At 64.3% G+C, this 135844-nt stretch overlaps 5 protein-coding genes across 18 annotated transcripts; 2 read left to right on the top strand and 3 right to left on the bottom strand.

Moving 5' to 3' along the window:
* Positions 1 to 20963: 20963 nt before the first annotated feature.
* Positions 20964 to 27143, top strand: TBX1 (T-box transcription factor 1). 2 transcript variants are annotated; one of them, XM_061140797.1, is made up of 8 exons: positions 20964 to 20997; positions 22098 to 22455; positions 24117 to 24218; positions 24850 to 25021; positions 25424 to 25579; positions 26156 to 26223; positions 26303 to 26403; positions 26680 to 27143. In XM_061140797.1, the coding sequence occupies exons 1-8, from the start codon at positions 20964 to 20966 to the stop codon at positions 27141 to 27143; spliced, it is 1455 nt and encodes a 484-aa protein (XP_060996780.1). The 2 variants fall into 2 exon arrangements, with proteins under 2 accessions (XP_060996780.1, XP_060996778.1); XM_061140795.1 differs by lacking the exon at positions 20964 to 20997 and having other exon boundaries at positions 22037 to 22455.
* An 8807-nt stretch (positions 27144 to 35950) lies between these two features.
* GNB1L (G protein subunit beta 1 like) lies at positions 35951 to 66353 on the bottom strand. Of its 9 annotated transcripts, none has more exons than XM_061141313.1 (8): positions 66098 to 66353; positions 47676 to 47802; positions 47186 to 47311; positions 43935 to 44097; positions 41825 to 41923; positions 39268 to 39483; positions 37715 to 37976; positions 35951 to 36411 (listed from the first exon to the last, which is right to left on the bottom strand). In XM_061141313.1, the coding sequence occupies exons 2-8, from the start codon at positions 47792 to 47794 to the stop codon at positions 35972 to 35974; spliced, it is 1425 nt and encodes a 474-aa protein (XP_060997296.1). In that variant the 5' UTR covers positions 47795 to 47802; positions 66098 to 66353; the 3' UTR covers positions 35951 to 35971. The 9 variants fall into 9 exon arrangements, with proteins under 9 accessions (XP_060997296.1, XP_060997293.1, XP_060997294.1 ...); XM_061141310.1 differs by lacking the exons at positions 43935 to 44097; positions 66098 to 66353 and adding exons at positions 62622 to 63797; positions 65171 to 65366; XM_061141311.1 differs by lacking the exon at positions 66098 to 66353 and adding an exon at positions 65171 to 65366.
* A 5560-nt stretch (positions 66354 to 71913) lies between these two features.
* TXNRD2 (thioredoxin reductase 2) lies at positions 71914 to 104048 on the bottom strand. Its single transcript, XM_061141307.1, has 18 exons — positions 103979 to 104048; positions 102165 to 102230; positions 98951 to 99007; positions 98671 to 98812; positions 98226 to 98300; positions 97426 to 97504; positions 96981 to 97043; positions 96010 to 96080; positions 84876 to 84895; positions 84186 to 84277; positions 82836 to 83010; positions 76646 to 76782; positions 75469 to 75564; positions 75181 to 75273; positions 73876 to 73947; positions 73712 to 73809; positions 72847 to 73025; positions 71914 to 72076 (listed from the first exon to the last, which is right to left on the bottom strand). The coding sequence occupies exons 1-17, from the start codon at positions 104046 to 104048 to the stop codon at positions 72902 to 72904; spliced, it is 1530 nt and encodes a 509-aa protein (XP_060997290.1). The 3' UTR covers positions 71914 to 72076; positions 72847 to 72901.
* Positions 104049 to 104071: 23 nt separating this feature from the next.
* On the top strand, positions 104072 to 118984 carry COMT (catechol-O-methyltransferase). 2 transcript variants are annotated; one of them, XM_061141309.1, is made up of 5 exons: positions 104072 to 104115; positions 113907 to 114198; positions 114867 to 115060; positions 115245 to 115376; positions 117330 to 118984. In XM_061141309.1, the coding sequence occupies exons 2-5, from the start codon at positions 113907 to 113909 to the stop codon at positions 117573 to 117575; spliced, it is 864 nt and encodes a 287-aa protein (XP_060997292.1). In that variant the 5' UTR covers positions 104072 to 104115; the 3' UTR covers positions 117576 to 118984. The 2 variants fall into 2 exon arrangements, with proteins under 2 accessions (XP_060997292.1, XP_060997291.1); XM_061141308.1 differs by lacking the exon at positions 104072 to 104115 and adding an exon at positions 106789 to 107012.
* Position 118985: 1 nt separating this feature from the next.
* Positions 118986 to 135473, bottom strand: ARVCF (ARVCF delta catenin family member). Of its 4 annotated transcripts, XM_061141303.1 has the most exons (18): positions 135278 to 135473; positions 128008 to 128166; positions 127384 to 127904; positions 126186 to 126685; positions 125631 to 125814; positions 124969 to 125086; positions 124556 to 124727; positions 124072 to 124089; positions 123146 to 123217; positions 122129 to 122256; positions 121825 to 121975; positions 121535 to 121733; positions 121239 to 121350; positions 121051 to 121141; positions 120735 to 120788; positions 120307 to 120392; positions 119838 to 119957; positions 118986 to 119547 (listed from the first exon to the last, which is right to left on the bottom strand). In XM_061141303.1, exons 1-17 carry the CDS (start codon positions 135470 to 135472, stop codon positions 119850 to 119852), a joined length of 2868 nt encoding a protein of 955 aa, XP_060997286.1. In that variant the 5' UTR covers position 135473; the 3' UTR covers positions 118986 to 119547; positions 119838 to 119849. The 4 variants fall into 4 exon arrangements, with proteins under 4 accessions (XP_060997286.1, XP_060997287.1, XP_060997289.1 ...); XM_061141304.1 differs by lacking the exon at positions 124072 to 124089; XM_061141306.1 differs by lacking the exons at positions 124072 to 124089; positions 135278 to 135473 and adding an exon at positions 132519 to 132630.
* Positions 135474 to 135844: the final 371 nt, after the last annotated feature.

The following is a 135844-nucleotide window of genomic DNA, read 5'->3' as shown; positions in this document are numbered from 1 at the left end:
CTGGGCCTGTGTGTATCCAGTGCTGTCTACACCCGGGCTGTCTGCACTGGGCCTGTGTGTATCCAGTGCTGTCTATACCTGGGATGTCTACACTGGGCCTGTGTGTATCCAGTGCTGTCTACACCCGGACTGTCTGCACTGGGCCTGTGTGTATCCAGTGCTGTCTGCACCCGGGATGTCTACACTGGGCCTGTGTGTATCCAGTGCTGTCTGCACCCGGGCTGTCTACACTGGGCCTGTGTGTATCCAGTGCTGTCTGCACCCGGGCTGTCTGCACTGGGCCTGTGTGTATCCAGTGCTGTCTACACCCGGGATGTCTACACTGGGCCTGTGTGTATCCAGTGCTGTCTGCACCCGGGCTGTCTACACCTGGGATGTGTACACTGGGCCTGTGTGTATCCAGTGCTGTCTACACCTGGGATGTGTACACTGGGCCTGTGTGTATCCAGTGCTGTCTACACCTGGGATGTGTACACTCGGCCTGTGTGTATCCAGTGCTGTCTACACCCGGAATGTCTGCACCCGGGCTGTGTACACTCGGCGTCCTCACCTGGTGCTGTGTGCACCCGGGCTGTCTCCGCTGGATGCACACCCTCACTGCCCTCATCGTCTCTGTCTGCAGACAGGAAATGTCTGCAGGGAGACATCCTGTCGCACCAGGAGCCCCCAGGCTGGCCCACAGGAACTGGGGGTCAGCGGCCTCCCCAGCACAGCCTCCAGGGGTCCCCTCTGCCCCAGGGGAAATGCTGTCTGTCCCTCCCTCCATCTGGGTTTCCTGTCCCCGCCGCGCCAGCTGCTGAGGGCCAGCGAGACAAAGAGTGCTGAGAGACGGGCCAGGTGTCCCTGCCACAGGTGCAAGCACCCTCTGGGGTCACGATGCTCCCGGGACCTGCAGGGGGGCCCACAGCCTGATCTTGGCAGTGCCCGCCCTGGGCGTCTGTCCTTCAGACGCCCCACCGGGCGCAGGCGGCAGAGATAAGGCCACCTGTACACAGGTAAGCCCGCAGACATTCACCATGACATCTTTCCTGGCTTGTTTCAAAGGGGTGGGTGTGGGGATGGGGGCTTCCTTGTCTCATAAGACCTTTGGTGCTCTGGGAATTCTGTGCCCGAGAGAGGCCCCGAGTGTCCCGGGGGCTGGCCTGGGCCTTGTCACGCGGACAGTCCCCTGGACGCTCAGAACCGCCGCCCCTGAGCCCCAAGCCAGCGTGTGGAGGTGGGGGCAGAGAGGGTCTCAGTCTGGAGGAGAGTGTGGGAGCGCAGGCGCCCTGGGAGCGCCTCCCTCCTCATTCATTCCTGCTCACGTTCCCACTCGTGGGCACCCTTGCCCAGAGGCCACTGGCGGGGCAGGCTGGGGTGCCACGCCTTGGTCCTCAGACCTCTGCCCAGCGGAGAGCATCCCCTGCCCAGGCACTGCTGTCTGTGCCCCGTGCCACTGTGCCAGGCCCACGGGGACCCTCACAGGTGGGGGCTGGAGGGGTTCCCCGAGCTTTGCCTGCTGGCCTCCCCGGGGAGCGGGGGTGCAGACCCCAGGGGAGGTAGAGGGTTCCCATGGCGCCCCTTCTCCCGCCCAGCACACCCACCCTGAGAGGGGGTTACAGCCTGTGGCTGGGGGTCCCGGCAGCGTGCCTGTCACCTGGGCAGTCCGCCCCCTTGGCCTCTGCCGGCCCCCATGGGCGACGGTGCGTCTATGCAGAGTCTATTTTGATGTGGTTTGTGTTGGGGCGTTTGCTTTTCTCTGGGCTTTGTTTGTTTAAAGATGCTCTTGAAGAATTCCAGCAGGTCCTCAGGACGGGCTTCTGTCTGGGCAGGGCTGGCGGGCAGGGCCCTGAGAGCCGCCTGTCCCAGCACGCCCGCCCGTGCCCCGTGCCCACCAGAGGGGCGCCCGCAACAGACCTGGAGCAGGTGGGGCCCGCGACGCCACCATGTAGGGCCGTTGCACCGGGGAGCAGTGTGCCTCTGTGTGAGGAAAGCGGGGCCATCTGTGCGTCGGGGCTCTGGGTCTGCTGGTGCTAAATGCCTCCCTGAGGCCTGCCCCGCGTTGTGCATCTCTACTGTGCGTGGTCCTACTGTGCGTATCCCTACCGTGTGTGGTCCTACTGTGTGGGGTCCTGTGTGTGGTCCTACTGTGTGTGGTCCTACTGTGTGGGGTCCTGTGTGTGGTCCTACCGTGTGTGGTCCTACTGTGTGTGGTCCTGTGTGTGGTCCTACTGTGTGTGGTCCTACCGTGTGTGGTCCTACTGTGTGGGGTCCTGTGTGTGGTCCTACTGTGTGTGGTCCTACTGTGTGGGGTCCTGTGTGTGGTCCTACTGTGTGGGGTCCTGTGTGTGGTCCTACTGTGTGTGGTCCTACTGTGTGGGGTCCTGTGTGTGGTCCTACTGTGTGTGGTCCTACTGTGTGGGGTCCTGTGTGTGGTCCTACTGTGTGTGGTCCTACCGTGTGTGGTCCTACTGTGTGGGGTCCTGTGTGTGGTCCTACTGTGTGGGGTCCCTAGTGTGTCAGGTTCCACTGTGCAGGGTTTCTACCTGCTCAGCAGGTCTCTTCTCTGTGGGTCTCTGGTGTGGGAACTTCTTTCGGGGCTCAGTGCTGCCTCTCTTTATTTGGGGTGAGATGGCTCAGCCACCGTGACGTCTGGGTCATCCGTCAGCCCCTCTCCCTGGGCCGAGGGTCTACTGGTACAGATTCTCCCGGGCCGCACTCCCGAGCCTCTGTGGTGAGGCTGTCAGGAGGAGCGACGTTGTCTATGGACAGTGGGGGGTGTGGACACCGCAGGTAGCCTTGCTCCGCGACGTGCCTGAGGCCTGGTCAGTCTGCAGTGATGCCGTTGGGAGCCCACGGAGTCCTCCCAACCTGCCCCAGGCCCCCCAGCTCCCCTCCGAGTGCCCCCAGGCCTCCCTGGGCCCGCCTGTGTCTCAGGCTGCGGCGGCTGAACCTGCACTGGTCCCAGCAGGTAACTGAGGTTGGTGCTGGTGGGCCTGGAGCCCGGCCTGCCACCCTGGGTCCTGTGGACGAGGGTGGCAGGCACGGCCGTCTCCAGCGTGGCGGCAGGACCGTGAAGGGTCTGCCTGCGTTGTTTCTCGTAACGCTCTCAGCATCGTGTCTGGGGTGTGTTCAGAGGTGGGAGGCGTGGTGCCCCCAGGCAGGATGGAGGCGACTGGCCCAGCCCCGTTCCCAGCTCCTGGGCGCCCTGCCTCTGTCTCCCCATGCAGCCCCCCGGGGCCCTCAGCCAAGATGTGCCTCGAGGGCACGGAGCCCGCCAGCCACCTCCCCATGAGGGAGTGCGCGTGGGGGGCAGGACGGTCCTCGCGCCTCCTGTGGGTGCACGTCCCGCCACCAGCCGTGCCCCCGCGTGCCCTCTGCCGCCGGCCCTCCCCGCGCGCTGTCTGTGTGTACACAGGCTTGTTTTCCCTGCCTTGTGGGCCAGGGCTGTGCTCATAAATCGTGCGGCCGATGACACATTTATCCCGCGGGCGGCCGGCGGTGTGAATTTATGGCTGCCCGTCCCTCCTGGCCGAGGCGGGACAGGGGCCCGGACACCGCGCGGGCGGCCACCTCCGGGAGCTGTGGGGTTCAGGAGCACCCCCAGGCCCGGCCACTCAGGAGCCCTGCAGTGCCCGGGCCGGACGGGCTCTGCTGGGTGCGGGCTGGGTCAGGGGGCTGCTAACGTGCCCACCTCAGTCTCCCACTGGTGACCCGGGCAGGACGGAGGGGCCGCTCCCCTTCGCCGTGGACTCGGCCCGCTGCTGCCAGGCTGATGGGAGGCGTGGCAGGCGGGGAGGGCAGGAACCCCACGGGACCCCCCCTCCTCCTGCTCCCTGTAAAGATGGGGAAACTGAGGCCCGGGGAGGCGCGGGTCCTCAGGACCCAGATCCCGCAGCACGGCGGTCCCAGCACAGGCCCATCTCGCCCCGGACAGTCCCTCTTGTCCTCCCCAGTCTGCAAGCTGGCGGAGATCATGGGAGCTGGGCCCCCTCGGGCCACCATGGGGGAGGGGCCGGGGGCTGTCCGTCTGTCCGTCCGTCGTCTGCGTGCAGGCCGGGACTCCAGGGGATCCTCTGTGGGCTCTCGCCTTGGTCCCCGGCCCCCCCGCCCGCCCGCCTGTCAGGATGAGCGATGGTGGTGGGCCCCCACGGGCCCTCAGCCCCAGGCCGGTTCCCGCTCATTAGCTGCTGACACTGTTTGCTTTCCCGCCTGGGACGCCCACCCCGTCACAGGCCATTTCTCCTGGCGCCCCCCCCCCAACCCTGTGGGCCGGCCCGGGGGTCCAGGGTGCTGGGCAGGACCTGCCTTCAGCTCCCAGGGACGGACAGACGCGGCACAATCCCGCCCCTGCCCCTCACCCCCACCCCCTCACCTGCAGGCCAAGAGGACCGCCCCGCCAAGCACACAGTCAGGCTGCAGCGAGTGAGGCTAGCCTCGCGGGAACACTTGGGGGACACTCGGGGGGGCTCGTGACGGTGCCAGTTCACACTCCCGCCTCCGCCCCTCTTGGCCACTGGCCCTTGCTTCTGTCTCAGCTCTGGTCTTGCCCACTGCCCCCCTGGAGTGGCCCCGGAGCCCCCAGCCCCACAGAGAAGGTGCCGCTCCAGCCCATGTCCCTCTGTCTCCCAGGCAGCCCTGGCCCATGGCGTGTGGACCAGATGCTGAGTCTCTGATGCCAAGGCTCTGGGGAGAAGGCAGGCGGAGGGGTGCCCTGGACCCTGCGCCCCAGCTCTGAGCAGGGGAGGCCTCACATGGACATGGGGGCTTGGCGCGGGCTCAGCCTGCAGGCAGGGCAGTGCGCGGGCATGGTGGGGGTGCCCGTCTCTCCTGCCACAGGCCACCCTCTGCCCCCGCACCCCCCTCCCCCACCCCCACCCCCACGCAGTGTGGCCACAGCTGGGCGGCATCAAGGCCCGCAGGCCGGTGGCAGCCAGTCCTTCACTTAAAAATGTGTTTGTGATTTGGCGGCAGGGCAGATAACGGTGACGAATGGCCCGCCTGCCCCTTGGGGCCCCCAGCCCATCTGGTTTGACTTTGGCCCATCCCTGCCCTCGGGCACTGCCCTCCAGGGGAAGCCGGGCCCACGTGGGCAGCCTCTGCAGACCGCGCCCCTCTGGCGCAGGGCCCCACGGGGCGGCCTTGCTGCCCACCGGGCACCGGCCAGGGCCGTGGGGAAGCTGCACCCCGAGCGGGCTGTCCCCTCTGCTGATGCAGAGCCGTGGGCACCTGGTGGAGGGCAGCAGAGGGGCCAGTGGAGCGGCAGGGCCCACAGGCAGCGCATGTGGCCCTCGTCAGGAGGGGTTTCTGACAGGCTTGCCAAGCCTCCCAAGCCCCCAGACCATCGATTATCCCTGCACGGCCGCTTCCGGGTCCAGCCCGGGGCTCGGCCGGGGCAGCGAGGTCGGCGAGTCCCTCCACCCCTGCCCCTCCCTTCCGCTTCTCTCTGGGCGTCTGGAGGTGGGCAGAGACGGGGTGGGGGGCCTGCTCGCCCTCTGGGAGCACCCTGTCCCAGCCCAGGCCCTCGTAAGCAGCCGCCCGCGTGGTCACGGTCCGCTCGGTGGTGCCGCCCAGGGACCCGGGCTGCTGGGTCGCCCAGGTCACAGACAGGGTGGGGCCATGTCCTCAGTGGGACCAGGGCGGGCTTGGGGGTCCCCCCACCGGCTCAGGGGCCGGGGGTGGGGTGTGGGGAGGGCACTCCAGGCCCAGGAGCAGAGTTGGGGGTCCACCACCACCCTGGAGGTGCAGCCTGGACCCCTCTGTCCCCAGGAGCTGCGTCCTCAGGGCGGCCGAGCCTGTACTGGGGGAGGGGGCGGGGGGGGGGGGAGGGGATGGCTGGGGGAGGGGGCAGCTGGGGGAGGGGAGCGGTGCTGCACCAGGATTCCAGTCCCCTCCCCCAGGCAGCGAAACCCCGCTCCCTCAGTATCACATTGTTGAGAATTAACTTTGTTGAAATAAAAATTGGTCTTGGTATTAACTCGGCCTCGAGGATTTTCTCCGGGGCCCTGGGGGCCGTAGAGGGGTCAGACGACCATTCCCAGCGCTGGTGCCGGCTTGGGTTTCAGGGGCGCCAACGACCTCCTCATCCTCTCCAAGCGGTAACTACCCGCCCCCACTTGGTTCCCGGGGTTGTGGGGGTAGCCGCTGGGGCCCCGCCTCCTCTGGCCCTGCCCTGAGGCAGGACCACGCGGGCAGCGAGGATCTGGGGGTTGAGCCCTGGTCCCCCACATCCCTCCTCCTCCCCCACCTCTCCGCCTCCCTTGGCAGCCCTGCCTGACTTCCACAGGACTCCTGCAGCCCACTGTTCTGCACGGCCTCAGTTTCTCCATCTGTAAAATGGGCGGCTTGGTCCAGCCCAGGTACAGGAGGCCCCACTAACAGATGGGCAGCCAGGCGGCCAGAGCACAGAGCCGGCCCTTCTGGGAGGCGCCCATCCCCCTGAGTGGCCATGGCCAGTCCACTGGGGTATGCGGTGGGGCCTTCACAGCCTCAGATGGTAGCGGGCGCCCAGACTGTGCGTGGTGGTGGGGGTGAGGACAGAGACGTGGGGTCCCTGAGACCCGCTCCCGGGGAAGCAGGCAGAGGCAGGCGCCCCCCTGCAGCCACCAAAACGGCGTCTGTCTGCACCTGCACAGGCCTGCCCGAGAGGCGCCTGGGGACTGCCGCTGGTCCCAACGGGCTGTGTGCCCGCAGCAGGGACAGGGCAGGTCGGGAGGGCGGGGGGCAGTCCGTCCCCGGCCACCCCAGGAGCACCCTCTGGCCCAAGGGCGGGTCTGTGCCCGAGTCACCAGGGGGTAGGCAAGAGGTCCCAGCTGGTGGTCCGCCCAGGTCCCGAGCAGGGTTCTGGGGGTGGGGGTGCAGCCTGGGAACAGGCTGGGATGGGGGCCTGGGAATGGAGGCGGGGCCCTGGGGGACGCTCGAGTGGGCCCAGCTGTTGCTGCCTGGCTCCAATTCCCACTCTGTGCCGAGGCGGGTCCCCGGGGCCGAGGCTGGTGGTCTGCCGGGGGCGGGGTGGGTGGGCGGGCGGCCTGAGCCTTCCGCAGGCGGTGGTCCCTGGGGCCGCAGCAGGAGAGGCAGCCACCTTCACGCTGCTGCGGTCACCCAGGACTCCCCTGTCCCCTGCTCCTGGCAGGGCTCCTGTCCTGCAGGTCCCGGAGCCTGGCTCACCTGAGCGCCCGAGTCACCCGCTGCCTGCGTCCAGCTCCACCAGCCCGGCCCCAGCCCAGGCCCTCCAGTCTGGTCCTTCTGTGCGGGGAGCCCGACCACCGGAACCAGGCCCAGCCTAGAACTCCTACTCATCCTTCAGGACCCCACGCAAGCACCCCTGTCCCTGGGAGCCAGCCGGATGTGGGCCCAGCACCCACCTGGCGCCAGTCTCTGTCCAAGGCCCCTCCCGCCTGGCCCTGGGGCGGGTCAGGCTCCATAGCCAAGAGGACAAGTCTGGTTCTCGCGCCCCCTCCCCATCCGGCCCGTCCTTGGCTGCACCCTTCCTGCTGAGGGGTGGGCCCTGCTGCAGGGAGTCTGTTCCCAGGGGGACTGTGTGGCTGCTGGGACCTGCGCCTCCCCCAGCGAAGGGTTCTGAGGTGCAGAGGGCCCCCAGAGAGGCGGGGTTTGCTGTGGGCACCCTGGAGGCTTCCCCCCGGTGAGCCCTCCCCCAACAGGCCAACCCTCGTTGCTTGGCTGGCCTCGGCCGAGGGCCTGGCAGAGAGGCTGCTGGGGTGGGGCCTAGGGGGGTGCGGGGGGATCCTCTCACTCCTCAGTCCCTCCTGCCTGCCCGGCGGCCCCCAGGGAAGCCCGTGATGCAGGAACCTGATATTTTAAGACTTAAAGCAAATGTTTCTGGAACCCAAGCTGAGCTGAGGCGCCCGCCCGGGCCTCGTGGACGGGGAGCGGCCGCAGAGGAGGGGACCCCCACCCACAAGCCAACCCTAGCCCCCTGGGCTACAATTTCCCCGTGACAGGGGGTCACTGAGCCTGGAGCCCCCTTGAGGGGCCAGAGTCGGGGCAGCTTTAGGACGTGGGGGGCTGGTGTGGGCCCCCAGCCTGCTGGCCCCTCTCGCTGGCTTCTGGTGCCTCGTGAGGCCCGCTAGGAGCCCCGGGTCCTCAAGGGCTGGCCTCTCCTAACCTGGGAGTGCGGGGTGCCCAAGATCTGCCCTGCCTGCTTGCCATCAGGGTGGTGGGTCTGTGGCCTGCTCTGACCCCTGGATGGAGCCCAGGGCTGAGGAACCCCAGGCTTCACGGCCTGCGGGGCGGCAGATCTGGGACGCATGGCGGTGCCGGCCTGGGTTGCGGGTGTGAGAACGGGGCATCCGGGGAGTGGGCAGCAGCCTGGGGGCTTCCCTGGGGGTCCACTGGTTAAAGAACCTGCCTTGCAATGCGAGGGGTGTGGGTGATTCAATCCTCGTCTTCTTAACCTCAGCACAAGAAGGTGCCCCAGGGCCTGGATGCTGAGGGGCCCAGGCCCCAGCCCGCTGGGCTCAGAGGGGCGTCTTCCTCCCGAGCCCCCAGTGCCTGGAGCGCCCGGGGCGGGGTGGGGGTGGGACACCGCAGGGTGGACAGGCTCTAAGATGTGCTCGGGGTGCTGGTGTAGCCGGGCCCTCAGTCCCCCAGGCACCTGTGCTGAGTCCCTGGTCTGGTCCCAGCGGGTGGGGCTCGGCCACGCCCCGAACTCCACGCCAGGGGACCCATCAGGCACAGCAACGCCCCCAGGCCTGGCCCTGCTCCCCCCCTGCTCCCAGGCCGCCCTCACTGCCAGGCCCGGACTCCCGCTGTGTGGACAGACACACGGCCGCCCTGCCTCGGTTTCCCTGGCTCCGAGATGGAGAGTCCGTGGCGATGAGCCCTGGGGATCCTGAGTGGTCGGGGGGAGATCCAGGTGGGCTGCCTGGAGGAAGGGCCACCAGCTGTTTGGGGCTCCCACCTCGTACCAGGCCCTGCGGCCAGCGGGCAGACCCTGCCTGATGGCCCCGCCAGGCTGTGGCTGGGGGTCTGTGCCCACCGCCACCCCCAGGAGCGCTCCGACGCCGCGTGGTTGGGAGGCCCCCAGCGTGAGCTCCACACTCTAGGGCCCCGAGCCACTGCCCCCTGCCTGCCATCCCCTAGGGGCCAAGCACGAAACGCCTGCTTTCTGGCACTTGCCGGCTCTCCTGACCCCGTGACACGGAAGACCCCGGAGACGGGGCCCCAAGGCCTCTGAGCGGTGTGCACTCAGGCCAGCGGGTGGACGCGGAAACGGGCGGCCTTGGGGATGCCCACACGGTGGCCGCGGGGCTCAGTGTGGGTCTGCAGGTGATGTGGGCGCGGACGGGGCTGGGGGCTGGCCTTCACCCGGGCCCACCCCCTTCCCTTGCCGCACCCCTGCCGGGGGCCCCCTCCTTTCCCACCCCCCTCCCCAGGCCCCCGACCCCGCCTGGGCTCCCAGGCTCCAAACCAGAAAAACGAGATGCAGAACAAACACGCAGGGTGGGCGCAGCCTCGCCTCCAGCGCGTCCAGCCACCAGCTCCAGTCCGGCCGCGGGGCTGGGTCCCGCCCTCCGGGGGCCCCGAGGGTCAGGGTGGATGGGTGGCCCCTCGGGGGTACAGAATGCTGAGCCCCTGATCAGCCCCCCGCCAGTGCCAGGGGGTCCAGGGCTCACCCGGCGTGGGGACGTGGTGCTGGGCTCGGGACCTGGGTTTGGCCTGGGGCCCAGGACGTCGTGAGGTGCTGGGGAAGGCAGCAGAGAGGTGGGGGCAGCATCGTGGGCTCTGGGGTTGGGCTCCAGCCGTGGACCAGGCCCCTGCCTCCCCGGGAGCCCTGACCCTTGGGCGTGGGGCTAGGACCCTCCCTGTCCATCTGGAGCAGCTTGAGGCTGTGGCAGGGGGTGAGGTCTGGAGAAGTTCAGCTCAGAAGAGCCTGGAGGAGTTGGGGGGTTGGGCAGACACACCGGTGGGCCCGGGGTGGAGGGCACGGGAGCCCTGCAGGGCAAGGGACCCTGGGTGCTGGGCAGGCTCCGAGCGACCATGCGCGGCCGGGCGGGCGGTCTGTCGCCACGTGGGGCCAGAAGGTGCCTAGGCCCCAGGGGCAGAGCCCCACATGCTGGGCTGTCATCCACGCGCCAGGGCAGGGTGCCCCAGCCTTCCTGGGGCCTGCCGTCCCTCGGCCGTAGGGGGCGAGAGGGCAGCGGCTGGCCAGCCCTGGGCAGCACAGGCCGGGAACCCAGCTGTCCCAGGAGGACACACCGCCCCCACTGCAGCTTCACCACCGGACACTCACATGACCCGCGTCTGGCGGCCCGCCCAACGGGCACCCCGCCTGTCACGCTGACCTTCTCCCCACCAGCACCTGCTGGGGGCTGACGGAGGTCTCTATTCCCGGGCAGGCGGCTGCCCAGGTTATATTTAGGCTGTGGATGGGGGGCAGTGGACAGCGGGCTGCCGACCCCCTCCTGGGGCCTGGAGCGGGGCAGCGGGCTGGGCTGCCTGCCCAGGCTCCACCGGTGGCTCTGCTGCTGCTCCAAGTGGTGAGCGGCCGGCCGCTGCCCGCGGGCGCTCTGGCTGGGGGAGGCCCGGCCCGCCTCCCAGCTCCAGGGCTCGGCTGTCCACAAGGCCGTTCCCTCCCGGGGTCCCCTAGGACCCTGTCCGAGGGGATGCCCAGCCCTGGGCCCTTCCTGCCGCCCGGACTGAGCCGTTTTCCCTCCTGCCGCCTGCCCGGCAGGATGTTCCCGGGGAGGAAACGGCCCTGCAGAGCCACACTGGAGCCCAGGGCCCCATTTCCTGCCCCGGGCCCAGCAGGGTCGGGCCAGACTCCCCGGCCCACAGGCCTGAGCGCCCCAGCCCTGCTGCCACACAGCCTGCCTCCCGGGGTGGCTCTGACCTCAGCAGTCCCTGGCCCTTCCCCGGAGGCTGCCTGCTGCTTCAGACCATCTCCCTGGACACAGCAGAGGTTGGCCCACCTGGCACACACAGGGCTGGCCCTGAGCCAGTGGGCCTGCCTGGGTCCAAGGGTATGAAGGAAAAGGTCACGACCCTGCCCCGTCGGCGGCCTCACCTCTGGGGGGAGGGCAGGCCCCCCACCTTGGCCCAGCCCTTTCTCTCTCTTTGCCTGGGACCCCCCACGCCCCGTCCGAAGGGGTTTCCTGCCCCTGCTGACCCCAGATCAGGGCAAGTCGCCAGGCCACCCCGCCCCCCTCCCCCCCAGGAAGCAATGCAGCTAGAGGTGCAGGGGCTTCAGGCCGGCTTGGAGGCATCGAGGGCAGGGCTGGGGGCTCTGGAGGGAAGTGGGCGGCCTCAGCCTGGCCCACCCTGAGGTTCAGGAAACAGGGGGTCTCAGAAACTTCCTCTCAGCCAGACGAGCTCCCAGGGGTCAGAGGCCCGGCCCCAGCTGCCCCTTCCTCTCTGGCTGGTCATCAGCTGGGTGGCCTGGGCTGAGGCAGGCTTCAGGGCGGGTGTCTGGGCATCCCTCGGGCCCTGCAGGTGGTCGGCGGTCAGTGCCGGAAGGGCCCTGGGCCGCCCAGGAGGTGTGTCCACCACGGTCTCTGCGAGGCCCTGCCTGTGGGGTCGCCATCAGAGAGAATGGTCAGCATCAGCTGTGCCCAGGGGGACCTGCCCCGGCCCGCCCTGGCCTGTGGTCCCTCCTGCTGGAACCCCCGAGCCTTGGTTCCCCCGTCTGTAAGATGAGGTGACCTTCCCGCCCAGACACAGACACAGGGGCTGCCAGGGAGGCTGGAGCTGGACCGATGCGGGCAGATGCCCCGGGGCCTTGCAGGCAGCACCTGGACCCGGCCCGGTCTCACCCTGAGACCAGGGCCCCCGCCGGCCCCCCGTCAGCGTGCACACTGCACCCGCCCTGAGCGGGCTCTCCGAGCGGGCGCTGGGACCCGTGGCTGCCCTCCGGCACACACAGGGGCTGACCACGGCCTCGGGAGGCCTGGCCCGGCCCGGCCTTAGTGCAGAAGGCTGGGAGGGGGCCCTGGCGCTTCCAGAGATAGCTGGGCACCCCGGAGCTGCAGTGAGGACCTGCGAGAGGACACCTTGCCTCGTGCCAGGCGCACGTTGGGGGACTGTGGCTGGGCGCTGACCAGCCTGGGGCTCGGTTGTCAGGTCGGCCGGCCCTGGAGGGTCTCAGGGTGGGGTGAGGCCAGACCCCAGTTTGCAAGGGTGCGTCTGTGTCCGCGGCCTCGCGGGCCCCCGCCCCGGGCCACACATGATGGGCGGCCGTCCGTCAGCACGGCCAGCCCCTCCGGCCATCCGTCAGCGGCCGCGGCGGCGGGAGCAGCGGCCTGTTTGTTTTGCAGCTCCGTGTTGCTCCCTGGGGCGTGAGCCGGAGGAAATGGCCGTTCTGCCTGGGCGGGCGGTGGGCAGCGGGGGCCGTCGCGGGCGGGGCCTCGCCCACTCTGAGCCTCAGTCTCCCCCCGGCACTGGACAAGGGGTGCTGCGCTTCTCTGCTGTCCCCACGGCGGCCGCGTCCACTCGGGTCGCTCACCCCTGCCCTCGCCACTGGGCGGAGGCTCAGGTGTCAGCTGCCCCCAGGAGGGGGGTCCCCTGCTTAGAAATCCAAGAGGCCTGACGCTGGACGTCTATACTGGCTACCGCAGCCGCTCTGGGCCTGGGTTCAGGCCGTAGGCCGACCTGCAGGGAGTGGGCAGGTGGGACGGGCTGGTCTGCAAGGGCCTAGGCACCTCTCTGGAGACGTCCAGCAGGATCAGAGCCAGGGACACCGGGGCCACTTGAGAAGAGACCGCACATGTGGACAGGAGGAGGTGACACGCTGTACCAAGACGGCAGGGTCCAGACCCCGGCGGCCCCCTCGGGGTGACCGCCGCGGCCCCGTGCCCCACAGTCACCCGTCACTTCTCACAACGACCCCGAGGGCCCTGCAGGCCAAGCTGGGACAGTCTGTCCCCACTGCAGCCTGGGGCTGCCCTCACCCGCCGTCTACACCGTGGTCACTCCCCTCCGCCCGGGCCTGGGCCTGCAGACGAGGGAGGCAGGTTGAGGAGGCCACAGTGTTAGGGCCACACATCGCGGGGCAGGCCTCTCGCAGAGAACAGGCTGAGTCCGCGAAGCCAGAGGCCAAAAGCTGGAGTCGGGAGAGAACCCCCCACACCCCGTCCCCTCCCCGGCCAACGAGACGTGTCTCTACCGGGAGCAGCCTCTCCACCTCCCTCTGCTGTGCTAGGGTGCCCACCCACCCAGGGCAGCCTCTGCAGGACACCCCCTCCTTCCGTTGCCGGCGGCAAAGGTTGGGAAAGAATCTGCAAGATGCCCTCCACGGTGAGGTGAGCGTGACTAATAGCGTCTTGTCCCGTGTGCGCAGGGAGGGCGAGGCGCTCGGGGCAGCCACGTCCGCGGCCATGTGAGGGGACGGCCCCGAGCCCGGGGTTCCGGGAGAGCAGGGCCCGCGGTCACAGAGCCGGGCACGGGGGATGTAGGGTAGGGACCCTGCCGGCAGGCGCTCCGGAGACAGGCAGGCCAGGGCCGCGGATGCCCGCACGCCACGCGGGCTCGGCCGGGGCTGCCTCGGTCTCCCCAGGCAGCACCTCGGAGGCTCCCGCTGGCCCCGGGGCCCGGCTGATCCCAGCCGGGCCTGAGACAGCCCGGCGCCCGCTGACACCCCACCCAGCGCGGGCGGCCAGTGCACTGGGTTCTGGCAGGCACCTCGGCGGGAGGGGCTGGTGGAAGCTCCCTCCGTCTGTGTGTCTTGCACAGCTGGTGCCAAGCGCCCGCTTCGCTGGAGGGGGCGTCCACCGGCCCTGCCTGGGCCCTCGGCTTCAGTGTGCCCATCTGGCAGGCCTGGCCAGCGCCCTGCACCGACGAGGACCCCCCTTGGGGCCCTGCGGCCATGGTGAGGCCGGGCGGCCCGAGTAGGGGGCTTCGGGGGTGACCGCAGGAAGGGCTGGCCCTGGGGGCAGCCCAGAGCCTCTCAGCCCCGTGGGCTGAGGGGGGAGCGGCCGCCCGCGGCTGTGGGAGTGGGCCCGTGTGCAGGGCCCCAGGCCGCCCCCTCCCCGCAGCTGTCTCCTGCCCCTCAGGCGCCCGCCGCCCCCGCCCACCCCGACTCCTATTTCACTGAGGAGATTAAGACCACCTGGCGAGAGCCCCCTCCCCCCTCGCCCAGCCCGTGGGCCCCTCGAGGTGCTCTCCGGGGGCCCCCACCCCCACGTTCCCACGCATCCCTGCCTGCGGACGCCGCGAGCCCCACCCCCCGTGCTCACCCGCGGTGGGCTGCGTCCACATCCGGGGTCCTCTCTGCCCCCGTGCGGCCTGCAGCCTCGGGCCATCCTCGCGGGGTCCCAGGGGCTCGGCCATGGGCCCCGTCCAGCCTGCCCGATGCCGCCTCAGACAAGACAGGAGGAATCTCTGCTCCTAAAACCGCAGCTCTGAGCTGTTTGCTTTTGAGAAATTCCAAGCTGATTTTGCAGAGCCGTGGAGGAGGAAAAGGATTTGTCTGGGGGCGACGGGGTAGGGCGGGGCCCTCAGACGCGGGAGACCAGAGCTGGTGTGGACGCCTGGGTCGGGCGTGGAAGCCGGGTGGAGGAGACTTGAGTGGGCCTTGGGGGTAGAGCCAGGCGGCCCCTCCCCAAACCCCTGCGTGGTCCCCAGGCCCACAGACACAGTGGCCGCCCTCCCCACGGTCCCGGGGGGCTGGCTGGGCAGTGGCCGGGCCCTGGGCAGAGCAGCACCTCTTGGGAGCCGGGGGAGCTTGCTCAGCCCGCATGTGGGCGTGAAGCTCTGCTCGCCTGTCGGGCAGAGACCTGGAGGCTTGGGGAGGGCAGCGGCTGCAGGGTGGGGCTCGTGCCTATCCCCGCATGGCGCTGGGGCCACACCGTCCACCCCAGCTCAGCCAGCTCAAGAGGCCCGTCCCCTTCAAAACACTGTCCCCGCTGCCTCCCCAGGCGCGGCTACCCATGGGTCCAGGCCCTGGAGCCTTGCCCGCCAGGCCCCTCTCCCTTCACACGACTCTGCCGGGACAGCAGCGTCCCCGCCACCCGCACGGTGTCCCCGGGCGGCCCAGCTGCCCTGCCTGCCGCCATTGGCTCCCACGCACCGGGCAGTGGGCACAGCGATTGGACACCAGGCCTCCAGGCCCAGGCGAGCTTCTGGGCGAAATGTCGCCAGGAGCGGACAGGACACAGGGGCGTTCGAGCTTGGAGCCCACCCTTCACCAACTCAGGCCAGACTCCTGCCCAGGGCTGTCGCAGTGAGAACAGCTTGAATTTAAATTAATAACTGGATCAAGTATCTCATGAAAATTCCCAGTCTGATATATTTAGTCAGTCTAACTGCTCTAAGTTTCAGAGGTGCTGGGCCCAGCCCGGCGGTCACTGTCCATCACCTCCGGCCCTGCCCCCAAGCCTTGCTTCCCGAGCCCACCTGCCCACCGAGCCCCACTCAGGGCTGCGGCTTGAGCCGGGAGGCTGGCCTCCTGCGGCCTGCCTGGGAAGGCCCCCGCAGAGTGACCGCCCCTGTCCGTGTCCGGGGTATCGTACCGGCCATCGGACCTGCCCTCAAGAAGGGCATGGTCTGAGGGCGTCACCTTCAGGAAATCATCCCGCATGAGCAGGCTGAAACATTCGGACCTTCCTTCCCCGTGGGGTGCCCACGGCTCCACACGGACCTCATCCGAGCCGGCCGAGGCTGAGGCCCCCGACTCACTGAGCTGAGCGCCCCAGACGGTGATGATTTCCCACGGGAGCCCGTGGGGGACGCACCTGCACACATGTGCTCCTGCGTGTGCACCCTGGCCCGTGTTGGTCTGTGTGTGTGTAGTGGTGTATGATGTGCACGCGCACCTGTGGGTGTGTTACGTGTGTGGCGGCCGTGCACTCACCGGTGTGTGCACGCAGTCAGGGTCCCCTGCCCACCAGAGGGGCCTGAGGAGACGGTCTCAGGCGTCCAGCTCCCCGCCGTTGCCCTCAGCCGAGACCCCAGCGGGGCCTGTCCCTCCCCGCCCTGACCACGGAGGCGGAAGCCTTGGGGCCTCAATCTAGGTCCCCGGGGCCTCTGAGTTCCGTCTCTGCCTGACGGCGCCTGCGGTGGAGGGGCCGGTGTGGCAGTAGATGGACAGACAGATGGACAGCCGGCTCTCCAGGCGGCTGGGTCCTCCCACCAAGTGGGCAGCTAAGTCAACAGGCCCAGAAACCGGAGAGGCCCGGCTGTGGTCCTCTGTTTGCTTGTTCTCGGGGGTGGACTTCCAGCCTGCGGGGGGGCGGGGCCACTGTCACCCAGGTCTGGCCGCAGCCCCCTCTGTCTGGTCCAGCCTCTGCTCACTGTCTCCCGGGTTCTGTCCTCCTGGGCCTGGAAGGAGCAGCCTCAGGGAGGGGGCGGGGGTGCGCCCAGCTGCGCCGACCCAGGGACCCTCCCGGCTCCGAGGGGCTGGGGTCACAGCGCTGTGAGGCTCTCCCGGCTGCCTTGTCCGTCCCCCAGCCCCCGTCTGCGTCCCCCACTCACTGCCCTGTGTTCACGCTGCAGTCACCTGCCCCCCAGAGGCCAAGAAGAGCTCCAGGGGATGCCGCAGAAGGGGTGGGGGCAGCCCCCGAGATGTGGCTCAGCTCACCCTACCCAGACACCTGCAAGCCAGCGAGGAGCACACACCAGGCCGCTGCGGCGCCAGCCTTCGCCAGCGCCTCCTCGGATGCTCGGGCCCTGCGCGGGAACCCCAGTGTGCACCTGGGGCACCAGCCTGGCCTCAGGCCTAGAGCTCCCCGCCCAGGGGGGCTGGCAGGGACATGTGCTTCAGCTGGTGGCACCCTGCGGGAAAGGCCTGGGGGCAGTCAGGGGCAACAGAGCCACCCCTGGTCCCAGTGCAAGGGGCCTCCAGGCTGGCGGGGGAGCGCGCTTCCTCCAAACGCAGGTGGTGTCACAAGAGCCCAGGTCAGTGGGGGCTGGGGCGGGGGGAGGGGACAGGTGTGTGGGGAGGGGATGGAGTGGGGGAGCGGTAGGGTGGGGGAGGGGACTGGTGTGGGGGAGGGGACGGGTGTGGGGGGAGGGTGGGTGCGGGGGAGGGAAGCCGACCTCACCTGGGGTGAATGGTGTAGCTTGGCCGACAGCCTCTCCTCCCAGCCCCAGCCCCGCCCTGGGGCCTGAAGGTCTGCACCCCGCTCCCCATTGGGCCGACTGCCCGAGGCTGGGTACGTGGAAGCCCGGCTCAGACTGCACCCGCTTCTCTACAGAGCCCAGAGTCCTCTCCCGCTCCTCCAGCGTCGGCCACGCCAGGGGAAGAGGGGGCCTCCTGCCTGCCCCCCGGGCTCTGGCTTACTGCCCGTTCGTGCCCACGAGGGCCACCCAGAGAGCCTCCTTTATTGGCATCGCAGCCCCAGCACCTTGGCTGGAGGAATGCAGGTGGGACGTGCCCAGGGGCCAAGGTCCTGAGCAGGCACCCGCGGGAGAGCGAGACGGAGGAGGAGGGAGCCACCCCGGCTCCAGCGAAGGTCAGTCCCCCTCCGGCCTCCCCTGAAACCCCGCACTGCCCCCTGCGGGGGGAGTGACTGCAGGCCTTCCTTCGGGGCCAGGGGAACTGCGGGCACGGAGAACGTTCCTGGCAAACCAGTCCTGAAACGAACGAGCCGGGTGGAAGAAAGCCTGCCGCGCTCCTCCGGAATGCTGTGGCAGCCGCTGCCCCGCTCTGCGCTCCGGCCCCCTGCGGCGGCCGAGACCCCGGCGGGGAGTACAGGTGGAGCCCACCGTGTCTCCAGGAGGACAGTGACGCCCAAGGGCCCGCCGATCCTTCCAGGGCTGGGAGCGCAGAGCGCCGGGCAGACGCCACGGCTGTGCCTGCACGGTGGCGGGAGTGACGCGTGGACGGGAGTGAGCTGGTGTTGCCGGCTCCCCGGGGGACCGAAGTGCGCTCTGGGGAGGAGCTGGGTGCCGCCCAGCCACCCAGGCTGCCCCTTGAGAGCTGGGAAGTGAACCTCTGAAACAGGGCTAGGGATGCTGGGGGCAAGGGTGAGTGCAGCTGGGGCTCACCCCAAAGCAGCCCCGAGAAGCAGGGGGTGGCTGCCCGCTCCCTCCCACCGGCCACCTTCTGCCCTCGGCTGCCCTCTGGCCCCCACCTCAGGCGGAAGGTCCACGCGAGCCTCGTTTCTAGGGCCTGTAACGTAGTTTCATCCTGGTTCCATCCTGCCGACCGGCGCAGGGAATGCGGGTCCTGTCTTCAGCCCGCGTCCCGGGTGGAGGGGGCGTCATGCCCTAATTGGGCAGAACCTGATCAGCCCTCGCCCCGGTGGGGCCCACCCGACTCCCACCTGCGGCCGGCAGGGGGAGTGAGGCGGAAAGGAACCACGCAGGTCGAGGTGAGGGAGAGTGGATGCGGTGTGGCAGGGCACGTGCTCCCGCTGGGCAGTGAGGGCACTGGGGTGCGCGAAGAGTGGCGTGGGGGGGGGGGCGGGAGGGACGGGCGAGCGCACCCTCAGGGGCACAGGAGGCGGCAATGCCGAGGGGTCCGGTCCCCTTTGTTCTTCAGCCACTCAGTCACGTCCGACTCCTTGAGACCCCATGGACTGCTGCACGCCAGGCCTCCCTGTCCATCACCAACTCCCGGAGTTTACCCAAACTCACGTCCATTGAGTCAGTGATGCCATCCAACCATCTCATTCTCTGTCGCCCCTTTCTTCTCCTGCCTTCAGTCTTTCCCAACATCAGGGTCTTTTCTGATGAGCCGGCCTTTCCCATCAGGTGACCAGAGTGTTGCACTATCTTTAGCATCTCTGGCCCCTGCAGCTGGGTTCCAGCTGGGGCCTGGCGTTGCCGTTGCATTCGGGGCCTGCGGTGGCTGGAGTGGGCAGCGGCAGCAGGGGAAGCAGAGCTGTGAGTTGCAGGAGGAGCGCCCTGACCTCATCCGTCCTGCTCTCAACCAGAACTGGCCCACTCCCTTCTGCGCTTTCCCCATCCGGCCTGGCCGCCCATGTCCCGGCTCAGGCACCAAGGGGTTAAGAAGGGCCGAGAAGACCCCTCTCCTGTCCCCCACCTCGAACTCCTTGGAGGGACAGGGCCCTCAGGACAGAGCCCGGGAGGCTGACCCCGCAACTCCAGAGGCCCCGGGGTTTTCACTTTCACTTCTGCTCCTTTCCCAAGACCAGTGTCTCCCTCGGACTCAGCACCTGCCCAAGGCCTTCGGGTGTTCGCCCAAGTATACGGGAAGGCTCCTCGGGTGCACGGGATACAACCACGGGCACCCGCACACACCAGGACCGCCGCACAGCCCACCCACCCACCTGCTACAGTGCCCCTGGGGACGCCCTGTGCGCCCCTCTGGGTGCTGACATGCTCGCCTCCAGCAGCAGCTCCCCCTGCCCGCGGGTCCTTCGACCTGGGCTCCTGGCAGCCCCGGGCTGGCCCTGCTGCGGGGGTGGCTGGCGGGGGTGGGGTGGGCGGGAAGCTCAAACCTAGCTGCTCCCGCATCATAGGACTCCCTGGACCTGCTTCCAGGCCGCACAGATCATGGCCACGGCCACCCCTTGGGGAGGGCAACCCCTGGCAACCACGCGCCTTCCCAGCTTGGTGCACGGGGGCCGCAGAGCCAGTCTAGGGGAGGGGCGGGGCTCAGCACTCACGAGGTCACGGTCGCCCACCCCATCACACAGCAGGGCCCACGTGCTCACCGCCTCCGCTCCAGGCTGGGCCAGTCCTGGACCTCAGGCCCGGGAGCCTCATGCTTCCTGCCGGAGCGGCTCCAGGCCCCCCGGGTTCTCGGCCAGCACACTCTCCAGCTTGGGGGTCCAACAACCCCCAGAGAGGCTGCTGCCTCTCGCTCCAGCCAGGCGAAGCAGCACAGGCCTTGGAGACAGGCCTGAGGGCCAGAGCCCAGGGCCCAAGCAAGTCCTGGGTCGTGGAGGCCTGGCGCCCTGCAAGGGGGGCGTCTGCGCTGGGCGGCCATGGATGCCCCCAACTGGGCAGAGGCGGCCCCAGAGGCAGGAGGTGCGGGGAAGGGCCGGCCGCTTCAGGCTTAGCATCCGGGAAGCCTCGGCCTGCAGGCCCAAGTGGGCAGCTGGGCCTTCCAGGAGGGCAGGCCGGCCGTGGGGCGGGCGAGGGGCAGCGAGCAACCGGACCCGGCCGCGGCCTGAATTCCTCCGACGTGTCCTCGGCTCCCTTGGCCAGTCCAGGCTCCGCCCCCGGCCCTCCCTGCGCCCGGCCGGTGCTCGGGGAGGTCGGAGGAGCGGGCACTGCCCACCCTCCGGATGTATAAGCGTCCCGGCCAGGGGCGGGCGGCGCGCGGGTGCGCGTGACGCTTGGGTTCCCGGGCTGGGCGGCCTGGGCGGTGTCCCTCTGCTCAGGGTCCCCGGGCGCGACCGTGAGCCGCCCACAGGGGCCCAGGAGCCGCTCGCGGGGCCGGGTCCCGTCCCTGGGCGCCGAGGAAAGGACGACCCTGCGGCCCTGGGGCCGTCCGCCCGTGGCCGCTGCCGGAGCCTGGACGGCCCTCTCCGCACCCAGGTGCAGGGGCAGCTGGGGAGGCGGGAGGAGCCCAGGGCAGGGCCCGGCTGGAGCCCCGCGGCCGGGGTCTGGGGCTGGGGGCGCCTGCTCTCGCTTCCCCCTGGGGCGGTGGAAGCCGGTGGCTTCACTGTACAGAGGGAGGTCAGGCCTCGGGGAGCTGCGGAAGGTTCGGGGGTGCTGGCCACGGAGGCTCCTGGGAGCTGAGGCGAAGGGCTGGGGAGCTTGAAACACAGGAGGGCCCGCACCACCCCCCGGGGCGCTCCACCCGCCAGGGCCCCCTCAGCCCAGGGTGGGGGGCCGTGACGCCATGTCCCCTGGGCATGGGGCTGCGGCGGTGAGTGGCATTGCAGGCTCCCGCCCCCGGGCCGTGGGCTGGGCTGGCCTCCGTGGGGCCGGGTGCACGCAGTCGGAGGCGGCGCCGGCCAGGCCGCCGGGCGCCTATGGACGCGCGGGGCCCGCTGTCTCCCCGGGCCAGCGCGTTCAGCATCGCCTCTCTGGTTGCAGCAGAGGCCGCAGAGCGCACCGCACGTCCGGCCCTCGGGTCCTCCGAGCCTGCGAAGCCGCTGGGATCCCCGGCCGGCATGCACTTCAGCACCGTCACCAGGGACATGGAAGGTAAGTCTCCCCGCTGTGTCTGGGCAGACGCCTGCCAGATCCCGGCCCCTGGGGCCCAAGCAAAGAGGGCTGGCAGGATTGGGGGACGACGGGAAAGGCAGCACTGGCGGGGTGAGTGCCCAGCTTCCAGCCTGGACTCTGGGGCGCAGAGGAAGGGCGGCATCCTGCCCGAATCCTGTGCCCCCTCCGCCTGGGGATCCCGCTGCAGAGACCCGTGCAGCTGAGCCCAGAGCAGAAGAGGGCGTGGGAGGTCGGAGGGGGACAGGAGAGAGAGACCAGAGGGAGTCAGAGAGCTTGGAGAGGTGGGGGGACAGCAGGAGAGCCCCAGAGAGCCGGGGGACTCGGAGGAGAGAGAGAGCAGGAGGGGACAGCGGGAGGAAAAGAGCTGGAGAAAAAGAAGAGGAAAACAGAACACCCGAAAGGGGAAAGACGGAAAGGAGACGAAGAGGGCCAGAACCAAAGAGGAGTGCGCAAAGAAGTTAAGAAAGTTGAGTCTTAAGAAAAGAAGAAAGTCAAAGGCAACAGTTCGGTCTTAAAAAAAAAAAAAGTTAAAAGCCACGAATAATAGAGAGACGCACAGAGAGGAGGGGTACAGGCAGACTGAAAGGAAAGACAGCGCAGAGGGAGCAGCAGGAAAGAGAGGAAGAGGCGGAAAGTAAAATAGAGATAGAGACGCGAGAGAGACAGTGCAGGGAGGCCGGAGGATGCGGAGGGGAGACGAAAGCGACGGGAACAAAGGTAAGGGAATAACAAATTGCAGGAGCCCGGGCGGGCAGCGCCGCGCGGGAGGGCAGCCGGCGGGCGCTCCGGCGCTCGCGCGCTCGCCCGCCGCCCGGGGAGCCGGTCCGGGCGGTCGGGGGCCGGGAGGGGCGGGGGGCGGGGAGGGGGCCGGGAGGCCATTGTCTCGGCGGGGGCGGGGGCGCGGGGCGGGGCGGGGCGGGGCGGCTCCGCGGGCGGCGGCGCTGGGCGGCGCGCGCCCGCCACTCGGCCCGGGGCGCGGGGCAGCGCTCACCTCGGCGGGGCGCGCGGCCCGCGGGCCATGATCTCCGCCGTGTCCAGCCCGTGGCTCACGCAGCTCTCGCACTTCTGCGACGTTGCAGCCTTCACGGCCAGCAGCCTGAGCGGCCTGGGAGCGGCGGGGGGCTTCCCGGGCGCCGCGTCGCCCGGCGCCGACCCTTACGGCGCGCGCGAGCCCCCGCCGCCGCGCTACGAGCCGTGCTCCGCCGCCGCGCCGGGCGCCCCGGGCCCGCCGCACGCCTACCCGTTCGCGCCGGCCGCCGGGGCCGCCAGCAGCGCCGCCGAGCCCGAGGGCCCCGGGGTCAGCTGCGTGGCCGCCGCCAAGGCGCCGGTGAAGAAGAATGCGAAGGTGGCCAGCGTGAGCGTGCAGCTGGAGATGAAGGCGCTGTGGGACGAGTTCAACCAGCTGGGCACCGAGATGATCGTCACCAAGGCCGGCAGGTCAGGGCGCCCCCTCCTCGGCCGCGGGCCGCCCCAGCCCGGAGGGGCCGGCGAGCGGGGCGGGGGTACGGCCGGCTTCTCTGCTACCGGGTCCCGGCTCCGGCGACAGCTGCCTGGGGAGCCGGCAGAGGGGCCGGGGAGGAGCAGGCCGCTGGGGGTCCACCCGCCACCCCGGGACACCCGCGGCCTGAGGCAGGGGCCGGCTCACTTCCTCGGGGCCTCGCCAGCCAGCGGATCCCAGTGGATCCCATCTTTTCAGAGGAAACTCCCGTCTCTGGTTCCTCAATTCAGTCCATCCGGGCTAGATGGAGGCGCTGCCCGGCAACGGGGCAGTGGGTCAGAACCGCTCTGGGACAGTGAAGACCCTCCTGGGCGGGCTGTGTTGTGGGGAGGCTGCCACCCCATTTTCTCAGGCCTACGTCTCTGCCGACCGCGGGGCCTGGCTCTGCCGCTGGGGCCGCCGCCTTCTGTTGGGTTGTGTTTGAAGGGCCCGGAGAGAAGGGGAACAAGTTTTGCGATGCAGCCGATGTGACCGGCAGACAAAGGCGGGTGCCCGTCTGTGTCTAATGTACACAGGAGACACCGGCTCTGCATCTGCACGGCCCGGGAGGGCTCAGGGCCTGTTTGCAGAGCCCGCGCCGGGCTCCTCCTGCCCTGTCGCGGCGTCTTCCCCAGGGAGCCCGGGGCCTTCTCCAGCTCTCCAGCCGGCCCTGGGCGCTCAGCCTTCTGCCTGGCCCAGCCAGCATTCTGCAGCCCCCTCTGGCCTGCAGGGGCAGGGGGTAGGGGTGGCTTGTCCAGGAGGGCTGGCGTCAGCCCACCACTCGAGAGGAGGTGCCTGTAAAAGGCAGCGGCGGGACAGGCGGGCCGGGGCCCGGCGGCACGCTGTCCCAGCCGGCAGCCGGCAGCCGGCACCCGGGACTAGACCAGCCTGCGGCCATCGCCCTGAGCTGGGATTGCGTGCAGGACGAGTTGGAGCTCAGGGGAGGGGACGGTCAGGGGACCCCAAGGACACAGGCCAAGCCGGCCTGGAGTAGCTGTGCCTGGGGAACTTGCGTGTGTCCTCAAGGAAGGTGGGGAGAACCCCAGGACCTGGCGAGAAGCCTTAGGGCCAGGGCTGTGGACTCCCCAGTTTGGCCTCTCGGGGGGGAACTGGGGAAGCAGCCGTAGACTCAGCTGCAAGGCCGCCCGGGACTCCTGGAATCCCTCGGTCGGTCTGCCTCGCTTTCACTTTGTTCGAGCCGGGAACTTAAAGCGATGGCTTAGATCAGGCGGTCGGGGGCGGTCCTGCTGAGGGCCCAGGACCCGGGACTGCGTTGCTGCGGCCCACTGGGCTGACCCGGGATCCGCAGTCAGTGAGGCTGGGTCTACGTGGGTAGAGGTGCAGTAAGAAACCAGAGGCCGAGGTCAGGGCCTGCAGGCCCGCCTGACACGCTGAGTTAGCCGTTTCTGGGTTTCTAACCGGGGTGGGGGGGCAAGGGGCTGTCCTGCCGTCCACTCGCCCTTGGCGGGGCAGGGGCCTAGTGAGGTTGGTCAGGCAGCCGGGTGAGAGGAGATACGACAAGGGCCCGGGCTTGCCGGCGGAGAGGAGGCCGCATCCTGGGCCGCTGGAAGCGGGCGGCCTGCCTTCCCCTCCCGAGCTGACGGGATCTTGCCGCCCCCAGGCGCATGTTCCCCACCTTCCAAGTGAAGCTGTTCGGCATGGACCCCATGGCTGACTACATGCTCCTCATGGACTTTGTGCCCGTGGACGACAAGCGCTACCGGTGAGAGCCCGGCCCGGCCCGGCGGGCGGAGGCGGGCGGCCCAGAAAGGTCGGTCGCAACCGGTGGCCAACTCTCCAGTCCCGCCAGACCCCAGCCCCACAGGCCCCGTCCACCCCCAGCAGTTCTGGGGACTGGCTCTGGGGGGGCTCACAGGTGCTGGGGCCCCCCACCAGCCTTGTCTGCGTTCCCCTCCCCTGCAAGGTGAGCCCGTCCCTTCCCCCTCCCCCGGGACGCTGGCCCCGGAGCCAGCAGGAAAGGTGGGGTGGCCGGGAGAGATTACGCTGGGCGGGCCTGGCCGCCTGGACAATTAACAGCAATTAATAAAGAGAGCCCGGTCCGCCCTGCGCCCTAGGCCCTGGCGGGCCGGATCCGGGCGCCCCCCCCCCCCCCCACCGCGCTGGCCGGTGACTCGGGAGGCTGCAGGCTGGCGGGACCCGCGTGCCGCGAATTGTGGCGCCAGGGCCGGCTGCCTCCCTGCTGGCGCTTCCTGCTGCCTGTGTCAGAACGGGGTTCCGTTTCCTCGCGGCTCCCTGGGCAACCCCCCGTCTGCCCGTGGGAGCCTCGGGCACCTCAGGCTCCCCGGGCAAGGCCCTCACCCGCTGTGTCGTGGCCCCGTCCCCCTGCGGCCCAGGTATGCCTTCCACAGCTCATCCTGGCTGGTGGCTGGGAAGGCAGACCCCGCCACGCCGGGCCGCGTCCACTACCACCCCGACTCGCCGGCCAAGGGGGCCCAGTGGATGAAGCAGATTGTCTCCTTCGACAAGCTCAAGCTGACCAACAACCTGCTGGACGACAACGGCCATGTGAGCGGCCCCCCAGGCTACCACCCCGTCCCCCGGCAGGCCGAGGGGGTCCCTGCTGACCGCCGGCAGGCCGAGGGAGTCCCGGAGACCTGCGCCATGGCAGTGTGGATGACCGACGGGCCAGGGAGAGCCAGCCCTCGGGTCAGGGGCCTGGGCCTGGGAGAGAGGGCCTTGCTGGTCCCTTCACCCCGCTGCTGGGCTTTTGCTGGAGGCGATTTCCCTGGGAAGGATGGGGGGCCGTGGGGTAGGGTGGGGGCAGCAGCCTTTGGAGTCTGGCGGCTCCGGAGAGGCCGGCCGCCTGGGTGAGCGCAGGGTTGTGCCGGGTTGTCAGCGGGAAGTGCACGCCTGTCTGGGCCCTGCTGGTCTCCGAGCTGAGCTCGGACCTCATCACCTCTCTTCCAGATCATCCTCAACTCCATGCACAGATACCAGCCACGCTTCCACGTGGTGTACGTGGACCCGCGCAAAGACAGCGAGAAGTACGCCGAGGAGAACTTCAAAACCTTCGTGTTTGAGGAGACTCGCTTCACCGCGGTCACTGCCTACCAGAACCACCGGGTGAGGCCCCGGGGCAGCCTGCTCAGCACCCCTGGGAAGGGGTGGCTGCCTGGGGAAACCCAACCAGTATGGAGCACCGCCCCCCCGCCCCCCCTTCCCCGCGGCCTCAGGCCCCCCAGGGCCTCAGACCATCCCCCTCCCCTCAGTGTCCCTGGCCGGACCAGCCTCCTATCAGGTTGACCCCTCAAGCAGCAACTGTCACTGTGGCCTGAAAGTTTGTTTTCCAAACCATTCCGGAAGCTCCCACCGGGGGCCTGATGCGGGTCTACCCAGATTCCTGGGGTGCCCTCCACTCCAGACCTCAGCGGGTGGGGGGTGGATATAATTGCATTCCTAGCCCAGCCTGAGGGGCACTTGCGGGTGCAAAAGAGGAGGAGGTCCTCAGCCAGAAGGAGGGCTCCCCAGCCCTGAGGGGTGCAGCCCCTGCGCGGGAGGGAGCGGGTGTGTTCCAGCCGTTTCTAGTGGAGAACGGGAGTGGGGGAGGAGCAGAGGGGAGAGTGGCGGGCTCCTACGGCTCCCTCCCCTATGGGTAAGTCCCGCGGCCCCCAGGGCGAGCCCAGTGCCCGCTTCCCCCAGATCACGCAGCTCAAGATCGCCAGTAACCCCTTCGCCAAAGGCTTCCGAGACTGCGACCCCGAGGACTGGTGAGTGTCCCCCAGGAGAGCGCGAGCACGCGGGCGCCCCGCTGGCATCCCCTGACCCCCGCCCGTTTCCTTTCCGCAGGCCCCGGAACCACCGGCCCGGCGCGCTGCCGCTCATGAGCGCGTTCGCCCGCTCGCGCAACCCCGTGGCCTCCCCCACGCAGCCCAACGGCGCAGAGAAAGGTAGGCCGGGGTCGTGGGATCCGGGCGGGCGGCCGCGCCCGGCCTCGCCCACGCCGCAGGGGCGCTCGCGGCCTTCGTGGCGGTTGCACAACGACCGCGGCGGCCGGGCAAGCGCGCACTCGCCCGCCGGCCCGACGGCTGCGCCCGCCCGCCCCACCCCGCCCGCTGGCGGGCGCGGGCCTCTGGGGAGGGCCCGGAGCTGGGCAGGGGCGCCGGGCGGGGGCCGGCGCGCTCTCGCCGGCTTCTCCGCGGCTCAGCCGTCGGCCCTCCCCGCAGACACGGCCGAGGCCCGGCGAGAATTCGAGCGCGAAGTGAGCGGCCCGGCGGGGCTTGGGGACCCGGCGCACCCGCCGCAGCTGCTGGCGCGGGTGCTCAGCCCCGCGCTGCCCGGGCCCGGGGTCCCGCTGCCCGGTGCGCCCGGAGGCCGGCCCAGCCCCCCGCACCCCGAGCTGCGCCTGGAGGCGCCCGGCTCGTCGGAGCCGCTGCACCACCACCCCTACAAGTACCCGGCCGCTGCCTACGACCACTACCTCGGGGCCAAGAGCCGGCCGGCGCCCTACCCGCTGCCCGGCCTGCGCGGCCACGGCTTCCACGCGCACCCGCACGCGCACCCGCACCACCACCCGGCCGTGAGCCCCGCCGCGGCCGCCGCCGCCGCCGCCGCCGCGGCCGCCGCCGCCAGCATGTACTCGTCGGCCGGGGCTGCGCCGCCGGGCTCCTACGACTACTGCCCCAGATAGTGCGCGCGCCCGCCCGGGGCCCAGGCCACGCGGCCGCCGGGCCGCCCCCCGCCAGCCCCAGGGCGGCCCGAGGACCCCGCTCCCTGGCCCCGGGACCCCCGGGGCGCGCTGCCAGCGCCGAAGTGCGCGGTGCGCGCGGGAAGCAAGTGGTATTTATTGTTCCCGGCGAGGCCGCGACGGCCCCGGCCCGGCTGGCCGCTGCAGCGTGGACGACCCGAGAACCCCCGTCTGCAGGCGGTGTGGTGTAGATACTTGTAGATATTTGTAGATAAAAGTGTAGATACCGCGCCGGCGCCGCCTTGATAAACGGTTTCGCCATTTTTGGAAGCTGCCTGAGTGTCCCTTTCTTTGCGTCGGGTTACATCGCTAAGGGTGTCTGGGGAGAGCCGGACTCGGGGGCTCGCGGGCTCCCTGGCCAGGCGGGCCGCAGGGCCGGGGTCCCTGCCTCGCGCTGCCAGCCCCGCCTCCCGGAGCCCGCCCGCGGCCCCGCCCCCGGCCCTCCCGCCCGCGCGCCCCGCCCCCCGCTTCCACCTCGCGGTCCCCCGCGGCCTGAGCTCCTGGTCCCAGGTGTTCATCCGGCCTCGCCGCTGACATTCCTGCCTTGGCAGCTGCCCCTCTGCCTAGAACCCGGGCCCCGCCCCTGGCCCGTTTTCAGGACCGGTGCCTGTCCTGTTTTTCCATGGAAGCTGGGATAACAGTCCTGGTGGAGCAGGACTCTGTCCGCTGGGGGCTGGGAAGGGAAGAAACCCTGACTCTGCTCTCAGAGCGCTTCCCCGCTGGCCCCCGCCCAGGCCTGTGCTTTCCCCTGTTTATTGACTCTCTTTGCTGCCAGGGTCCCCATGGGGTGGCCTGAGCGAGGCCACAATGACAGTGGTCATGAGTCATCCTGAAACCTGCCTGGGAAGCGTTTTTCCCAGGCCAGGTGGCGTGGGACCTCTCCCCATCAGCGCCACACCGGACCTTTGATGCGGTCCCTTCCTGAGTCCAGGCAGGAAGAACCGTCAGCGTCAAGGCTGCCGGCCTGGATGCGAGAGGGACGGGAAGTGCGAGTGGCCGAGGCCCCGTCCCCCTTCCGGGCCTGACCCGCTGCGTCTGTGGGCCTGGAGGCCACCTGGCAGCGGCGGCCTGGGCCACCAGTCCCAGGGCACGGCCGGGCGTTCCTGATGTCTGCCCTGGGCCGGCCCTTTCTTTCCGGAGGTGTCTGCCCTGGAGGCGGTAAGTGGAGCTCAGCGATCAGATGGCAGGAGCCATTCTCGTGAGTCCGGTCTAGGACGGGACGTGGTGACCACGGCTGCTGAGGAGCGAGCAGGGGAACCAGGGCCCCCAGATCCTCGTGGGGTACCTGGTGCCGGGCGTGAAGACCCCTGCAGCATCTGCCTGAGTGGCCAGCAGGCTCAGTGGACAGAGCTTCAGGAATGCAGCCCTGGATGCCGCTCCAGCGGCTCCGCCCTAGTGGGCAGTCTGCCCCCAACCCCAGGTCTGCCTCTGAGTGAGCCGGTTGTGGCCCTGGCTTCCTCGCTTGGGGCCGCAAATGCAGCCAGCCCTCCTCATCCTGGGCGGAGAGACACGCCGTGGTTTGCTCTGCCCAGTCGATCTCCACGTGGCACTCCAGCCTCCCACGCTCCGTCCAGACCAGGGAGAACCACGGGTGCAGAAATCTCCATTTTGGGTTTGTTCAGCGCTGAAGTGAGGGCACGTGTTCCCTGGTGACCGGCGTTGGCAGTTGAGCGGCGCCTCCCAAGACCGCCCCCTCCCCAGACTAGAGCGAGGGTTGCTGTGCCCACTGCGGGGCGGGCCAGTGCCAACGAGAAGGATGGAATAAAGGTGGACGCCGAGCTCCCGCCAGCTGCATTCAAGAGCCAGGCACCTGTGGCTGGGCTCTGCAGATGCTTGCCTGACCTGGGGCACAGCTCCCCCTCCCCCAGAGATGTGTTTTCTCCCGCTGCCTCCACGGCTGAGTTGACCTGGCTGAGACCTTGTCACAGGCCGGCTGCGAACTGGGGCTCCCGCCGGCCACTGCAGACCCATGTCCAGAGTCATGTGAGGGGCCCTCGCTTGTTCTTGGGTGGGTGCTGGGCTGTGCTGTGCCCCCCACGCCACAGTCACCCTGCCTCTCATCCTGGGGTCGGGGGGAGGCCTGGCTCAGGTCACTGGGCCTCTGAAGGGCACTTGGGCCTCTCGGTCACTTGTCCCCAGGTGCAGGCACCTCCCTGGGACAGGCCGTTCCCCGCCCCTCCCCCCCCACCGGCCCCTGCTTCCCACTCCGACCCTTCTCTGGGGGGGGTTGGGATCCTCCTCGGGGGCTCCCTCCCAGCTGTTGAACACCCTGAGCATCCTCCCTGTATCCCCGCTGGCCCAGAGACCCCGTTCCGGCCCCATGTCTGTCTCCAGGGCCAGGAGAGACCTCAGAGACCTGGTCCAGGGGCTCCAGACCCTTCGGTCCTGAAGCTCTTCGAAGAACCTTGACACCCACCGCGTGAAGGAGGTAAAGGCAGGAGTTGAGGGAGGAGCCCCTGGAGCCCAAGCAGCCCGGGGTGTGGGGGACCATGTGCCACGTCCTGGGGTGGAGGGCTCCCTGGTCCTGCCGCCTCCTGGGGCGTTCAGGAGCCGCCTGCCCCGACCCAGCGGTTGCGGTTCTGGTGACTCGCCCGGTGCCTGTTCAGCCGGGTCCCCAGAGGCCCACTGTAGGAGCCTCGAGACCCCACAGACCTGACCCCGCCACGTGAGGACGCGAGGTGGACCCCCTCCGTAGTGAGGTCCTGGCTGTAGTGAGGGCCCTCAGGGGACATCCCTCTGGCAGCCGTGGTCTGGGTCGGGGGATGGTCACGCAGCCTCCCAGGGAGGCCTCGGTGGTGTAGCCTCTGGACGATGGGAATCTGTTGGGGTCCGCAGGCCTATCCCTGGGGCCGAGGAGGCCCCCAGAGTGCGTGGGCCACGTTGTGGGGGAGTGTGAGGCAGGTCTGCTGCAGATGAAAACCGCATGCAGGCCGCCAGGGGAGTGGGCCCAGAGCTGCTTCGCGGACCAAAGTGGTGATCCCAGGGAGGCAGGAGCGTGGCCCAGCTGGGCTGGGTGCGGGGGCACCTGGGCCTGCAGCTGGGGCCTCGGTTTCCCTGATGTATGACTGGGGTGGGGCTCCACCTCAACCTCCCGTGAGGTTCTGCGAGTCCCGGTTCAGAACCTCCGACCAAACCTGGCCCCAAAAGCGACCTCCCAGCTGGGAGCAGGCCGGGCGTGGGGGTGTGGGGGTGTGACGTGGCCCCGCTTTTGGAGGGCAGATGCGGTGTGTGCTGGTCTACCTCACACACGCTCTGTATTGAGAAAAACACCGATTGTGCCTTTGATGCAATTCCCTTTCCTGCTTGTTGTCGTTCTTAAACCAGATGGGGACTCTCGGAGCCTCCACTCAACTGCTGCCAGGTCTGCGTGTGGGAATCGGCAGAACCAAAGGGGTTCTGATGAAAGCAGCCCACTTTGGGGGAGCTTAGGTCTTAATAGCAGCGATTAAACGATCTTCTTAATTATAAAGGGTAATGTTGACATCCCTTTTCCATCAGCTCTTGATCGCGGGGAGCACACGCCCAACCCCTCCTCCCAGCCCCACCACCGCGCCCCCTGCCCCACCAGCTGGGCCCGTGGACAGACCGGCGCTCCTGTGGCGTGGCCCTGGGCACCAGCAGTCCTGAGGCACCATCGCCGATGTCCAGGGCCTCAGCCCACCTCAGCAGCGACACCTGGAGCCTCGTTTTCTCAGTCACGTGCTTGTGTGTGGTGGGCCGGGCCCCTGCAGCTCTGGGGGTGCCCTCTCTCCTGGAAGACACGCCCCCAGCACTGGCCCCTCCAGGACGCTAACCCTCCCAGTTCCTCCTTGTCATCCTGGCCTCAGCCCCTCTCCCTTTCCTCCCGCCTCTGAATGCAGGCTTTATCCCGGATGCATTTCTGAGGTTCTTCCCCAGTATGTCCATGAGCTCATCACCCAGTAAGGGTGGTGGTGGCGGCCAGGCCGATGGGGGCCTTGTGCAGGGCAGGGCCAGCGGTTTGTCTCCCCGTGGTCCGGGGATGCACACGGGCCTTCCCCGAGCAGGCTGTGTACCGCAGGCAGGCAGGCGGTCCACAGTGGGGATGTCTGGTCCACTGGGCCCTCCCATGTGCCTCGACGCCCTGGGACGCCCTGTGCCCACGGGCCGCCTGGCCGCCGGCTCCTGACTGCAGGAGCCCTGCAGGCCGTGTGCCCTTGACCGGCCTGGGTGAGGTTCCCCAGGCGCCTGGAGGCCACCTCCCGGCTCTGAAGCGGCGCTGGGGGCTCGGGGTCCAGCCGTGAGGCTGCAGCACAAATGGGAGCTGCTGCGTGTGTGCAAGCGGCCTCCCTCCTGATAACAGCAAGTGGATCTTCTTAACACGAGAAGGAAATCAGGCAGCTTCCTTGAGAGGCAGCTGGCCGGATCTGGGGGCTCTCAGGCGGCCGTTCCTCCGGAGAGCCTGCGGGGCCCTGGGCTGCCAGCTGCACTCCTGCTCGAGGGCCTCTCAGCAAGCGGGGGACATGGCCGCAGGGGCCACAGGCCTCCAGGCTGCCTGCTGAGCGGGCCCCACCATCCACCTCGGGGCCCCGCCCACCCCCACGCACCTCCCATGCACCCCTATGGTACCCACCTACCCACCATCCACCACCCACCCCCCGTAGCCCCCCACCCCCACCCACTGTGGTCCCCAGCTCCCCACCACCCCATGGCCCCCTGTGCCAGCGAGAAGCCTCCGGCCATTCAGGATGAAGCCCCGTCTCTGTGGGGTGGCTGAGGGGAGGCCATGGGCCCCACATGGGCTGCTGCCCCCTGGGCTGTGTGACCAGAGGCGCTCCTGGAGAGCTGCCCCCTCCCCGAGCAGCACCTGGGGGCTGGCGGTCCCGGCACGTTTCCCCTCTGTGGCCCGGATGAGCAGGCCCTCTGTGTCTTCGGGGGGCCGGCTGGGGGGTGCTGTTAGTGAGGGGGCCCAGGACGCCATCAGCACCCACTTGGGGAGAGCTGGGAGCCGTGCCCACGACGCGGCAGGGCGGGGTGCTCTCCCGGATCCAAGGCCTCGGTGGCTGGTCCTCTGCTCTGCAGGTGGGCTGCTGGCGGGGGCCCTGGCGTCCCGGCCGCCCAGTACTGTGGATGCTGGTAAGGGCCCCGGTCCGGGGTGGGCTGGACACCCGACCCCGTGCCCACGGGGCGGACTCGCCCCGGGAAGCTGGCCCGGGCTTGCTCTCTGCTCCTGGGTCCCTCCAGTGGTCAGCGGCTGCCATGCAAGTATGCCCCCCAGGGAGCGAGTTCCCAGAAGACAGAGATCCTCTCATGTGCACCCCTGGAAGATAACTGAGGGTGAACGTAGACCCCGGATTAGACCACGGCAAGGAGCAGCTCGCACCCACGAGGGCGGCTGTCAACGGCAGAAAGCCCTGGAAGACAGCCAGTGCTGGCGGGCGCAGAGCCGGGCAGCAGGCACAGCCAGCGGACGGAATCCCATGCCCGGTGTGGACCCAGGAGAGCTGGGAGCGGGCCCTGAGCCCACGCGCATCCACCCAGGCTCAGGGTGGTCCAGCCCTCGAGTGGCGGGAGCCTCACCGCCCCCACAGACAGCTCATCAGTGGACGGACAGAGGCCCGGTCTGTCCACACGGGGGATGGAAAGGAAGGACGTGCTGGCGCACGACACAGAGGAGCCCCGAGGACCGGATGCCTGGTGAAGCGCCAGATGCAGGACAGACCCTGCGTGGCTCCACCTGCACGAGGCCCCAGGGTCGTCAGAGTCACAGACAGGAAGTAGATGGTGGGGACTGGGGCGGCGGACGGGGACGGGGCAGAGCGTCAGTTTGGGAAGACGGAAAGCTCTGGAGATGTGTGTGCTGACCACTGCAGGACCCCGTGTGGGTCCCTGATGCTGCCGAGCCGTGCACCAAAAAACAGCCAAGATGCCAGAAACTTTTAAGTGTATTTATGTATGTTTAACAATTTATAACCCCTGGGTTATTCACAGTCTATTAAAACCATGCTATTCATCTCGATCAAGTAAGTCCTCATACATGTGTGCACACTCAGTCGTGTCTGATTCTTCTGCGACCCCGTGGACGGCAGCCCGCCAGGCTCCTCTGTCCATGGGACTCTCCAGGCAAGAATACAGCCGTGGGTTGCCATGCCCTCCTCCAGGGGATCTTCCCGACCCAGCGATCAAACCTGAGTCTCCTGCCTCGGCCGGCAGGTTCTTTACCACCGCGCCCCCTGGGAAGCCCAGGTCAGTCCTCACGAGTCTGTAAACTGACAGTTTTTCCCACGGTGGTTTCGTGTCTGGAGACGCCTGCCGGTTGTCACCCTAGGCAGGTGGAGGCCAGCCCCCTGCAGGCACAGGAATCTTGGGGGCACAGGGTCGGGGTCAGCTCACAGCGCGGCCCGGCGTTCTGAGCCCTGTGGCCTGCCTGGTACGCAGCTGGACGGACCCGTGTCCCTCCCACGGGAGCCCCTCTCTTGGCTGTGTGCCCACCAGGCTGGGTCCACCCAGCCCCCGCCAGCCCCCTGTGCCCAGGGGCCCAGACTTGCCATGAGGCAGGCCGTCCAGCTGCGGGCTCCAGCGGGATGTGGGCTCAGGACCCCCAGGAGAGGGCCCCTCTGAAAGCAGAGCCTGGCCTGTCCCGGTGGCTCTGGAGCAGAAGGGGCCTGTGGGGCAGGCCCGGGGGGGACCCTGAGAAAGGTCCCCGAAACCACCAGGAAGGTTGCTGAAGTGCCACAGTCAGAGCCTGTGCCGACCCCTGACCCCTGACCCTGACCCTGGGAGCGGGGGGTCCTGCTGACTCCGCACCCTCCTGGCCCACCCAGCGTCTTCCCCTCTGTGTGTGGGGCTCCCACCCTCGACCCTAGGGGCCAGGCCCAGGGAGGGGGCCGGGCAGAGCGACACCTCCAGGCACATCCAGCGTCACGGCGTCCTCAGAGAGCTTCTGTGCTCGAGTACCGCGTGCGCCGGGGAAGACAGCGACGTCCACCAGGACGGGGTCAGCCATGCTGTGGGGAAAGCAGGCCCAGGACGGGCTCGGGGGGCCCAGGCCCAGTGCTCAGGGCTGCACACAGCCAGCTGGGTGGGAGGGGGCCTCAGGGGGCACGTCCACCACGAGGGCCAGACGGATGGGCAGGGATGCGCCCCACGCGGTCCCTCTGTCCACGGGGCCCGGCCCAAACGAGGGGGGACGGTGGCGTGGACGGCTGGGCACCATGTCCACACCCAAGCTGGAAGGGGCAGTGCTGGATGCCGGGAGGAACGGGGCAGCGGGGCTGGGGGATGGCGCATGGAGCCCCGTGGCGTCCCCCAGCCCCGCCCTGGGCCGGGCCCCTCGCCCCCCGCCCCATGTTCCCCCAGCCCCCCTCCCATCCCTGAGCCCGGCCGTGCAGCTCGGGGGCTCAGTCACTCCCAGAACCATCTCCTGCCATCCTTCCCCAAGGAGCTGAGCTGAGAGGCACATCGAGGCCCAGGGTCGTGGCCCAGGGAAGGCCCTTGGCCTCGGCTCGCCCAGGCCCCCCGGATGAACTCCAGAGCTGGCCTGACAACTGGAGGCCAAGGCCTCACGCTGAAGCCGGGTACTGGCTCTGTGCTTTTCCCCTTCACTTTGATCTATGCTTGAAATTTCCAAATAAAAACAATGTCAGTTGTTCACTCTCCAGACTGATCAGCTAGATGTTGTGCAGTGATAACTCCCCATGCCGTCACACCCCACCTCCGCTCATAAATCAGCTTATGCCTGTGATAGAGCAGAATTCCCCAATGTGTCAACGCTGGCTGCAAGTTCAGTGACTACGCTCGTCAGTATCTAATCACAGAGCTCTCCAAGGACGCAGGTGCCCCTCAGGGCTGCAAGGAGCTGCCTCCTCTGGGGCGGGGGACCGGTCTCACATGAAGCCCCCCAACCTCCTCGGGCCCTCCTGCTGCTGCCCCACGCGGTGCTGGCATGTCAACCACACCTGTGTCCCTGCCTCACCCCACCAGCCGAAGCTCGCCATCCCCTGGCCCCACGTGGGACCTGGAGGCCAGACCCTCCGGCAGGCCCCTGCCCTCGTAGCACGGCGTCCTGCCACCTGGATGCACACGTGGGCCCCAGATGCTGGTGAGGGCCAGGCAGCCCTGGAGCGCAGCCCTCACAGGCCCACCAGCCGGGTGAAGCACAGCGAGGGCCAGGCAGCCCTGGAGCGCAGCCCTCACAGGCCCACCGCCCTGACCCACCGGGTGAAGCGCAGTGCAGTGCGGGGGTCCCAGGCGCCCCTCAGGGAGGCCTCCGAGGCCACAGACAAAGCGGGCACTCCTCCCCGACCAGGCGCCCGGGGGCTCCTTCACAAAGAAGCCAGTGGGACCAAGGGGCTTGTGGCCTGGACTCCGCTGGGGTCTCCCACAGCCCCCACCCCCAGCGCCAGGGTCTTCTTCCTCCCAGCCCACAGCCTGGCGAGGAGGGTCAGAAGCTGCCCCGGGTCCCTGTCTTCCCAGCTCAGCCACCGCGCCCCACACCCAAAGGCTACCCTACGGCAGCCAACTGCCCATCAGCCTCACTCCTGGGCTGAGCCCTCCTCCTGGGACCCCGCTGCAGGCCTGGCCCCCTCCCCACCCCCCACTGGCATCCTCTCGCTGGGGCACACTCAGCCCTCAGCCCCGGCTGTCTGCGGGGGCTTGGAGCCCGGGACCACGACCCCCACCCCCACCCCGCTGTGTGGCCGGCCACCTGCCGGGGGATGCTCTGAGGATGGCCCTGGCTCTGCCGCCCCAGGGAAGCGGGGTCACCTGGGAGAATTCACGCCTCCAAGCTGCAGGTCTGCAAACGTTTATTGTCAGGCACGCAGAACGGCCTCTTGCCTGGCAGGCGCCCAGCATCCAGCCTGGTTATGCCGCAAACAGCAGCCACCAGGGCCTACACGCTCTGCGTCATGATGGGGAGTTGGCCCCGGGAAGGAGGGGGCCTGAGTGACCCGGGGGGCCCAGGACCACGCCTCTGTGCCTGCATCCCCTCTGTGCTGAGTCACGTGGGCGGGTAGAGCGACCAGATGCTGATGCGCTGGTCCCCGGAGCCCGCGGCCAGCAGGCCCGCAGTGTCGAAGGCCACGCAGTGGACGGTGGCGCTGTGGAAGGCCAGCACGGCCAGTGGCCGCATCGTCCGCCACTGAAACACGCGGACACGGTGGTCCCAGCCCGCAGTGGCCAGGATCTTGCTGTCTGGCCGGATCTTGACGTCGGCGATCCCGGGGTTGGTGAGCTCGTGGGTCCCGCGCACCTGTGATCAGAGGGGCAAGGAGACGTCAGGCGGCTCCGTAGGTTTTCTTCCGATGCTCTTCCCTCATCGGCCCCAGGACGCCCCACCCCCAGGACACTCCGCCCCCTGGATTCCCCCCATCCCAGGACACCCCGCCCCCCTGGATGCCCCACCCCCGGGGACCCCCAGGAGCCCCGCCTCCAGGATCCCCTGCCATCCGGGACGTCCCTCCTCTTCCCCGTCCACGGTGACAAGCAGCCCACGGGTCCCACGCCCTCTACCCATCTTGCCCAGGAATCCAGGCTCAGGGCTGAGTGCTCCAGCGCCAGAGCAGCCGCCCCTCTGCTCCACTGGCAAGGCCCTGTGGGGGCAGGCAAAGCGCGCAGAGCAGGCTTGCGCCCTGACTGTCAGGGGGGAGGACCTGCCCCTGCCTCTCCCGGGAGCTCAAGCCCTGGGATTAGAGCGGTGGACGCGCCGGAACCCACGTGGCCTGCTTTGGGGGGCTGTTAACAGTGGGGACCGAGAGGGGGTCCCTGTGGGGTGGGGTGCATGCAGGCCAGCATCGCTGCCTGGGAGGGACCCAGAGGGCAGGAAGGATCTTCCTCCTCTTCCTGGAAGCTGGGACCGCCTGGGCTCGAGAAGACGGGCCATCCTACCCGCCAGCACCGGGGTTGGTCATGGGGTCAGAGCCCTGTCCCTGGTCCCTGGACGCGTGAGCAGTGTCTCCCGCCCACTGGCCCGCGCATCCCACTGCTGGCTTCGGCGGGGCACCCCCGGCAGGATTGGGGAGGGCGGCAGGCCCCGGCCAGCAATGGGAGCGAGGGGAGGCCTGGCTGACCAGCCCGGGCTTGGAGGGAGAGCCGCCTGGCTGGCGTAAATCAGCCTCTTTAAGACTATGGACCCGCCTGAGGCGGGAGGCAGGGCGGTCTGCACACCACCTGTCTGAGGGCGGCCGTGGCCCAGAGCCCGCCAGAGGGGGCAGAGCGGGGACCCCCAGGTGGGTGGACGCCCAGCGTCCTGGTGAGGGTGACCCAGGGCCCGGGCACTGTGGGCCCTGCTGAGCCCGCCTGGACCAGGACCCCAGGGAAGGACCCGGCCACCAGGGCTCGCTCGGCGCGTGACCTCAGGTGCCAGGAATGCACTGGGCCCATCTGGTTCCCATTACCTCGCTCTGCTCCGCGCGGAGCCCCAGCTGCGTCTGCAGCGCTAGCCCGCCCGCCTGCCCACGGAGAGATTGATTTGGGCTTGTTAGAGCCGTGGCCGGAAGGCGAGGCACACCTCTGCCCACGCGGCTCCAGGGCAGAACCGAGGGCCTGAGACTTGCCTGTGGACACCAGCGCGCCTGGCCCCTGAGGCCCGGCCCCTCCCCTGGAAGCCTCCAGGACCAGCGGCTCTGGAGAGGCGGCAGCAGGTGGCCGGGCGGTGGCGCACCTCTGGGATGGTGCGGAGTGGGGCCCAGCCAGCCTCCTCCCGCCTCTCTGCCTCCTTCTGCCCGGAGTTCCCAGTACATCGGTGAGCGGCACCTCCAGTTCTGTGCTGGACATGCCCCATACGCTCTGAGTCTTAAGTTTCTGTCGCTGTTTCCCCTACAATGCAAGACACATCAGGCCGACCTGGGCCAAGACAGCAGGAGCAGCCAGAGGGGGGGCCTAGGGTTGCTGTGGTGGGTGGGGCTCTCCGGGGAGCCGCATGGTCCCCAGGCCTCGGCCAGTTGGGCTAAAGTCCAAGCGACACCAGGAAGGGGTGTAGCACCCCACGGGTGGGGGGGCTGCCTCAGCCGCAGCTGGCAGGGGCAGAGGAGGGGCCCCGATGTCCACCTGACAGCCCTCGACGTGAGGTGAGCACGGTGCAGCCTCGCCCACCTCGGGGATGTCCACTCCCACCACCCGCATCCAGGACTCCAAGGTCCTGGTGATGGGAGAAGCCCCACCCCACAGCAGAGCGCCTGGTGGGGACCTGGTCTGCTCCACCCATGGGGGCCGAGGGCTCGCTGAGACACAGGCCCGGCAGCCACCGTGCTGGCTGGCGAGTGAGGTACAGGCCGGTCTGTGGGGAGTGGGCCGGTGCCAGGGGAGCTGGGGTGCCGCCCCTTCCGCGGGGACACGGCGTCTGGCTCAGACGCCACCTGCAGCCACGGCCACTCGCTCTGCTTCCAGCGCAGGCCTCCCGAGGGGGCGCCTTTCCGGAGGCCGGCACTCCTCTAGCCACTGGAGTCTAGCCTCGGCCCCCTGCTCCTGCCTGTGGCTCACCCTGGCAGCCCTGCCCTGTGCTCCCTCGCTGTGGGGGTCCTCAGAGCTGACTGTGGACAGGATCTCAGGCTCCCGAGGCCTCCTGGCGAACGGGGGCTCCCACCCCCCCCCCCCCAGGAGCCAGCGTGCACCCAGGCTCCCCACGGGACTGGGCACTCAGACGTGGCCCCAGGGGCTCTGTGGCCATGGAGGGCGGGCAAGGCCTGGGTCACTTTGCCCCGAGGCCCCCCCCACCCCCACCAGGCAGCATGCAGACGCTACAGGGGCCTCACTATGGGATTTCTCCACGTACGGTTTGGTTCTTTTTTTACTTTTTTTTTTTGATTAATCAGTTCCTTACTGACCAAATTCCTCTGAGTTTTCAAACTGGCTTGCACAGCCCGCATCCTACATGCCTTTCCTCTAGATGGACGAGACGTGACCGCTGTCAGCCGAGGCCCGAGAGAAACCCAAGCCCTGTGAACTGCTCAGGAGTGCCGGCCCCTTGCCCGCCGCCTGCCCGCGCCGGCCCGGATGATTAATTAGCCGGGGACCTGCACCAAGTCCTCTTCATGCCTAAATATTGTTTCAGCCCATCAGACGGCTGGCGCGGAGCAGGATGGATGAACCCGTGGCCCGGCCCGCTGACCTGCAGTGCCTGCTGCCCCTCCAGGCTCCAGACGGCCAGCGCCTTCTCTGCGGAGCCCGACACGCCCCTGGCCCTCCGCGGGTCCAAGGCCAGGCCCATGACGGGCTCCGAGTGGCAGGCGACGCGGCTGCACACCTTCCGCGTGGAGACGTCCCACAGGACCAGCGAGCCATCCTCGTAGCCGGCCAGAAGCAATGGGCGGGAGCTGGACTCGGCCTGTGGGGACAGTGGGGCGTCGGCTCTGTGGGGAGAAGGGGCTGGGGACGGCGGCCCGCCCCGCTGGGCCCGGGGGCCCGACATGAAGTCTGGGCCAGCGCCGGGGGACGCGGGGCACGGGCCAGCCCTCCAGCTCCTTCCCGCCACTGACATGCGCAGCTACCCCTGGGCGGGGCCGGCCACCTGTCTGGCAAGCCGGCCAAAGAAAACCCTGAGCTCCGTCTCTGTGAAAAATGAGCCTTCTGCACTCTGTCAACGTCACCGCGAGCCCCCCCGCCTCCGGTCGCCAAGCCCATGGAGTCAGCGCCCCGCCCGCCGTGTGATAGATGAGGGCGCGGGTCAGAGGCTGCGCAGCAGCCGCGAGGGGTGGGGGGGGCGTGTGGACCCCAGGCCGGCCTGGCACCAACCGGGAGCGGCTGCCCTGAGCCTGGTGGCCGCCCCGGGACCGCTGGCCAAGCCCCCGGGGCTCAGAGCTGACCGAGCACGCCTGCCCCTCACCCAGGCCGCGGGGCTTCCCCGACCAGGGGCTCAGTGGCCGCCCTGGGTCCTGGAGGGCCAGCGGGGGCCGTGCCCGGGGTTGCCGCAGCCCTGAGAAGGGAGGCTGGCATTGGAAGCGGCCTGGGCTTCCCTGGACACGGCCCTCCTGCGGGCCTGGGGCTGCACCGCACGCGTGACCCAAGGGTGCCAGGGAGAGAACAGGGCGGGGAGCCCCGCACGGGTCCACCCGGGGTCTGGAGGGATGGGAAGGCCCCTGTGCGCCCGGTTTTCAGACGACCACATGAGCTCCCCCCGTGCGGACTGCTGGGCCTGGGTCCGCCCCCTGGGGGCTCCGCCCTGGCCTCCCACCGCCCCTGCCCGCACGTTCCCCCTGCACGGGGGCTGCCCCGCTCCTGGGCCGGGGGCTCCGAGCACCATGGCTAAGTGAGGGCTGCATGCCACTGACTCGTCCGGGCCCCGTGCAGCGGCGGGGGCAGCAGTCAGAGCTCCTGGTATGGGGCCCACCCCCCTGCACTGAGGCCCCCAGGCCCCCCGCCATACACAGAGACCCCGTGCGCAGGCCCACCCCACTCACTCAGCAGCCCCACCCGCCCCCGGGGGTGCTGGCCACAGGGGCCCCAGCACCTCCAGGTTCCCGGGGAGCCCCTTGGCCAGAGGGCGAGCATTGGAGGGCCAGCTTCCAGGTTGGGTGTGCATGACCCCGGACCTCCCACGTGACCATCCTCCTCAACACACGTCGTCCATTCTCAGGAGCTGAACAAGGCGGCCTCTGACTGGCTGGTCAGGCCCCCTGCCACACTCGGATCCTCAGCGGTAGGCAGTCCGAGACCCAGGCCTGGAGAGACATCCAGAGCCGACTCTGAGCCAGGGGCCCTGGGCTGGATCCGCATCAGCCATCGCAGCTCAGCGTGTCCTTCTGTCAGCCGTGCTGGTTACCTTGACAAGTTTGTACATCCTGTTTCTACACGTGGTTCTGATGGAATTCTTACACGATTAGGCAACGACACTGACAGCGTCTCCAGAGAGCGTGAGCGGATGCGCTGCGTCCCCTCTGGGGCCTGTGAGCACCCCCGCCCCCCTGGCCCGCCAGCCTGGCACCCACAGCCTCGCTGTCCAAGGGCGTCTCGGGGCCCACACCTCCCTACGCCCCCGTGGGCTGCTCTCAGTTCAGAAGCTGCAGGGGCAGCGAGTATGAGGAAGGGCAGGGCCCTGGAGGGCCAGGAGCAGGGCGCACAGGCCCCTTCACCCCGTGGGGCCACATCTAACCGCAGGGCGGGATGGCTCCCCCAGTCCCAGTGGCATAGGAGAGCGGCCCCGGTCAGTGACCCGCTCCCCACGGCGTCTGCGGCAGCAAGGACACCGCCCAGTCTCTGCAGTGCATGCCCTGGGTCATCCACTCGCTACCCCCGGAGCAGAGATGCCACAGCGACCGAGGCCGCCCCCACCCCTGCTGCAACCTCGGAGACACCTCCCAACCACATGCGGTCAGCAAGATCGGCCGAGAGAGGCAGACATGGCCGCCGGACAGCAGCACTGAGCCCCCCACGGGCTGGAGAGCTAGGCAGCTCATCCCGCGAGCAGAGGCCACGAGGCTTGCACAGTTGGCCAACACCGCCCACAGACCAGAGGGCAGCAAGTGGCTCCCCGGGGAGGCAGCCGCTGACCCCCACCACCCACGGGGGCGAGAACGAGTCCTGCAGGGGCTGCAGGCGCCTTCGCAGCAGGAGCGGGGCAGACTGGGGACAGCAAGGCGGTGGAAGAGGGGGACCAGGAGCCCCGTCCCTAATAGGCATGACTCATGCCTGGGGGCGTGGCCAGGGCGTGGCCGGGCGCGGGGCCTTACCTGCCAGAGCTGCAGGCACATGGGCATGCCCAGTCTGGCCCCTGCCTCGGGCTTCAGGCAGCTCACCGACGTCTTGGACGGCAGCTCCAGAACTTGGACCTGACAGTAAAAAATAGGCGGGTCTGGGCTGCAGCCAGGTCGAGTCCGGGCCGCACAAGCAGGAGTCTCGAGGCTCAGCTCGGCGCTGCGGGCCTGTCTGCGCCTCCGCACAGCCCCCTGGCTCCCGGCCGTGCGGGACGCACACGTCACTCCTCAGTGACCGGCAGGGCCCTCGAGGGTGCTACCATCCAGCAGCCGCCTGGGGCCTCCCTCGTGTTGACCTCCCGGCCAGGCGGGCAGCTTGGCCCGATGTGCTGACTCAGCGCCTGCACCCCCGCCCTCCTGGCACCCCCACCGGACTGGGCCTGAAACGCGGACGGCCTGGAGCCTCTGGGCTGTCCTGGCCCCCAGCGCCCGCCGCGCTGGCCTGTGTTCGGAGTCGCCCACGCCAGCACAGACCCTCCTGGGTGCCCTGCCCGGTGGCCACTCTGTGGGGGACATGCCACGGGCAGTGTGCCGGCGGGGACACGGACAGCCCAGGTCTGCGGATGGCTAGGTCACGGTGCAGACAGTCTGCAGCATCAAGAGAACTGCACGCCTGCTGGGAATACAGGACCCAACACAGGACCCCTGGGAGGGACTCCGGGTGAACCAGAGGTGCAGACGTGCGGTGTGGGGCTGAACGCTCTCCCCAACACCACACACGCACATGCGTCTGACACACGCTCTCCACACTGTCGTGCCTGCAGGGCCAGCTTCTGCCCTGCACACCTTGTCCTCACTGCCCCAAAGACGCGGAAAAGGACCTGAGCCACGAGAGGGTTGCCCCGCCATGAGTCTGAAAAGCGAGACGCCCCCGCAGCAGCTGTGAGGCTCAGGAGAGGTGCCAGCAGGACAAAGGACGTTGGGGAGGACGCAGAGGCCCAGGGTGTGGCCTGGAAGTGACCGGGCAGACCAGGAGGACACTGGGTCCTCTCGGGGGAGACCCCCCAGGCCTCAGGCATCCAGGCGCGTCCCGGCCAAGGGCAGGGCCCAGGGGTCGTGGGCCTGCACGTTGGGGGCCTGGCCGGGGGCGGTGCTGGCCTGACAGCACGTGGCCGCGGTCCCTGTGGTCAGGGGGTGGGAGGGCCTCCCATACACCACTGCTCCCTCCTGGCGTCCGAGGGCACGTTTTGCTTCCAGAAGGATGTCTGGTTCGGGCAAGCGTGGCCACCCAAACAGCCAGGCCTGGTGGGGCGGGAGCACGTCCTGGGCACATCCGGTACCCCTGGGCCCGCGGCCTGAGTCCAGGCGGGAACACGGCGAACGGCCCGCTCCCGGGAGGTGCCCAGCCCCGGGCCCAGACCCCGCCGCCCGCTCGGGAAGGGCGCCAGTGCAGGAGGCTCAGTGCCATCTAGCTGCTGCCGCAGTAGAGAGCAGAGCCCTCTCTCTTCACATTAATAAAACTTTTAACAGGTTTTTGGCAAATTGGCAACAAAAGCACATGTAGCTCCTAATTGGAGATTTAAGTGCCTCGGTGAACAAACAGACGCCTGTTCCTGCCTCGTTATTTATGAGCTGGGTCTGCTCTGAGATTCACGGCTCCTCTTGTGCGCTGGCCAAACTTCCTGGGTGCAGGCCTAACCCTGCCTGCCAAACGGCCCTCAGGGAGCAAGGACACAGTGGGGGATGGAGGGGGTGCCGCCCGCGGGTATGTGGCTCTGACCCCCCCAGGCCCAGCTGACCAGTCCCCGCTCAGCCTGCGCCCCCCCCAACAGTGACCCTGGGGCCTGCTCTGATGTCCCCCTCTGTCCTGCAGTCGCCACCCCAGTACACGTCCCCCAGCAGCGTCCCAGCCCTGCCCAAGGCCTCACGCCGGTGCCCAGCTCTGACCCCGAAAGGCCACCTCCCCTGCTGGCCCGGCTCTGAGGCCCACCTGGACCACTGGGTCTGCCTGCTCCTGATGCCCTGAGGGCCTCCCGGAGACCTCAGCCCACCTGGGCCCCCTGCCCAAGCCCACCACCATGGCCACCATGTAGAAGACCAGACCTCGGCCGCTCAGAGACCCCAGAGCCGCTCAGGGCTCACTCACCTCATCATTACCTCTCCCGGGCACGGCCACCATCCAGCGCTGCGGGCCCTCGCCCAGGATGGAGGCCCTGCAGAAGCCCATGTTCTCCAGGCGCACGGCGTCTACCACGGCATTCCTGCCCTCAGCCAGGTCCCACACGCACAGCTGTAGGTCGCGGCCCTGGCTGCCAGAACAGGAGGCGGCGGGCTGTGACCCCCTCAGGGAGGGCCCCGGCTCCTGCGCTGAGAAGGGCCACACTCGCGCCTGCAGCCCAGACGTGCTGGCCTGGGGTCCGTGGCAGACGGGGGCAGACACTGAGGACGGGTCGTGGCAGCCCGCCCACCGCCTGGCACTGACACCCTGAAAGGCTGGGCCCACCGCAGCTCAAGCCTGCGTCCCTGCAGCGGCCCCTTGCTGGCCCTCAGGTCTCCTGTCCGAGGAGCCCAGGAGCAGGGGACCGTCTCTGACATGTGCACTGTGCACACGCCCCCGGGGGACGAGGCATGGACGTGGAGGGTCTCCTCCAGAAGGCCCGCCTCAGCAGTCCGACCTGAGAGCCCCAGGGATCCAGGGAACGGGAGGCTCAGCCCACAGAACCCAAGGGCCGGCCGAGGTCCGGGAACATGGGGAAGGCACGTGGGCACAGGCGGGAGGGGACAGAGGGGCCGGGACAGCGGGTGGGCTGACCCGGGGCCTGCACGAGACCCCGTGTGGGCCACAAGCCCGTACCCGGGGGAGGAGTCATGTGTGGGGCGGGACAGAAGCGGAGGTGGGGGCTGGGCGGCCCACGAGGGCAGTGGGGACACGGGGCCTCCACGCTGGCCCCCGAACCAAAGGACCAGGCACAGCCACGCACGTCATCGCCGGGCTGGGAGCGGCTAGCTTGGATCCCGGGCGAACACTGGCCGGCCAGCGCTCACCAGGCCCTTGGACCGGGCAGGCTGTGCCTCGCCCTGTCCCTTGTGTGTGTGGGGGGCCCCTGGGTGTCATCTCCAGGGTGGCATTCCACACTCGGGGCCAACAACATGGGGACGACCCTGTGCACAAGGCCGACGCCCACCCCTCACGCCTGCACAGATGTGCTCGCTAGGTGTGCCCACTAAAAGCTGCCCCCCTGAAGGCAGCGGGGGCCTTCGCCTCCGCCTGTTCCCGTGTGACTAACGGGCCGTCGCCCACGGTCCTCACTGACGTTTGTGTCCCGACCACCCCGACCCCAGACCAGCCAGCAGGAGCCTCTTCTCGGGCACCGGGGCCCCCGGGAGGCTTCTCAAGCCTCATCCACACCAGCCCCAGGTGAACCCCTCTGCCGCGCACTGGCAAAGGCGGGCACCTGGACCACACGTTCAGAGCAGGACAGGCACTCACGACACGGCAGCCGCACACCCTGGCCTGTCCCGCCGGCAGGGTGGGCGGAAGCTGCTCGGTCGCTCGTTTAGGTTAAAAACCCCCCGGAAACATAAAACGAGTCTCCGCACTTTGGAAATGCCTGTTCAGATGGTAAAGCAAGAAGGTGGGGGCATCCTTCCAAAGATGGAGAGGAAGGGCCAGGCAAGCAGGGGCGGGGGAGCACGGCTGCCCAGGGCTCCCCCACGACCACACAGCCACGCTCAACTCCCATGCCTCTTTCTGTAAGCTTGTCACTCAGCCCAGAGCAGGAGGAGGGGCCCGCCCACGGGGGCTGCGGGGCCTGGTGAGGCTGGCCCGGGCCCCAGCTTTGTCCTCCGGCCCCTGACGTGAAAGGGCACCTTCCCCTCGAGTGCCACTTCAGAGGCCGGACTTGCAAACACAGCTGGGCCCCGGCCTCCACACTGCCGCACACACCTGGCTCCTCAAGCACCTGAGCGCTCTGCGTCTGGCCCGGCGGGGCACCCTGGCCAGCTGGCACGCACGCACACCAGCGCCCCCCCACGTGTCCACAGGCCGGCTCTCCAAGGGGCCCGCCTCCCGGGGGGGCTCCCCCAGGACAGCCCAGGTTGCTTGGGGGAGCAGGGGGCCCATAAAGGCCTACACCTCCACTCAACACCCAGGAGGAAGGCTGGGCAGCTCAGTGGGGTCTTCGGACACAGCCCCTACTCCAGCCATCATGGAGAGCGCAAGGCCCATGTGCAAGGGGTGCGTCTGGGCAGCGCGGGGGATGGGGCGAGGCCCTATGAGGGCTGGACGAGCACACGCCCAGGACACGGCCCCAACTTGCCCAGCCTCAGCCGCCCCAGGCTCGCAAAACGCTTGCGTCCAGCACAAAAGTGCTTTGAAACCCCCTGGGGCCTCAAGGCCTTGGCTCCTGGGGACCAGGCGCCATGGTGCCCAGGTGCCCAGGCTCCAAGTCCAGAGCCGCAGAGCCGACCTGTCCAGGAGTCCTGGGGCAGAGAGTGCTTGGGAAAGCCCTCTGACATGTCAGCTATCTGGGGGTGTGACCCCTGGAGAAGGGCAGAGAGCCCCAGGCAGCAATCAGTCTGACAGCGGGGCCCCCGAACTGGACGGTGCCTCTCTCCAGGGGAAGGCGGAGGCCCCCAGCATACCCTGTACCCCCCAGTGCCCTCCGGCTGCCTCCTGGCCAACCGCCCAGCTGGGGCGCGTCCCATCGCCTCTGCGGGCCCCTGCCCTGATGCCAGCCCCCAGCCCCTCCTGGGACGCACAGGCCAGGCCCACGCGGCCTCCACACACGTGGTCTCCTGCCCAGAGACCGCACCCCTCGCTCTGCCGTCTCCCGCCCCCCCAGCACCTGCAGGGCCTTCCGGCACACCCCCCGCCCAGCAGCCTGCTGAGTTTCAGCGCAGGCTTGGTGCCGCCCCGGGGGACCAACCGCCCCCTCGCAGGAAGGCAGCTGCGTAGTGGGTATCCTGACACCACGGCCCAGCCTGCAGGGGGCGGTGGGCTACGGTGGGCCCCGCTCGGGCCAGGGGCCGCGGGGCGCGGCCTCAACCATCCGGGCGGAGAGCAGCTCTCCCTTCACCTTCAGCATTTGCTTCATTAGCTGCTGTGGCTGCGTCTGGTCTTCGCTGTGGCACGTGGTCTTTCCTTGCCAACCACAGGGCCCCTGGCTGGGGCGCAAGCACTTAGGAGCTGCCCGCGGCCTGTGGGCCCTGACGGGGGGAGCCTGCGGCCGCTGTGCTCAAAGTAGACCCGCACCCCCAGCCCACAGGAGCTCCCCGGTGGGTTCTCCACAGAGGCCGCCCTAGGACAGCCCCCTGGTGCCGGGGCTGCCCTGCGGCTGGGGCCCCGGGCCATCCACGGGAGACCTCCACCCCTGGGTCAGCGCCACCGTGACCCACCTGAGCAGCTGGGGCCCCCGGGGAAGCGTGTGCAGCCAGGTCACACACTGGCCCCCGTGGCCGTCCAGGGCGGTGAGCGGCCTCCGCGTCTGTAGGCTCCAGATGTGCACCAGCCCACGCAGCGACCTGTTCAGACAGCACGGCAGGGCCGGGCGGGGGGGCAGTCAGGGCCGGCCCCGGGGCCGGGGGGGGGCGGGCGGACTGGAGTCAAGCCTGGGGGTCGGGGGGTGGGCTGAAGTCAGGCCTAGGTGTGGGGTGGGGGCCGGGGGGACACCACTTGGCCAGTGAGCAGGCACTCCAGCCAGCAACTTGCGGGGGACAGCTGGCCACATGCGCCCGGGAGATGCACTCCGCTTCCAGGCAGGGCAGGAGCCCGGAGCAGCTCTCTCCTGGGGAGCGGGTGCTGAGAGAGACACCCTGCATGCTTGCGGGGTGGCGGCAGCCTGGGCCTTCCCCCAACTCCTCCTGGCCGCCTGGGCAGAGCACTCACCCTGAGAGGAGCAGCGGGCATCCCTCGGCTCCATCGCAGAAGTGCAGCGCGTGCACGGCTGAGTGGGCGCCACGCAGAACGAACTGGGGGTCCGGCGGTGGGGGCGCAGGGGCTGCCATGCGCTCGCCTGCAGACAGAGGGGGGCGTGAACAACCGCGCGCTCCTCACTCCTCCAGATGGCACAGGCGCCCCTGGGTCCCCCAGACGGCGGGCCCCCATCACCTGGAGCCCTTGCGCTGCCCTCCGCATCCCCGGGGCTGCCCTTCCTGCCCAGCCCTCCCTGCGCTGCGCAGTTGGAGGCTTGTGGGTCCCGGTCCTCCCCCCAACCCCGGCCCAAGCAACGGGCCGGCCAGTTGCCTCCTCTAGGCTCCGGACCCCGCACGCCGCCACCCAGGGGCGGAGCAGCGGCCCCCACGGTGTGCGGGCAAGACGCAGGCCTGGTAACCTTCCACCACCCGGGAGGGCTGCTCTCACAGAGCACAGACCCTGCCTCAAATCCCCGGTCTCGTGATTAAGGCCTGTGGGCCCCCCAAAGGAGGAGCTGCCGGGGCCACTCCGAGCCCCCCTGACCACCCTGCCCCAGTCCCGCTGGCAGCCACGGCCACCTGTCTGCCCACAGGTCCTGGGCCAGGCAGAGCGGACGGCTGGGAGCAGAGCCCAGGGCGGCTGAGGGGCTGTCCTGCTGGGCCCCGGGACAGTCCCCCCCAGTTTGCACACAGCCAGCAGAGTGCCACGGGGCAGGGGCCGAGGGGCTCCCACAGTGCAGGCTGCCAGGCACACAAACGTGTTCACACAGCGGGCACGCGCACACACGCACGCAGCGCGGGCCCTGGGCAGCACCAGCAGAGCTCAGCCTGCACTTGCCATCGCCCGCGGCCTGATGGGAGTTTCCAGAACCTACACGGGGCTGGCTCCAGCGGATGAATCAGGCCCCCTCGCCCTGTTTCCCAACGGAAGGATGCAGGGAACAAACTCGTCACGTTGTTACAACAGCCGGACGCTCAGGCCAAGATGAAGCCTCAGCAATTAAGGGCTCCATCATTTCAGGCAATTAAAGTAAACGCTTTATTTGAAAACTAATTAATTCTAGCTACATATTTTTCCCATGACAATACCCCGTGATGACTTGATTTATGATGTCTAATTATTCTTTATTAATCTAATTGAGAATAATCACATTATCCCATCTCCTGGCAGCAGGCCGCCCTGAGCGGTGAGCACCCGGCCGCCTGGAGGCCTCGCCCCTGGCCTGTCACTCTCCCCCTCGGCAGGCAGAGGAGTCCAACAGTTAATCCACAGAGCACAGCTTTGTGTTCTGCAAGACACATTCCTTCAAAAACTAAGAAGAGAGTCTGACGGCTCTTCCACCATTGCGACACAAGCCCCCAGGGCCCCCAGCCAAGGAGGCCATGGGGTTACACTGTGTGGGGGTTCTGGGTTCTGCAGGCCCCCCACCCCGTGTGGGCGCAGGAGGGGCAGGAGCCTGTGGCTGACCCCTGGCCTGGAGTCCTGGCCTGCAGGGGACAAGGCCAGGGCGCTCGGGGGCAGGTCATCTTACGGGAGCAGCCCCTGTGGGCGAGACCCCGCGCCGGCGGGACCATCAGGCTGAACCGGAGCTGGAGCTGCGCCCAGAGCTACCCAATGTTGCCTCACAGCTCTCAGCCACCTCGGGGTCGGAACCGCAGCCTGAGCATCCCTCACCAGGACCCGAGACCAGGCCTTGGCGGTTCATGTGGAGCACCCCGGGCTGGCTCCCGTCAACAGCACAAGCAGATGAGGAGGCCGGCCCAGCGGGGGGCCTGCAGGGGCCGCAGGTGTGGAGGGACCCAGCAGAGCGCAGGGCTGGGGCGCACGACAACGCTGCGTGGCTGAGGACCGCGAAGGCCTAAGCGGCAGCAGAGTGCAACCTGCTCAGACCTGGAGAGACCCGGCCAGGGAGAGGCTGCTCGGGGCAGGGGGTGCTCTGGGGCTGCAGAGGAGATGCTCCATCAGGGGGACACGTGAGGACAGGTCGCCCCGTCCACCACCTCCCAGGGGACATGAGAGGACAGGCCACCCCATCCACCACCTCCCGGGGGACACGCGAGGACAGGCCGCCCCGTCCACCACCTCCCAGGGGACATGAGAGGACAGGCCACCCCATCCACCACCTCCTGGGGGACATGCAAGGACAGGCCGGCCCATCCACCCAGGCCTGCAGGAACCTCCTGACGCACCCACAGGGGCCCAGAGAGGACATTTGGCTCAGACTCAGGGCAAAAGTCAAGGTCAAGAGGAACAGCAGGGCAATTCTTCTGAACTCCAGAGACTAAAGAGCACGCTGACCACATGCCACGTGTGGGCCTCGATGAGGTCCTGGTTTACATCGAGAGCCCGAGATAAAAAAGGATAAAACAAAATAAAACAAAAAGGATAAGACAGACTCAGGCATTCAAAGAAAACTTCAGCACAGTGGTAGCAGCAAAGAAAACCAGCAAAGAGAACTCAACAGGCTCCATGGACACAAACAGCAACCCATCAGAGAAAATTCCATTACAGTCCCAACTAAGAAGATAAAAGACTTAACCATGAGTCGTTTAACTGTTGGACATCAAAAGGGCTAAAAACCTAAAGTATCTTTAAAACACGTGGATGTCTTCAAAATGAAGGAAGAGCTAAATACCAAATAGAAAATTGGGCAAAAGACACGAACAGACAATCCACACATTGAGACAGGAGAATAGTCCTTGAAGCTAATGAGAGGTGCTCCCGCCCAGGACTGATGCTGCCCCAGCAGCTCTGGTTCTGGCTGGGATGGAGCAGGCTCGATGCTGACTCTCTCCTCTCTCTCCGGTCAACTGCAAAGAAAACCTCCAGGCAAAACATAAATAGTGATTACCTGAAGCTGTAAGACAGAAATAGTATGGACCTAACAGAAACAGAATAGGTGGCAAGAATACACAGAAGAACTGTACAAAAAAGATCTTCACGACCCAGATAATCACAATGGTGTGATCACTCACCTAGAGCCAGACATCCAGGAATGTGAAGTCAAGTGGGCCTTAGAAAGCATCACTACGAACTAAGCTAGTGGATGTGATGGAATTCCAGTTGAGCTATTTCAAATCCTGAAAGGTGACGCTGTGAAAGTGCTGCACTCAATATGCCAGCAAATTTGGAAAACTCAGCAGCGGCCACAGGACTGGAAAAGGTCAGTTTTCATTCCAACCCCTAAGAAAGGCAATGCCAAACAATGCTCAAACTACCACACAATTGCACTCATCTCACACGCTAGTAAAGTAATGCTCAAAATTCTTCAAGCCAAGCTTCAGCAATACATGAACCATGAACTTCCAGATGTTCAAGCTGGTTTTAGAAAAGGCAGAGGAACCAGAGATCAAATTGCCAACATCCACTGGATCATCAAAAAAGCAAGAGTTACAGAAAAACATCTATTTCTGCTTTATTGACTATGCCAAAGCCTTTGACTGTGTGGATCACAATAAACTGTGGAAAATTCTTAAAGAAATGGGAATACCAGACCATCTGACCTGTCTCTTGGGAAACCTGTATGCAGGTCAGGAAGCAACAGTTAGAACTGAACATGGAACAACAGACTAGTTCCAAATAGGAAAAGGAGTACATCAAGGCTGTATATTGTCACCCTGCTTATTTAACTTATATGCAGAGTACATCATGAGAAACACTGGGCTGGAAGAAGCACAAGCTGGAATCAAGATTGCCGGGAGAAATATCAATAACCTCAGATATGTAGATGACACCACCCTTATGGCAGAAAGTGAAGAGGAACTAAAAAGCCTCTTGATGAAAGTGAAAGAGGAGAGTGAAAAAGTTGGCTTAAAGCTCAACATTCAGAAAACTAAGATCATGGCATCTGGTCCTATCACTTCACGGGAAATAGATGGGAAACAGTGGAAGCAGTGTCAGACTATTTTTTTGGGCTCCAAAATCACTGCAGATGGTGATTGCAGCCATGAAATTAAAAGACGCTTACTCCTTGGAAGGAAAGTTATGACCAACCCAGATAGCATATTAAGAAGTACAGACATTGCCAACAAAGGTCAGTCTAGTCAAAGCTATGGTTTTTCCAGTGGTCATGTACAGGTAAGAGAGTTGGACTGTGAAGAAAGCTGAACGCCAAAGAATTGATGCTTTTGAACTGTGGTGTTGGAGAAGACTCTTGAGAGTCCCCTGGACTGCAAGGAGATCCAACCAGTCCATCCTAAAGGAGATCAGTCCTGGGTGTTCATTGGAAGGACTGATGCTGAAGCTGAAACTCCAATACTTTGGTTACCTCATGCGAAGAGTTGACTCATTGGAAAAGACCCTGATGCTGGGAAGGATTGGGGGCAGGAGAAGGGGACGACAGAGGATGAGATGGTTGGATGGCATCACCAATAGAATGATGATGAACATGAGTTTAGGTAAACTCTGGGAGTTGGTGATGGACAGGGAGGCCTGGCATGCTGTGATTCACGGGGTCGCAAAGAGTCGGACACGACTGAGCAACTGAACTGAACTGAAGCTCTAAGAAGTGAACAACGGCAGACAGACTTTGGAGGCAGGCAGGAACTTGCAGAGCTGAGCTGAGTGGGGACGAGCTTCCTGCTTCTGTGTTTGCATCCTGGGGCACTGCCTCCAGGCTGGGTCGGGCTGCAGGGCTGCGAGGCAGGGGTGGCTAAGACTTGGGGAGGAACTAACTTCAGTGCAGGGAAAACGTCTGAGTCCTGGACGGAGTCAAACACGTAGTGCATGCTGTAGGAGCGCACCAAACGGCCTCCACTACCCTGGTTCTGAAGACCCCGGCTCTGACTCCCCAGCAGTGCCTGGCATGGCACCTGCTTCTCTCCTCTCTCGGCCCAGCCCTAGGTGTGGCCTCGGATGCAGAGCTGTGTGGGAGAAGAGGCTCTGAGGGCTGTCCCGACTTTGTGGCCAGAGGGACCGTGCAGAAAGGGCCCTGCCAGATCCTGTGTGTGTGAGACAGACGGCAGAGGGCAGAGAGCTACAGAGACAGACAAGCAGTCGTGGAATGAACCCTGGAAAGCCTGCACTCACCTCTGAGCTGTATGGGGTGGGATGGACCCAAAGCAGCGCCAGCATCAGCACCTGAGTTGGGACCACTGAAAACGGCCCAGGGCTCAGGCTGACCCCAGAGTGACTGGTGAGTGGGCGAAAGCTTTGGAAATGGATATGCAAGTAAAAAAACTGTGGTCCGTGCAGAGGGAGAGGCCATCTGACTGCGGTGACGGCCTGCTAACACGACACTGAACGTTCTCCAGGGGCCCAACATAATAGTCCGTCCAGGGTATGACATAAAGTTATTCCACACACAGAACCAGGAAATGAGATAAATTCTCGGAGCAAACGACAATTTACAGATGCCAACCGCGATGGTTCTGATGTTGGGAACATCAGATAAGGGTTTTAAGTGGCTTTTATGATTGTACTCCATGAGGCAAAGGTAAACACACTTGAAATGAATGAAGGGAAGTTCCCAGCAGAGAGGTTCCTGGGGCTTCCCTGGTGGTCCCGTGGCTGAGACATTACAGTCCCAGTGCAGGGGCCCAGGTTTGATCCCTGGTCAGGGAACTAGATCGCACAGGCTGCAGCTAAGAGCTGGTGCAGCCAACAAGTAAATTCAGATAAATATATGTGTGTGTGTGTATCTTAAAAAAAAAAAAAAGATATGAAGTGGCAAATCAGAACATGAGAACATACTCACCGGCCCTGTGCATCAGGGAAATCTAGTGACAGTCGCGGCCACGTGCCCTGCAGGCTCAAGGGAGCAGCCAGTGTTAAAGACAGGCCACACCACCAGCTGCTGGGACGTGTGTGAAGCGGGGGAGCTCTCCTAGGAGTATACTGGTTCAGTCACTTTGGAATACAGTTTGGCTGTGTCTCAAGAAAAAGGCCCCACACTGGGGCCGGTCCTAACACCCACAGAGGCTGAACACACAGTGGTGGACCCTACCCCAGCAAAGCAGCGCTGATCAGGCCTCCCCGTGAGTCAACCTCAAAATCACGTAAAAGCAGCACCCAGTGGAAGAGAGGAAACACCGTGACGCTGTTTAGATAAAATTGTAGAAAGAACAACCTACCCAGCGGCCACAGGAAGCAGCTGGGGGCACCTGTGGAGGGGTGGTGCGGGCAGCGGGAGGCTGTGTGATGTCAGAGGTCGTGAAGAGGCCCTGGGCACTCCCCCAGGATGACGTGCATGTGTCTCAGGTGTGCGTGTTGCATGTGCGTGTGTCTCAAGTCCGTGTGTCAGGTTCATGTGTGTCCCACGTGCGCATGTCAGGTGCGCGTCTCAGGTTCACGTGTGTCCCATGTGCACGTGTGTCAGGTTCACATGTGTCCCACGTGCGCGTCTCAGATGCGCGTGTCAGGTTCACATGTGTCTCAGGTGCGCGTGTGTCCCACGTGCGTGCGTGTCAGGTGTGCGTGTGTCTCAGGCACACATGTCAGATGCGCGTGTGTCTCAGACGTGCTTATGTCAGGTGCGTGAGTGTCTCAGGTGCGCGTGTGTCCCACGTGCGTGTGTCAGGTGCGTGTGTCACAGGTTCACGTGTGTCCCACGTGCGCGTGTCAGGTGCGCACGTGTCTTAGGCGCGCGTGTCAGGTACGCGTGTGTCTCAGGCGCGCGTGTCAGGTACGCGTGTGTCCCATGTGCGCGTCTCAGGTGCGCGTGTCCCACGTGCACGTATCTCAGGTTCACGTGTGTCCCACGTGCGCGTGTGTCTCAGGTGTGCATGTCAGGTACGCGTGTGTGTCAGGTACGCGTGTGTCAGGTGCGCGTGTCCCACGTGCGCATGTCTCAGGTGCGCGTGTCTCAGGTGCGCGTGTGTCCCACGTGCGCGTGTGTCTCAGGTGCACGTGTCTCAGGTGCGTGTGTGTCAGGTACGCACGTGTCAGGTGCGTGTGTTCAGGTGCGCGTGTGTCAGGTGCACGTGTGTCTCAGGCGCGTCAATGCTTACACAGGTGGTGGAACTTTTCCAGTTATCTACTTCAAATGTGTGCGCTTTATTGTGTATCTGCAATATTTAAAAACACTGAACACCACCTACCAAAGATGTGAGCAGACACTTCACCTGCAAGATGCACAGATGGTGAACACTCGGCTCAGCACCCTTAGCCTCACGGAAATGCAAACAAAAGCGCCATAGCTCGGGTGAGGCCAGCAGACCCGCTGTGAGGATGCAAACTGCAGGAGCCCACAGCCAGCCGGGCGGCCCCAGACCAGGGAGCAGCAGTCACGTCGCCAGCCCCGGGACCGCTGGACATCTCCTCCAGAGAAACGAGATGGTGCCTGCAAACGCCTGCACCTGAGCGGTCTGCTCTGTTCAGAGTATCGCTCAAGTGCAAAATGACCAAACCACCACCCACCCTAGAGCAACAGTGCAGGAACCAAGTGTTGAGGGATGCAATGCCGCGCACGCGTTCAAGAGAATGGGAGCAAGGGCCAGCCTACACTGCACGGCCCAGCTCACCGGGCATGCTGGAAACGGCAGGTGCCAGGGCTCGGGGGTGGGCAGAGGGGGGTTTCTGCCTGCGCGTGGGCACTCCCCACAAGCACATGTCGTAAGGATCAGCCTGAGGCCACAGAGACGAAGGAAACAGCTGAAGGAATGGGACAGCGGGCAGAGACCTGTGAGGAGGCCGCCTTCCTCTGGGGAGACAGGGCTCGTGTGGACAGACGTTCCCTGGCTACGGTGCGTGCAACGGCCCTTTATGTGGGAGGTCCTGCTCCCCGAAACCCAAACCCCAGGCCCGTCGTGAGGAACACAGGCAGTAAGTCCCGGCTGAGGGCACTCGCTCAGAACTGTCTCGGGCGCCACAGCCCACAGGAGCCCCCACGGACGCAACAGACCAAGGGGTCATGTCCAGCTGGGGCCCTGGGGAAGGACTGCAGGGAAAATGGAGGAAACTGGAATAAGCCCAGGAATCAGGGGGACCACAGTGTGTGAGGCTGCTCATCCCGCAGAGGACGACCGCACCAACTGGGGGCGAGTGCCCTCCGACTGTCCTCAAGGTCACTGATCTCCAAACCACATGGACCGGGGAATATCTGGGGGCCACTGCTTCTCCAGTGACTCACCACCAAGAGGTTATGAAAACCCAGCTTCCTACCTACATTTTCTGGCTTTAGATCCAATTTCTCACTCCAGTTAAGATGACTTTAAACAGACTCACTGCCAATTTTTAAGTGCTTTTCCTACTTTAAGTGATTTCCCACCATATTTTTGCCCTAATAGACTTAGATCCTAGAATGGACTGGAACGGGTGAATTTTACTCAGATGACCATTATATCTACTACTGTGGGCAAGAATCCCTCAGAAGAAATGGAGTAGCCATCATAGTCAACAAAAGAGCCCAAAATGCAGTTTTGGATGCAATCTCAAAAACGACACAATGATCTCTGTTCGTTTCCAAGGCAAACCATTCAATATCACTGTAATCCAAGTCTATGCCCTGACGAGTCACGCTGAAGAAGCTGAACAGTGATGACCTACAAGACCTTCCAGAACAAACACGCAAAAAAGACATCCTTTTTGTCATAGGGGACTGGAATGCAAAAGTCGGAAGTCAAGAAATACCTGGAGCAACAGGCAAATCTGTCCTTGGAGTACAGAATGAAGCAGGGCAAATGCTAACAGAGTTTTGCCAAGAGAACGCACTGGTCATAGCAAACACCCTCTTCCAACAACACAAGAGAAGACTCTTCACACGGACATCACCAGATGGCCAACATCGAAATCAGATTGATTATATTCTTTGCAGCCAAAGATGGAGAAGCTCTATATAATCAGCAAAAACAAGACTGGGAGCTGACTGTGGTTCAGATCATGAACTCCTTATTGCCAAATTCAGACTGAAATTGAAGAATGTGGGGAAAACCACTAGACCATTCAGGCATGACCTAAATCAAATCCCTTACGATTATACAGTGGAAGTGACAAATAAGACTTAAGGGACTAGATCTGATACAGTGTGTGATGAACTATGGACGGAGGTTTGTGACACTGTACTTGAGACAAGGATCAAGACCATCCCCAAGAAAAAGAAATGCAAAAAAGCAAAATGGATGTCTGAGGAGGCCTTACAAATAGCTGTGAAAAGAAGAGAAATGAAAAGCAAAGGAGAAAAGCAAAGATATATCCATTTGAATGCAGAGTTCCAAAGAACAGCAAGGAAAGATAAAAAAGCCTTCCTCAGCGATCAATGCAAAGAAATAGAGAAAAACAATAGAATGGGAAAGACTAGAGATCTCTTCAAGAAAATTAGAGATACAAAGGGAATATTTCATGCAAAGGTGGGCTCACTAAAGGACAGAAATGGTATGAACCTAACAGAACCAGAAGATATTAAGAAGAGGCGGCAAGAATACACAGAAGAGCTATACAAAAAAGATCTTCACGACCCAGATAATCACAACGGTGTGATTACTCATCTAGAGCCAGATATCCTGGAATGTGAAGTCAAGTGGGCCTTAGAAAGCATCACTATGAACAAAGCTAGTGGAGGTGATGGAATTCCAATTGAGCTATTTCAAATCCTCAAAGACAATGCTATGAAAGTGCTGCACTCAATATGCCAGCAAATTTAGAAAACTCAGCAGTGGCCACAGGACTGGAAAAGTCAGTTTTCATTCCAATCCTAAAAAGGCAATGCCAAAGAATGCTCAAACTACTGCACAATTGCACTCATCTCACACGCGAGTGAAGTAATGCTAAAAATTCTTCAAGCCAGGCTTCAGCAATACATGAACAGTGAACTTCCAGATGTTCAAGCTGGTTTTAGAAAAGGCAGAGGAATCAGAGATCAAATTGCCAACATCTGCTGGATCATCAGAAAAGCAAGAGAGTTCCAGAAAAACATCTATTTCTATGCCAGACTATGTTGACATTTTGACTATGCCAAAGCCTTTGACTGTGTGGATCACAATAAACTGTGGAAAATTCTTAAAGAAATGGGAATAGCAGACCACCTGACCTGCCTCTTGAGAAACCTGTATGTAGGTCAGGAAGCAACAGTTAGAACTGAATATGGAACAACAGACTGGTTCCAAATAGGAAAAGGAGTACATCAAGGCTGTATATTGTCACCCTGCTTATTTAACTTATATGCAGAGTACATCAGGAGAAATGCTGGGCTGGAAGAAGCACAAGCTGGAATCAAGATTGCCAGGAGAAATATCAATAACCTCAGATATGCAGATGACACCACCCTTATGGCAGAAAGTGAAGAGGAACTAAAAAGCCTCTTGATGAAAGTGAAAGAGGAGAGTGAAAAAGTTGGCTTAAAGCTCAACATTCAGAAAACTAAGATCATAGCATCCGGGTCCATCACTTCATGGCAAATAGATGGGGAAACAGTGGCTAACTTTATTTTTGAGGGGCTCCAAAATCACTGTAGATGGTGACTGCAGCCATGAAATTAAAAGACACTTACTCCTTGGAAGGAAAGTTATGACCAACCTAGATAGTATATTAAAAAGCAGAGACATTACTTTGCCAACAAAAGTCTGTCTCATCAAAGCCATGGTTTTTCCAGTGGTCATGTACATATATGAGAGTTGGACCATAAAGAAAGCTGAGGGCTGAAGAATTGATGCTTTTGAACTGTGGTGTTGGCGAAGACTCTTGAGAGCCCCTTGGATGCAAGGAGATCCAACCAGTCCATCCTAAAGGAAATCAGTCCTGAATATTCACTGGAAGGAGTGATGTTGAAGCTCAAACTCCAACACTTTAGCCACCTGATGCAAAGAGCTGACTCATTTGAAAAGACCCTGATGCTGGTAAACATTGAAGGTGGGAGGAGAAGGGGACGAGAGAGGATGAGGTGGTTGGATGGCATTACCAACTCAACGGACGTGGGTTTGGGTGGACTCCAGGAGTTAGTGATGGACAGGGAGGCCTGGTGTGCTGCAGTCCTCGAGGTCACAAAGAGTCACACACAACTGAGCGACTTAACTGAACTGAGACTTAGACCTGTCGATAGCGGCCTTCACAGAAGGTGGTCTGCACTCAGCTAAGCAGCTGCCTGGGAACCTTCGTCAGCACGCTCTCAGCTCCTCCTGGAGCAGAGGGGAGTTGGGGAGTGAGAGGCCTCCCTCACGCGGCATGGCCCCGCCAGTGGGCATGCCCTAAGGAATGCCCTGTGGTCCTGCAGGCGGGAAAAACTGAGACCCTTCCCTCTGAGCCTCCTGGGCCGCACCTGGACAGGCCATCGTCCTCCACCGCCCTGGTCAGCCCTGACCATAGCAAGGCCTGAACCCAGGACTGGCCCCCGGAAGTTGCATCACACCCGCGGAGGCCTGGGCCATCACTGGACAGCCTCCTGGCTGGACAGAGGGTCTGCCCGCCACTCCCCCAGCTCGGAGCCACGGGGAGGTCTGGGGGAGCCTGTGACACGGCACGGTGGTCCTGTCGCCGAGGCCCATGGGTCAGCGTCCTGTCCACAGTGCTGGCTCGCTGGGGGGGGGCGGCCCAGCCCTGCGCCGCCAGGAGGCTGGGCCTGCCTACGACGTTGCAGGGAAGCCTTGGTCCAGGGTCCAGGACAGAGCCCAGCCCGTTCCCTGCAGCTTGCTCCCTGGGCCTAGGACACGCGTCAGCCTCCCTGCCCGCCCGGGAGGCCCGCCGCGCCCATGGAGCCCTGGCCCAGGCGGTGCAACGGCGGGTCTGCCCGGGACCCCAACTGCACAAAGGAGCGTCTCTGGGACAGCAGCTGGCCACAGAGTCAAAGGTGCGCGTCACAGCCCTCCCGCGCCCGCCCTGCTGGGCCCCTGCCCCTTTGAAGCCTCGGTGAGTGATTGAAGCGTCTCCTTTCGGAGGGCAGATAGCACCGAGAAACCCGACTCTAAGCCCGGGATAAAGGTGGTTTGTTTCCTCTCAGCCGGTCTGTCAACACCTCCTCAGTAATTAGCCCTAATTATTACAGAGGGCCGGCCCCCATTTGGTTATTAAATCAGAAATAGTATCGTGGCCGGCTGTCTGTCAACGCCTGCCGGGCGACCTTGGATTCACTGGATCCTCTGTCAGTATCTGTGGCTTCAAAGATGCAGGCCCGGGAAGGGCTCGGGCAGGCAGCTCGGGGCCGCAAGGGGGTGGGGGCCAGGCCAGCGCCCCAGGCGGCTTCGGAGCCTAGGATGGGGGCAGGAACCAGGTACCCAGGGACCCCAACCTGCACCCTGTCCCTGACCCGTCACCCCCGCCTCCGGGCCTGGTATGGCCATGCGTGGGGAGGGCGGTCAGGGGCAGCCTGACGGCCCTGCCCAGCAACCCGCCTCAGCATGGCCTGCTCCCCGAGTACCTCCGTGGCCTGGCCTCACCCACACAAGCCACAAGGACTGACCTACAGCCATGGGCACGCAGCCATCCATCAGACCCCTTGGGACGGCGGGATGGGCCAGGAGGCAACACCAGGGTGAGGGGTCACTAGCCCAGGAGTTGGACATGGCAGGAAGGCAGGCCATGTGGGTGTGCTCGGCCGGCTGCGGGCACTTATGGGCAGGGTGGGACCCCAGCCAGCTGCAGGCCGCTGGCCTGCCTGTCCCCAGTGTGGGCATGGAAAAGCCCCCTGTTGCCCAGGACGTGGGCCTATTCCCGGCTGCAGGCCTTGGGGCCCCACTCCTGCCAGGAGGTCTGCTCCCCGGGGCCCAGCAGCCCAGGGCTGACCACGGTGCCTGGTGGTGCTCTGCAAGGCCTGGGATGCAGCCGACGCCCACGGGCCGGCAGCAGGAAGCTCCGGGGAACTTGGAGGGGTCCACACCCGTGGGGGTAAAGGGCGCGCCCACTCAGGGCTCCTTGGCAGCCAGCAGGCGGCCCCAGCAGGCTGCTCCTGTGCGGGCAGGTGTGGGCTCACCCCCGCCACTGGCCAGTCCGGCGCCGCTCAGATGCGCAGGTGGGCAGGGAGGGGTGGGCCCGTGACGGGGAGACAGGACCGGGAGGGCGGGAAGGGGCCGCCGAGGCAAGGCGACCTGAGTCACGTGGAGGAAGAGCGTCCAAACTGGGGGCACAGGGTGACATCCTCACACCGCTGCCTGGGGCTGAGGAGCTCGGCACGCGGGGTGATGTTGGAGGGACGCTCATGCCGGCAACCCGAGACTTCTAGGATGCAAGACCAAGCAATCCGTGTTGGTGTCAACAGGTCAGCCGCGCCCCCAAGTCCACGCCTATCGGAAAGGCCAGGTCAGTGCCCTCCTGCCCTCCCAACCCACAGCAGGCCAGGCCACAGCTGACCGGGCTGGACGGATGCAGTCCCACTGGGGCCGCAGCGCCACCAAGAGGGGCGGGAACATTCAGACTCCTCCATCAGATCAGAGATGAGACGGCACTCACTTCCCGCCTGCATGCTTGCTCTGCTATATCCGCTTCCTCCCGCCAGCCTGCCCAGGGGGCTCGGTGGTAAAGAATCCACTTACAATGCAGGGGTATTTGGGTTCAACCCCCACGTCAGGAAGGTTCCCCGGAGCAGGAAATGCTGGAAGTGGCAACCCACTCCAGTACTGCTGCCTGGGAAATCCCACGGACAGAGGAGCCTGGGGTGCGTGGTCCAGGGGGTCACAAGAGTCGGACACGACTGAGGGACTGAACCGCAGCCTCCCCTGCTTCCAGACTCGAAGCTGTTCTACTCACAAGGTGTCTGTGCCATGAAATGACGCGCATGGACCGAGAGGCTCTTCTAGCATGGTAGAGTGAAATAATGCCAATAACACCTATTTTACTTGCAACGTTTTACCAGCTGGTTATTCATTTTTTCTAGAATGACTTATCAGCTGCACTTAGGTTTCAACTGATGATCTTCCGTCTTCTCCAGAACTCTAAGACCCACAGGGTCCTGAAGCACAGGCCGAGCCACCCATGGGAGCTGGTGTGCCCGCCCCTCTCTGCTGACTGGCCCAAGGCGCCTCAGACCCCTGCCCCGGCCCCGAGCAGAGCAGGATTGGTCACTGTGGCCCAGCCCCGAACCTCACAGCCCTGGTCTGGGGCCCACTCCTCCCCTCGCCGCCAGCCTGGAAGCCGGTCCTTGGGGCCACACTGCTCCCCCGAGCCCCCCCGCCCCCTGCTTCAGCCCCAACTCCTTCAGCCAGACCCCGCAACGCCCGTGGCCCAGGCAGGAGCCTCACCTGTGACTCCAGCCAGGTGCTCGCGGTTGGCCCCGGCCCCTCCCACCACAGACAACACTCACGCTTGACCATGGACCCTGTGCATGTTTAATGGCCCTGCCCATGTGCTGGGGACACCAGGCCGACTGCTGGAGGCCCCGCCGCGGGGCTCGCCGTCTGCTGGGAACGTGGCCGTCCCAGCACGAGGTGTGCGGGCTGAGGCAGGCGTGCAGTGGGCGGGACGGCCAGGGAGGGCAGCGCGGCCCTGATGAGACCGGACCTGGGAGGGGCCCAACTGGCGGGCTGGCGGCTGTGAGCCCCGGGGGCACCCTTCCTCACCAAAGCACTCCCACTCCGACCCAAGACTGAAAACAGCAGCTTCCTCCAGGCGGCCTTAACTTCCTGCCCCGAGGACGGGCGCAAGGGGCAAAGCCTGGGGCAGCGGCAAGAGCAGACACCACGCAGGAGTCCAGAGGGCGGGGACGCAGGCCCGGGCATCCCAGCATGGAAGGGGCGGGGACAAGCCCACACGGACGTCGGACGGGGATGATCCCAGGACCTCGGTCCACTTGCCGGCAGTGCCCCCCACAGGTCTGGGGGCCACTAGGGGCTTGGAGGACAAGGGGCACAAGGTAGAGACCACCACGCTGCTGCAGCTCCCCCTGGGGTGGGCGCGGGGCTCACAGGGAGTTGCCTGTGCCCAGCCACCCCGAACACACGCACCTTCCGCCCAGCAGCGGGGCTGGGCCCAGGCACCACCCGGAGCCACACCTAGTGTCCAGTGGGGCCACCCCGCCGTGACAGGGGCATGCAAGCCGCTTCACCTGGGTCACCGCCATACCTGCACAGCCCGTGCTCCGACGGGGCCACAGACGGGGGCAGGGTTGGAACGGTGTCTCTTCTGGGGCCTCGGCGATGTCCACTGCCCCCGGGGGGGAACCTAAGGGTGACTCCTGGACACCCTGGGCGAGGGGGACCTATTCTCTGGGCAGGGGCTCGGCCAGTCCTGTATGTGGAGGGGCAGCTTTGGGGGCACCTGCCCTGGCTGGGGGGCGGCTGGCCCTGTAGGACCAGGACTGTGTGCAGAGCTGGACAAGGCTGGGGGCCCCATGGGCCTGGGGTGCCCTCCATCGCCAGCGGCTGCTCAGAGCATTTCTGGACGTGGAGCTGAACTAGGAACAGCAGAAAGCCCAGAGCAGTGGAGCCAGGCCTGGGTGGAGTGCCCATGTTGCGTGCCGGACCTCTGAGAACCTAGGTGAGCACTCTCACCACGGGCAGCCGTGGGGCCACCGGTGGCCGGCTCAAGGCTGGAGGCAGAGCCCAGGGCACTGCTGCATGGCACTTGGCAGGGCCGTCTGGGGCTTGAATAACCTCCTCAAGATCCTGGGGATAAAGCCCATGGTTGTACCCAGTCCCCATGGAGGCAGGGGGCTGCCCACACTCAGGCTCAGCCTGTTAGGCTCCTGAGGTTGTCCCGGTGGTGCTCGAAGCGGGAGGTCAGGTAACTGTCCAGCTGCGCCAGGAATCGGTCCAACAGCCAAGGCGCTGTCGAAGGCGCCCGGGACCAAGCCCGGCACGCAGGGGCGGCCCTGTCTGCCACACAGCACCGAGCTCACCGAGCTCGTCTGCTCCACAGTCGTGTACACACATGGGGTCCCCATAGTAGGAGCGCTTAATCCAGGGATCCACTGGGGGGGCGTCCACGACCCCAGGAGAGGCCCCGTGCATCTGCTGCCAGGGGTGTGTGTGGCGCAGCTGGCCGCCACCCGGACAGGACAGCGAGGGCCCTGCCATCGGTGACGAGGCCTGCTGGGAGTGGACGGGAACTGCCGTGCCAGCCAGGGAGGGCACGAGGAGAGGGGCCCGGAGAGCAGGCCGGAGCAACGGACGCACAGGCAGAGGCGGCTGAAGAGGGGCACTCCAGGCAAGTGCTGAGCGGGCAGCTGACTGCGACCGCCACAGGAGAGCCCAGGAGAGCCGATGGGACCGAAAGCTGCAGGCCACCATCCGAGGCGATCTGTCCAAAAACAAGGCAGGAAGAGTGGGAAGGAGGCCCAACCATCACCAGTGGGTGGCCGACCCCGGGCCCCACCGGACCTCTCCACGTGAGGGGCCTGGAGGCCCACTGGGGAGGCCAAGAAAGCAGGCAAACACCGCCTGGCCCCTTCAAGGACAGGGTGTGATGGCGGACATGTCCACCCAGGAGAAGGAGGGCCCAGGTCAGGTCCCCCCGGGCTTCCTCGGACAGCCTGAATGGCTGTTAGGGCATTTCAGGAGGAGGGTCACGGGGGGGATCTATTCACAGCGAACACTGACCCGCCGAGGCCGGTCCTCTCGCCGTGCCTGAGGCGTGGGGGTGAGTGAAGTCACTTGTCTGCGGCCAAATGCCAACCACTAAGTGAAGATACAGCTGACCCTGGCCTGAGACCACCCTGGCCTGCTCCAGCACTCATCACCCCCCAGTCACCCACGACGCGTCACAGTCCCGCGGACCGATGCCCCCCACCCCCGCCCTGCACTCAGGTGCTCAGTGTCATGAGACCCCAAGAGCATTGCAGCTGTTACCCACGTGCCCTCCAGCCCACCCCCACCCCCATGCAGACCCCAGTCCCTACTCACAAGGCAGCCACCCCCACCCCAAGGGCCTCCTCCCTGCATCCCCCTCCCTGTCAACAGCCTGGCATCCAGCCCCTCCTGGCCGACAGCTTTAATTCCACTGGCTGTGTCTACTCTCACCACCCCAAGGTCACCACGCAAAGGGCCACCTGCTAGAGCGGGCCAAAGAAGCACAGAGCAGAGAAAAAGGGGCGGTTCCCATCAGATGCGGCGAGCCTGCCTGACGGCTAACCCCTCCCCAGTCTCCTTGCAAAAGGACGCCCACCGGTTTTTGGCACACCGTGCCTCGCTTCACCCCTCCGGGGGCGGTTTCGCCCACAAGGCTCCACACCCGCCCCCTCCACCTGTCGCCCACAGACGCCGGCCTGCACTCACCTTCGGGATGGCTCCCCGCGGGACCACCTGTCCCCCATCTGCCTGAGCTCCTCCACGGGGCACGGCCTGTAGGTCCTTCCGCCCCGCACCCCAGGGTGGCCCCCGATACCTCCCTCCGCACCCACTCCTCTGTGTGCGCGTGTTGGGGTAGGAGGTCTTCCACCCTAAAGCCCGTCCCGCCCTGACACTGACACGCTGGGGCGACAGGTGAACGCCGCGCACGGCCCTGCCGAGCAGCCCAGAGTCCCGCCGGCCGCTGACAACGCGCGGCCCACGGAGCACTCCGGCCCCGGCCCCGCGAGGCGAGGGGAGGCAGCGGCCGCCCCACCTGTGGGAGCCGGGTGCCCAGCCCGCCCGGCCGTCCCCCGGATCGCGCGCCGCCGCACCGAGCCCACCTACCTGCGGCCGCGCGGCGCCACGACGGTGCCGCTCCCTCGACGGCACGCACGGGCGGGCGAGACCGGCCGCGCGAGGCCAGGCCCGGCACGGCGCGGGCCGAGGTCGGGAGAGAAGGAAGGACGCGGACCCCGCCTGCCGAACCTCTGAAGACCGCAGACCCAAGCGGCCAGGCTGCCGGCCCCGCCGCGACGTGGACCCCGCCCCCTGCGTGCGCGCGGCCGCCTCTTACGGCCCCGCGCCGGGCGCGGCCACGCCCCACGCCAGTCTCCCGGAGGCGCCCGCGCCTGCGCCTTGCGCCCGGGGGCTGCGAACGCGCAGGCACTTCCGGCCCCGCCCACGGGCGATGCGGCGCGGGGGTTGATGGGAGCGCGCCCTGCCGTGAGCCCCGCGGAGCGCCGCGAGCTGGGGCCGCGTGAGCAGGCGCGGCCGGGGCTGAGTCTGGCGTTGTAGGAGGCGCGGGGCTGAGGGCTGGCTAGCTGCTGAGGGGTCTTGGCGCCCCCGGCCTCCGCGGGCTGAGGGCGCGACCCTTACCCTCAGTTCCTGCCGAGCGCCAGGAGGGGTACTGGGAGGGTCGGCACAGAAGGGCTGCGTCGCCCGCCCGCTGGACGGCGTGTCCGCAGAGAGCCCGTCGTGGAGGCCCGGCTAGGGCCGAGCGCGGACCTGCCGCCCCGGAGCGACGGGGCGGGGCTGTCCGAGGACTGTCCGCCGTGGGCGAGCCAGGGGGAGCCGGCGCGGACCCCGAGAGCGCAGCTGCGGGGGCCGCTGGCGCCCTCCGAGTGGACTCCCCGGGGCCGCCCCGCGCGGGCGGGTTACCAGGGTCGAGGTCACCGGGAGTGGTGTCACACGAGCCCCCTCTCTGCCCTGGTCTAGCGACTCCTTTCATGAGACCGTCCCTGAAATGTTATCTGCGTTTGCACCCAAGCTTACTTGCTTTGATCCTTGAAACGGAATCAAAGGTTGCATTGTACCTTCTCAGGGTCCGTGGGCCTTTCAACAGCCTGGCCAAAAATAATAGAGGTGGCACCCAGCCAGGAAACGCCTCCTGGAAGTGTGAATGAAACTTGTATTTTTCGGTTGTGTCTTTCCTAATTGACCTGATAATTTAAACTTCCTGCTTCAGAGGAGAGGGGGAGTTCCTGACAGTTTGGCAGCTCAGGGAGGTCAGTGGAGAGAGTGGGCAGCTGGCTTTGTACAAGGCACTCATCCAGCTGGGCCATGCGGTCAGAAAACACATTCTTGGGTCCAGAACGCTTTTTTGTTGTTGTTCAGGTCATCTATGTATATGTATTTTTAATTGTGGTAAAATATAATAATTAAAATTTATCATAACTATTTCTAAGTATACATTCAGTAGCATTAAGTACATTCATATTGTTAGACAAACTTCACCACCATCACCTCCAGGACTTTTTCATCACCCCAAATGGGCACTCTGTCCCCGTTAAACACTCCCCAAGCCCCTGGGAGTCTCAATTCTACTTTGTGTTAGTTTACTTCTTCTAGGTATCTCATGTAAGTGGTGTCACGTATTTGTCATGTCACTTAGAAGAATGTTCTAAAAGTTCATCCATGGTGTGACACCTATCAGAATTTTTGTTCCTTTTTAGGGCTGGATGGTATTCCTTTGTACGTGTATACAACATTTTGTTTATCCATTCATCTGTTGGTAGACACTCATGTTCCTCCCATCTTTTGGCTGTTGTGGCTGATGCTGTTGTGAATGTGGGTATACAAATATTTGTTTGAGTCCCTGTTTTCAGTTTTTTTTTGTATTGGTTTCTTTTTTTTTTTTTCATTTATTTTTATTACCTGTTTTCATTCTTTAGGGTGTATGCCAAGGAGTCGAATTGCTGGGTCACGTGGTAATGCTATGTCTAACTTTTTGAGGAACCGCTAAACTTTGCTACAGTGGTTGCATGATTTTTCATTCCCACCAACAGTGTGTAAGGGTTCCAATTTCTCTGCATCTTCACACCTATTTTTTTTTAAAATTATAGTTGGCCTAATGGGACCTTGTGGTTTTGATTTACATTTCCCTAGTGACCAGCGATTTTGAGCATCTTTTCCTGTGCTCATTGGAGCTGGGTGTGTGTTTGGACTGGGAGGCCCAGAGGCAGTGGTCAGCCTCACGTGTTCAGTTGGTGTCAGGTCTGTGGCTCCCCAGAGCCAGGGCAGCCGGGAAGCAGGGACACGCACGGCTGGGCAGAGGCTCCAGGCCCCGGTGTGGGCCTCTCCTCAGCAGGACCTGGTACTGGCGGCCCTGGAGGGTGGGTGGGAGGGCCTCCCGGTGCAGCTCCTCCCCTGGCGTGCCCAGGCCCGGGCGCTGATGGGCACGCGCCTCTGGGAGGAGGCAGGCGCCGGGCGGGCCTCTGACCTGCAGAGAACGGCTGACGGGAACAACACTGCACTTGTATGACGTCTCCCGTTTGAAAACCAGATACTCCCTGAGCTATGGAAACCCAACCGCTGGCTGAGCGTCAGGACGTTGTTATTACAATCACCCGGCCCAATTCCAGCCACCGGGGCAGGACAATGCGCCTTTGAGCCCATGCGGAGAACTCGCCTCCTGTCCACCCTCTCCCACAGGCAGGGGCCTGGCTGTACCTATGCGCCCCTCGGTGCTCTTGCCCAGGGGAGGTCTGCTCATCAGTCTGTCTTGTCTGGTGGAGCCCAAAGGAAATGCGTCCAGGTCTTGCTTGACTGCTTCCTGTTCTGTCCCACATCTCCACCATGCTGGGATCTCAGAAGCAACTTGGGTCTGCTTGGGGGAAACTTTCGGGTGTGAAAGTCTTCAAAGACACGAAGAGCACCATGGCCTCTTCGCCATGCTCACCGTCATGGGCTGCCTGCCTCGCTAACATCACTATGAAACAGGGCCCATGGAGGCCATGCCCAGTGCCTGGAGCCCTTGCTGGGTCAGTGACTGGCAGCTGGGGCAGAGAGTGGGGCCCACGGGCTCCTGACCACCAGCTGCTACATAGCGAGGCCATAGAGCCTCTTGTTCTTGGTCCCACTTTATTCCCAAGCTTTTGGTGTTACTTGATCATCAGTTTTATGCCATAAAGATCCTGATTTTATTAGGGGGAAAAAAAAAACCAACAAACATAATCTTGTGGAATTGCAAGGCAGGATTACCTTCCCATGAAACCCTAGAGCCAGAGCCTCGAGGCTTGAAACAGGCCTGTGCATGCTCAGTCGTGTCCGACTCTGTGACCCCAGGGACTCTAGCCCACCAGGCTCCTCTGTCCATGGGATTCTCCAGGCAAGAATACTGGAGGGGGTTGTCATTCCCTCCTCCAGGAGATCTTCCGGACCTGGGGATTGAACCCGCACCTCCTGAGTCTCCTGCACTGGCAGGTGAGTTCTTTACCACTGCGCCATCTGGGAAGCCTGAGACAGGCTTCCCTCTCCTGTTTGCTTCTGCTGTCGCCGCTGGGCAGCCTGAGGAATGGATGGGGCAGGACGCTCCAGGCAGCGAGGGCTCCACGGTTCCTGAGTTCACCTGAGTTCGTTAGGGTTGGGTCTTCACCCTGCAGGTGCCCTGATCCCACCGGGGGTTGGCTCCAGACGACAGGCACATGGAGGGAGGTGGGGGTCCTCCTGCTGCCCGTTCGATGGCGCTGGGATCCCGGCTTGGTCTTTGGGATCAGGGACATCCGAGCACCGTAAGGGATTAGGCAGGCTCAGCTCTAAGAGGCTCTGCTGGCCCCAGGGAGGCACAGGTGCTTGGCTGGGGCCCAGGGCATGCAGAGCTTCCAGAGCCCTTGGGGCAGTCTGGGAAACCTGAGAGCCCTCCAGGGGCTGGCGACGGAGGAGTGGGCCGGGGGAGGGAAGATGGGGAGACGGGGGGTCTGCAGGGGGCGGGCCCGCTGCGCTCCCTGACAGACGTCAGACCCAGGTCTGAAGGCTGTGGCCCACCTGTCCTGAGGCCGGGCACCTCGCGGTCTGCTCCCTACCAGAGCAACCATAGAGGTTGCTCCAGAGACCTGACGGGTCAGCAGGAAGAGGACCCTGGACCCTTGGGGGCAGGACACTACTGTCCTCTTGGTCCCCAGGCACTGCAGGAGATCAGGTCCAAGGGGTGCGGTCCGTGGCCATGGGGATGGGGCATTGGTTCCAGCAGAGATGCCTCCCGACGGGGCCAGGCCAGTGGCATGGCATGCCGTGGGACCTCGGCGCTATGGCAGGGACAGGACAGGGACACTCATGGGGCTGTCTGGGTTCGGTCACCTCAGGCCCAGACATCCTGCTGGCCTGCTTGCCAGGGTGGAGGCACCTCCCAACATGTTTCTGGCAATGACCTGGACCCAAGGGTGCACTGAGTGGGACCAGTGGGCACAGGCCCAGGTGAGGGCACCCAGGGACCCTGGGCCAGACAGAGGAGGGAAGTGGCTTCCAGGGGGCTCAGGGACAGGTGGGGACAGCCCCTGACCTGGCAGGAGCTTCTCATGGAGGACTCGTTAAGGATCAGATGCTTCTGAGAGTGACGTGAGCGGGTCGGGCCCTGACTGGAGTGGGGCACCCGGAGCCTGAGCAGGGTCTGCAAGGCTCAGTCACATGGCCTGGCAGCCCTGGCCTCTGGATGAGCACACTGCTCAGCCAGCTCACGAGTCCCTCTTCCAGGGCTTGGGGCCGCCTGGCAGCTCTGCGTCAGGTGACGAGCAGTGGGTGAGGGTCTCGGGCCCAGTGCGGGTGCCTACTTCAGGCCAGGGCATCACCCACGTCTCTGAGCTGCCGCCTGGCGTGTGGCCACACACCCTGACCTGCAGGTGCTGCCTGATGCCAGCTGTTGTCACAGGATGTCTCCGTCTGGAGAGACGCTGGATGTGCCTGGCGGGTACCTGTTCAGCCAGGCCTCTGGCCACAGGAAAGCATGGCTGAAGCACGTGTGGGGTGGGTGCTCCCTGCTACCCATCCAGGGATGCTGGGGGTCCCAACACGGCTGTAGGATGCAGAGGTTGTGAGTCCTCAGCACAGTCCTGGGGGACAGGTCACTCTCATGTCTTATTATCCACCTCCCCCGGGGACCCAGGACCTTGGGGACAGCACCCCTGAGGGCTGGAGGAGTACGGGCGGTGGCTAGAGGGTGAGGCGGGGGAGGGGTGGGCTGGCCCCAGCATTGGCAACTTGTCTCACATCCCTGCACAACCTGCAGCCATAAGGGGAGGAGTGCAGGACGTCCTGGGGGTAATTGTAGGTTACATGAAACAACCGAGGAATTAAAGTCATATTTTCATTGCACCATAAAAACATGCCAAGGCGCAGGAGGCGGCCCTGGGCCCAGGTGGAGAGCACCTGGCTTGTGGGGTTCTGGCCCCTCCCTGCGCCCTCCGTGGGGAGGGGTGGGGCTGGGCCGGGCCGGGGCGTAACTTTGGAGCCAGGCAGGCCTGATGGACGCCCAGGACAGGAACCCCTGCGGCCCAGCTCAGGTGTGAGACCCGAGAGCACGTGGGAGCCTCCGCGAACGCGGGGCGCGGGCAGGGGGGCCTGGGTCCACGAGGCCCGCCCTGCTGGAGTCCCCAGGGCAGGGTGCACTGGGATGGGGCCAGGCCCACTGCGGCCCTGCGGCTTGCGAAGGGGCTAGGCCCCTGTCCGTGACCGTGCTGGGGGGCGGGGGCGCAGCTCAGCCCCGCGCTGGGGAGGGGCCGCCTGTGGAGGGGCCTCCAACAGGCGGCGCCCCAGGGTTGGCCCGAGCACCGTGGGGAGCTCCGCTCTGTCCTCCATGGCCACACCAACCACGCCAACCGGCCCGGAACGAGGGTGCCGCAGGCACAGCTGGAGCAAGGCCGCCCAGCTGGGGAAAGGGGCTGCGGGGCACCGAGGTGAGGCGGCCGCCCGGCTGCGTCACCCGGAGTCACTGGAAGCGGTGAGGCCGCCTGCGTGCCTCGCCGGCCCCACGCGGTCAGCCCGGCGCCCAGGGCCCCGCCAACCCCGAGGCGGCGGAGGCCGCGCCCACCCAGTCGGCTGACTCGTAGACTCCCGAGTCGGCAGAGGCCACGCCCAGAGGAGAGGCCCCGCCCACCCGGTCGGCGGACTCAGAGACCTCGAGCCGGCGGAGGCCACGCCCACCGTCGGGGCCCCTCCCACGGCACCGCCCACCGGGCGTTAAATGGTCGGCTGCTCTAGCCCGAGACCCGGCCCTCGGCGTCTCGCTCGGGCGTCTAAGGCGGTCGCGCGCGCTTCACCCGAGTCCATCCAGGCGCAAAGACATTCCTTTGTTCGCTGACAAGCAGGGTCCCACCCAGGGCTCCCGGGCGGCAGACTGAATGATGTTTTCTTAGGGAAGACACGAGATTAACCGCTGCTAAAGCCCCAGCACAATGCAGGGCCCTGCCTGGCCTGTCAGCGCCGTCTCTCCGCCTGACTGACAGGTGCCGGGGGCCTCGCTCCCCGTCGGCCTCCGTGCGCGGGATTAAGCCTGAGCCCAGCTGACAAGCTGGCTGGGGCCCTGGGGGAGAGAGCTGCTCGGGGGACGGGGCTTCAGCGCCGGCCACTGCCTGTCACCGGCGACGCCGCTGGTGGGTGGCTCTTGCACAGAGCCCGTGTTCCCAGGAGGGGGGCGAGGTCCCCCGTGGCGGGGCTGCTGGGGGCCCCCGACCCCGCCCTCCCCCACCCTACCGGCTGGGGACCCCCGACCCCGCTGTCCCCCATCCCAGCAGCCCACTGCCCCCATCCACACGCCGCCACCCCTGCGCCCACGGCGGGGAGGTGGGCCTGTAGGAGACATCACAGACAGGGCACGCTTCCGGAAAACAGCCTCTTTATTTACGCCAGGTAATGCCAGGGGCTCAGACATGGGCAGCCCGCAGGGGGTTTCCGCACAGGTCCTCATCATCTGGCAGGGTCCGGGGTGTGCGGTGCCGGCCTGGGCCATCCTTGCCGGGCGCTCGGCGTCAGTCCAGTGTCCTGCCCAAGGTGGGGGTCAGTGTGGGGCGGCCCACGTCCCCACACCCACCCACACGGAGGGCCCCTGGGGGGTCGGATGAGAGAGCAGGCGAGGGCGGCCCTGCCCGATCAGGTGGGGCATCGTTGTTAGAAATGCCCTGAGTCGATGAGGCTCCTCAGAGGCTGTCATAGGGCTTTGTGAAGGCACCAGTGTCTGAATGCCCAGGAGAAGCCGGGGCCTGGCCCGCTAACCTTTGGCCTGCGAGCATCTTATGGGCACTCACTGCTCTGTCCACAGCCCCCCGGGGCCCTGGGGACCCCAACCCAGGAGGAGGTGAAGGCCGGGGGAAGCCCCTCCGGCTGACAGGTGGAAAGGCCCGGACCACAGGCACCCTGTTGGCCAGGGGCAAGGAGGGGTTTCCTCAAGAAGAGGCTCAGGACCAATGGCACACCAGGGCTTCCGGCCACCTACCTGGCCGGCTTTGCCAAGCCTAACAGAACGTGACTGTGTGTCCACTTTCTGAGCAAAGGGAGAGGACCTGGTGGCTCCGGGCCGGGCAGGCAGGAGGGAGATCACTGAGTTTCCCCACCCTGTGTCCCTGCTCCACCCCCCAGGATAGGTGCTGTGGGTGCACCTGGCCTCCAGACACCCCTGCTCCTCAGCAGCCCGGCCGGGGTCTGGAGTGGCCTCCCTCCCTTCTCAGCCGTTTCTCCGGGGTCACCTGTAGCTGGAGAGCAGTGGGCGGTGCACCCAGTCCCCCTCAAACACAGGACCGGCCCCGCACGCACACCTGGTCACGGGGGCAGCAGTGGGCCGAGCACCCGGCTGTGGATGGCCGCCTAGCCTCAGCAGCCGGTCACCGTGGGGTCCAGGCCGGAGCGCTTGGAGATGCGGAGCTTGGCCACCTCCTCCGCACAGGTGGGGTGGATGCCTACTGTCCGCATCACCTGCGGGTAGGAGGCCCCACACCTGCACGGCGGGATGGGGGTGGGGGATGAGTTAGTCCAGGGAGGCATGTTTGCCCCCGCCCCCCCCACTGCTGCCGAGAAGTCTCTGATGGCAGGACTTGGGGGAGGGCCCGGAAGTCAGTCTCCTCACTGCCCTCCAGCCCTGGCCCCCACCCTCTTCTCCAGCCGGCAGCCAGGAACACCTGCCAACTCCACCTCCCACCAGCCCGGCCTGGCCCCCTGCTGCCCCCAGGCGCACACGGCCCTCAGTGAGTCCAGCCCACTCCCCTCTGCTCTCCTGCATCTGAAAGCCCTTGCCAGCTGCCCAATCCCTTCACTCCCAGAAACCCAGCCCCGACGGAGCGGCCACAGCACGGGCCCTGGGATCCCGCCGTGCACAGCCTGCAGCTGGGGCTGGCTCTAGAGGACATGTGCCCGCCGGGCGGCCCTCCCAGTACATGCGATACCAAGCTGCTCCCGACCGCCTGGGCACTCATTCTGAGCAGAGAAGACCCATAGGGACCCCTTGGCTGGTCGAGGACCACAAGCCTGTCCTAGAGATGAACATGGCCACGCTTCGGGTGACTGGACCTGCCCCGTCGGGTGGACTCTGAAAACACCACCCCACGGACGAGCGGCCTGAAGGAGCAGACTCAACAGCCGAGCGGCCTGCGAGTGGCCTATCGGCCGACATTCCTGCGGACTCACTTGATCCCCAGGGCAAATCCCTGAATAACTTCGCCTGCGTTGGGGCCGAGGAAGTGCAGGCCCAGCACCAGCTGAGGGGGCTCCCGCAGACACACCATCTGAAAGGCACATGGTCAGCGGGGGCGGCGGGGCCTGTGCGCCCAGGCCCCCGGGGGGACGCTCACCTTTATGTAGCACTGAGATGCGTCCCGCTGGGGGACCGTGAACTCCAGTGGCTTATAGAACGCGTGGTAAACCTGGGTGGCAAGACACGGATTCCCGGGTCACTGACTGCAGCACAGCAAACCCCGGGGCCTCCTCGAGCTGGTCAGGCTGTGGGCGCGGTGGGGGAGCCACAACCACCCACTGGGCCTGCAGGCTGTGATCCGGGCTGAGGACAAGGCCCCGCTGGCCTGCAGGCGCCCGCGCCCCTGGGCACAGCAGCCTGTGGACAGACCGTCTCCCAGCAGGCCCGAGACCCTGGTGAACTGCGGCAGCGAGGCAGGCTGCCCTCTGACCTGCCCCAGAGCCGGGGCTCAGAGCAGGCCCGGGCACCACCCAGGCAGACACTGCCCATACTGGGCGCTGGAGGGAGCCCAGCTGCCTGTCCCGTTTCCCCAGCCCCCAGTGCTCTCCAGGCCCTCACTCCAGCCAGCTGGGGGGGGCAGCCACGGCCCCCACCAACTGCGGGACAAAGGCTTTCAGCGCCCGAGAAGGGCCGACAGCGTGGTCGGGGCTGCGGCCGCGTAAAAAATGAGCAAGGTGCTCACATGTGCTGCACAGCCATTATTAATTAATGCAGCTTCAGAGAATATTGTTCTAACGAAGACAGAATTGAAAAGAAAACAAACAAAGGGCATTTGGCCATTCAACATTGTGAAACATAAAACAACATCACGGAATGCCACGGACACATGTCCCAGGGCCCTTGTGATGAATTAAACAAAAATAGCAAATAAAGCACAGTTGATGGAGGACGGGGCAGGCCCTGGAGCCCAGGGCTCCCTCCCAGAGGGAAGCCGGCCGCGCTGGTGGCCTCGTGGGGTCTGGTGCCTCCCGGCCCGCCTGCAAGCTGCTTGGGGCATGCGCTGTGGCCAAAGCAGACCCCAGAGGCACCCGTCTGGTGACCAAGCCCTCCCTCCGGGGTGATGCCCACACTGGGCTGGCAGAGGCCCGTGAGGACCAAAAGTGGGCAGGAGGGCGGGGGGGGGGGAGGCGGGCAGAGGGCAGGAGGAGACTTTCCAGACAGTGGTAGGCACGCTCGCCATGAGGGGGCCGCTGCTCCAAGGCCCCCTGGTCCCTGCCATGCCTGCCGACACCCCCAGCCAGTCGCAGCCATCACGCGGGGCCCCATGCTGCCCTGCTGTGCCTCAGGCCCTGGGAAGCAAGGCTCCAATATTCCCGCTGGCCCTCCGGCCTCTGTGAGGGCAGTCATCATTGGGGTGGGGGCCACACAGGCCTGAATGCTGCCTCCTGGGGCCCAGACTCACCTCCACGTGCTCCTCTCCATGGCGAGCCACGGCCGCCTCCTCTGACAGCCCCACGCAGCCGTACTCCAGGGGGGTGAAGACGGTCGTGGGGACCTGGAGGGCAGGCCCCCATCAGACAGGCCCCCAGGGGCCCAGGGCAAAGATCCCCCAGGGACACCAGGAGTGTCCGGTCACATGTGCATGCTTGCACACACGCACACACTCACACACACACACACACACAAGCCCCCAGAAGGAGCTGCAGCCTTACACAGGCTAGACATGGCTCTGGAGAGCAGAGGCACTCACGTTGTCGTAGTCCATCAGGTCTGAGGTCCGGCCGCTCAGCCGCTGGGCCAGGAGCCTCCCGGCCATGATGGCCGTGGGCGTCAGCTCCGGCCGCCCCTGGAAGCAGGGACCATGGGTTACTCCAGCTTGGCCCACGGTGGGGGCGCCGCCATCCCAGTGGGGCCTCTGCCTTCCAGAGACCCCCAGATGCGGGCTGCCTCCTGCTCTCGCGTGCTCCCCTCCGTCACACCCTAGAGAGCTGCCAGTCTCCCTGGAAGAGGGGGTGGGCTGCTATCGAGCCCAGCCATGCCAGCCACGCTGGCCACACCAGCGGCACCTCCCACATGCACCAGGGGTTTCTCTCAGGGCCCTGCTTTATGCCAGTGCTCTTGGAGAGCGTTCCCACAGCAAAGCCCAAGCGAGACCCGCCGCCATTCACTAGTTCCCATTGACTGGGGTTTGGGCTAAGACAGGCCCAAGGAGCACCCGAGGGCCCCGACACGCAGCTGGTCTGGCACGCCAAGCCCAAGACAGAGCCTGGATTGGACCGCGTTCCTTGGAGGCCCCTGCCCCAGTTGTCCTGCCAGGGAGCAGAGCTGGCACAGCCCCGTGTCCCCACGCGTGTCAGCTTGAGACTAGGGGCTAATCCCCCACAGCAGCAGGAAACGCCGATGTCCGACATTCTGGAAATGACAGGGATTGGCAATGGGAGAGCACCCCACCTGCCTGACCGACGCACACGTGGCCCACACAGCACACACGTCTCCCCGGACCACAGCCGAACCCTGGGGGTGAACACTTCTGACTGCTCAGAGTGACTTTAGTCGTGACTGTTTTAATTAATGGTCTTCCCAGGTGGCTCAGCGGTAAAGAACCTGCCTGCCAATGCAGGAGATGTAGGAGACACAGGTTTAGTCCCCAGGTCAGGAAGATCTGGAGGAGAAAGTGGCAACCCACTCCAGTATTCTTGCCTGGGGAATCCAATGGACAGAGGAACCTGGCGGGCTGCAGCCCATGGGGTCGCAAAGAGTCGGACACGGCTTAGCAACTGGGCACACACGCACGTTTTCATTAACACACAGCACTGCCTAAGCAGCCAGGTCCCAGGGCAGCGAGCATGCGTGAGCCTCATCCACAGCAGTGGGCTGACGAGGTGGCCAGGGTCAGAGGGACAAGGAGCAGTGGGTGCTGGCCGTACCTCTGCCACGTCGCCGATGGCGTAGATGTGGGGGACAGAGGTGGCTTCCTGGGCATCAACAAGGATCTTCCCAGTGACGGGGTTCGTACGGACACCAGCCTTCTCCAAATTCAGACTTGAGGTTTCTGGAACTCTGCCTGAAGGACACAGAGCAAGGTGGAAGGTTTCCATTAGATTCCGGGTTTATTTAAAACCCTTCTCAGAACATCCACTTAGAATTGGTAAGACATCAAGCACTGACAGTGCCAAGGGCCTCAAACATGTGCACAAGCATGTACCTGTGCACACATGCAAATGCACACATGTTGCACAAGCGCACTGTGCATATGCACACACATGTGTACATACATGCAGTGTGCACACACTATGCACATGCATATATGCAGAGTAGTACATGCACACATACACGTCTGTGCACACATGCACACACATCTGCACAGAAAATGAAAGGACAGTGCAAGAACAGGAGGAAGTGGGATATGCAAAGTCAGGAATGAGAAACCCTAAACACAGCGTATGATACAATTTTGGTTTTTTAAATTATACAGAGTTAATAGTCATACATATTAAAAAAAATCAAGCATGGGAAAAAAATCCCTGTAACTGGTGAACAACCAGAAACAAAGGGACTTATTGGTTTTTTTGTCTAAATTACTTTTTATTTTCAAAAATATTTACTTATTTGGCTGCACAAGGCCTTCTTTGTGGTACGTGGGGTATTTAGTTATGGCACGCAACATCTCGGTTGTGGCACGTGGGATTTAGTTCCTTGACCAGGGATCGAACCTGTGTCCCCTGCATTGGCAGGTGGATGCTCGACCACTGGACTACCAGCGAAGTCCACAAAGTGGCCTGTGGTAACAGATAACTTGCTCAGGAGACCCTGGGGGCCCACCCTGGAACTGCACCTCCGCCGGTCACGTCTCAGCAAATGAGATGCTAACAGGTCCTACATGTCACTCCAAGAGGACGTTCAAGCCCCATAATGCTGACTTTGTGCTAGAGAGCCATGATTTCTTTCGAAAGTGCCTGGCTCTGACAACAGAAATGGTATAGAAGCAGCAGCCAAGTGCATGCTACATGCCCCCAGCCCCAGACTGGATCCCTAAGCCCCTCCCCACTGGCGGGGCTGCGTTCCAAGGGCCAGGGACCCCAGGTCATGTGGTGGAGCCATGCAGGCGAAGGATCAACTCGGCTACACACATGGCCCAACGGGGCCACACAGCTTCCGAGGAATCGGCCGAGTCGGAAAGTCAGAAGTTCCGGCAAGTCGGAAACTCCAGCCCATCCCTGCATGCACCCCTCGGTGGGGGCGTTTCAGGGGCCCTCAGCTGGTCTCCCTGGACCAGGGCACCCCCCCGACACTCCTCCTGGGGCCCCTGCCCTCTACCTGCCAGGTCACCCCACCTGCCACAAGGCTATGTGTGCAGGACAGGCGGTGCCTCATGTCCCCAGCCCCTGGCAGGGACGTCGCCCCGATGCCCGAGGAGGGTGAGCCGACCCAGAGAAGGCAGACGGTGAGCACAACCATCTCCTGCCCAGGGTCCAGGGCCGGCCCCCATCCTGGCGGGCCGTCAGCTTGTGGACTCCGCCCTTGGATAGAGGCTGGGAGGGGGCGCTGCTGGGCGGACACCCCACCACTGCCAGCCCATGTGCTCACAGCCCGGGGCCTCGTTCAGACGACAAGGCCTCTTCGAGTGGGGGTGGCGGTGGGTGCCCCGTCTTCCCGGGGCCAGATGGGGGATCTGGCGGTGGGAGGCTTGGCTTCAAAGGCACAGATCCCACGGCTCCCACGGCTCAGGCCCCCGGGGTCGGCAGGGGCTGGTGGAGCCAGGGAGGAGAGCCTTAAGTCTCCAGCTGCTCTCCCCGCGGGAAGTCAAAACACAGGCTCAGCTAAACCTCCTTCTCAGCGATGGCTCCGGCTCGGCCCCAGGGATCAGGGGCTGAGGGCTGGCGCCCTTCACACTAGACCAGACATGGGCCCCACGAGGCCAGGAGGGCCCCGCCTCTGACCACACCGATGCTGGCGCTCCAGCCCTGATGGAAGCCCATGAACCTGCAGAGCGCGATGTGTCACCTGCAAACATCCTGCCCTGGGCCTGGGGGCCCAGCGGGCACCTGGGAGGGGGTTGGACCATGCTCCAGCAAGGAAGAAGTGGGCCCCGTGGGCGGGTGGGGGGCCGTGTGCTGGGGGGGGCGCCAGTACTGCAGGCAGGGGCTCCTAGGTCAGCCCCGGGTTTCTTCCCAGATCCTGGGCTCTGAGCCTCCCGGCGACATTGGGCCAGGCCGACGAGCCGCAGGCAAGGCGGGCAGCGCCCAGGCCAGGTGCTCTGATGCGGCCATGCCGCCCCCAGCTCACCCTGCACCCCGGCCTGGCTGGTCGCAGGAGGTCAACAGCGCTTCTTCCTGGGCCTGTGGTAACCATGGTAACTGCACACCTTGCAGAGGCTAGCAAACCACATCTCAGGTCCCCGAGGATACAGAGATAAGGTTGAAGGCAGAAGCAGGAGACGGTGGCCATGCTGGCCCCCACGGTCCATCTCAAAGCCAGGATTTTATAGGACGCGCTGCCTATGTGAGCTGGGAAAGCACGTGGAACGTGTGAGCCAGGCCTCGGGTTCAGAGAATAAGCGGCTGGACACCGCTGGGCGGCAGTGTAAGACGCACGGGCCCACGCGGCAGGCTTCCAGGGCCAACAGCGGAGGAAGGGAGGCCCTAGACAGGGGTCAGGCAGGGTGGACGGGCCCCGGCCTCCACCACACTGCCCCGTGTGCTCTAAGCCGGAGTCACACTCCCCGTCCAACTGGCCTGGAGCCCCAGAGGCAGGCAGAGGTGGAAAACGGTGGGGCTGCTCAAAGGCCCACTCAGACTGGGCTGGGCTTGAATGGCAGCGGTCACGCTGTCCTCCACAGCCTCTCCAAGGGCAAGCAGTCCTCCCCAGTGACGGCTCACACGGCGCCCTGTCCAGCCTGCGGGCCACCCACTCCTCGCCCCCCGTGGGGTTGGCAGCTGGTCCCTGGGGGAGGCCTTTCCAGGCGGGTGGCCCCCTCCCTCTGCGCTCTGCTCCTTGTCAGGGTGGGGGGCTGGCAATGTTCAACGTGCGCTTCTTCAGTGATTCATAAAACGCAGTGTCCTTTGGCCACGTGTTAGTGAGCTGGGCTTCCTCCTGAGGATCACCGATCTGGCCCTTTTCATCCGTTTGTATCATCCTGAGAGCGTCTTTCTTAGGACATGTGTGACTTGCTGCCGCGGTTACACTAGACGAGGGCGCTGAGACTCCAGTCACACACCCTGCCTTGGGGCTGCCCCTCCCCTGCTGGCCAGAGTTCCTCAGGGGACCGTATGACCCTCACAGCTAGGATGGCCCCCATCCAGCGCTGACCACCCCGGACAGAGCTCTTGGTGGGCTGGGCCAGGCCAGCCTCCCCTGGTGGTGCTGGGGGAACCACCTGCTGGCCGTTGCCACCTGCTTCGTGCACCCGGGGACACAGAGGAGCAGACACGCCCCGTCACAGGAAGACGGGCCTCCCTGCAATTTCATGCCTCCCTGGAGCACACGTGCTGATGTGCAGGGGATCGCGTAACGAGGGCAGATTCAGGGCCGGCAGGAGCCTGACAGGTGAGCGCGGGCTGCAGTCGGACAGACCCGGGAGGCCGCATGGGCAGGCCCGGGTGCGGCGCTGGGAGGCTGGGCAGGGGCCCAGGCTGGGGGCCTGGTCAGGCTGCGGTGGGGCCCCTGCCTGGAAGAACGAGCCACACTCAGGTGTCCTGCAGCTGCAGCAGGACGCAGTTCCAGGGGCAGGCCGGGTGGCTCAGACCACCAGCACCTCCGCGGCCTCCAGGTGGCGGCCTTAGATGGAGGGGCCCTGGCCGCAGCCACAACCTCAGACCCCTGGGCCCGGCACAGTCTCCTCGGGCCTGCCTTCATCCCAGGCTGTGGTCCATGTGGGCACCAGCGTGGGGACGGCGCTCAGAGTGGCTTCGGGCCTTCAGGATGGGGGTCGGCCAGAGTGGGGAGGCTGGGACCCACGGGCTTGCTTCCCCCCACACTAGAGGCGCCCATGTGACACAGGTAAATGGCAACGGCCTGCTGCAAAGGAAACGCCTGAAGAAAAAGAGCCAGCTTCAGGGGCTGACTGCCCACGGCGCCCCGCTGCTTCTGCCCATGGGTGAGGCTCCTGTGGCCCGAGCCTTCGTCTACCCTGGACGTGGAGCCCTGCCTGGAGGCGGCTGATTCTTGGGCGGGGGGTGGGGGTGGGGGGGTGGGGATGCTGGGGACTGTTTTGGCTCCAGGTTTTTCCGAGGCCAAGGCGCTCAGACCATTCTTAAAAACAAGAGGAAGTCACAGCGAAGCCAAGGGTCCCTGCTCAGAGGTGTCCACAGGGCTCACCAGTCCTGCTCCACGCACTGTCCCCTCCCCAGCCGGGATCCAGGCCACAAGTGGTTAACTGCGGCGCCCGAGCCTGTGGGGCGGGCTGACTGTCTTCACTCAGCACAGTAATCGGCGCATCTGCAGACAGGAAATCCTCCTCCCCAGCTCCCGGCCTGTTATCTAAGACACCTGGTGTGAGCGGGTGATTCACAGACAAACAATGAGCCGGCCCCCTGCACAGCAATTAACTGCTTTAGCTGCTAATGTGCTTAATCCTCCGAGTGGGGATCAAGGCCACACCGCGGAAGAGGCTGGCAGGCTGCAGGCCAGGCCCACGCTGGGCATCCGCGGGTGTCCATGGGCACGAGCCGCAGCCCGCCCGTCTCATCCGCGACACGTCGGGTCCAGTGGGCGCCCGGGCGGACCAGGGTCTGCCAGCTCCTGGTGGGCATGGTGTTTGAACCCCCAGGACCACCCTTTATCGCACGCAGAAGTAATGCCCGGTTCCAGGCTCTCCAGGTAAAGGGCAGAGAATGTTCCGGTTGCTGAAACGGGACGAGGCTCCTGGATGTTTACAAAACCCGCCAGGAGCTGCGCCCCGCCAGCACTTGCCCGCGGCCGGGAGGCGTGCCGGGAACCGCCGCAGCGCCTTGGGAAGCAAGGTCAGAGGCCAAGGACTGTGAAAAGCCCCCACCCCCAGCATCAATCACACCAGCAGACTGTCTGGGGGACGCTCGTTTTGAAAATACAGAAAACAAAACGGACTCCTGGTGGGGGAGGGCTCCCAGGGCCTCGCGTGCAGCCCACCAGGGCCATCTGGATGCGGGGAGGATCCCGAGGGCCCGGGGGTGCAGGCAAGGGGCCAGAGGCGAGGGGCCAGGCAGGAGGGGGGCGGCCACCTCGGCCTTGAGAACCGAGCTTAAAACGACGGCCGTCAGTTTGCCTCTCCGGGTCTGAACACTTCGACGATCCTTCACAGTGTTCATTAGAACAAACCCCCTTTAGGTCTACTCTCACGATTTGATCAAGAACATTTCCTCTGGTAATTTAGCGAATCTTGGCCAAGAGTTCGCTCTGGGGCGTCTCAGATCTTTGCCTCATTCCTAAAACCTGCTCACGTCAAGCTTCCACGGCCTGGCGCTGACTGCTCCGGGGTTTATTTCATTTTCTGATTTCCACCCATTCTCAGCATTTCAGAAACAGCAGGCTTCTCAGAAGTGCACCCCCACCCCGGCCCCACCTCGGGGCACGTGGGGACCCGGGCAGCCTGGGTGGACAAGCGCGGGGGACAGGCCCTCTGAGGGCTCGGTGGAAATGTCGAGAGCTGAGGAGCCGGATGTGGGGTCTGATGGGCACAGAGACTCAGAAGCCAGGCCCGGCGGGTAGGGGCATGAGAGGCCCGTGGGCTGGAAACACAGAGGGAAGACCCTGACTGTCTCTAGGTCTAACGTGCACACGGATGGGTTGGGAAAACAAGTTCCAAACGCTCGGGCCACAGGCCCCAGGGCAGGACAGCGTCCAGGGAGGTGGGCCCAGCGCCCTCTGTTGGGGCAGGCCCACCTCCCACGGTTCTGGGCTCCGGGCTGTGCCCCCAGGACCCTCGCCCCTCCAGGCTGGCCATCCCCGGCCCTGCAGGGGCCCCCACGCCCTCCGCAGGGGTAGCCAGCTGCAGAAGGCGCCAAACCTGGGAGTGTGTCCCACACGGTCACCCGTGAGCTCTCTGCGTCGCCACCCGGGGGGGCGTGAGGGACTGGGAGGGGTCCAGACGCCCCGTGGCCAGGAAGGGGCGCCTGGGCCCCGTGGCATGCACATCCTCACCTATGGCCCAGAGCACGGTGTCAAAGGTGCCCACGTCCTTCCTGTCCGAGGCGAGGTCCACCCAGGTGACACGGAGCTGCCGGTTTGGGAGCTTTTCCACCCTCTCGGGGGCGCAGCCCCGCAGGACCCGGGTGCCGTGGCCGGCCATGTGCTCGGTGACCAGCGAAGCCATTTGCTGCAGAGGGTGGAGAGGGTGCGGGGTGAGGGCCCGGTGCTGGGGGAAGGGTCAGCGCTGGGGCCGCAGGAAGGACCTGCCCGAGTGGGCTGTCCGGGGGCGGGGGTGGGCCTCACGCCCCACTCCGGGGACCCTGCTCTCTGCAGAGCTGACGACTAAGCCAGCAGAGCTTCTGGCACCCCCTGCCCCCACAAGTCTGTGGGCCCAGGCCCTTGGGCTGGGGTGTGTGACCTCTGGACACTTCTTAGATGTTAATGAACCAAGTCTTCTCTAAAGGGGCTGAGACCCGCCCCCGCCCCCCCACCCCTGGCTCTGTCTGCCAGGTCCTGCCAGGCGCGGCGGCCGGGTAGCTGGGAGCAGACATGGGCACCTCTCTGCCCCTCTTCTCATCCCTCCGGGCCTGTGTCTCTCAGGCCCTCTCTGCCTGTGTCCAGCCCGAGGCTCGAGGCCGTCCCTGGACGTGTGTGCCAGAGGTGGGCGCTCGGGCATGTCTGTCCAAGGGGTGACAGGACCTCGGGGGGTGCATCGCCCCGGAGCCCACCGCTGTGCAGACACCTGGTGTTCTGACAGTGACGACACAGACCTGGGCTTTAAAGCGACATCTCCTCGGAGGGACTGTGGCTTAAAAAGAAACTACACGTGCTCATCACGTGGGCACGTCCACCGTCAGCAAGGGTGCCCATGCTCCGGGGCTGGGAGGCCATGAGGCCGCCTGCGTGGCGGATGGGGAGGCGGTAGGGACGTAGGGGCCGGCTCAGCGTCCTGTCCGTCCCATCTATGGTGGCCAGGCTGCTGTCACCCACGACGGTCACCCAGGGCCTTGCTCCCCGCCACGCTGGCCCTGGAGAGACACGCCCCTCAGGCCCCAGGGGCTCAGCAAGGCAGCTGGGACGGCACGGCTGCCCATGCTCACCGGCTGCTGCCCTCCCAGCTGGGGACTGGCCGCTGTGCCCGCCCTGCACCCCAGTACCCGCTGTGGCCGCCACATGCTAACCCTTGCAGCCTCCCGCCAACAGGTGTTTATGTGGCCAACAGTCTCCTCACTCAACTAGAGGGCCGGTTACTAAAGACTGAGACCTCGCTCCCAGCCCACACCTGCCCCTGCCTGGGCAGTGGGGTGGGCGAGCCCTCTCGCGACAGCAGGGGCCCGGGTGGGGGGGCCGACCCGGCGTTACCTGGTCGAAGGCCCGGAGGGGCACGCTGCGTATCATGACGGTGGTATCCAAGCCGAGCCCAGTGAGGAAGCCTGCACACTCCAGGGCTACGTCTGCCAGGCGGCTAAGGAACGCTAACGATGGCAACGTCGGGGCCAGGCAGCAAGACCCCCGCGCCCTGCCAGAAGCCCACACCCCACCCATCCCCACCAGCCCAGAGGAGGCTCCGACCCGGCACCCATCTCAGACGCACGTCGAGGGCCAGGCAGGGGCTCCGCGCACGGGCACCTTCCATGCCCCCTGGAGGTTCACCCCCGGCCACGTGGGGACGGTCGGGAGGCGGTGCCCGGACCTCATGTCTCCGTCTCCCCTGGAGTCGCCCCTCCTGGCCCCTCCCTGGCCCCCCATCTTACTGCTCCGTCTGAAGGAACTAGCCAGAGCAGAGCTGGTCTCCAGGGAGGACCACCTGCCTCACGGCTGTGTCCAGCTGCCCGGCCAGTGAGCGGCTTGGGAAGAGCCTCCAGGAAGCCCCAGACTCAGAGGTCAACCTCAGAGTGTCCCCTGAGCACAGAGGACAGAGCAGGCCTTTACAGGTCACAGGGGGAAACCCCCACGGGAGGGGCAAGGGCAGGGGCCGGGCCCGAGCATCCGCTCTCAGGATGGCGAGCAGAGCCGTCCGTCTGTCCATCACCCGCATGCAGCAAAGGATACAGCTGGCTCCGACCACCAACCTGTTGGAGGGACAGACAGAGAGACACGTGGGTCACAGGGGCCGCCGGCCGCGAGCAGCCCCTGGGGCTCCAAGGGCCGGGCCTCGTGTGGGCGCCCGGCAGCTGATGAAGCACTACCGCCGGGTCACTGCCGCGAACTGTCCAACAGGCTGTCCCAAGGGACGACACGCCCTCCCCAGGGCTCCTGCCACAGTGAAAACCAGCCACCGGACTGGGAAACTGCCTGGTGGCGAGGAATGGACCAGCGGGTCCGGGGACGGGCCCGCAGGCAGGACTGCCATGGACCAAACCCAGGCGTTGCAAGCTTCTCCTTGACTCCTGAGTGCCTTCTGCCGAGGGTCCCACTGGACCCCTGATGCCAGGCTGCAGACAACCAGGGAGGTGCCGGACGTGGGCAGAACGCTACGGGGCCACGGAGGCCAGGCAGAGGACCCACGCCTGCCTGCCCCGCGTCCCCGCACACAGAGGCTGGGAGAGTCAGCACGGGCAGCAGGGAGGGGCCACGGGACCCAGCAGACCTCTCCTGTTACACACTCTGCGTGCACACACAGCTGAACACATGTAAACACATGCACACACACCTGAACATACGTGCACACACACGCTTGCACATGTGCACAGAGCTGAACCTGAGCACAAACTCCCCGCCCAGGTAGCGTGTGGGTGGGCTTGTCAGATCACCCTCAGCCTTTGAAGGAGAAGAGGTGACGTGGGGGTGGATCAGCAGATGTCAGCTTGATCCCGGCAGGTACTAATGATATAATTCCATTTCAAACAGATGCTCGTCCTGGGAGGACTGCCGCTGGCGCCCTGCGGGGAGCTGTTGGCACCCAGCTTCCTCGGGACGGGTTGGGGCTAGGGGCGTCCATGTGGGTGAGTGGGGAGAGCTCGGCATGTGCACACGCAGGCACGCGCACACGGGGCGCACACGCAGGCACACGCACATGGGGCACACACGCAGGCATGCGCACACGTCCGCGTGTGGGTACACACAACACAAGATGGCCTGCACTCCCTCTGTCTGGATGTGAACAGGGAAGGGACAAGCCTTCCTTCAAGACAGAAACTGTGAGGCTTGGGCTGCCTTGAACATGCTGCCCCAACGCGAGAACCAATGAAGGGCATGTGTGCGGACCTCATGGTGGTGGCTTGTGCCCCCGCCAGGGTGCCCACAGCTTGGGTGACTGAGCCGTGCAGGCTTGGGGAGCCCGTTGACCACCCGCCGCACAGTCCTGCTGTCCGAGTCTTCCTGCTTCCACAGAGCAGACTCTGGTGGGGTATCTGCAGCCTGAAGCCCCAGCCCAGCTCCAGGCAGAGCAGCAGCGTGGTCTCCTGATTTTGGCAAAGGCGTTTTTGCTTCCGCAGCCCCTGAGCATGCCCCCAAGCCCTGGGTGTCCCACTCCCCCTCAAGGTCACGGGGCCCCACCCTCAGGCTGCTGGCTCCAAGCCGCCAACAGTGGGCGCACCAGGAGGGCACGTCCTTGACCAAGCACAAGTGGGCGAAACCTCCCGCCAGGGGGCAGGAGTGTGCTGGCGCCCACGGTCACCTTGGTCTCCTCAACGGAATTGCTTTTCACTTCACCCCAGCCCCAGTTCATCAAATAAGCAATTCATTATCAAACAACAATTATCTGAAAAAGAAAGGATCCAAGGTCTTAGCCAGAGAACTCCCTTCAGACAGACTCGATGAGAAAACACTCAAACCAGGGCTGGACCCCAGTGTTGGGGGCCGGCGGGCGCCGCGCTCTGTTGGCAGGTCTGAGCTGCGCGTGGGCTTTGCCGGCCCCTGAGCAGACCCTGGCCTGGGTGGGGGGCAGGCCCTGGGGGCGGGGCCCCGCGGCTGCGTGTGTGTTCGGGAAGCCCCCCCCTGCGCCCCCCAGTGCCGCCAACACAGCACGCCGAGGTGTAGCTGCCGCAGGATTACCCATCACGGGCTGGCCGCCGCCTCGCGTCTGGAGGCAGAGGAAGTGGCAACAAAGCCCTCCCCAGGTGTGAAGCCCCGGCTTAGGGAGCTCTCCACCTGCCTCTCGGGTCTGAAGGCCCCAGTCCGCTCCCGGCGGGGCAGGGAGCACCCACACCGCACGAGGGGCCTGTGGCCATCCCGCCGGCGCAGGCAATGCTGGGGCCCTGCAGGCAGGCGCCCCGGGAGCAGCTGGACGTGGGCTGTCCAGAGGGCGCCCAGACCCCTGGGGCAAAGCAGGTGGGTCACCCGTGGAGGCTGCTGGCCGCCCCGTCTCACGCAGGTGACCCTGAAGATGGTGCACACAGGGAGGAGGGCGGACAGCCCCGGAGCCCACAGGCCGTGGGGAGCTGGCCAGTGGAGGCCCCGCAGCTGCAGGCCGAGGCAAGCCTGGGCACGCTGGGCACCCTGCGGGCAGGCTGGCCTCCTGGATAGGCCCTGGGGCACAGCCTGCCCAGCTTTGAAAGGCCTCCAGGGCAGGGGCAGCCCTCGGGCCCATATTCATTTCAGCTCTGTTTTAAAGGCAAGTTAAAATAAACACCAGGAATATTTATAAGGCAAATAAATCTGGTAGAAACAGCCCCTCAGAGTGTGAGCCGAGGCCCCCAGCCCGGCCAGAGCTGATAAAATACAGAAATGCTACTGTCGGCCCTCGGGCTTATTTTGACTGCGCACAGGAATGTAACGAGTAAACACTGCCTCCCGTATCACACTGTTACAACTTGCATTCACAGCTCGGCACAAAAGCTGCGTTTCACAGAAGCATCGTTCGGGGATGTATCTCCAGCTTAATTTTTTTAAAAAAACCATTTCCTCACATAAATCATGCTCAGAACGGAATGGGTGACTGATACGTTGCAAACACTTTTTTTCCTTAAACAATAACATACCTAGATTCCTTCTAAACGAAAGAGCTAAGAAAAAAAAAGTCTTCTAAATGGTTTTTTTTTTTTCCTGAAGAAAATAAACACGTTCCTGACTCTGATATCTGGGGCTGTCTTCCCCGGCCGCGCATGCTGTGGCCCCGGCACATGGTCAGCAGGGCGGCCGCGCGGGGCCATGTGCCCGGACCTTGCTGTACCGCAGCCGCTGCGGGCCGTGGGCAGTGAGGACCAGCAGACAGCGGCCCCTCTTGGCGGCTGGACTCGGCATTCAAAAGGCAATGCGGAAATAACAAACGAAAGAAGACAGAACACACGGGAACGAAGTCAACGAAAGCCCGAGATTCAGAAAGCACTGGCGCTGGCAGTGGGCAGACACGACCGAGCCGCAGCAGCGGCCTCGGCCAGGACACAGGCCCTGAGCCGCGAGCCAGCGTCCAGGCGGCTGTGCCGTGAAGGCCGCCAGCACCACGGTCTCCACGGCCCCCCGCAGGGACGCTGGAGAAGCGCCTGCATCACCCCCAGAAACCAACGCCCAAGAAAATGATGCGGGTCCAAAGCCTGGCGGATGGGACAGTGAATCAGGGCCAGAGTGGGACAGGGCCCCATTCGGAGGAGTTTCCAGGCCGACGGCAGGCGCTCGTGGTGGGTGCCTGGGGCCCCATCTTCATGCAGACGAGCTGCAGACGCCCACCAAGGCCATGGGACCCACAGGAAATCCAGGGCTTTTGTCAAACACCATCTTGCTGGGTGGGGGGAGGCTCTCCTGAACATGCAATAAATCTAACAGCAATTAAGCGTAAAAGAGCCTAAGCCACACTTAAAAAACCCAAAACACTGGTTCCTTACTGGAGTTAAAAGACATGACAAGCCGACAAAATCTGCCATTGTAAACAACACGAGATTTTAGCTCTGACAGCAAAGCTGTGGGCAGATAAGAGAGAGGAGAGGCAGAGGGCAGTCCCAGGGCAGCGCAGCCCTGCTCACAGCCACACGCTTACAGACACACACAAACACACACGCTCACAGACACATGCTCACAGCCACTCAGACACACATGCTCACAGCCACACACTCACAGCCACTCAGACACACACGCTCACAGACACACACTCACAGACACACACGCTCACAGCCACACGCTCACAGACACACGCTCAGTCACTCAGACACATGCTCATAGCCACACGCTCACAGCCACTCAGACACACGCGCTCACAGACACACACACACATGCTCACAGACACACACAGACACACACGCTCACAGTCACTCAGACACACATGCTCACAGCCACATGCTCACAGACACACACAGACACACACGCTCACAGACACACGCTCACACACACAGACACACACGCTCACAGACACACATGCTCAGTCACTCAGACACACATGCTCACAGCCACACGCTAACAGACACACATGCTCACACACACACACACAGACATGCTCACACACACACACGCTCAGTCACTCAGACACACATGCTCACAGCCACACGCTCACAGACACACATGCTCACACACACACACACAGACATGCTCACACACACACACACGCTCAGTCACTCAGACACACATGCTCACAGCCACACGCTCACAGACACACATGCTCACACACACACACGCTCAGTCACTCAGACACACATGCTCACAGCCACACGCTCACAGCCACTCAGACACACATGCTCACAGCCACACACTCACAGCCACTCAGACACACACGCTCACACATGCTCACAGACACACACGCTCACAGACACACACTCTCACAGTCACTCAGACACACATGCTCACAGCCACACGCTCACATCGACAAACTCACAGACACACACGCTCACAGACACACTCTCACAGCCAGACACACGCTCAGAGACACACACGCTCAGAGACACACACAGACACACATGCTCACAGTCACTCAGACACACATCCTCACAGCCACATGCTCACAGCCACACACAGACACACACGCTCACAGACACACACACACACACTCACAGCCACTCACACATGCTCACAGTCACACACACTCAGAGATACAGACACACGCTCACACACACCACATGCTCACAGCCACTCAGACACACGCTCTCACACACGTTCACAGACACATGCTCACAGCCACACGCTCACAGACACACATGCTCATAGTCACACGCTCATAGCTACACACAGATACTCACACTCACAGACACACACAGACACATACACTCACACACGCTCACAGCCACACGCTCACAGACACACGCTCAGTCACTCAGACACATGCTCATAGCCACACGCTCACAGCCACTCAGACACACGCGCTCACAGACACACACACACATGCTCACAGACACACACAGACACACATGCTCACAGTCACTCAGACACACATGCTCACAGCCACATGCTCACAGACACACAGACACACACGCTCACAGACACACGCTCACACACACAGACACACACGCTCACAGACACACATGCTCAGTCACTCAGACACACATGCTCACAGCCACACGCTCACAGACACACAGACACACATGCTCACACACACACACACAGACACTCAGACACACATGCTCACAGACACACACTCACAGCCACTCAGACACACACGCTCACAGACACACGCTCACAGACACACATTCTCACAGTCACTCAGACACACATGCTCACACACACTCACAGCCACTCAGACACACACGCTCACAGACACACACTCTCACAGTCACTCAGACACACATGCTCACAGCCACACGCTCACAGACACACACAGACACACATGCTCACACACACACACACAGACATGCTCACACACACACACTCACAGCCACTCAGACACACACGCTCACAGACACACGCTCACAGACACACACTCTCACAGTCACTCAGACACACATGCTCACACACACTCACAGCCACTCAGACACACACGCTCACAGACACACGCTCACAGACACACACTCTCACAGTCACTCAGACACACATGCTCACACACGCTCACAGACACACGCTCACAGACACACACTCTCACAGTCACTCAGACACACATGCTCACACACGCTCACAGACACTCAGACACACATGCTCACAGCCACACGCTCACAGACACACACTCTCACAGTCACTCAGACACACATGCTCACACACACTCACAGCCACTCAGACACACACGCTCACAGACACACGCTCACAGACACACACTCTCACAGTCACTCAGACACACATGCTCACAGCCACACACTCACAGCCACTCAGACACACATGCTCACACACACTCACAGCCACTCAGACACACACGCTCACAGACACACGCTCACAGACACACACTCTCACAGTCACTCAGACACACATGCTCACACACACAGCCACTCAGACACACACGCTCACAGACACACGCTCACAGACACACACTCTCACAGTCACTCAGACACACATGCTCACAGCCACACGCTCACAGACACACACAGACACACATGCTCACACACACACACACAGACATGCTCACACACACACACTCACAGCCACTCAGACACACACGCTCACAGACACACGCTCACAGACACTCAGACACACATGCTCACAGCCACACGCTCACAGACACACACAGACACACATGCTCACACACACACACACGCTCAGTCACTCAGACACACATGCTCACAGCCACACGCTCACAGCCACTCAGACAAACATGCTCACACACGCTCACAGACACACGCTCACAGACACACACTCTCACAGTCACTCAGACACACATGCTCACAGCCACACGCTCACAGACACACACAGACACACATGCTCACACACACACACACTCAGTCACTCAGACACACATGCTCACAGCCACACGCTCACAGACACACACAGACACACATGCTCACACACACACACAGACATGTTCACACACACACACGCTCAGTCACTCAGACACACATGCTCACAGCCACACGCTCACAGCCACTCAGACACACATGCTCACAGCCACACGCTCACAGACACACACAGACACACATGCTCACACACACACACAGACATGCTCACACACACACACGCTCAGTCACTCAGACACACATGCTCACAGCCACACGCTCACAGCCACTCAGACACACATGCTCACAGCCACACACTCACAGCCACTCAGACACACATGCTCACACACGCTCACAGACACACGCTCACAGACACACACTCTCACAGTCACTCAGACACACATGCTCATAGCCACACGCTCACAGACACACATGCTCACACACACACACACAGACATGCTCACACACACACACGCTCAGTCACTCAGGCACACATGCTCACAGCCACACGCTCACAGACACACACAGACACACATGCTCACACACACACACACGCTCAGTCACTCAGACACACATGCTCACAGCCACACGCTCACAGACACACACAGACACACATGCTCACACACACACACAGACATGCTCACACACACACATGCTCAGTCACTCAGACACACATGCTCACAGCCACACGCTCACAGACACTCAGACACACACGCTCACAGACACACACACACACGCTCACAGACACACACACTCACAGACACATGCTCACACTGACACACGCTCTCACACACACAGACACACAGACTCACAGACACACGCTCACAGACATGCTCACAGATACACACTCACAGACACTCAGACACACATGCTCACAGCCACACGCTCACAGACACACACGCTCACAGCCACTCAGACACACTCACAGCCACTCAGACATACACTCTCACATATGCTCACACAGACACACACGCTCACAGCCACTCAGACACACACGCTCACACTCAGACAGACATGCTCACAGCCACACGCTCACAGACACACACAGACACACACGCTCACAGACACACACAGACACACACGCTCACAGCCACATGCTCACAGTCACTCAGACACACATGCTCACAGACACACGCTCACAGACACACATGCTCACAGCCACTCAGACACAAACTCACAGCCACTCAGACACACATGATCACAGACACACACTCACAGCCACACACGGTCACACACGCTCACAGCCCCACACACACACACTCACACTCAGACAAACACGCTCACAGCCACTCAGACACATATGCTCACAGACACACACAGACACACATGCTCACAGCCACTCAGACACACATGCTCACAGTCACTTGGACACACACACTCATAGCCACTCAGACACACATGCTCACAGCCACACACGCTCACAGCCACACATGCTCACAGTCACTCAGACACACGTGCTCACAGCCACTTGGACACACACGCTCACAGCCACACGCTCACAGACACACACAGACACACATGCTCACAGCCACTCAGACACACATGCTCACAGCCACACATGCTCACAGACATGCTCACAGCCACACACATACTCAGACACACACGCTCACAGCCTCACACACTCACAGCCACTCACAGACACACATACTCACAGCCACACACATACTCAGAGCCACACACGCTCACAGCCACACATGCTCACAGCCACACGCTCACACACACATACAGACACAAACGCTCAGACACACACGCTCACAGCCACACATGCTCACAGCCACACACGCTCACAGCCACACGCTCATAGCCAGACACACATGCTCACAGCCACACATGCTCAGACATACACATACTCACAGACACACACAGACACACACACTCACAGCCACACATGCTCACAGCCACTCACAGACACACATACTCACAGCTATACACGCTCACAACCACACATGTACTCACAGCCACACACGCTCACAGCCACATGCTCACAGACACACACATACTCACAGACACACACGCTCAGACACACGCATACTCAGACACACACACTCACAGCCACACATGCTCAGAGACATACACACACTCACAGCCACACATATACTCACAGCCACACATACTCACAGCCACACACATGCTCATAGACACGCTCAGAGCCACACACGTTCACAGCCACACACGCTCACAGCCACACATGCTCACAGACACGCTCACAGCCACACATGCTCGCAGCCACACAGGCTCACAGACACACGTGCTCACAGCCACACACACTCACAGCCACACATGTACAGACACACATTCTCACAGCCACACAGGCTCACAGACACACATGCTCACAGCCACACACACTCACAGCCACACATGCTTACAGACACACATTCTCACAGCCACACATGCTCACAGACACACATGCTTACAGACACACATGCTCAGATACACACGCTCACAGACACACACACTCACAGACACATGCTCACAGACACACATGCTCGCAGTCACACACTGACACACATGCTTACACACATTTACACAGATACACATGCTCTCAGACACACACACACAGATATACAAACTCACACAGATGCTCACTGACACACTTGCACAGACACACATACTTACACAGATACATTCACAGACACACGCTCACACACACACACACTCGCACACTTCGGACACACATACTCACACTCACACAGCATGCTCAGATATACTCTCATAGGCACACACACACTCATGCTCATAGACACACAGGCTCACAGACACACACATTCACTGACACAGATCCACAGTCTCACTGACACACACATACAAAGCCACACACATTCACACTCACAGCCACACATTCAAAACCCACACTCAGACACCCACATTCATTTTAAACAGCTAGTAAATACCAAGGATGACATAATAGCAAATGTGAAAGAAATCAGACCACATTTAACCTACTAGTCAGAGATAAGAGAATTAGCCCAGATACTATGGAGTAAACAGACAATGTGGTAAATGTGACATAAAATTAAATCCTACCTCCAGGTGGATGCGCCCAGCACAGCTGGAGCCTGTGGAGGTGGCTGCCGGGTGACCCGGGCTGCAGATGGGAGCAGCCGAGTAGCCCCGCCTGGTGGGGGAGGCCTGGTCCCTTCGGCCCACGAGACAACGCCCACCCGGGACCGCGGGTCTTGACTGGACACAGCCCCAGCCATGCACACGGCACGGGAGAAGCCAGGGACGGTCGGGACCCACAGGTCGGGCTTCCCTGCGCCAGTCCAACCAGGGAAGAGAAAGGGGGCTGGGGGGTCTCAGGAACCCCTCGCGAGGGGCTGCACCTGGGCCTGCAAGGACACCTCGTGAGGCCAGGACAGCGAGGACATGCAGAGCGCGCGGCCCGGCACGCACACACGCTCATGTGCTCACACACAGGCACGCACACACATGTTCACAAACATGATCACACACAGGCACACACATGTTCACACACATGTTCACACCAGACACACATACACGTGCTCACACACAGGAACACACACACATGCTCGCATACAGGCACACACACGTGCTCACACATGTGCTCTTACACACACAGGTGTTTACACACATGCTCACACACAGGCACACATGTTCACACAGGCACACACACTCACGTGTTCACACACATGCTCACACCCTCACGTACTCACACACTGGTGCACACAAACATGTTCACACACATGCTCACACACAGGCACACATGCTCACATGTTCCCAAACATGCTCACACACAGGCACACATGCTCACATCTTCACAAACACATGCTCGCACACAGGCAAAAACACTCACGTGTTTACACACATGCTTACACACAGACACACATGCTCGCACACAGGCACACAGACATGTTCAGACACAGGCGAACACATGTATTCACACATGCACACACACAGACACACACGCTCATATGTCCACAAACACATGCTCGCACACAGGCACAAATACATGCTCACACCTATGCTTGTACACAGGCACACACATGCTTGCACACAGGCACACCCCCACAAACAGACCCCTGCACCCGGCAGGCCTCGGGCAGCAGGCCTCCCCAGCCTGGCGCTGTGATGGCTGAGCCTCTGCCGCCCTCTGGTGGCCTGTCTGGTCCCTGCGAACACAGGTCCCCAAGATACCCGGAAGCAGTGCCCAGAGCTGGACCCCAGGCTGGGAGTGAGCCGGGCCCCTGGGCCCTGCCGATCTCAGGGGCGCCCAAGACACTCAGGGGGCAGTTGAAAGCGGGACATCTGATCGGGGCTGGAGAGGGGCCAGGCTCCCCCCGGTGGGCCCGAAGGCCACGGGAACCCTGGTGAACATCAGGGCTGCGGACAACAGCCTGGAACACCAGCCGCAGGCCCGGCTTTCTGCCTTCCCTCGGTGAGAAGGAACACAGGCTACCCGCCCGCCCTGTGCACGGAGAAGCAGGCCCCGGACACCCCTCAGGCCTTACGTTTTTCCAGGGGCTTCCTTCAGCCAGAAGAGGTCATCGCTTGTGATCCCGTATTCCAAGGCACCTTCAATCTGTCTGGGAGAAGGGTCGACGTGAGGCGGCGTCTCTGGCCGCTAGGGTGCCCACAGAGGACGCTGGCTCACAGACACGACTCGGCCAGAACCACCGCCCGCGTGGGGCTGCCCCTCCCCAGGAGCGGCTCTGGGACGGGGGCCGGGGGGCCGCAGCCTCTTCCTCCAGCTCTCCAGGATCCCCAGATCAGATCCCAGGGCTGGGGGCAGGAGGGGCATGGCCAGGCAGGCCGGTCCCCAGGGTGCCGGGCTGAAGGCTGGGCGGTCCCCGAGGGACAGTGTGGTGGGCCCCGCGCCCGGGGGCCGTGCAGGTCACGCCACACCCCAGCAGGTGGGGGACATGGGACGCGTGCCCCCCCACCGTGGCCCTCGGGAGTCAGAAGCGCTGGAGAGAGGAAATGGATTCCAAACAGTTTATGGTTCCAATTGGCAAAAAAAAATAAAGTTTTGTTAAGTTTGCTCAAGGGAGACTGAAAGGTCTGGGTAACACAGGGGCCAGAACACAGGCAGACTTGGCTAGCAGCAGGGTGGGCGGCCAGCGAGTGGCCTCCCCAGGACCTGTGGCTCCCATGTTGACCCCCAAAGCCCTTCAGGGGGCAGCGGGGTGGGAGCAGGCCAGTCCCCACGTGCGCAGCTGGGCAGCCGAGCTGATCGCTGGGTCCCGGGAGCCGACCATGGCCATCAGGGACTTTGAAAGCAGCCTTCGCGGGCCCGGCTGTGGGGAAGGGTCACTGACGGTCACTGCTTGGGCCCTGCCTGTGTGGTTACTTGGACAAGGGCCCGCCCCACTTCAGAGGCCTGTCCCGAGCCACCAGTCACAGCCGCCAGGTCCCCCGCCCTGGAGGCGGCCCTCACTGGGCGGACCACAGGGGTTGGGGCGGGGGCTCAGGGGATACTCACGTGCGTAGGGTACCGCGGCCGCCCTCCGGTGGCGATGACGATGTGCTCGGCCGAAAGCAGAGTCTGGGAAGAAACCAAGAAAGCCGCGGTCACCCAGGCACCCCATGGGCACCTCGCGAGGGCTCCACTGTGTCCCGGTCACGCTGCTGCCCTGCGGCGGCCCTGAGAGGGGTCTGAGCACCGGCAGGACAGCCTCCCAGTTTATACAGCCTCCCCGGTGGGAAGGTCTCCAGAATCCCACAAGGCCATGCCAGGCTGGCCGCCGGAGCCGCGGGCAGCCTGGCGTGGTCGCTTCCTCTGTCACAGAGGACTGGACTGGCCTCGGCCCCAGAGGGATGTCCTGTCAATCCCAGTGGCACCGATTGCAAGGGACAATGCGCGAACCCAGGCGCTGCCCACCCAGACCACAGACTGGCCCCTGGGAGCCCAGGAGGTGGATGCTCACCTCCTCCCCACCTTTGGAGACACCACAAACTGTGCGTGCATTGACAAAGCTGGCCTTGACGTTAAAATACTTGACTTTCCTGCAAAATAAAACCAGGATACTCAAATGTGACCTTGGGCCACCCACGGCTCAGGAATGGGGAGGGCGCGGCTGCCATGTCCCCAGGTCTCACCAGGTCTCCCCAGACATAGGGACCACAGCCGCCACGTGGGGATGCCCTGAGGCCCAGCGCAGCCCTGGCATGTGGGGACAGAGGTGGCCAGGCTTCTGCTGAGCTCAGTCCTGCCACCTGGAAACATTCCCCAGGAAGAGGAGGCCCCCACGTGCACCCAGTCCTGTCCCCCCAACACCCACTGACGTCCTGCTGCCAAGGAAGGGGGCCCAGCAGGCAGGGGCCGTGTGGCCAGGCCCCGGGAGGGGTGAGAGGTGCCTGGTGCCCAGAAGCTGGCTTTTTTTTTAAAAAATACTTCCAAATGGTGCTGTGTCTTTTTTTTTTTAATTTTTTATTTTATTTATTTATTTATTTTTATTAGTTGGAGGCTAATTACTTCGCATGGTGCTGTGTCTTTACTTTTCAAATATTTACTTATTTATTCGGCTGTTCTGGGTCTCAGCTGCAGCGTGCAGGGTCTAGTTCCCCGACCAGGGATGGAACCCGGGCTCCCGCGTTGGGAGCGTGGAGTCCGCCGCTCGACCAGAGCGAAGTCCTGACGACCAGGCTTTCTCTGTGGCTCTCCCCTCCTCCCTCGCCTGGGGAGTCAACACCCACGACCGCCCAGGGCCTGGCGCGGCAGCGGTACCTGTCCTGCAGCTGGACGCGGTGGCCCCAGTTCAGGGACTTCACGTGGTTCTGAATGGCGTCCGCCATTGTCGCCCTGGTGACACATGCAGTGCGGGGCTGAACGGCCGCACAGTTCAGGGGTGGGTCCCGCCAGGTCGGGGCTGCGAACGCAGGCACACTCGGGGGCCAGGCGCTTCTCAAGGTGGCAGGGGTGGAGGCCGTCCCCGGGCCAGGCGAGGGTCTCCCAAGTGGGGGGCCCTGGGTGGACCACCTGCCACCTGCCGGGCCTGGCACCCTGAGGGGGTTCCTGGGCACCGTGGGGTGCAGCAGGGCCCAGGCCCCACCCAGGGGGTGGGCAGCCTCCCCCACCCACCCCAGGAGACAACCAGAAACCTGGCCCAGACGTGGGGGTGGAGGGGCTGCCTGGGGGCTGCAGGGACCCTGGTCCCCCCGTCGCCCCTCACCAGTCATGTGGGGCCTGGGCCACGGCCCAGCCATAGTGGGGGGCGTCGCGGATCATGCCCCCCAGCAGCGCGGCCTGGTGCATCAGCTTCTTGGGGATGCAGCCAACGTTTACGCAAGTACCGCCGAGGCCCCACCTGGTGCCTGGGGGGCGGGGGGAGCTCGGGTGAGCCGTCGCCCTGCTGACCCCAACTCCGCCGGGCAGCGGGCTGGGCTCAGCCCCTTGGGACTGATGCCCGTCCCCAGCCCCTGGGGCACGCGGCACCGCCAGGGCTGGCCTACCTCGGGGGGAAGGCTCCACGTAGTCCAGCACGGCCACCTTCTTCCCCAGCTGGGCAGCTAAGGACAAGGACCGGGCAAGTGAGCGCGCTGGGGACTCGGGGGCCCAGGAGCCTCTGCCCTCAGCCACGCTGCCCGTGGACAGGCACCTGGACTCTCCCTGACTGCCCACCAGGGCAGCGCGGCCCAGCCCAGCCTGCCACCCTGCTCCAGGGCCAGCTGAGACCCGGGACACTGCAGACAGGCCCCCGGCCCCCAGGCCCCCCTCGCTCCCCGCTTCCCCGGATATCACAGGGGGTCCCCGTCCACCTGCTCAGGGCCCCCAGCTGGGCATTGCTGCCTCTTATCAGGAAAGCGAAGCTCGGGGGTCAGATGGCAGGTCAGCTGGGCCTTGAGCCGGGGAGCAGGACCGGACCCCACTCTGCACCCCCGACTGGAGCCCACCCTGCCCCATGCCCTACCCCCAACCCCCACCCCTGTCTGCAGGGTCCCCCCAGTTGCGAGCCCCATGTTCTAAGCCCAGGGACAACTGCAGGCTTCCCACCGGCCAGCCCCAGGCCCCGGACCTGCAACCCACTTCACTCATGGCTACCACGATCAGAAGCAAGTGTACAAGTCTTCATCAACAAAACCACTTCATTCAACGATGACCGATGGGACCCTGGCGCTGGATTTAAAGGCTGCAGCCAAACTCCTCAGACACAACCACAGCCAGCTCCTGGGTCTGACCAGGATGGGGCAATGGGGACCAGAGTTACTCTCCTGCTCAAAACAACCAAAAATACTGACAAAATGTGCAAAACAGTGGTTTCGAGAAACTGAACAGAAGAAAACAAAGGCCAGTGATCTCTGGGAGGCAGGAGCGGGCAGATGTGAGCCCCAGGAATGGGGGGTCCCTAGGACCCAGCCCGGGAGGGGCCGGGCATTCCCGAGAGGAGGTGGGGTGGAAGTGCTGCCCAGCCTCCTGGAGTGGTGGGTGGGCTCAGGAAGGCCATGTCTTCGAGTAGTCAGGCTGAGACTGGGCCCAGCACCAGGCCCGCCTAACAGACCTCACGCAGAAGATTAGAAAAGACCAGGCTGTCCCTACCTACATCCCAGAACACACTCTGACACATTTCTAGGAGTACAAAAGGACCCAGGACCCAGCAAACGAAAGTTAAAGAGTGTAAGTCACTCCATCGTGTCCAACTCTTTGTGACCCCATGGACTGTAGCTCACCAGGCTCCTCTGTCCATGGGATTCTCCCGGCAAGAATACTGGAGTGGGAGTGGGTTGCCACGCCCTCCTCCAGGGGATCTTCCCGGCCTAGGGATCAAACCCAGGTCTCCTGCACTGCAGGCAGACTCTTTACCAGGTGAAGCCAGTGAGGTACAGTCCAAAGTGTCTGGCGCTCTAACAAAAATTACCCGGCACACAAAGGAGCAACCAGTCCATGAAGCAGACCAAGAACCAACAGTGACGCCAGGATCAGCAGAAAAGAAAGCAAAGCAGGTGTTACAACTGTGCTCCACGTGTGTGAAGAGCTAAGAAGCCATGTGAAAGACAAAAAAAGTGCCCACGTCAAACTGTAGAGATGAACCTGCACCAAGCGGCAGGAAGTCCAAAACGGGGGGATCTGTGTGCACGTGCGGCTAACGCAGTTTGCTGGGCAGCGGGAACAAACACAACATTGTAAAGCAACTGTGCTCCAATAAAAATACTTTAAAAACACCTGCACCGAGTGGGGTTCATGGGGCAGTAGACATCACAGACTCTTTTATCAGGGAACCTGCAAACAGGAATAGAACCTATCCACAACGGAGAGAGCTGGGCGAGTTCTGAGACAAGCCGGAGCAGCTGACGCATGTGGAACTAATGTCGCCCACGTGAAGGAGTGACCGATGGTTGAACAGTGTCATGGATCAATGAAAACTATGACCCAGGGGTTTCCCCACCCTTTTTGGCACCAGGGGCTGGTTCTGTGGAAGACAATTTTTCCATGGATGGTGTGGGGGGATGGTTTCGGGACGATCCGAGCCCATCACATTTATGGGCACTTTATTTCTATTGCCATGACATCAGCTCCACCTCAGGCATTAGGGCCCAGAGGACGGAGACCCCTGATCCACAGACCCACGGAGCTCGATGAACACCGGCAGGAAGAGAATTTGGCAGGCACCAAGGCATGCTATCGTTAAACTGCTCAAAAGTAACGGAAAGACAAAACCCTAAAAGCAAGCAGAGGAGAGAGACACACAACAGAGGAACAAAGAAAGATAAAATGGCAGATTTCTCATCAGAGTCGATGCCGGAGCGCAGACAGCTCAGTCCTACGGCCCTTTGTGAGTCAACATGTGGGCATGGGGTGAAGTCCTCGTCACCTCTGGGTTGGGGAACCCACCTCTCCAAGCCATGGTCCCCCTTCTGGTGACCCTCTCCCAGTGGAGAAGAATCTACGCGTGCCCTAGAACCCACGCAGCACAAGTGAAGAAGCGGCCGCAGTGAGAAGCCCCTCAGCAAAGAGCAGGCCTGCTCGCCGCAACCAGGGAAAGCCCGGCAACAGAGACCGGCACAAACGAAAAACAACAGAAAATAAACTTGGTTGTGACGGTTGCACAACTCTGCGAATGCAAAATCCACCACATCAGGCGGTTTAAACGAGTGATATACACAATGTGTGACTTACATCTCAACAGAGCGGTCTGAAAAACACGAGACCCTCGGGGGTAAAACTGACATAAGACGTGAAAGACCTGTTTATCAAACTGGCAAAACACCGCTGAAAGAAATGAAAAATACCTAAACGGGAGGGACACCACATGACCCAGCTGTTCCACTTTCAGGCAATCCTCCAGCAGACTCACAGCATGCATCCACACAGAGACACGCACACACACAAATGTTTCCAACAGCCCCAAAACGGGAAACCACAGGTGAGACGGACACACAGTCCATGCAGCCGCATGAGGAGGCGAGACTCCGGATACACACGCCGCAACGCGGATGACCTCCACGAAACGGGGCCCGTGGGAGAGGCCCGGAAGTAAGGATACTCGAAGCACGAGTCCATTGAGACGAAATTTCAGAAAATGCAACGTGATCTACAGCGATAGAAAGCGGGTCACCAGCTGCCTGGGGAGGGGGGCCAGGCCCGTGGCAGAGAGCACGCATGCGGGATGCAGCCCCAGCCCCCGGAGGCCCCGCCGTGCCAGCCGCATGCGGGATGCGGGACACGCACCTTCCTTGGCACAGGCCAAGCCGCCGGATCCACCGCCGATCACCAGGAGGTCGTAGCATTGCCGCCCTGCGGGGGTGAGGCGGGCGTCAGAAGGAAGGACCGGGACCAGCCGTGGGGGGGGCGCCATCCGGGAGGCGGCCCCTGTTCCAGGGCAGTCCCGCAGTCACACTCGGCCCTGTGATGGTCTGGGCTGACCACATGTCCCCCACCACGCACTGACCCCTGCCACCCACATCAAGAAAGCAAGTGAGCCGCCCTGAGCTCAATGTCACCCAACATCCTGGCAGACGTGGGTGGGAAAGTTTCTCTCGAGTCCACCCGTCGGGCGGCGTGGCTTGGCCGCTCCGAGTGCCCACAGGACCTAGGGGGGCAGCGGCTCTGGAGGCCGCTTGCAGCCCCCACCCCTGCCCCTGGCGGACCGGCCGCCCCGTCTCCTCCCGCAGAAGGCCCCGTCTCTGCAGATGCTGCCACAGAAAGCGGCCCAGAGACAGCGGAACCGGGGTCCACAAGGGAGGGCGGAGGACAGGGGTGTCCTCAGGGGCGGCCAGCTCCGAGCCGGGAACCCCCGGCACCAGGCCTCGGCCCACCGCCTGTGGACAGAAACAAGATCGGCACGAGCCCAGTTGCTCTCTCCTCTCCCCTGCTCAGGGAGACACGGACCAGGAAGAGGTCCCTACCGTCCATGGCCGGGGCCAGCCCCTCCCGCTGCCCCGCAGGGTGCCTGCGGCGACTTCCTGGCCCACAGAGCCCCTCCGCCAGCCGACTCTCCCTGCCCACGTGAACAGATGGCGCAAGGACTGTGGGCTTATCTCTGATGGTCCGCTCTCCCCACGGGGCACACCCAGCAGCCCCCTCCGTCTGATAAGCGGGGAGGCGGCAGGCCGCCAGGCCTCCGTAGGCCCCACTGCGGGAAACCGCCTGTAATACCTGCGGGGTCTGGGTGGCCTGTCTGCAAGGAAGGACCCCAGGGGACCCCAGAGAGGGCACTGCCCTCAAAGTGCCCACTGGGCATGCACCCGTGTGCTCCAGGGCTCCCCAGGGCACCTCACAGCTTGGCCCCTCTTCTCACCCTGCAAGGTCTGTCACCCTGTGTCCTGAGCCCTCCCTCGCCTGGTATTCTGCTCATCCCTGCACTCGGGGCCTGCATGGGGCCAGCAGAGCCCCCAGGAGCAGCCCCCAGCCCTGCCTAACAAGCCATGACCGCCTGGCCGCCTCCCCAGCCCCACGCCCAAGGCCAGGCGACAGACCGCGGCTGGGGGCGGTGCTCCGCCCACGGTGCCTTCTCCATGAAGGGGCCCGCCCAGCCCTGCCCGCGGGATCCCCCCAGGGCAGGGATGTGCTGGGAGAGGTCGGGGTGTGTGGTGCCCGCGAGGCCACCTCTGGGGGTCCCCCACCCGACCCCTGCTCAGGACCCTGGAGGCGGCCCCTGCCCCTGCTTGTGGCCTTGGGGACACTGTCCGGGTGGGCCCAGGACCCCTGGCCATCCAGGGGGTCCGCAGTGTCGGCTCCCTCCCCCAGGGCGCCCCAGCACAGCGCAGAGCGCCCACCAGCAGAGGCGGCAGGGCCCCTCCTGAGTCCCGCACGTGCAGGTGCTGAGCACAGGCTCTGTGGGCTGCCTGGCCTTGGGGAGGAGCGGGGAGACCTGGCCGGCGGTCCCCGCACCTGCTGAGCCGGGAGGTGACCCACCCCCACCACGATCGGCACCGCGGTTAACGCAGCCGGGGGTATCGCCGCTCCACGCCCGGCCGCGGCCCGCCCCCGCGCGACCCCCGCGCAGCCCCGGCCCCGCGCGGTCCCGGCCCGCGCCCGCTGACCTGCGGCGCCCCGCGCCCCGCCCGGCGCGCGGCCCCGGAAACGCGCGGCCGCTCTGCGCAGCGCCGCCATCGCCGCCCCGGGGGCCTCGGGCCGGGCTGCCCGCCGCGCTGCCTGCGCCGGCGACCGCGGACCCGAGGTGGGTGCGCGCGCGGCCGAGCCCGGAGCCGGGCCGCCCGCGGGATTCGCGCGGGGCCTGAGTCCCACCCGGAGCCGGAGCCACGGATCGGGGGGCGTGTAGGACCCGGGGGAAGGATCCTCCCGGGACGCGGGCTCCAACCTGGGGTGGGGGCTCCGACCTGGGGTGGGGGCTCCGACCTGGATGGGGGCTCTGACCTGGGGTGGGGGGCCCTGGACCTGGATTGGGGGGCTGTGACCTGGGGTGGGTCTGCGACTTGCGGTGAGGGTCTCAGGACCTGGGGTGCAGTCTCCAGAGGAGGGGGTGTTTAACCTGGGCTGGGGATCCCCAGACCTATGGTGGAGAGGCTTCCAGAACTGGAGTGGGTCTCCGGACATGAGGTGGCTTCCCCAGACCTTAATTGGGGGGGAGGTGCGGGGGGGGGTGCCCCAAACCCGGGCTGGGGGCTCTGACCTGGTCAGGAGCCTCTGACCCGGGCTGGGGGCTCTGTTGAGGTGGCAGCGGAGACACCAGGCTGGTGGAGGGAAGGGAGCGGTGCTGCAGAAGGTCCCCTTTGGCACTGCGGGGCGAGGGTGGGGGGTGTGCACTGCAGGGCTCTGGAACCCAGACTCCCAGGTCGTGGTTTTGTTGTAGGAAGGGGGACCCCCTTCCAGGGCCCAAAGTTGGGCTCTTGTCTAACACTCGGAAAAGAATTGTCCGAGGAGACACGTGCTGACAAAGCAAGAGATTTTATTGGGAAAGGGCACCCGAGTGGAGAGCAGTAGGTAAGGGAACCCAGGAGAACTGCTCTGCCGCGTGGCTCGCAGTCTTGGGTTTTATGGTGATGGGATTAGTTTCCGGGTGGTCTTTGGCCAATCATTCTAATTCAGAGTCTTTCCTGGTGGCGCACGCATCGCTCAGCCAAGATGGATGCTAGCAAGAGGGATTCTGGGAAGTGGACGGACAGGTAGTGTCTCCTCTTTCCCGAACTCTTCCGGCTGGTGGTGGCCTATTAGTTCCGTACTCCTTATCAGGATCTCCTGCCATAAAACAACTCATGCAAATGGTTACTATGGTACCTGACCAGGGTGGGCGGTTTCAATCAGTGTGCTTCCCCTAACAGTTTCTGGGAGAGTGTGAACATGGGACCAGGCTGCAGAGTAGGGTCTGAGCACTTCGGGTCCCTGGGGAGGGAGCACTCCGGGGCCCAGGCGAGGGCTCAGCCGTCTCCCCGTCCTGCCGGCAGGTTGGAGCCTCCTGGGCCTTCCCATTTTGTGAAAGTGGCGGCCTCCCCAGGAAGAAGCCTGGGCCCCTCAGCCCGCTGCCATCTTTGAAGTTTGACCAGCAGCTTCCTTTGGGCTTGTTGGGTCAGCTAGACACGGCACGGTACCGGACTGGCTCAGGGGCCGCTGGGCCTTTGAAAGGGAAAATGCGGGTGGGGTGTCGGGGCCCAAGGGAGTCAGAGAGGCACGGGTCCCTGGGACTCCCAGTTGAGCTTGCCCGCTGGACCTGGCCTCTTGCCCTCCTGCAGAGCTGGGCGGTGTTGCTGGACATGTCGCTTCTTCCGGAAGCTGTGAGCTTGTTGGGAGGACACCTTGGGGGGCTGGGGTGTTGTAGGGACGTGGCCTCGAGCCGTGACACGCAGTCAGCTCTTTGTTCCAGTCTTTGCATGAGGTCTCGTGGCTGGGTCTGGCAGGGACCGAGTCTCCTTGGTGGATGATCGGAGGCCACAGTAACCCGGGGTTCTGAGCCTCGAGGGAGATCAGTTGAGAAGATTTTAGAGGTCGAGTTCTCAGGTCTCTTGATGGTGACGTGAGGCCGCGATGGCCATCTGCTGGATTTCTCCAGTTTTCGTGTGATTGAATGTTTGTGGAGACATCAGGGTTGCGTGGCAAAGCCACTTAGGTCTGGAGCAGAGCTCAGGAGATGCGGGAACCACGTGGCTCGTGCAGTGGCCTGCATCCGAAGTTCCCGCCGCCGTGTCTCCCTTCGACGTGCAGGGCTCTGTCAGACAGGGAGGACACGGGCAGTGACAGGACTGAGCCCCAGGCCAGGAGGGACAGAGGAAAATGGGAAAAACTGACGTTTGGAGCATTATACCAGATATTGAGTAAACGGGAAGGACTGAGGATCTGGCGATGACGAAACATGCAAGCGGGCCGTGCAGCCCGACGTGCAGGTGGTGATAAAACCTCGAACGCATCGACTGGGCAGGACTGGACTCTGATGACCCACAAGGTGTATTGTTTTCTCTACTGAGACAGAATTTCTCTCTGTGGTCACTTCCATTTTTGATCAGTGGTAAACTGAAGAGTATTCATGTTTACAAAATAGTTCTGTTCTCCCTTTTTGTTGTTCGGTCACTAAGTCATGTCCGACTCTTTGCGACCCCGTGGACTGCAGTGTGCCAGGCCTCCCTGTCCATCACCAACACCTGGAGTTTGCTCAAACTCATGTCCATTGAGTCGGTGATGCCATCCAACCATCTCGTCCTCTGTCACAACACAGGAGTTGTGAGTTATGTTTTATTTGGCACAAAATGAGGACCATAGCCTGGAAGACAGCATTTCAGACAGCTCGAGAAGGTGCTCGAAAGAGGAAGGGGAGAGGTCAGTGTACATGTGATTTTGACGAAGGGGAGTATTTGCAGTCAACCATGTCTGTTTGCAGAAGGTTTCTGGTCACAAGGAGCAGCTGTTGCCAGGAAGGAATCCAGTGCTTTTTTAGATGTGAGACGGTGCCAGCACTGGGCTCGTAAAATCAGCTCCTGAGAATAACTGACTCTCTGAAGACCTGTCCTGCCGGTTCTCCCTGAGCACTGAGGGCCTCGTCTCTGGTCCCCACCCTGAACTCCTTCAGGGGGTGCTGGAGGTCAGCAGCTGCAGGGGCACGTGACTTAATCCTTGTGGAGGCAGACGGTGAGTTTGTAGTTGACAAGGATTTGTCTCCCTCTTTTTTTTTTTTTTTTTTTTAACTTTTTATGGGTCTTCATTGCTGCGTGGGCTTTTGCTGGTTGCGGCGAGCGGGGGCTACTCTTGGGTCTGGTGCACGGGCCTCTCATTGCACAGCGCGGGCTCGAGGGCGCACGGGCTTGGTTGCTCCGCACAACGTGGGATCTTCCCGGGTCAGGGGTCATACCCGTGTATTCTGCATTGGCAGGCAGATTCTCTACCCTTGAGCCACCAGGGGAACCCTGTCTCCCTTTATTATTTTGCTTGAGGACAAAAATGACTCTCCTCCCTCAACAAAAACGTATTCCACATTCTCTGCGTGCTTTTCGCGTAAGAACATATCTTCGTTTTCCTGCCTTGTGGACAAAGTTGTTTTCCTTTGTTCGGACTAGTAGTAGTTTTATTCTCATGTGTTGATTGAAGTTTGTAACCATTAGCAGCCTTTATTTTATAGAGAGAACAAGGAAGTAGACAACTGCAAATTATCTGTCTTATCCCAGTATTTTGTAGCAGATGAGCAAATTTTGTGAAGATAGGCTTGCATAATCTGTAAGGTTGGAGGAGGACATGGCAGCCCACTCCAGTGCTCGTCTGGAGAGTCCCATGGACAGAGGAGCCTGGCGGGCTGCAATCCACGGGGTCGCACAGAGTTGGACACAACAGAGCAACCAACACTTTCACCTTCAAATGTCTTTAGCTTCTTTGTTATATAAATATCAGAAGCCAAAGTATAGAAACTTAAACTCATGCCATCTTAATCATGAGTGTTTCAGCACTTTATCTTATATAGAAGTTATACGGATATTCAGTGACGTTAGGGAAATTTAAATGGAGGTTGTCTTGTTCAGGCTTCAGGAGTAGGGGAGCAGGCCTCTGACTGACCTCTGACCCTTCCTGGACCACCTGCCCGCAGGCACATCGGTCCTACCGGCAAGGCAGGCAGCACTGATAAGAAAGGGACTGGGTCTTGGAATTTCTTAAGCCCCTGTGGACCCAGCCAGCCCCCTGAGGTCTAAGGAATCTTAGGACTCACAAGGCGAAACAAACAGCATTGTGAAACTTAAACCACAACTGCGATTTTTTTGTGCACAAACCGATGATACTATCAGTTTGCTGCCTGGGATTGTAAGTGGGAGCCCCCAAAGCTGCAATTTGAAGTCTCGCCCGTGCGTTGGATGCACCACCCAGGACCTTCCCCACTGGGACTCCAGACTGCTGTGACGTGGGGTTTCCCCACATTGTTAAAGTCTGGGTGTGGATGTCGGCTCAGTTTGGTGGCGTATGCACTGTTACTTCTCTGTTACTTCTTGTTTCCTAATGACTGTATTTGGGGATGTTTGAAAAACTGTCTTATTTACTTTCGGCTGAGCTGGGTCTTGTTGCCGTGCCTTCCCCAGGGACAGCGAGTGGGCGCTGCTCCCTAGCTGGGGAGCACAGGTTGCTCATTGCGGTGGTCCCCTGTTGCAGAGGACACGCGGGCTTCAGTAGCCGCTCATGCAGGGTCAGCTGCTCCATGGCACGTGGAGTCTTCCCGCACGAGGCATCAAACCTGTGTCCCCTGCATTTGCAGGCGGATTCGTAACCACTGGGCCAAGAGGCAAGTCCCTGGATATTGAGGTTAAGTTTGGATAATCTTCTGTTAAAAAGTGAAATTGTTTGTTTGTGTGTAACGAGTGCTTTCTCTTCTTGACGAATGCCTCAAACCTAAAATGAAAGGAAAACTTTTGGTAAAACAATGGGATGTCTATTGTTTAACTTAACTTGGTAAAACTCTTAAGGTTTCAAGTTACCAAAAAGATTTTGGAAACTGCTTTTAGGCAGACTGAAACACAATCATTATGGAAAGAAAGTTTGTCCGAATAGTGACTGGAGAGTTTCCATGGTGGTCCAGTGGCTAACACTCTGCGCTCCCAATGCAGGGGGCCCGGGTTTGATCCCTGGTCGGGGAGCTGGATCCCAAACGCTGCAACTAAGACCTGGTGCAGCCAAATACATAAAAGAATATTAAAAGAGAGAGAGAGAATAGTGACTGGATTTGATTAAAATCAAATTTATAACCTTAAATGTCTAATCAATACAATACTAGCTTATTTGACTAGTCAACCAAGGAGATTTAAGTGTGTTGCAATGTATGTAATGTTGACAACTCTAAAGAGACACCTATTTTATGAGATGAACACTATTAAGCTGATTTTATTTAGCAAAGATTTACCCAAGTACATGAACTAGAAAAACAGTTGAGTTGCTGCTTGTATCTCTGGGAGTTTAGGAAGGTTTACTTTACGTAAGTGCCTGTTCCTCTGGAAGCCCGTCAGGATAGAGTCCCTGGAAGGCATTGCAGAACTTGATCTGGTCATACCATCTGGAGGTGGGGAAGGAGCGTATGTATATTAAAAAAACACAATTGTACATAAAAATTTATGCCTAGCTATGCATCAGTCATAAACAGTTACATAAAACCCACTAGTTTATGTAAGAGTTGGACTGTGTCTTTGCTTCGTTTGGTATCTTAATCTGAATTGTGTTGTAGCAAGTGGGGCAGGTTGACACCCGTGCGGTGTGACTCCTGAAAGCCCCTCTGGACCCTGATGTGTCATCTCAGGGAGGCACAGACTAAATGCTTCCAATTCACTGTTCTTTTTCCTTTTCAGCATCAGGTAGTTGCTTCTGGGGGATCCCTGAGTCCCTGGAGAGGTGCCAGGGGGCCCAAGGTTTCAGGGGCTGGGGGAATTGAGGGGCCGGGGAGGAGGGCGGAGGAGTCGGGCTGGGGGAGGAGGGCGTGGTGGGCCGGCGGCCTGGCAGCCCCTGAGGCCCACGTGCTCCGGCGTTGACCGGGAGGAAGTGGACGGAGCCAGCTGGGTGGAGCCAGCCGGTCGGCTCCTGTCCGCGAGGCTGCTGGGACCCCCAGCCCTAGGAGCAGAGCTGTCCTGTCTGTGGTCTGCGGGTCCGGAGCCAGAATCACACGGGACAGGAGACGAGGACACAGCCCCCCGGGACTCTGTGTCCCACGCCGTCCCCCACGCCACCCAAGCACAGAGGCCCCGGCCCAGGCGCATCGCTAGTTCGGGCAGCTGCCAGGTTTCCCCTACGTGAGGATTCGGGGCTGCCTGCCCCTCTTGCCCCCCACTGCCCCCCCGCGCACTCAGGCCTGCCTTTCTCGGGGAGGCGGGGCTGGGCTGTGTGACTCCTGGCGAGGAGCCCCCCACCCTTGACACGCGGAATCCTAGCATATTCAGCACCAAGGGACTGAAGAGTCTGTGTGTAGTCTGCAGCCCCTGCCTGGGCCTGAGGGGGCCGGGCCGTGGCCGGCATCTCCATCAGCCCCTTGGGGGTTATCGGGAGGAGCGTAGGTGGTGATCCCAGGTGATGTTAAGGTGATCCCAGGAGAACAGTTAAGAACGGGCTTATAATAAGGAAGCTTTGGGGGTGGGCTGTGGCTGCTGTTGTGAGAGGTTTGTGCTCCATCTCTAGGGCACGGGGAACACACACCAGCCTGGGGAGGAAGCGGGGAACTGGACAGCCTTCCCCTCCTCCCAGAGGGGGTGAGTGTGTGCCTCCCGGTGGGGTGGGGCAGGTGCCCAGGCTCAGGGGGCAGGCCCGCAGGCAGGCAGATTGGGAGCTGGGCTGGTTTTTCTGGATCCTGCTTCCCAGTGGGGGTGCCATGTTCCTTTTTCTTTTGGGAACAGAGAGGACCAGAAACAGGGTTGCTTGTTTTCTTGGTTTTCCACTGTTTTTGATGCAGTGAAACATGCATAAGTTGAAATTTATCACTCTAAGCACGTGCACGCATACAGTTGGGTAGCATCGAGCATCCACGTGGCTGCGTAGCTGTTGCCACTGTCTTCAGAGCTCCCGCCCCGCCCCAGGCAGAAGTTCTGCCCCCTTCAGCAGTGACCCCGCGGCCCCCAGCCCCTGGCAGCCTCTGTTCTCTGTCCTGTCTCTGTGAGCTTGCTCTTGTGCGCGTTTCATCCGGGTGTGATCATTCAGAATTGATCCTCACGCGTCCAGCTCATCCCACTGAGCGTGACATCCCCCTAGTCCCTCCGTGAAGTCACAGGTGTCCGCACGTCCCTCCCAGTGGGACAGGGTCAGGGTGCAGTCATCTTAGTGTGACTAAGGGATGCCCCAGTGTGCGGAGAGACCACACCTCCTCTGTCCGTGGGCCGTGTCCCCTCGTGGCCACTGTGCCTCACACTGTCCTGAACGTGGGTGGACAAATATGGGTTCAAGCCTCTGCTCTCGGGTGTCTTGGGTCCACTCCCAGAGGTGGAATTGCTGGGTCATGTGGTAACTCTGTATTTACCTTTCTGAGGAACCGCCAACTGTTTTCCACAGCAGCTGCTCCGTCTTGGGTTCCCACCAGCCGTGCTTGAGTTTCTGATTTCTCCGTGGCCCCGCTAGCATGGGGCGGGTCATCCCAGGGGTGTGAAGTGGTGCCTTGAAGCTTTGATCAGACTTCCCAAGTGATGTGCTTCCTGGTCACTGGTGTGTCTTCTTTAGGGAAATGTCTGTTCATGTCCTCTGTCCCCTTTCTAACTGGGTTGTTTCTGAGTTGTAGGAATTCTTATATATATTTAGGATTTTAAACCCTCATCAGATAGGTGGTTTGCAGATATTTTCTCCACCCCCTGGGTTGTCCTTTGCTCTCTTGATGGTGTCCTTTGATGCACAGAGCTTTCATTTTGGTGAAATTCTATTTTTCTTCTGTTGCCTGTGCTTCTGGTGTCGTGTCTAAGAATGCATGGCCAAATTCAAGGTCATGAAGAGTTAACTCCTGTGTTTCCTTCTACGAGTTTTATGGTTTTATTTCTTAAAATTAGGTTCTGGACGCGAGTGGAGGAAGCAGGGGATGCGTGTGGGACACGCGAAGCAGGGGGTCTGAAGGTGCTGCTCCGCCACCAGCCCTCACCTCTGGCCAGGGGCTCCTTCGTCCTCCTCTCAGGGCAGCGGGGCCCTTCAGCCTCCCGGGGCCCAGAGCCATGCAGGGCGGCGGGAACCTCAGGCCACCGCCGGGGGAACCGAGCGACCTCACTGTGGCCCTTCCAAAGGGCAGAGCCATGGGCGCTCCAGTACTGGGACCCGCAGCACAAGGGGCCCCGCGGGTTGTCTCCCCGAGGAGGGGTCTGCCCGGCCCTGACTGGAGGGCTTCCTCCCAGCACGTCTGCCTGGTTCCGTCGGTGGGTCTCTTCTTGGTCCCCGGCACCGCGTGAAGCTCCCGGCAGACCTGGGCCGTTAGGCGGCTGACTCCTCGCCCAATTTTTATATAGTTCAGTTGTTGTGGGAATTACAAGCTATCCTTCACAACTCCAGGGTCAACCAAGGACTTTGGTATTTAAATGGAATACTACTTTTTATTTTTTTAATATTTATATTTATGTGTAACATTGATTAGTTTTTTTTCATCAACCCAGAGAATACATCAGAGTGGCCCAGCCTCTCTGCACTGCTGCTGAACACAGTCATGATAAAGTCACACAGGTGTGTGGTTGGGGCTCCTGAGCTGGCAGAATGGAGCCCAGTGGGCAGTGCTGGCCACTGCAGGTCACGCACCCCTGTCGTGTTTGTCACCCGTCCCGGAAGTGCGGTTGGCCCCACCCCACCCACCTCCAGATTCCCCCCACCTGCCTCCGGCCCCGTGGCACACCTGCTGGCCTGGCCAGTGCCGCGGGGACCAGGGAGACTGCCGTGGTGTCCCGGGCTGGAGGGACATTCCAAGCGGTGTCTTGCTGCCTGTCTGCTCTCCCCTGAGGGCAGGGCCGGCCTGCGGCAGGCCCCTGTGCCAGGGCTCTGGTCCCTGTCAAGCTGTGGTTCCTGATTAACTGTTTACAGGCAGAAGAACTCGGCACAAGCTCTGGGGAGCTCGGAGGAGGGGCGTGGGGCGTGGGGTGTGGCCGTAGGGGAGGCGGGTCAGGTGGGGCCCTGACCTGCCGACCACATGCTCGCTGTGCCTGGTGTAAATAGGCCACACAGGCGAGACCACTCGGAAGTCTGGGTGTCTGCGCTGCCCTCTTCCTCCCTGCCCTGCCTGCCAAGACGCTCATCGTGGTCCAGTCTGCTGGAGCTCTGAGCTGTCCAGGAAGAGGCGGTCACCCCTCCAAGACCCTCAGCCTGCCTGTTCTCCCACGTGCCTTTCCCAGCAGGCACTTCTGGGGGAGCCGGTCCTGTGTGGCCCCTCCCTGTGCATGACCCGCAAGTGACCACAGCCCTGCTGGAAGCTTCCCACGCTTTCCCACTTTAAGGCCTCTGCCCTGTGCGGGCTCAACCTGGCTGTGTCTCAGGGACCCCGCTACCCGCCCAAAGGGTCGCCTGCCAGGGGGAGGGAGGGCCAGTCTCGCTTCCATTGTGGTGCAGGCAGGCAGCAGGGTAGGCATCCTCCTCGCGGGACAGACTGCCCCCGTGTGGAACAGCCGGCTTGGGGCTGCCTGTGTCCGTCCCCGGAAGCTCTCGGGCCACACGAGCTCCCGGACTGTCCCCAGTGTGTGCCCCAGGGGGCTCTGCGTGCGGTTGGCCGCCCCTGTGGGGAGTGTCCAGCCTCAGGCCAGCCGTGCGCCGTGCGCCGGGCTGCCCGAGACCCCGTCTCTCCACCCAGGGCGGAGTCCCTGGGGGACGTGGTTTGCAGGTGGGCGGGGCCCCGGCCGTCTCCCCTGAGTCTGGCCACCGGGCACCGGGCTGGCCTCTCACGGGGCTGAAGCTCCCGGGTGGGTCAGCCAGGCGGGCCGGTCACTAACACCGTGATGACCGCGTGCTTCCACGGGTCCTGCGGGCGGCTGGGCCTCGCAGAGCCCGCAAGGCCCGCCCCGCCCCTCGCCCCACTGCAGATGCTGGAGGCCCTGCCCTGAAGCCCCGCCCCTCGCCCCGCAGATGCTGGAGGCCCCGCCCCTGCTGCTGGCCGCTGGTGCCGTCGGCCTGGCCCTGCTCGCACTGCGGTGGCTGGCCCCACTGGACCTGCGGCTCTTCGGCTTGGCCTTTATCGGCTGGAACGAGTTCATCGTGAGCCCCGTCCGCAACCTCCTCATGGGCAGCAGCAAGGAGCAGCGCATCCTGCAGCACGTGCTGCAGCACGCGGTGGCCGGGGACCCGCAGAGCGTGGTGGCCGCCATCGACGGCTACAGCTCGGAGAAGGAGTGGGCCATGCACGTGGGCGATAAGAAAGGTGGGTGGCGGGGCGGCTCGGGCGCAGGTCCGGCGGGAGGACCGCCTTAGGGGAAGCCCCGCCCCCCACTCCCGGAGGTGCAGCCAGGGAGCCCCGGCCAGGGCTGGAGGGGGAGGGGACGGGGAACAACAGAGTCATTGCACGGTTTCGTTGCTCGCAGCCGCCAGGCAGAGCCAGGTGCCCCCCAGGGCGGGCCATGGGTCCCTGGGTGTCCCGGCTGGCCCCAGGGTGCATGGAGATTCTTGGACTGAGTCCTGCGGGGGCGCCAGGCCTCGCCCCGCCTCCGGGGCCGCCTCCCGACCTTTGGACTCCAGCGAGGGGCCCAGGCAGGCGAAGCGTGATCAACCCCCCCAGCCCCGCCCCGAGTCAGGGCAGCCAGCGGTCCAGCAGCCTTGAACCTTCCGACTGTGTCCAGCTGAAGGGAGCGGGGCAGACTCTCTGTGCAGCCCGGGGAGGGAGTGGGGTGGGGCTTCCACGGAGGGCGGCTCTGGGTGGTGCCAGGCTTAGGGCAGCCGGGAATGCTGGGAGGGGAGAACCAGCGCGTGCAGAAGCATAGGGGCCTGGGGGCTGAGCGTGGTGGGGCCTGTGGCTGGCCGGAGGGTGCTGGGCCAGCACGGGGACGGGGGTGGGAAGCCCCCTGCTCACCATCCCCCCCCCCCCCGCCCCAGGCCAGATCGTGGACAGCGTGCTGAGGGATCAGCGGCCATCAGTGCTGCTGGAGCTAGGCGCCTACTGCGGCTACTCGGCAGTGCGAATGGCCCGCCTGCTGCTGCCTGGCGCCCGACTGCTCACCATCGAGCTTAACCCCGAATATGCGGCCATCACCCGGCAGATGGTGGAGTTTGCAGGCCTGCAGGACAAGGTGTGGCATTGTCCCTGAGATGGCGGATGTGGGCACAGGCCCTGGGGGCCGGGAAGGCTGGGGTCACATCCCAGCGGCTCCAAGCCATGCTTACCAGCTGGCCAGCAGAGACTCCCGGAGGTGGGGCAGAGCGGGGACTCGTCTCCCGGAACTGCCAGGCTCACTGGGTGGGGGTCTGTTCCAGGTGACTGTTGTTCTTGGAGCGTCCCAGGACATCATCCCCCAGCTGAAGAAGAAATATGATGTGGACACTCTGGACATGGTCTTTATTGACCACTGGAAGGACCGCTACCTGCCAGACACGCTTCTCCTGGAGGTGAGCCCTGTGCATGCTGGCTGGGTCGGGCCCTGTGGAGGGTGGGGGAGCCATGGGCTGGCCTGTGTGCAGTCAGGACACAGAGGGAAGTGGGGGCCTGGGCCAGGGCGGGCGGGCCTCGGGGAGCACATCTGGATGGCCTGCATCAGTAGAGAGCAGCAGATACCACCCTTGGAAGTGGAGGTGTTAGCTGCTCAGTCGTGTCCGACTCTGTGACCCCATGGACTTTACCTGCCGGGCTCCTCTGTCCATGGGATTCTCTAGGGGATCTTCCTGACCTGGGGATTGAACCCAGGTTTCCTGCACTGCGGCTTGGTTCTTTGCCATCTGAACCACCAGGGAAGCCTTGCTGCCCTTGGCAAGTAGGAGCCTAATAGCTTTCTCAGTGCCGCTTGTTCATGGCTGCTCATTATCTCAAGAGAAGGGAAGGTGTGTTCTGCAGCTGGCCCTGCCTTGGCCTGGCCACACCGCCTTGCTCAGGCGAGGGGCTGGCAGGGCAGGCGGCCTTCGTCCCCATCGCTCAGGCCTCTCCACGTGCTGCTTGGTGTCCTTACAGCAGGGCGGCCGGAGACGGAGCGGGAGGCCAGGCACCCTCGTGACCTGAAGCTGCACCCGGGGCAGAAGGAGCGGGGGTCAGGAACAGGGGACACCACTCTGGTCCTCTGAGTGCCGGTACATGGCCTGGGTCAGACACTCCAGGGCTCCATCCCCGCGCGGACGGCCGGCCTTTGCATCCTCTCCTCCGAGGCTGACCCATGGGTTCAGTGCCCTACGTGCTGAGCCCCAGCTCACGTTGAGCGTTTCCTCCCAGGGTTGAGCAGGCCGGACCGCTGCTCCCAGCAGCCCTTCCTCATCAGTGTCACGGGGAAGTTCCTTTTTTAGGAGAAATGCTCCACGATTCAGAGGCCCACTTTTTTCACATTCTGGCTCATGGGTTGTCCCAACCTCACTGACCTCTACAGCTGTGTTTTCCACTCCAGCCTCAGGGCCCAGGGACAGAAGGGAGGCAGCCGCCACCAGGAAGATTTGAGGGCTGCACTCACTCCAGTGGCCCCCGTGTTCCTAAGTCACCAGGGGTTGCCCGTCCATCCCTGGGGTCCCACTGGCAACTTAAGACACGCCTGGGGCCTCTTGCTTGACTTTACCTTCCTTTTGGGGGATTGTTTTTTTTTTTCCCCACTTTAATGATCATGTAGAGAAAGCTCTGATCTAGCGCAGCAGCTGGGCTGTCCCTTCACTTCTTCCTCAGGGAAACATTTCCTCTTGCTTTTTGATGTAACCTAAGCAGGGCTTCCCTGGTGGTTCAAATGATAAAAAATCTGCCTACAATGTGGGAGAACTGGATTCCATCCCAGGGTCATAAAGATGCCCTGGAGGAGGGCATGGCAACCCACTCCAGTTTCTTGCCTGGAGAATCCCATGGACAGAGGAGCCTGGCAGGCTACAGTCCTTGGGGTCGCAGAGAGTTGGACACGACTGAACAAGTTTCACACACACCAAGCAGCTCCTCCTCCGGCTCAGAGAGACTGGGGGTGAGGTTGGTGGGCACAGAAGTGCAGCTGCCCCTCCCTCTGTAGAGCCAGGCCTGACATGTTGGCCAACTGCCCAGGTGTTGGTGGAGACTGGGGTGCCTCAGGGTGGACCTGAGGGGCAGGCTTCTGGGTGTGGAGGTCTGCCCCCCAGCCCTGCAGGGTCCCCCTGGTCGGACCCTACTGAACCTCCAGTGACCGATGCCAGCAGCCCCCGCACGGGTCACCAGGCATTTTGTTGACCCAGAGGAGCCCTTGTTCCTGGCACCCACTGGCCGCAATCCGGGCCCCGCCATCTGCACTCTCACGTCCCCCAGCGTGCAGTGAGCCCCTGCTGTGTGCCACGCTCTGTCCTAGGGCCTGAGGGTCCCCCTGCCCGCTCAGGCCGCCCTCACGCCCTCCAGCCATCTGCCTGTCCCCACAGGAGTGCGGCCTGCTGCGGAAGGGGACAGTGTTGCTGGCCGACAACGTCATCTTTCCTGGGGCGCCTGACTTTCTGGAGTATGTGCGCGGGAGCAGCCGCTTTGCGTGCTCACACTTCAGCTCGTACCTGGAGTACTCCAAGGTGGTAGATGGCCTGGAGAAGGTCGTCTACAAGGGCCCGGGCGGCCCCGTGCAGGATCCCCCGCCACTCCCGGCCCTGAAGGGTGAGGCGGCCCCAGCCCTGTAGCGCTGGCCTGTCCTCAGGCCAGCAGCCCCGTGGCCGCCTCTCGTCAGCTCCAGGCTGTCACGCTGGCCTGCCCCAAGCATGCCCAGCTCCCCTTCCAGAATCGTGGCAGTACATCTAGAAGGTGCCTGCCTGTGAAGACCAGGTAGGCAAGCAGTGCGCGTGACAGTGTCGCGTGCGCGCACACACACACACACACACACACACACACACACACACGTGCGGTGTCACACACTCATAGCATCTCAGCCTCACCATCTCACACACACACACTCTCTCCCCCCACCTGGCTCTCCTCCCTTTCTCTCTCCCCCCTCTCTGTCTCTCTCCTCTCTCCCCCCACCCCTCTCTCTCCTCTCTCCCCCCACCCCTCTCTCTCCTCTCTCCCCCCATCCCTCTCTCTCCTCTCTCCCCCTCCCTCCTTCCCTCTCTGTCCCCCCCCACAGTCCGCCCTCTGCGGGCGGGCACCTGCGCTCTGCCATCACCAGGTGGCAGCAGTGCCTCAGTGATCACCTGCCCCCCCCCCCCCGCACCACCCCCAAAACACACCCTCCTTTCCCCTGCTTTTTAAGAATGAAATGCAACTTTTCTACAATCAGCCGCTACCAATCTCACAGACTAACACCCTGTTTAGAAGACAGTAAGGTAGAAATTAAGGACCTGATTCTTTAGGTGAGACAGAACCCGAGTGCTGCTCCATGTGCCCCCATGTCCCAGCTTCGCACCAGGCACCTGCCGCTCCCCTCGGCCGCTGCAGACAGCCCCACGGGGATGTCTGCGGGCCGGGCTGAGCCCCACTGGGGACCCAGGTGACCCGCAGGCCGCTCTGAGCAACCAGTGCTGGGCCAGGTCCGGAATGCCCAGCACCCGGCCTCTCGGGTCTGGTGTGGCTCTGGGCGAACTGCGTCCCCGTCCCACTCGGCCTGGTCTGGGGATGAGATGGCGCAGTCGGAGCAGCTGCTGTGCTTCTGTGGTGGCCCGGCTGCCCGTGACGACGTGGTCGGCCGGCGCCCACTCACGTCCACAGGCGCCCGTGGCCCCGACGCTGGCCCTCCAGCCCCAAGGCCCTCAAGTGGCCGGCTGGACCTCTGGCCGACTCAGAGGCTCTCCCGGGTCCCTCACCCCGAGATCACCCCTTCTGGCCAAGTCCGCCTGTGCCTAAGACCAGCCACAGACGTCGGGGCCCTGCTAACTACCCGGGATCGAGCCCACACACTGTGTGTAGAGAGGAGCCACATGGGGGACACATCCCGGGGGCCTGGATGCAGTGGATCCCCACGGCGGCCAGCAAACAACAGGGGAGTGGCTTGCGGACGGAGACAGACATGGGAAGTTCCTTTGTTGCTTTTTATAATTTTTAATTTTTCTTACAAAATTTAGATGTTTACCAATACAGTCTTAGTTTGGTTTTATTAATGTTTTTTATCAGTGTTTTTCTGGTTTTTAAGTCACAAATAGCAGGCACTCAACAGCAGTCCCCTACTGCTGCCAAAGGCCAGTCCCAGAGCTGTTACTCGAGGGCTGCAGTGCCCAGGGAGGGGCTCCAGGCATGGCGGGCGGGCGGGGCACGTGTAGCCAGCCCCTGCTCGCTGCCTCCAGGATCTCTGTGCGGGCTGTCCCCGAGCGCTGGCCCCACTCAGGGCCCAGGGAAGCCCCTGCAGCCTTGGGGCCAGACTCCCTGCCCTGAGCCCCCTCCTCGCCCGTCCGCATTCCTTGGGGGGCCCCGCTGGCCCCAGAGCAATGCCGGGTGCCCTGGCCTGGGCCTCCCGGGCGTGCACTGCACACAGCACCATGTCAGGAAGCTAACTCGCCTGGGAGTTAGGAGCAGGGAGCCAGGGCCGGAGGGGGAGGCGCCGCCCGCCCTGCCACCAGAGGGCTTCCAGCTTCACAGCAGGGTCTGCACGGGCACCCAGAGGCCCCTTCCCGTGGTCTCTTCAGAGGTCAGACCCTAAGAGCAAACAGCCGGGCCCAGGCCCTGCGGACAGAAAGGGGAAGCCTGAGCAGCCCTGGGGATGGCCACTGGGGGAAGGCGGGTCTCAGGGGTCCCTGTGCTGGGGCGTTGGAAGGTGCGGGGGGATCAGCCCTGCTCTCGCCCTGTGACCTCCAGGCTCCGATGGCCCAGGGCCCCCCCACCTGCCCCCTGCCCTGGGCTTCCCTCTGCTGAGGTCGGGCGGCCCTGCAGGAAGCGTGCAGGGAGAGCAGGGCAGGCAGGCAGCAGCACGAGGAGGAGGCCCCACCCTGACACAGAACCCAGAGGGGACATACCGGGCATGCAAGCTAGACCCAGGAGTCGACAGGCTGAGGCCTGGCGTCCCCCACGGCGTCCACCAGCCTGACCGCAGGCCTGCTGGGCCCGGGCAGAGGAGCCTTCCTGCTGGGGTCGGGCTGCAGCGGGCGGGCAGTGGGCAGGCGGGCGTTAGAGGCAGAACGCAGCAGGTTAGTATGAGCTGGCGGGTGGGAGCTGGGCTGGTCAGCAGGGCAGGGGTGGGTGCCAGGGGAGGGCTGAGCGCCAATGGGGCTTGGGGATGCAGGAGCAGGCGCAGAGCAGGTGGCGGGGCTGCCGTGGGGGCAGGACCGAGCAGGGAGGGTGTGGATGCAGCCTCGGACAGGGCCCGCCCTCCCGGCGTGTGCGAGGGTTCCCCAGGCAGGAGAGCCACAGCCCTGCCCCAGGCCCACTCCCCGCCACCCCTCCCGGACATGCCACCTCTCCGGACATCTGCCCAAGGCCACTCACTTTCAACGGCTCCTTCTCAGAGACCTCCCCTGCAGGGTCACTGCCTCGAGCCCTGCGCTCCCTCCTGTCCACAGTGGAGTAGCCATCTGCGGGGCGGAGGCAGAGGAGACCCTGAGGCAGGCACGGAGGTGTGGCTGTCCCTCAGCGTCCAGGGTGCACCGGGGAGGGCATCCGCCCAGACTCTGCTGAGCCGGGTCTTCTCATCTGTCCCCATTCCCCCTGCTGGCCACCCCCCACCCCCGCCCCAGCTCAGAGCCCTCCAGCCGCCCCTCAAGTGGCAGACCAAACAGTCTGGCTGGACAGTGACCCCTCCCTGGCTGCCCCGTCCCTCGCTCCCTGAGCACCCCTAAACCAAATCACTTTTCCAACCACACCTCCTTGGAAGGCCCTCCCCACACAAAGAGCAAGCAGCCTGCACCTGCCCGCACCTGGACCAAGTGCCTCCATGGGGATCATGTCCCGGCCGCCTGGCTTCTCACCGTCTGCAAGACATGAGTGGGTGGGTGGCTGGCTGCAGGTGGTGGCGGGGGCCCAGGCATGACCTCAGCCACTCGGTACCCTGTCACCAACATCTGTTCCCTGGCACAGCCGCCCCCAGCTTGGTGCCAAGGTGAACGCCCCAGGGGGAGAGGGTGTGAGAAGAGTGGGGGCCATCTTCCTGGAGGAAGGCCCACCTCCCTCCAGCCCTCCGCCGGCAGGAGGGGCACAACTGAACCTCGGGATGGGCCCCGGCCCCATACTCACCCAGGCTCTTTTCCACTAGTGGCAGCGTGCTGTCGTCCAAGCCTTCCGGACTCGGGGCTGACTTGGGGCCCCTGGCATTAGCAGCAGCTGACTGCGGCGGGGGAACACATACCAGACGGCATGGGTCAGGGCCCTGCCGCGGGGTAACTGGCCTGGCGAAGTGAGAGGAAGGGGCGGGCGGGCCTAACCTGGAAGCGTGCCTTGCTCCAGCCATCCTTCTGCAGGGCGCTGCGCAGCTCCTTGTAGCTCCACACCGTCTGCAGCACGTGCGACGCGGCCTTCGCCTCGCGCACCGATTGGCTGTGGCCCAGGCGGGGATCAGCATCTGCCCAGACCGCCGGCCCCGCCCACCACAAGCCACGCCCACCTACCGGCCCGCACTCCGCCCACCCACAGGCCCCGCCCCCTACCTGGGCCCCTCCCGCTCCACGCACCTAGGCCCCGCCCCCCGCCCCGCCCCTCCCGCTGCCGCGCCTGCACCCACCTGGAGGTGCCCAGTGCCACCAGCGCGGGCACGCCTCGTGCTTGCAGCAGCGAGCGCGCGTTGTCCAGACTGTCGGACACGATCTCGTGGATGGTGTTGAGCACGGCCACCACCGTGTCCTCCTCCAGGCGGGCACCGGGCCGGGCGGGTGCCTGCACGCTGCGCACGTTTCGCACGAGCTCAGCCATGGCGTAGCTCCCTGCGGGCACCGGGCGGCGGGGGGGAGGGGCGGTGAGGCCGCGCCAGCGGGGTGGGGGGCCCGGGCCCCAGACCCCCGTGCCCGCACTCACCGATAAGGTCCTTGTTGCGCCGGTCCAGAGAGAGGTTGCGCAGAGCGATGGCGACTGCGCGCACCACCTTGTCGGTCTCTGACTGCAGCAGCTCCACCAGCACCGGCAGCCCGCGCTCCTTGCGCACCGCGGCGCGGATGTACGTGGCCCACTGCGGCGGGGGGCGGCGTGCTCAGCTGGGGCCGCGTCGCGCGCCCAGCGGCGCCCTGACCGCCCCGTCGAGCCGGACCTGCCCTCCCGCTGCGGACAAAGCCCGCCCCCAGCAGCTCCACCCCAAGCCTCCCTGTCCCGCCGGGCCTCTCACCACCCAGTTCCCGGCGCTGAGGTTCTGCAGGGCGCCGGCCGCGGCCTCCAGGGTATTGAAGTTGCGGCTCTCCGTCAGGAGGGACAAGTAGAGACGCACCACCTCGGGCTGGTACAGCAGCTCGAAGCCTGGGCACGGAGCGCCCCCGCCGCTGTCACGCATGCCGCCCTGTCACCCTCCCCCTCCTCGGCGCTCCTGGGGCAGCGGAGCCGGGGCCAAGGGCGGCTGTGACGTCACCGGGGGACGTTCCGCACCGACGTGTTCACCCTAGCCACCCGATAGGAAAAGCCTTCCCATTTCACAGGGAAGCAATGGAGGCTGGGAGAGGTCACGGGACCCGGCCGGGAAGTTGGGGGGGGGGGGGGGAGGAGGGCGTGGGCAGCAGCCAGGACTGCTCCCCTAGCAACAGGACTCAGACTGCCTAGCAACAGCCCCCCCACCCGCGCATCCTATGTTAGAGGCCTATTCTCCAAGCTGCAGCTGCTCAACCCCTCCTGGCCCCGCATCACTGGAGGCCCCAGCCCAGCAGCTGAGTCGCTCCGCGGTGCTCCAGGGCGGAGCAGGGAGCAGCCTTCCAGGTCTGTCCTCACACTGCGGCCTGTGTCCCCAGGCATCACCCGTCCCCCGTCCCTCACCCTGCATGTCATCACCCCTCCCCGATTCTGCCCCAACGCGCCAGGGTGCTCTGAATCAGCCTCCAAACCGGACCTGACCGCACCCCCCGGCGCCTCAGCCGGCACAGGAGGCCTTGCTGGTTAGCCCTGCCCTTCACTGAAGACCCTCGCTGCCATCCCCACCCGCTCCTCCACGCCCCCACCCCCATACCTGCCCGAAGTTACCTTGGCACAGGCCCTGATTCCCAGCCCTGAGCAGACGGCCCGGGGCTGGCACAGTCCTCTGGGAGCCCCGCCCCTGTGGGCCTCAGTTTCCCCACTAGGCCCCAAGGCCCTTCAGGCCAGCTCAGCAGCACAGACCTTCACCCCTGAACCAGCCTGGCCTCTGCACCCCCGCACTCACCCTTGGCAGCCTCAGTGCGCTTGGGCAGGTCCAGGGTGTCCGAGTTCCGGTCCATCTCCCCATCCCGCTTCCCTGGAACAGAAGGGCAGTGGAGGGTGAGATGAAGCCTGCAGGGCACAGGTGTGTGTCAGGCAGGGTCCAGAAGACACCCCCAGGTCAGAGACGGGCACCAGGAGGCTGGGAGCAGGGCGCCGTCCTGAGTTCAGGCAGATACGTCGGCCCAGAGGGCAGTGGTGGCCAGGACTCGTCTCCTACTGGGTGCTGGGAGCCGCTCTTCAGATCACCCCACAGCCTCCTTGGGGTCCCAGGGCATGAACTGAGGGGCCAGCAGCCCAGGCTGGGCAGGCGCAGACGGGGTCAGGGCATGCCGGGCTGCGGTGAAGCAGGCCTGGGGCCAACAGTGCCACTTGTGGTGGCCAGGCCCAGGCCTGGGCTCTGGCAGCCAGGAGATACCCCACTAACCTGCCAGCCAAGGGCCAGTTAACCACCTCCCAGCCCCTCCACCCAGACAGGAACCCCTCCTTCGTGGAAGGCAGAGCTGAGATCAGACAGCTGGGCCTGGCTCTGCCTAGCCTCCTGGGGCCTTTGCGTGCTCCCGTTGTCTGCACCATGCCTCAGATGCTCTGTCGGAGGGCAGACTCTCTCCCCAGGGCCCTGAGGATGGATGTGCCCGGCCCTGTCCACCCTGGTCTCCCCCCACCCAGGGCCGAGGCTGAGGTTTTACAGAGGGACAGCCCCTCAGCCTCCCAGCCAGCCCCAGGCTGACATTCCTGCCGTTGTCATGGAGATGGCTGCCCAGGGAAGGGAGGGGCCTTTCTGTGGACGCAGGTCCTGCGGTTGTCATGGAGATGGCTGCCTGAGCAATGGGGGGTCCCTGGTGCCCACTGCACCCGCCAGGCCTGCATGCAGGCCGAGCAGGGACTCACCTTGATGGAACCACTCTTCTGGGCGGCCGAGGAAGCACGGGAGAGAGGAGAGGAGCCTGAGCGGGCAGCACCCCATGCCCCCCCAGGGTCAGGCGGGAGTTTCAGCCCGATCACTCCTGGGGGAGTGACCCCATGGGCGACGGGGTCAGGAAAGGCCACGCAGTGGGCGGGCAAGCGCGGCACAGACCCCTGGCAGCTGCGCTGGAGGCGGGGATGGAGTGAGGCGGGTGGGTGCTACCCCCCTGGGGTCCTCGGGCACCCTGCCAACGCCAGAAGGCGGTGATGTCCAAACGTGAGTCCCCAGAACCCTTCCTGGAGCTGAAGGTCTGGGTCCAGGCACCAAAGAAGACCACTGCACAGGTTCCCTCCTGCCTGCCCCTGGGTGCCCCGCTTGGCTCCCTGACCGTGACCCCCGTGGGTGTGGAGGGCATTCAGCTCAGCGGGGCTGGGATCCGAGAGCCGAACCCCAGTGCCGCCCACACACCTTTGGCCTTCTTGCCACCGAAGCAGCCAGCGTCTTCCCTGCTCCGGCGCTGGGCGCTCCCGGAACTACCTGAGGGCCCGGGCTCGGCCTCCTGGTACCTTTCGGCCCCCGGCACCTCCTTATGCACGTGGTAGGAGAGGTTCCGGACAATGCACACGCAGTTCTCCACCGACTGTGGGGAGAGGGGGCGAGCGGCGCTGACCCTCTGGGGTGCATGCCGTGGCCCATGAAGGCGGGAGGGGCCGGGGACCCTTGGGGTGAGACCCAAGGACGCATCTGAGGGGGAGGAGAGCACCTCCCACTTGTGGACCATGTGCCCGCCCCCTACTGCCCAAGTGCTCTAGGGCTCCTGTTCAGACCCCAGCCCTTTGTGGGGGCTGCGAGTCTGGCCCTTCCCAGGGCTCCCTGCCCACCTTGTTGTCCGTGTCCTTCCTGCCCACGGCCGACTGCAGGGCATGCAGCAGGGCGTCCACCAGCCCGTCACACTCGCGGAGCCGCCGCCGGGCCTCTGCGCCGTCCGAGCTCACGTTCCTGGGAGGCCGAGAGTGAGCCTGAGGCCTGGCTCCTGCGGGGACTCCCCCCACCAGCCCTGGGGTCTTGTCTGCAGAAATGCCCCACACAGTCAGGGCTGCCAGCAGATGAGGGAGCCTGGCAGTTAATGGCAGACCGCAGGACCTGGGCCAGGGGCCCACCTGCACCCACGTTGGGGGGGGGGGGCTCCTCTGACTCCCAGACGCCTGAGTCTGTGCAACTCAGGGCTCTACCTCTCAGGGACCCCACAGGGGGTTACCCCGAAGGACAGGCAGGACCGAGGGGACCTGGATCTGCGAGCCCCAGCACTCTGCCTGGCCGTGGCAGAGCTCCGTGGATGGACACAGACGTGCAGAGCAGGCCCGTTCTCGGACCTGGGCAGGCGCCGTGACCAGTGTGACCAGCTCTGAGGCCGAGGTCTGGGTGGCGAGCCGCCCTGCACGTTATCTGGGACACGGGGATGTCCCTGGGGCACAGGCCAGCTGGGCGCCCAGCTCCCATCTCCTGGGCAGGGAAGAGCCCTGGCAGCTATGAGGGCTCACACCTCAGGCAGCCTGACGTGTTCTTGAAGACGGTTGTCCACTCGGCGTCCCGTGGCTTGGAGTCCTCGTTGGGCTCTGGCTCCCAACCTGAGTTCGGCACGATGACCTCATGGGTCAGCGTCTGCAGGCCGTGGTCGATGATGACCATCTTCAGGGGCTCGTAGGATGACAGATTCCAGAGCGTACCTGTGGGCACCATCAATCTGTCCAGGCTGACCGCAGGCTCTGTCTGCCCTTCCTCCCCAGGGGGCCTGCTCAGGAACCCCCTCCCTGCCCAGCTTAGCCCGGCTCACATCAGCCATGGCGAGAGGCTGCGGGCACTCTGGCACGGGGGGAGGGGAAGGAGCCCCCAGGGGCCGGGACATGGGAGGGGCTGGCAGGTGCACCCCCTCCCAGCCACCCAGGCAGCTGGGACTGTGCTCCAGGGCCAAGAGGTGGTCGTCAGGTGACCCCCACCCGGCCACAGGTCCACCACTTCCCTCCCAGGGGAGGACCAGGGAGGGAGGGCCGGAGGACTCCTGGCGGGCACACGGGAGCTAGGGGTGCGGGCGCCTCACCTGTGACGAGCTCGCGGACCTCGCTGTCCCGCGCGGCCCGCAGCAGGCGTACCAGGGCGGGCACGCCGCCGCAGTCCCGGATGGCGGCCTTGTTGTCGGCATCCCGGCCATAGGAGAGGTTCCGCAGCGCCCCGCAGGCCCGGCGCCGCACCTCCGCGCGCGGGTGGTCCAGCAGGGCCACGAGCAGCGGCAGCCCCCGCAGCTGCCGCACGCGACGCTTGACGGCCTCGTTCTCGAAGCACAGGTGCTGCAGGTAGGCGGCTGCGTTGGCCTTCACAGGGTCCACGGGGTGCCGCAGCATGGCCAGCACTTCGGGCAGCTCGGGGTCCCGCCAGCGCGGCTCCTTGCGGGCACTGTCCACCGAGGGCGAGCGCCGCACTGCCCGCTCCAGGCTGCCCAGGCTGCCGCGTTCTGGCTGCGCCAGGGGTGCCGCAGTGGCCGGGAAGGGCGGCCGCTCCTCCATCAGCTCGCCGCCGTCGTCCGCCACGTCCTCGTAGGCCCTGGGTGAGCGAGCACGCACGTGACTGTCCCCTTGTGGCTGCGGCCCTGCCCCTGTGCAATCGCACTGGCTGTTGGGCAGGTTGTCCCTAGACCCGGGGAGCTCGCTAACTCCCGCCACCAGGCAGAACCCCAACTCCCGGCTGAATGTTTCTGTGAAACACCAGGATGGGGTCCCACCTCCCGTGAGGCCCACGTGCACCCCCTGCACACAGCCTTCCTGGTAGGACCACGTGAGGGGACACCAGGCCCAGGGTCAGATGTCCAACCCCCTTCCCGGTGAGAGGCTGTGGCTAGGCAAGTGTCTCGCCTGTGGGCATGTTCCCACTCGCAGATGGAGATGCTGAGAGCAGGAGAGACAGAACAAGAGGTGCCGGAGAGAAGGGAAGGGCCGGGGCTTGGGTTCTGGGCACCCCTGTGCACGGGCAGGGGTCTGGCCCAAGCTCAGACAGACGCCCTGAGCTCATATCTCCGGGGCCATCTAGCTGGAGCGGGGACGGAAGGTGCAGCTGCGTCACCAGCTTCTCTGGCTCCAGACCCGCACGAGGGGACCCAGTGCAGCCCCCCAGGCCCGAACCCGCCCTTGCCGCTGTCCCTGAGAAGAGCCAAGGCTGATCCCGCAGCGAGACTGCCCGGGTGGTACCCTGGCAGGGGGTGCAGGGCGGACTTCTTGGAGGCGGCGGCAAGGCACAGGGCTCACCTGGAGCGCAGGCCCCGCCCACAGTCCAGCCTCCTCCGCGCGGCGGTGCCGTAGTCCGGCTCCAGCTCCAGGGCCCCCTCTTCGTCGGCGGCCAGGCTGCGAGCGTCGTCTTCCAAGCCATACGGCTCTGCCTGGAACCGCTCGGGCTGTGAGCGGCCAGCCGGCAGCCCCGGCTCCGGCCCCGTGGGGAAGGCCTCCCGGCGGCCGGGCAGGGTGAAGCAGCCATCGCCGGGGCCCGGACCCGAGGGGCCTCCGCGTGGGGGCCGGATGCCCAGCCCTCGAGACAGGCTTCCGTAGCCGGGGACGTCGCGGGGCTCTTCGGGAAAGCCGCCCCCGCCGCCGAGGCAGGTGCGGGAGAGCGTGGCTGCCTGGCCGCCCCCACGCAGCAGGAAGTGCCGGTCCAGGGGGCCGTCGGTGAAGGGGCCCAGGGGGGGCCCGCCGTCCAGCAAGGGGAGGCCGTCGGGGCCCACGGGCACCTGGCGCAGGGTTCTCGTGGTCACCGTCTTGACTGTCTTGGTGACCTGGTGGGTAAGGGGGCGGCCGGTGGGAGGGCAGCCCAGGAGACCAGGGCGACTCGGCCCTGCGCCTGACGCCGGGCCGCGCGGGAGGCGGGGCGCCGCGTACCTTGGTCTCCGTGCGGCGTGTGGTGCCGTCTTCGGATGTGACGATGGACACGTGGGAGGTGGGGGTGCCCGGGTCCTCCTCCACCGTCACGGTCTCTTCCAGCACCTCGGGCGCCTCCGGCATCGTGGCCAGCGAGACCTGGCTGCCCGGGCTCTGCTCCTGGGCGAGGGGGCAGGTGTCGGCAGGACAGCCCCGAGCTCACCAGCCCTGGGCACGGACGCCTCCCCGCTCCGCCTCTCGCCCTGGGCCCTTCTCAGCCCCGGGCAGCACGTTCCCGTTCCCGCCTCTGACAGCAGAGGGGCTGGTTCTGCCCCCCACCCACGCGGGCGGGGGGCGGGGGAGCCTCCGAGGGCTGAGCTAGTGGGTAAAACCCAGCCCCCAGCGCGGTGTGCAGCCTCGGGGGCCCCGTTGGGGCTGTGCGGCTGGGCTGCTGCTGCTCCGGGAGGCTCAGGCGCCAGCGGGACACTCGTGATCCCTGGCGGGGCCACCTCCCTGCCCACCTCAGAAGCCCTGAGCGCAGAGGGTTGCAGGTTTGGCACCATTCACCAGCTCCCGGAGGCCACACCCAGGCTCCTGCCACCCCCAGGACCTGCGGACGCCCTCGCAGGACAGAAATACCCAGTTCCCAGAAAGCCCTGCGCACCCAGAGCAACAAAATACCCTGGGTCCTTCCGGCCGGACGCTGGGGGCTGCTGCAGGGGCAGGGCCTCCCTCGGGCCAGGGGCCGGTGCCTGCTCCCCGAGACCTGGTGCCAGATCAGGGCCCAGGGAGGCTGGATCCAGGCCAGCGGGGCCCAACCGACCCTGGAAGGGAGCCCTGGTGTCCCCTCCCTGCTCCCTGCCCTGGTCTCCCCAGCTGGGCCCTCAGCTCTCAGCCCCCATTGCCAACATCCCCGCAGACAAGACGGCGCTGCACAGGGGCGCTTCTGAAGGCCATGGGCCTGCAGGTCAGACTTTCTTGAGGATAAACTGAAGCTTACAGAGGACAGGCCAGCCCACAGCACGGCTGGGCCGGACCCCTGCCGTGCTGAGCAGCATGAGGTCCCCCCTGCCTGCACCAGCACCCAAGGACCAGCCTCTGGCCAGGAGGGGCAGCAGCTGAGATCCAAGCCTTAGTGGGTGGCGTGGGGGCACACACTCCCGGGTCAGTAGGAGACCGGGCCCTGCTCCACGGCCAGGTCCGTGCCCAATGGGTGGGGTCCTGTCCTAAAGGTATGCATGTCCCCCAGCTGCACACAGTGCTGGGGTTGGGGCCTCCTCGGGGTCCAGGGGGAGCCTGGAGGACCAGCCCGCAGGCTCTGATGCCAGGGGCCACAGAACGTGCCCTTCCTCCAGAAGCAGGGCCCCGAGGATGGGTGTGGTTTTATAAAGTGACGCTGAGGCTTGACGGAGGGCAGAGTATGAGCAGGATGTGTGCACTGCTAGCAGGACCCCAGCACTCGGGGAAAGCCTTCCTGGCCACACGTCACCCCTCGTGGGCCTCAGCCTGGCGGCACCTCCACAGTCCTAGAGAGCAAGCAGCATGCCCGCCGGGGTCCCAGCCCGGAGGATGGAGGCCGCCCCCCAAGGAAGAGAAGCAGACTGAGGCCTGCGGTGGGGACACGGGCCGTTGGCCCAGCAGAACGGCCTGGCTCTTGTCTGAGGGCCCTGGGGAGCCAGGGCGGTGCAGGGGTGACCTGCAGACCCTCAGCACCCCCCCACCACCGCATCTGCACTGGACAACGGAGGGGCATGAATGTGGCCGGCAGTGGGCGCTCTGCTGGCACAGGGGGCTGGGGGCTAGGGGCTGGCCTGGGCAGCGAGGCCCCAGGCTCTGGCGCCGGGAGGAGGGAGGGGCAGGGAGTCCAGGACCCTGTGTGGTAGGGCCTTGGGGAGGTGTGTGTACATTTGCGTGTGTTAACTCTCTCCCAGAAGAGGCTCCGCCCCGCCAGGCTTGCGCTGCTGGGAGGGCACAGGGGCTGAGCCTGTGCTGGGTGCCTGGCTGCCCAGCCTGCAGACAGTGCGCTGGGGGCCGAGGGGGTGGGGTCCAGGGCAGCCAGGAGCCCAGGGAGGCCTGGCGGCCCTGCGGCAGCTCCCACCAACACCCAGTAGCCGGATCCCGAGGCCCCGAGAGCTCCCGCTGGCAAGTGACCTCAGGGAGCTAAAAACGGCGATGACTTCACCGGGGCAGGCGGGCATGGAGGCGGCAGCCTGAGTCAGCCAGGGAGCATGGGGAGGCCCGGCCCCCGTACACACACCTGGGCACACGCATGCAGACAGGGACCTGGACACACGTGTACACTCACACATGCGTGCAAAAGCACCCAACCCAGATCCTGGGCTCTCCCAACAGCACCTATCACCCACACCCCCATGATACCACCGCCCCGCCTTCTACCTGTGCCTCCAGGCTCCCTCAGCACCCCCGGCATCCACCATAGGGACGATAGGAGCTGGTAGGTCAGGGAGCCAAGGCCTGAGGGCCGTGGGGACCCAAGGTTGACCCATGGCTGGTGCCTCCGAAACAGCTCTGGGGTGAGGACGTGGGGTCACTGACTGCCCTCCAGGACATGGTCGGCGCTCACCAGAGGCTGTGGACCAGCCTGCCTGCACCCCTGTCTGGCTCCAGGCCCAGCTGCAGGGCCCCGTGTCCCGTGTCCACCTACCCAGGCCAGCTGAGCCTCAGGGACCCCCAGCACTGCAGCCCCAGACCTCCCTCATACCCTGGACACAGAGCCTCCCTCCCCCCCACCCCACATCCCGCCAGTCCCGTCCACCGCCTTTCCACCCTGTCCTTAGCCCGGGCCCCACCCTTGCCTCTCATGCTGGGATAATTGTCCAGCCTCCCGTCACCTCTCCCCTGAGCCCAGATCAGTTCCATTGTCCTCCTGTCCATAGTGACTGGGTCCACAGCCCCTGGGCCTGGCCCAGCAAGGGGCTGTGTCCAGGCCTGGGGTTTCCCATGAGCTCCTGGAGCTTGTGCACAGTGTCTGGCCCAGGATGCCAAGCCAGGAGCCAGAGTGACCAACACCCCACTGCTCTCAAGAGGTTCCCCAGGGCCCAGAGCTAGAGGGCCCTGGGCCGGCTACACATCTGGGCTCAGCTTCCTCACATGGAAACAGGAGGAAGCCAGGTGTCCAGGCTGTGGGACAGGGGAATAATGCCAGTCCTGCCTTTGTGACCAGATCTAGGGTGTGCGGGGCATAGAAAAGTGACCTGGGGGACAAGGCAAAAGCCCAAAGCAGCCTCTAGGGGCACGTGCGGCGATGGCAGGAGGGCCCAGGAAACAAGTGCAGTCACAGCTGGGGGCCTGGACAGCGGTCCCGGGTGTGTGGATCCACCCCCACTGCCTGCCTTCCCCAGAGGGGCACTCAGTCTCCGTCATGAAGATCAGAATGTGGGGTGCCCACAACCCCACTGCGACACACAGGGGATGGGTTACAGCCGGTGTCCAGCCGTAACAACCCCCTGTCCAGGCCCCGGAGCACGAGATGGCTGCTGAATGACGTTCCTCCAGCCCCTCACCCAGCGTGGCGATCCTGGTAGGGTCTAGGCCAGGCCCCGCAAAGCCTCTGCCCCCAGGGAGCAAGTTCTTGGCCACGACAGACGCCCTCTCCCTTGGTGCCCAGAACGGCAGGCCTAGCCTGGCTGACTAGGAGCTCACCCCTCCACAGCAGCACTCCACCTGCAAGTGCACAGCCCCAGGCCAAGTAACCAGAGGACACGGGGCGGTGGGTGTCCTGCAGACTAGGGGAGCCAGCCTGTGGGCGACAGCAGGGTGGGCTTTCCCCTAACCCAACTTCCCCGAGCCCAGCCCACAACCATCAGCCACATGGTGGCCCCAGATGCCTTCGGTGCCCCTGAACTGGCCCCTCGGTCTCTGGAACCAGCAGGCACCTAGCTGTCCAGCTGGGCAGGTATCCAGACTCACCTCTTGCCCCTCCCCTCTGCCTCAGTTTCCATGCCTGTGAGTGCACCACCCCACACACTCTGAGCAAGCGTGCAGGCTACCCAGGAGCCTTCCCCGGTGCTGGTCCTAGGAGGACACCCCCCTCCGCCTCCGCACGTGGGCAGGGCAGGCCCCCAGCCCTTGCTCCACGTGCGCTGCCGCGGCAGACCTGCTTCCATTAGAATCCCAAAGCTCCTGCGCGGCCCCGCGAGCCGGGGCCCTAGGAACGTGGGGGAGGCCTAGCCGCTCCGCCCTCTCTAGACGCGGCCTCCCTCCTGCAGCAGAGGTGCCGCTCCAGGAGGCCCTGCCCACCACCCTGTCCCAGGCACCTGTCCGGGGCGCTGGCCGGGGTGCGCCCGCGGCCCCCCGCCTTTATGGCCCCGGCCCCAGCCCGCTCTCCGCACCCCCCGGCGGCGCGTCCACTCAGCCCTCACTCCCGGCCCCGGCCCCGGGGGCGCAGACAATAGCTGCCTCCGGCCGGCGGCTCCACAAACAAAAGCGGGTCCTCCCGGAGGGCCAGCGCCCCGCCCTCCGCCACCGGCCCCCGAGACGGAGCCCCCGCCCGGGACCAAGTTCCTTCCAACCTGTCTGAGTTCGGCCGGCATCGGGCCGGGCGCGGGGAGCGCGGGGAGGCGGCGGCGGTGGCTGCACCGGGATCGGCTCCGGTGCCTCGGCCGCTCAGCTGGGGCTTGGCCGACTCGCTCCCCGCGGGCGGACCTGGCTGAGCGGCGGGTAGCGGCCGACGGGCGGGGCGGGGCGACGAGGCGAGCGGCCAATCGGGCGGAGCCAAGCTGGGGCGGGGCGGCGAACAGCCAATGGGGCGGGGCCAAGCTGGGGTGGGGCGGAGCGAAACTGGGGCGGGGCGGCGAGCAGCCAATCGGGAGGGGCGGCGCCCGGAGGGGGCGGGGAGGGGCCGGGCCGGGCTCACCCACCGCCCCGGTGGCGGGTCAGGGCTCCCGGTCCCCACGTCCCTGCCGCGGGGCTGGCATTTTCCCGCTGATCCCTTCCCGAGCCTCGGTTTGCTCCCAGTGAAAGCGCTCCCCACCCCTGCAGGTGGCCCAGAGGCCTCTGAGACTTAAGGTCCCCCGCTCTGGGTCCCCCAGCCGCTGAGCGGTGTCATATCACAGGGCGGGGAGAGAGCACCACTGTTGGGTGTCTGGGTGAAGGCTGGCGGGCCTAGCTGGCTTCAGACCCTCTCCTCCCGCCTTTGACGTACTAAGCGGGGGCGGGGGCGGGGGCGGGGGCGGGGGTAGGTGGGAGGGAGGGCGGTTATCAGGGCTTCTGACCCGTCTGGGGGTGAACTCTCCGCCCCCCAGCAGGCCAGACCCCGGGAGTCTGGCTCCCCCTAAGGGAACACAGACCTGGGGGAGGCTCAGGGGGCTGGGCACGAGAGGGGGCCCTGGCCTGGGCTCTCTCTTTTCCACCCACTTCTCCCCAGACCCCATGCCCCTTCCAAGTCACACCAGCACACGGGCCACGCAGACAGCATGCTCAAGCTCTCTGGGTGTCCACTGCATGTCCTTCTAAGCCTCAGTTTCCCTTGAGTTGCTCCTCAGCACTGGCCCCTTTAACTCGTAGCCACGTGAGACAGGAGCAGAAGACGGGACCACTGCCCTGAGGGAACCTGGACGCTTCTGTGTGAGTAGTTCCTTCTCCCAAATTTCACCGTCTGCTAGTGCCCCGGCCACATCCCCATCTCAGCCTGGCCTTCAGTCAGGGCTACAGCATAGCCTCGGGGTCACGGCAGCCCCCACCCCTTGGCTCCCCAGCCCCAGCCGCCTGCCTGGCCACCAGCCTCCAAGCTTCATAGACCTGGGCTCTGACCCCGAGGACCAGGTCCAGGCAGCTGAGGGTCACAGGTGGGTCACCAGGCACCTCCTGCTGAGACGGGGCTGGGAGGCAGGTGCGGCGTGGAGGCCGCCAGGCCCGGCTGGCTACATGTGGCCTGGCCTTCCCAGTGTCCCCATCAGTCCTGCTAGTCTGATCTTAGCCTGAGAAACCATCTCCTGCCAAGAGACAGAATCCCAGGGGCAGGCCTGGAGGGCCCAGGGTGGGGAGGGGCAGTGGCCAGGGAGGGTGGTGGCCTTTCAGGCCAGGGCAGCTCCGGGCTCTGGGAACGTCTTCCTGCAGGGTCGTAGACTCTCAGCGCGCCCTCTGGGCTGGACGCCAGAGCCCTTTCTGGACTGGGAGGGCTGGAGCCTGGAAAGAGTGCTTGGCGCCCAAAGAGTAACCTTGGAGTCATGGGCTGCTGCTGTCCCCATGAGGCCCAGCCAGCTGTGTTGCTCCCCAAGTTTGTGGGTGCAGGCCTCACTGTCTGGAGTGCCCAGGGTCCAGGGGGCCGCGGGGCGGCCCTCATACCTAGACCCACTTGGCCTCAGCTCCAGCCTCTGTGAACCAACTGTGCAGCCACGTCAGCGCCAGCCAGCTTGGAAAGAGCTGCCCAACGTGTCCAGTCTGTGAAGAGGTGTCTTTGGCTCTGACCATGGACCTAGCTGGGCTGTGCATGCGGACTGCCCACCATCAGATGAGGACATCAAGGCTTGGGGAAGTCACTGGCCATGCTGCCCATCTGACCACAGGCCGCTGCTTCTGAGTCCCACACGCCCAGGCTGGGCAGCCAAGCCCGCTGGGCCAGTCTTGGGCCAGACCCATACCCTGCTCCCTCTACCTCCAGCCACAGAGGCCCGGGATCCCCACTCTGCCAGCGTGAGTCTGGCTCCCCTGAACCCTGCCAGAGCCCTGCCCTGCACCTCAGCCCATCACAGAGACCTCCATGCAAAGCGTTCCCTCCTTGGCCGACACCCCAAGAGCCAACCCCCACCTGTGGGTTTGGCAGTGGGGCACAGGTCACATGGGGAGGAGCCCAGGAGGCCTCACCGGATTGTCCACCCACAATTCAGAGTTTTCAGGCCAGGACCAGACCAGGCTCACCCCTCCTGGGGCTGTGCAGGGGCGATGGCCGTCATGCTCTGGGCAGCAGGCAGAGCCCAGCCTTGCCTGAGCCTCCCCGGCAGCTGGCCCGCTGATGGACGCAGCAGCAGCAAAGGCAGGGAGACTCTGTGAAAGCCAAACCCTCCGTGTGCCCAGGCTGAGTTCTGAGCCACCCAGGGCAGACCCTACCCAGCCGCCTGGGCCCCGGGGGCTCCCTCAGGTGGAAAGTGCCATTTTGAGGGTCTGGCTGTGTCCTGCCCCCTTGTCACATGATGTCCTGCACACCCAGGACATCACTTCCTTTCCCTCCTGAGGCCCCAGGAGGCCTCAAAATAAGCCGCTGTCTGCAGGCTTGTGGTCCACCGGGGTCCCGTGATTGTCTTCCCTCTGGGCCGAGTCCCGGGGCTAGTACCTGCAGAACCAGCTGTTGCCAGGCCATGGGCAGGGACTGCCCGCCGCCCGCGCCAGGCTGCTGGGCACGCTCCAGCTGCAGGGCAACATGACGCCGCTCCTGCTCCAGCGCCCGCGTTAGCCGCTCGAAGCGGGCCTCCTGCTCTCTCACCGAGGCCAGGATGGTGGCGGCCGAGCGCACGCTGCAGTCCTCCATGACCGGGGCGCCAGCTGTGGGCAGAGCAGAGCAAGTCAGGGTGAGGCCAGGGTGGGGGCCCGGGGAGGCGTTGTGGGCCCCCTGCCCACCCCACTCTCAGAGCACGTGACTCACGACCGAACCAGAGCGTGCAGCCCTCTGGAGAGACGCCACATTGATTAAATTCTAAATTAAAAACCATTAATCCAAGGCTGGCCGGAAGCAGCCGGCTCCCTCCCCGGGGCATGTGGGGCTTTGACCCAGGCTCCCTGCTTCCTGCCAGGCCCGGCAGAACCACGGGCCCTGAGCCCTCGGGGGAGGACCGGGGAGGGAAGGGAAAGTACGGAGGAACAGGCGTGACCAGCTCGCAGACCTCCCGGGCCCTCCGCTGAC

The sequence above is a fragment of the Dama dama genome, chromosome 5 (genome assembly GCF_033118175.1).
Source record: "Dama dama isolate Ldn47 chromosome 5, ASM3311817v1, whole genome shotgun sequence".
NCBI lineage: Eukaryota > Metazoa > Chordata > Mammalia > Artiodactyla > Cervidae > Dama > Dama dama.
Note: the sequence above shows the minus strand (reverse complement) of the source record. Positions and strands in the feature narration are given on the sequence as shown.

Coding starts and splice junctions, on each gene's coding strand:
- GNB1L (XM_061141310.1), bottom strand. CDS start 63,007: ATGGGCACTCCACCCAGGCCTGGCTCCACTGCTCTGGGCTTTCTGCTG. Junction 47,312..47,675: donor TGCCCGCTGCTCCTCTCAGG/GTGAGTGCTCTG, acceptor CTGTCTGAACAG/GTCGCTGCGTGGGCTGGTGC. Junction 36,412..37,714: donor AGGCGCGCTGGTGTCCACAG/GCAAGTCTCAGG, acceptor CTCTGATCACAG/GTGCGCGGGACCCACGAGCT.
- ARVCF (XM_061141303.1), bottom strand. CDS start 135,472: ATGGAGGACTGCAGCGTGCGCTCGGCCGCCACCATCCTGGCCTCGGTG. Junction 126,686..127,383: donor GGGCGGGGCCTGCGCTCCAG/GTGAGCCCTGTG, acceptor TCGCTCACCCAG/GGCCTACGAGGACGTGGCGG. Junction 119,958..120,306: donor CTGAGAAGGAGCCGTTGAAA/GTGAGTGGCCTT, acceptor CGCCCGCTGCAG/CCCGACCCCAGCAGGAAGGC.
- COMT (XM_061141309.1), top strand. CDS start 113,907: ATGCTGGAGGCCCCGCCCCTGCTGCTGGCCGCTGGTGCCGTCGGCCTG. Junction 114,199..114,866: donor GCACGTGGGCGATAAGAAAG/GTGGGTGGCGGG, acceptor CCCCCGCCCCAG/GCCAGATCGTGGACAGCGTG. Junction 115,061..115,244: donor TTGCAGGCCTGCAGGACAAG/GTGTGGCATTGT, acceptor GGTCTGTTCCAG/GTGACTGTTGTTCTTGGAGC.
- TBX1 (XM_061140795.1), top strand. CDS start 22,037: ATGATCTCCGCCGTGTCCAGCCCGTGGCTCACGCAGCTCTCGCACTTC. Junction 25,022..25,423: donor TGCTGGACGACAACGGCCAT/GTGAGCGGCCCC, acceptor CCTCTCTTCCAG/ATCATCCTCAACTCCATGCA. Junction 26,224..26,302: donor GACTGCGACCCCGAGGACTG/GTGAGTGTCCCC, acceptor TCCTTTCCGCAG/GCCCCGGAACCACCGGCCCG.
- TXNRD2 (XM_061141307.1), bottom strand. CDS start 104,048: ATGGCGGCGCTGCGCAGAGCGGCCGCGCGTTTCCGGGGCCGCGCGCCG. Junction 84,896..96,009: donor AAGGAAGCCCCTGGAAAAAC/GTAAGGCCTGAG, acceptor TCCCTCCAACAG/GTTGGTGGTCGGAGCCAGCT. Junction 75,274..75,468: donor ACCTGATGGACTACGACAAC/GTGAGTGCCTCT, acceptor CCTGCCCTCCAG/GTCCCCACGACCGTCTTCAC.